This window comes from Thamnophis sirtalis, unplaced genomic scaffold, assembly GCF_051295495.1.
Source record: "Thamnophis sirtalis isolate CommonGarterSnake01/CBP01778 unplaced genomic scaffold, rThaSir2_p1.2 scaffold_2, whole genome shotgun sequence".
In the NCBI taxonomy this organism is placed as follows: Eukaryota; Metazoa; Chordata; class Lepidosauria; order Squamata; family Natricidae; genus Thamnophis; species Thamnophis sirtalis.
Genome location: NW_028261382.1, coordinates 100036012 through 100156982, shown reverse-complemented (window position 1 = coordinate 100156982; position 120971 = coordinate 100036012). Strand labels below are relative to the sequence as shown.

The 120971-nt window shown below is 47.2% G+C and overlaps 4 protein-coding genes and 1 long non-coding RNA gene across 5 annotated transcripts; 2 read left to right on the top strand and 3 right to left on the bottom strand.

Moving 5' to 3' along the window:
* Positions 1–9112: 9112 nt before the first annotated feature.
* ABCG4 (ATP binding cassette subfamily G member 4) lies at positions 9113–47019 on the bottom strand. Its single transcript, XM_087706533.1, has 15 exons — positions 46860–47019; positions 39200–39438; positions 26923–27040; positions 25697–25829; positions 24870–24920; positions 22905–23050; positions 21482–21605; positions 21172–21286; positions 18898–19037; positions 18278–18382; positions 15916–16084; positions 14187–14287; positions 12554–12712; positions 10999–11117; positions 9113–9722 (listed from the first exon to the last, which is right to left on the bottom strand). Exons 2-15 carry the CDS (start codon positions 39426–39428, stop codon positions 9497–9499), a joined length of 1935 nt encoding a protein of 644 aa, XP_087562659.1. The 5' UTR covers positions 39429–39438; positions 46860–47019; the 3' UTR covers positions 9113–9496.
* A 4304-nt stretch (positions 47020–51323) lies between these two features.
* HINFP (histone H4 transcription factor) lies at positions 51324–68414 on the bottom strand. Its single transcript, XM_087706536.1, has 11 exons — positions 68295–68414; positions 66841–66972; positions 66527–66702; positions 64388–64614; positions 61304–61415; positions 60031–60183; positions 58983–59060; positions 58399–58519; positions 55991–56129; positions 55001–55125; positions 51324–52779 (listed from the first exon to the last, which is right to left on the bottom strand). The coding sequence occupies exons 3-11, from the start codon at positions 66690–66692 to the stop codon at positions 52305–52307; spliced, it is 1596 nt and encodes a 531-aa protein (XP_087562662.1). The 5' UTR covers positions 66693–66702; positions 66841–66972; positions 68295–68414; the 3' UTR covers positions 51324–52304.
* Positions 68415–70560: 2146 nt separating this feature from the next.
* On the top strand, positions 70561–87253 carry POU2AF2 (POU class 2 homeobox associating factor 2). The gene is made up of 5 exons (XM_087703801.1): positions 70561–70812; positions 75023–75132; positions 83287–83329; positions 83496–83779; positions 86161–87253. Exons 1-5 carry the CDS (start codon positions 70803–70805, stop codon positions 86566–86568), a joined length of 855 nt encoding a protein of 284 aa, XP_087559927.1. The 5' UTR covers positions 70561–70802; the 3' UTR covers positions 86569–87253.
* Positions 87254–101657: 14404 nt separating this feature from the next.
* On the top strand, positions 101658–110336 carry POU2AF3 (POU class 2 homeobox associating factor 3). Its single transcript, XM_087703522.1, has 4 exons — positions 101658–102138; positions 105328–105388; positions 106992–107209; positions 109238–110336. Exons 1-4 carry the CDS (start codon positions 101818–101820, stop codon positions 109586–109588), a joined length of 951 nt encoding a protein of 316 aa, XP_087559648.1. The 5' UTR covers positions 101658–101817; the 3' UTR covers positions 109589–110336.
* Positions 102802–104124, bottom strand: LOC148049033 (uncharacterized). The gene is made up of 2 exons (XR_015695581.1): positions 103956–104124; positions 102802–103020 (listed from the first exon to the last, which is right to left on the bottom strand). It is a non-coding gene; the product is annotated as an uncharacterized LOC148049033 (long non-coding RNA).
* Positions 110337–120971: the final 10635 nt, after the last annotated feature.

Below are 120971 nucleotides of genomic sequence, written 5' to 3'. Positions count from 1 at the left end.
TCGTACCCCTTTCCTGCGTCCTTCTTATTCGTGTTTGTTCTTCTTCCTGTCGTCTTAGCCACAAACGAAATGAAAGCAGATACACACATACAGGGGAAGGCCTACGTGGAAACAGAGAGCAGACCCCCTTCCCCCTCCTAGCACTGCTGAGGTTACTGAGTTGGGTCCTGAAACGTCTGCAAGAAAACCACCAAGCTCAAAGAGCACAGGGACACACACAGACACACAAACACACACACCACAAACACACCCTGCTCCCAATTCCCTTTGCCTCTTCTCTGCAAACTCCATCTCCTTCCAGCACTGATGATGTTCCCTAGTTGGGTCCTGAAACATTTGCAAGAAGGCTCAGAAAACACCAAGGAGCCCACCGTCCTCTTCTTCTTCCTCCTCCTCCTCTCCACAAACCCCTCTTCCACGTTGGGCAGTGAAATGTCTGCATGAAAACAACCAAAATCAGAGAGCACCAAATACCCCACAGTCCTTCTCCTCCTCCTCCCTTCCCCACTTCTCCATCTTCTTCTCCACTCCCCAAATTCCACTCCCTTTCAGCACTGATGAGGTTACCTAGTTGGGTCATGAAACGTTTGCAAGAAAACCACCAAGCTCAGAGAGCACCAAGGACCCCACAGTCTTCCTCCTCCCCCTCCTCAACCCCACTCCGTCCTCTTCTTCCTCCTTCTCTTCTTCTTCTTCCTTCTCCTCTCCACAAACCCCTCTCCCTTCTAGCACTGATGAGGTTACCTAGTTGGGTCATGAAACGTCTGCAAGAAAACTACCAAGCTCAGAGAGCATCAAGGACCCCACAGCTAATTAAAGAGGTCTCCTCTGGAAGATGGCGGAGAAGAGGGGAGGGGATGCAAACTTTTGAAACATAACAAAGTCTTCCATCAACTAGACAAGAGGCGGCATATTCTGGGCAAAAGAAGTATAGGCTAGGCTGGCAAATTGGCAATGCCCTAATCGACCCAACTCTTACAATCCATCCAGAATATTCTCTGCCCTGCCAAGCAGAGAACTATGGAGAAAGGAAATATATTAAGACGAATATTTTAAGTGAACGTAAGTGGAAATCTACCCTTTTTTTTGAAATGGCAGAAATTTCCTCTCCTTTTTTTTTTTTGAAATTCTAGAATTGTGTCACGGGGTAGATTCCAAGTTTATTACTTAGGCCTGAATATGTGTAAGAAATTTTGCTATTATCGTAACTCTTGCTTTCAGAACAAGTTTTGTTTTTTCCAAAATGCATTTTTTGGGGGCAGGGGGGTTAGTGCCAAGCTGCTTAAAACGACGATAGCTTGCTTTGAATGCTGCAAATGTAGAATGTTTCCAAAGGAGCATATCCACAAATACGAATACCAAGAACAAAGAAAGACCAGGAAAAGCAGAAATTGGCTATTGTTTATTCCTAAACATTTGCAACTAGTGAAGGTGTATCATCGTCAGGCGTTTGCGCTGTTAAGATTTGAGGGAAGATATCTCCACCCACCTTCCCGAAAATAATCGTGGAAATGAAAGGTAGAAAGAGAAAGAAAGAGGGAGAGAGAGAGAGAAAGAGAGAAATTAATATTTTGCCTGAGTTTGGGGTAGGAGCAATGAATGGCCAACTGAAATCATAGCACCAACAAAGAAGTTTTAAAACTCCTTGCGAATAAAGCTGCGAAGGGAACAGTACCGTCATCAATAGATCAGATCAGGTTTTCTGCAACTTGTCGTTGTGTTGAGATTGCAGCTTTTCAATTTCCCAGTTGCCGGTCGCTGCAAATTGCAACCTCAACATCTCTGGAGGTGCGCAGGGAGCATTGCTTGGGGGGTGGGGGGGAAATCTGTGGAGGTTCTCAGCCATCCAAGACAAGGTTGTCCCCAAAGGTGCTTTTCCAAGAGGCAATTGGGACTTTCTGGGGTTTTCCTGGAAGACGTTTCGCTTCTCATCCAAGAAGCTTCATCCGTTCTGACTGAAGTTCTGACGGTCAGAAGGGAAGAAACTGCTTGGATGAGAGGCGAAATGTCTTCCAGGAAAAACCAAGGAAGTCGACTTCCCCCTTGGAAAAAGCACCTTTGGGATTGCACAGGGAAGTGTTGGCGAACGTTTTCGGCACCAAGAGCCGAAACGGGAGTGTATGCACGCTCTTCTAGTTTCTGGCACGCATGTGACACGCAGACTAGGTGTCTGGTGTTTATGTGTGCACCAGAAACTGGGAAAGCAGACGCCCATTGCACATGTGCACGCCAGGAAGATGATCTTCCAGTTTCCGGCACGCATGCATGCGTGAAGACCAGCTGGGAAGTGCACATGTGCACGGCTTAAAATGGAAGATCATCTTCCAGGGGGACGCATGCACACAGGGAGGCCGCTATTCTGATTTCCAGCGCCCCCACGCACGTGAAAAGCAACGGATGATGGCTTGCATGCCGGGAGAGATGGCTCTGCGTGACACTTCTGGCACGTGTGCCAACGGTTCGCCATCTCGGGCTTGGGGTATGTATTTGGACCACTAGCTGTGAAAAGCCCCTTGGCTTTATTTCCAAATGAAGGTAGTCCTCCAATTAGGGCCACAAGCAGGGACTGGAATTTCCATCACTATGACCTTTTTTTTGGCCATGGGGGTTAACTGGATCACGGCAGTTCTTAAGTGAATCATGCAGTCGTTTAAGTGAATCCAGCTTCCCCCGTTGAGTTTGCTTGACGGCTGGGCTGGGACGCTCAGGAATGCTGAACGTGGGACACTCAAACTGATGGCTGCCACGCGCCCGAATTTTGGTCGCGTGACGTGGGGAATGTTGCGACGGTCGTAAGTGCAAGGACTGTTTGCAAGTGACCTTTTCCAGCACCGTCGTAACATTTGAACAGTCATTAAACAAATGGTTGTAAATTGAGGAGGCCAGGAAATCATCCTGGGCAAATTTCAGATGGTTATGAGTCAGTGGTGGAATCAAAAAAAAATTTTTTTACTACCGGTTCTGTGGATGTGGCTTGGGGGGCGTGGCAGGGGAAGGTTATTGCAAAATCCACATTTCCTCCTGATCAGCTGGGACTCGGGAGGCAGAGAATAGATGTGGGCATGGCCAGCCAGAGGTGGTATTTTCCGCTTCTTTGAACTACTCAAATTTTCTGCTACCGGTTCTCCAGAACTGGTCAGAACCAGCTGAATACCACCTCTGTATGAATCTCTTAGGGGGAAACAAATCCCATCTGAAGTCCACAGATGTTTTGAGTGATTTCCCTCCCTCCTTTTCCAGCCTTCAAATTCCCATCTTGGATATTTTGCAATTCCTGCTGGCCGTCTGGATGGATAAAGGCCTCTTTCATTCCTGAGAAGATGCCCACAACTGGGGGGTGAAATCTGGCTTTAGAGTTTTCATTCATTCATTTCTCTCATTTGCAGAGAAGCAGCCCCTCCCCACTGCCTCCAGGCGCACCTGCTGTTCCTGGTTCCCACAGCTATCAATGGGGTGTAAAGATCCTAGCAGGGAGCCTCACGGAAGCCAAGGCAACATGGGAAGGAAAGGAAGAGGGTTATTGCTGCAGTAGAGAGAGGTTTTCTGGGTGATGGAGAAGGGCCGGAAAGGGAAAAGGGGCTCCTTGGGAAAAATTCCCTCGATGGGCCAGAAATAGAGAGAGGGAGAGAGGAGAAAAGAAAGGAAGGAAGGAAGGAAGAAAAAAAGAAAGAAGAGAATATGTTTGTGAGACAAAGGAAAGAGAAAGGGAAGGAAGGAAGGAAGGAAAGAAGGAAGGAAAGAGCCTTGTGAGACTAAGAGAAAGGAAGTAAAGAAGGAAAGAAAGAAGGAAAGAAAGAAAAAGAAAATAGTGTTAGACAAAGAAAGAGGAAGGAAGAGAAGGAAAGAAAAGAAAGCATTATGAAACAAAGAGAAAGGAAGGAAGGAAAGTGTTAGAAAGAGGAAAAGAGAAAGAGAAAAAAGAGTGTTTGTGAGATAAGAAAGAAAGAAAGAAAGAAAGAAAGAAAGAAAGAAAGAAAGAAAGAAAGAGAAAGAAAGATTATAGAAAAAAAGAAAGCCTACAAAAATTTTAAAAATTGTAACTTGGTCACTCAATATTTTCAGACAGGAACAAGCGAAATAATGTTAGGCATGGCTCATCACACAGGCTTGATCTAAAGCTCCATCATCCCCAGCATCCGATGGCTTCAGGGCACTCACAAGCGCATCGATGATCCCCACTATGTATCTGGCAGCAGACTGCTCTTGATTATGGAAGTTCCATTCGTTCCCTCAAGAGCTTCGCTTTTCAAACCAAACAGGACGAGGGACAGGAAGTTGGTGGTCAGGCAAACCAACCCCAACCGTTCCTACAATCTGCCATGTCGTTTGTTCTGAGTGACAGAGCTATAAGAGCCAGCAGATCCCCAGGGCTCGAAGGGCAGAAGATCAGGAGAAAGACGTGCTGGGGAGGAGCAGCAATTTTGGGACCTTTCCTGATCAAGATGAACCTCCCCCACGATTCAGCTGCTCCGGGAAAGACCATCGCTTTCCTCGGACCATCAACAATGGACAGTGGGCAGCAGCCTGACCACTGCCACCAAGCCTTGGTGGAATTGCAGGAAAACATTTCCGGCCCTTAATTCCTCTGGGTGTGGAAGATGGGGAGAATCTGCTTCTTCTCCAAAATATTGTCCTCTCCAGAAGATCTGGTGCTTCTTAACACTCTCAAATGCTGGAGAGAGAATAGAATAGAACAGAACAGAATAGAATAAAGAATATAGAATAGAATAGAATAGAATAGAACATAGAATAGAATAGAATGAAGAATAGAATAAAGAATATAGAGTAGAATAGAACATAGAATAGAATGAAGAATAGAATAAAGAATATAGAATAGAACATAGAATAGAATAGAATGAAGAATAGAATAAAGAATATAGAATAGAATAGAACATAGAATAGAATGAAGAATAGAATAAAGAATATAGAATAGAATAGAACATAGAATAGAATAGAATGAAGAATAGAAAATAGAATAGAATATAGAATAGAATGAAGAATAGAAAATAGGATAGAATTAAGAATAGACATAAGAATAGAATAGAACAGAAATAAGAATAGAACAGAAATAAGAATAGAATAAAGAATAGACATAAGAATAGAATAGAATAAAACAATAGAATATAATAGAAATAAGAATAGAACAGAACAGAAATAAGAATAGAATAGAATAGAATAACAGAGTTGGAAGGGACCTTGGAGGTCTTCTAGTCCAACGCCCTGCCTAGGCAGGAAACCCTACACCACATCAGACAAATGGTTGTCCAATCTCTTCTTCAAAGCTTCCAGTAATGAAGCGCCCACAACTTCTGGAGGCAAGTCGTTCCTCTGGTTAATTGTCCTCACTGTCAGGAAATTTCTCCTTAGTTCTAAGTTGCTTCTCTCCTGGATTAGCTTCCACCCATTGTTAAATGAGCAGCACGGAGAGAAAGCTAGGAAGAGGTTTTGTTGAACGCACATCCTTGATTGTCTCAGAATTAAAAGAAATATGATTGCGACGCCCAGAAAGAAATACCGAAGGACCCTCAGATGTTCTAGGACCAGAGATGGAGATCTGAGAAGGTTGATAAGACCTCCAGAAGTCTGAAATGGCATTTTTTCCTCTACGGCTGCAGATAAGATGCGTAGGCAAAGTATTTTCCCAGCAGACTGAAAGCGTCTAGCTGGAGAAATTCACATTCCAGACAACCTCAACTTAATTATAATCTCCTGTAATTTCTTCTGGTTCATCAGGCTGAACCGGTTTCGAATTATAGTTTCATAAACCGGCCACGCTTGATTCCCCAGGGCTGTTCACCGCCTCTATGACTCCAACGTGAATTCCAACCCCAGCTAGTCCTCGACGTACGACCCCCGATCGAGCCCACGCGTTCTGTGGTTAAGCGAGACTTGTGTTAAGTCACTTTTGCCCCCTTCTACAACTTTTCCAGCCACCGCTGTTAAGTGAATCGCTGCCGTGACTTAGTAACTCAGTTGTTAAGCGAATCCAGCTTCGCCCCCCCCCCTCGACTTTGCTTATATCAGAAGGGGATCGCGACCGGCACGAATGTGAGTCGGTTGCCAGCGGTCTGAATTTGAATCACTGGACTCCTCGGACGCTGCGACCATCGTAACTATGAGCCAGTGGCCAAACATCTGGGTTTTGATCATTGAGATGCCGGAAAGGTGTGAAAAACAGTCAAAAGTCACTTTGTTCGATGTTGCCGTAACTATGAACAGTTGTACGTTGAGGGCTACCGCTGTATCTGCTGTCTTCAGTTGAGACACACAAGGTTTTGTGCTACAGCTTTGTCTTGCTTTCAAAGGAGGGGTGTGTGTTTCTGTTTGCATTTCTGCCAGTTCCTCGTACGGGCGATTTGCGTGCGCAGTTGCCTGTCAATAGGTCTCCGCATGCACAGAACATTAAAAATGTCAAAAGAAACATGCTGCAGTCACCAGGGGCGTGGCCAGCCTGCTGTCTGTACTGGTTCGGACACCCAGTCGCAATTTTCACTAGAGCAGCAATGGCGAACCTTTTCGGCACCCAAACTGGAACACATGTGCATACGTAGAGCCAAGGTGGCGCAGTGGTTAAATGCAGCACTGCAGGCTACTGCTAGATCACCAGGTCAGCGGTTCAAATCTCACCGGCTCAGGGTTGACTCAGCCTTCCATCCTTCCGAGGTGGGTAAAATGAGGACCCAGATTGTTGGGGGCAATATGCTGACTCTCTGTAAACCGCTTAGAGAGGCCTGAAAGGCCTATGAAGCGGTATATAAGTCTACTGCTATTGCACTAGAGCAGTGTTTCTCAACCTTGGCAACTTGAAGATGTCTGGACTTCAAGTCCCAGAATTCCCCAGCCAGCGAATGCTGGCTGGGGAATTCTGGGAGTTGAAGTCCAGACATCTTCAAGTTGCCAAGGTTGAAAAACATTGCACTAGAGGGCTGGAACCCAAAGACCAGCTGGCCAGCCCGCGCATGCCTGTTTTTAAGCCATTTTCAGGTCACTTTTCGGACTGTTTTTGGACCATTTGGGGGGCTAAAAATGGCCTAAAAACAGCCCCAAAATGGTCCTGTAAATGTCCCCAAAACAGCTTGAAAAGGGTCCCAAAAACCACCTGGAAAACTGCATGGAAAACAGCCCCCCAAATGGTCTGTTTTTTGGTCGTTATTCAGGCCATTTTCCTGAGCTCCGCTGCCCGCAAACACCAGCTGGCGATCGTGCGCGTGCCCACAGAGAGGGCTCTGCCATAAGTTTGCCATCCCGGCGCTAGAGGTTCGCCTCAACCGATACGAACCGGTAGCAACCCACCTCTCTGCTTCGTTTCCCCCAGAATCTCTCAGCCCTCCTTCCCCACCAGCTCTGGCCCCCCCACAGAAGGAGCCAGTTTTCAAAATGCCACTCAAAGTTCGAAAGCCCCATTTCCCACCGTCCGGATCTCCTTCGGGTGTCTGGGTCCTTGCAAAAGAAGCTGGATAGGTATTTGGGCTTTTTCCTTTGTTCTTCTGCTTCTTCTAAAGGGCTCAGGAAAAAAAGGCATATGGGAAAAGAGGGCAAGAAGAGGGAGGCTGGGAGGAAAGGAAGAGATGAAAACCACCCCCCCCCATTGTTACATGTAGGGTTGGGGGGTGCAGCCCTATGCAGCCCACCCCTCCTTTTCAGCCTTCCAAAGTCTTAATATGCACCCACATGCTACAGTTCCCGCAAGCAAAGCCAGTAAAAAGAAACAAGGCTATTAAGCGATGGTGCTAAGAAGTGTGCTTGTCAGAGGAAACCCCCCTCCCTCCCCATCCCTACACAGCTTTCCCCCTCCCTCCAGCCCAGCATCTCCCCTGGGCCCTGCCCAAATAGGTTCTAGCATCTGCCCCCCTCCAACTGCCCCCCTCCCTCCCCCCCCACGTCTGGGGCTCCCTCCGCCTTGTCTCCATTGGTAGAGCGAAGAAGTTTCCTTGGTTGGATATTCAGCTTTGGGAAGAGAATTTGGATGATACGGTCCAGAAATGTATATGCGAGAGGGAGGGAGGAAGAGATGCAAGGGGAGGGAGGGAGGAAAGGAAGGAAGGAGAGAACGGGGGAAGGGAAGGAAGGAAGGTGAGGAAGGAAAATAGGAAGGAGAGGAAGGAAATAGAAAGGAGAGGAAGGAAGGAGAATGGGGAGAGGGAGGAGAGGGAGGAAGGTAATAGGAAGGAAGGAGAGAACGAAGGAAGGGAAGGAAATAAGGTGAGAAGGAAGGAAAATGGGAAGGAGAGGAAAGAAATAGAAAGAAGAGGAAGGAAAATGGGGAGAGGGAGGAGAGGAAGGAAGGTAATAGGAAGGAAGGAGAGAACGAAGGAAGGGAAGGAAGGAAGGAGAGGAAGGAAAATAGGAAGGAGAGGAAGGAAATAGAAAAGAGAGGAAGAAAGGAGAATGGGGAGAGGGAGGAGAGAAAGGAAGGTAATAGGAAGGAAGGAGAGAACGAAGGAAGGGAAGGAAGGAAGATGAGAAGGAAGGAAAATGGGAAGGAGAGGAAGGAAATAGAAAGGAGAGGAAGGAAGGAGAATGGAGAGAGGGAGGAGAGGAAGGAAGGTAATAGGAAGGAGAGAACGAAGGGAAGGAAGTAAGATGAGAAGGAAAATGGGAAGGAGAGGAAGGAAATAGAAAGGAGAGGAAGGAAGGAAGGAAAATGGGTAGTGGGAGGAGAGAAAGGAAGGTAATAGGAAGGAAGGAGAGAACGAAGGAAGGGAAGGAAATAAGGTGAGAAGGAAGGAAAATGGGAAGGAGAGGAAGGAAATAGAAAGAAGAGGAAGGAAAATGGGGAAAGGGAGGAGAGAAAGGAAGGTAATAGGAAGGAAGGAGAGAACGAAGGAAGGGAAGGAAGTAAGGTGAGAAGGAAGGAAAATGGGAAGGAGAGGAAGGAAATAGAAAGAAGAGGAAGGAAAATGGGGAGAGGGAGGAGAGGAAGGAAGGTAATAGGAAGGAAGGAGAGAACGAAGGAAGGGAAGGAAGGAAGATGAAAGGAAGGAAAATGGGAAGGAGAGGAAGGAAATAGAAAGTAGAGGAAGGAAGGAGAATGGGGAGAGGGAGGAGAGGAAGGAAGGTAATAGGAAGGAAGGAGAGAAGGAAGGGAAGAAAGTAAGGTGAGAAGGAAGGAAAATGGGAAGGAGAGGAAGGAAATAGAAAGAAGAGGAAGGAAAATGGGGAGAGGGAGGAGAGGAAGGAAGGTAATAGGAAGGGAGGAAGGAAGATGAGAAAGAAGGAAATAAAGAGGAGAGGAAGGAGGAAGGGAAAGAAGGAAAGGGGGTAAGAAAAGGAGGGAGGAAGCCTTATTTGTCATGAAGAATGTAGGTTAAAACAGTTCTGAAATATTTCATCCGTCTTTGGCCAAGCTGAAGGGGTCACCAGCTCTCCGGCGTCTCCCTCTTTGACCTGAAGCCCGCAGAGGTTCCATTCGGGGCAGGAGGGCAGTGATGGGAAGGGCGTTGCCTGGCTGGCTGTGTCTGTCCCACAGCATCAGGAACTGGGTCCGTCTCCCCTCTTATCTTTCTGCCTTCACCTTGTACTTGAGGGTGAGGTAAGCCAGGAGGCGGATGACGAAAAAGAAAACGCCTAAGATTGCAAAGTCGAGGTACAGTTTGGCTTCTTCCACATCCAACTCCTTCAGGATCTTGGCTGGGTCCTGGAAGGGGCAATCGCTTTCTGTGCAGTCCAGATTTCCACGGTCCATGGAGTAGATGGTGAGGATGATGCCTTCAAAGCCGTACCTGAGGCAGAGCAGAGGAGAGAGTGTAAAGGGAGCTACAGGGGAAGTGGAATAAGGGTCCTTCCGAAAATGGACCTATAGATAGATAGATAGATAGATAGATAGATGGATGGATGGATGGATGGATGGATGGATGGATGGATGGATGGATGGATGGATGGATGGATGGTTGGTTGGTTGGTTGGTTGGTTGGTTGGTTGGTTGGTTGGTTGGTTGGTTGGTTGGTTGGTTGGTTGGACGGACGGACGGACGGACAGGCGGACGGATTGGTAGATACCGGGAAATGATAGATACTGTAGATGGATGGATGGATGGATGGATGGATGGATGGATGGATGGATTGGTAGATACCGGGAGATGATAGGTACTGTAGATAGATGGATTGATGGATGGATGGATGGTTGGATGGATGGATTGGTAGATATCGGGAAATGATAGATACTGTTGATAGATGGATGGATGGATGGATTGGTAGATACCGGTAGATGATAGATACTGTAGATGGATGGATGGATGGATGGATGGATGGATGGATGGATGGATTGGTAGATACCGGGAGATGATAGATACTATGGATGGATGGATGGATGGATGGATGGATGGATGGATGGATGGATGGATACCGGGAGATAATAGATACTGTAGATAGATGGATGGTTGGATGGATGGATGGATGGATGGATGGATGGATGGATGGATGGATGGTTGGATGGATGGATGGATGGATGGATGGATGGATGGATTGGTAGATACTGGGAGATGATAGATACTGTTGATAGATGGATGGATGGATGGATGGATGGATGGATGGATGGATGGATGGATTGGTAGATACCGGGAGATGATAGATACTGTAGATAGATGGATGGATGGATGGATGGATGGATGGATGGATGGATGGTTGGATGGATGGATGAACTAGTAGATACCGGTAGATAATAGATTGATAGGATAGAATAGGATAGGATGAGAGAGAGAGAGTATAGATGATAGATAGGTAGACAGATAGACAGACAGACACGAGAGAGAGAGAGAGAGAGAGAGAGAGAGAGAGAGAGAGAGAGAGAGAGAGAGCGAATGCTATCTATCTGGTTTCCTTTCCATGTAGTCTCCAAATTACAAAAGCCATGTTATTTGAATGATCATGAGACAATGATGTGCTGTCATCATCGTCATCATGGCTTCCGCTGGATGTCTGTGACCGTAGCCCGAAGCTGTCGGGATCTCAGCCTGAGCTGAAGGGAGCTCCAGGTGCTTCTCTTTGCCAAAGCCCTTACCTGACGTAAGAGACGTAGGTGCTCCACCGCAGGTAGGTAGGGATGGTCTTGAAACTGACAAAGAAGCCGGAGAGGAGAAGGACTGGAATGGATGAAACCGGACCTACGAAAGTGGCCACCTGGGAGGAACATGGTGGGAGAAAAGAGATGGGTAAGATGGTTGGAAGAGAACCGTGATGGAGGTTGAAAACTCAGGTTTTCTAATCTGGATATGTAAACCAGCCTCCCAGAGATTGGAGTCCACCATCCCAAGCCAGGTAGGCCTTGGGATTGTCCCAAGAGACAGGAGAGGAGAGCAGGTTTTAAGCAGACGCCTCTGTTTTATGTCCTTAGTTCTGAGGTTCAGGACGGTGATTTGTCTGCTGTATTTTCCGGAGTATAAAACGCACTTCCCCCCCCCTAAAAGAGGGTGGAAATTTGGGTGCGTCCTATACACCAAATGTAGCCCCTCCCACCCACCGGCCTTCACCCTTTGGCCTCTGCCTCCCAGCAATTTGCCTCCTTGCAGCAAACAGCAAACAGCCGCTTTCTGTTTCAGCTTCTGCACAGCCTGATTAGCACAAGCAGCTGATTGTTGGTTGGATCGGCCTCCCGACCATCAGCTGTTTCAGACTGCAGGGATTGCCATAGCCTATTGCTGTTTCCGTGCATCCCGTTTTCAGTCCCTGCGCACCCCATTTTCCGCCGTTCCAATCCCCGTTGCCTGGAACGGGCAGAAAATGCAGCGCACGGAGCCTGAAAACACGGCATGTGGAGGCTGAAAATGGGATGCGCGGAGGCAGCAATAAGCAATGGCAATCCCTGCAAAGGGTGTGTTTGTGCGTGTGTCTGTGTGATGTGTGCGAAGCCGCTTGCTTTAATGTATGTATGTATGTATGTATGTATGTATGTATGTATGTATGTATGTATGTATGTATGTACAACCCCTGGTATGCCCAAATATGGGAGGAAGCAGACTGCTTCCTTTCTCTGTCTATCGGCTCATCACAAGAGACCATCACGACAGAAACCCAATATTTTTACTGTTGCCTTTGTTACATTTGTGTTGTATTGGTGCTGATAAATAAATAAAGGGAGACTAGTATAGATCTATTTCAAGCTATTTAGCTCTCATCAGCTAGCCACATAATACATACCTAATTCCCTGGCCTAGTTGATAAAGGAAGAGAGCCTGTGGTTTAGTGGCTAATATAACTGCCTGATATGTAATACAGCCCAGGTTCGAATCCCAGTAAGGGTATGGCTAGCTGATGAGAGCTAAATAGCTTGAAACAGATCTATACTAGTCTCCCTTTATTTATTTGTCAGCACAAATGCAACATATCTATCTCTATCCATCTATCCATCTATCCATCTATCCATCTATCCATCTATCGATCCATATATATTTAAGAAGGACTTTGATTAGATCTTACAACTTGGCTCTCTCTTTTTTTGATCCTTAATTTCTTTTTGGGTGTGATCACATTAGAACTCCGGGATAACAACGTTGAGTTCTCCTCCCCATCAAGAGGGGCTCCCGAACCACTCTGGACCATGGTGCTTGTAGACTCACTTGTGGGGAGCTGGACGCTGCTCCGATTAAAAGACCCACAGATTGGGCCACCAAGGCGGTGGAGGTGGACAACGCTGAGAAGAGTAGGAAGCGGATCGCTTCGGGAGGCTGGCCGGTCATCCAGTAGACGATGCTACAGTAGGTGATGGGACAGATGATCTGCAGAAGAAGCGGGAAGGGGGGACCAATGAAGAAGGATCTGTCCTTCAGAATAAAGTATTGGTTGAAATGTCTCTCAGTTAAGGGGAGGCCAACATCCTCCACCAAAGGAAGCAACCAACCCTTGGCTCCATCACCACAGATGGTCCTCAACGTATGACCATTTGTTTAATAGCCAAAGTTAGGACAGCACTGAAGGACTTTTCCCCAGCTCTCCCATGACCATCACAGTGTCCTGCAGTCACATTAGAGGTGGGTTCCTACCAGTTCGCACCTATTCGGTAGAACCGGTTCGTCAAATCTACCAAACCGGTTAGAAGAGGTTCCACCAGTGGACCTGGAAAGCAGGCCACACCTACAGAAGAGGGCCCAAACATTTTTGAAACCCACCCCTGGTCCTTGGATATGATTATTCTACACTATCATGCTCATATTTATAAAACTCAGTGCCTCTGTGGAAGGTAAGGATGACTACCGCGTTTGTGGTGCAATCAGAACATTGCGTGTGTTGAAGTTGTTTTAACGCAAACCAAAGATGCCTTTTAAAAACAAGTTTACATCCTATTCTTATGCATGCCAGTGCTGTGTGTGAGGTCATTTAAGGTGGTTCTGACAAGTGTCGTCGGCATCTTCATATCCGGTCACATGGGCGGCAAGCCACTCCCATCCGGTCACATGGGTGGAAAGCCACTCCCACAAAGGAGGCCACACCCACAGAGTAGGTTCTAAACAATTTTTGAAACCTACCACTGAGTCACATGATCAAAATTCAGATACTTGGCTTGTATTGATGAGGTTGTATCATCCCGGGGTCTTGTGATGGCCATTTGGTGACTTTCCCAATAAGCAACGAGGGGAGAGAAAACCAAATTTGCTTAATGACCATGGCAAAGAAAGGTCATAAAATCAGGCACGGTTGACTTAACAATCGCATCACTTGGTGATGGAAGTGCCTAAGTGGCAGCTAAAATATTTGAAGAACGGTTGCAGGAACTGGGTAGGTCTAGTTTAATGGAAAGAAGGACTAGGGGAGACATGATAGGTGTGTTCCAGTATCTCAGGGGCTGCCACAAAGAAGAGGGAGTCAAACTATTCCCCAAAGCACCTGAGGGTAGAACAAGAAGCAATGGGTGGAAACTAATTAAAGACAGAAGCAACCTAGAACTAAGGGGAAATTTCCTGACACTGAGAACAATTAATCAGTGGAACAATTTGCCTCCAGAAGTTGTGAATGCCCCAACACTGGACGTTTTTAACAAGATGTTGGATATCCATTTGTCTGAAGTGGCGTAGTGTTTCCTGCCTAAGCAGAGGGTTGGACTAGAAGACTTCCAAGGTCCCTTCCAACTCTGCTATTCTAATTGTAATTGTAAATAAAGGATTACCTCTACGTTCAGCGGCACCTGTTGAAACTTGGCCTTCTATCAAGCTGTAAAAAGCAGTGGACCCCTGGGGGTCAGGAGGAAGTGCTTACCTGAAAAGGAATATCTGCTACAGTTTTGGCCAGAAAATAGGCTTTTAGGCTGTACCAGTAGTTGAGATGTTCCCGCAGGAAGACGGACATCTCGAGGGGGACTGCAGAGAGAGAAAGAGGGAGAGGAAGAGGGAGAGAGAGAGAGAAAGAGAAAGAGAGAGAGAGAGAGAAGGAGGGTGGGAAGGAGAGGGAGGGAGATGGGGGAGGGAGTTGAAAAGAACAGTGTATATCCACCCAGGGGGAGGAAGGCAGCAGGAGTAATATTCCCTTATGTGGTTCAATCACCGACCACCAACGAGCCACCAAGGATTGAACCGGAGTGAACCGGATTTCTCCTGCATTGCCCAATCGTATAGTTTCGTTGCGAAGCACGGGTATACAGCTAGTAATCTGATAAATTGTAATAAAATGATCCTTCTGTCTTGGCTTGGCCTGGAAAATATGCACGCCAAGGCAGGATCCTGAAAATGCCATATTCGGCCTTCGATAACCCCCATCCATTCCCCAGTTTCGCAGCGATACAATTCCCAGCCCTCCCCCACTCCGCGATTCAATGTTTGTTTATACGTTAAGCTTTTCAGGAGCTTAGTGCATCTGTTTGATTGCTTTGCGAGGAAAAAGAAAAGTTGGATTAACAGGATTTATTCAGCCCTCCCAATTCCTCTCATTGATCAAGAACTCCAGAACCGCTAGCCCTCCCACTCCCCAGTTATCGTATTTTTCGGAGTATAAGATGCACCTAGCTTTTGGGGAGGAAAACAAGAAAAAAGAAATCTGCCTCGCAGTAATTTGCCTCCTCGCAGCAAACAGCCAACGGCCCTTTTCATTTTCAGCACAGCCTGATTAGCACACGCAGCTGATTGTCGGTTGGATCAGCCTCCCAACCATCAGCTGTTTCAGACTGCAGGGATTGCCATAGCCGATTGCCGCCTCCGTGCCCCATTTTCGCCCTCCGCATCCTGTTTTCAGCCTCCGCATGCCCCATTTTTGGCCTCCATGTGCCCCATTTTCCACCCATTCCAGGTAGCGGAGATTGGAATGGGCGGAAAATGGGGTGCACGGAGACCCAAAATGCAGGCAAGATGCATGGAGGTGGCAATAGGCAATGACAATCCCTACAGCCTGAAACAGCTGATCGTTGGGAGGCCAATCCAACAGACAATCAGCTGCTTGTACTAATCAGTCTGTGCTGAAGCAGAAACTGAAATAGGCTGTTTGCTGCAAGGAGGCAAATTGCTGGGAGGCAGAGGAAGATTTTTTTTTCTCCTTGTGCCAATCAGGCTAGACTGAAACTGAAACAGGCTGTTTGCTGCAAGGAGGCAAATTGCTGGAAGGCAGAAGCCGAAGAGTGGGGGACAGCAGTGGGCAGAGCTACATTTGGTGTATAAGACGCACCCAAATGTTCACCCTCTTTTAAGGGGGGGAAAAGTGAGTCTTATATTCCGAAAAACACGGTATATCACTATCTCAACAGCAAGGCTTGGAGGCCCAAAAATAGGTTTAAAAAAATGTGGGGGGCCCAACTAGAAGACGTCATGTCCTCCTGAAAATAAACGAAGTCGCGAAGATCTAATTCTTCTTCTGCAGAAACTCTCCCATCCTCTCTAGGTCAACACCTGGAAAGCTCCAGATTTTCCTTCTTCCTGGTGTCACCCATGTGTCTCACCCAGAAGAGCCCTAAAGATGCCAGGCTGTTCTTCCACAAGGAGACACCCCCCCCCCAACTCACATGTCAGAATTGTGGGCATCAGAGCAGCAAACATGAGGAACAGCATGGAGAAGAACAGGAAGCCGGTGTTGTTGAAGACCTTGGTGGCATCGTTGCCGATGTGTAGGTAGAGCAGGCCGATCAACACCCCCGTGCAGATGTGTGACATGAACCGCAGGTGGGTGAGGAGCTGTGCAGAATAAGAAGATCCGTAAGTCAGCTAGGAAAAGATTTTCCTGCGAAAGATACTTTTATCTCCTTTGGCAAAGCATCAGAACATCTTGTTCTGACCGAGGCTTCCCCAAAAAGCAGGAGGCAGAATCCTGGTCCTGGCAAAGCCCCTTTTATTAAACAAATGTGGATTCCTCTCATTCACATTCAGCAAAGGCCTGGCAAACAGTCTTTCAAAGGAGTATTTATGACCACAGACCTTATTTACCTTGGAAAGCTGCCGTGTCAATAGTTTCCGATGGAGGTGCTGTGCAAGGAAAGGCTGGGCACAGAGTCCCTGAGATTCAGGGACAGATCTTCACACTCCTGAAACGAATCTAACGACCAAACGACCGAACAAATGATCTGTTTCCTGCAAATCCCCCGTTTGCTCCTCTTTTATTTCCTATGGGGAGGGGCCAATCACCTCCAAGGTGTGGCTTTACTCCCAAGTCGATCCTGATTTCTTAGTTGTCCTTGTCTTCTGGCAGCTCTGCGCATGCGCCCACTGGGAACAGGCTCCAGCTGTTCCTCTGCCTCACTGCTGTCGAGCTCCGAAGCAGGAGTGGATTCCGGCTGCTACTATTGCCAGTTTGCTCAGGTATGTGCTTCGGGTGTGCACTTGATGCGCATTATGCACACATGCGCTGTACTAAAAATGCTTCTGTACATGTGCAGAAGCAAAAAACAAAATGGTGGCAGCGCACCGAGAACCGGTTCATGGGTGTGGCAGGCCGAGCTACTACCTACTCATCCGACCGGGCCGAACCAGTAGGAAAACCACCTCTGCTCTGAAGGCACCTGATCACTGCCAGATGGCCTCAGCCCCCTCTCTGCCTCCGACGCGGAGCCCTCGTCTGAACTTTCTCCAGACTCCAGGACCGGCCCATGTTCCTCCCCAACCTCCTCACTGTCCGATTCTGCACTGGCGGGCCACAACATGAGGAAAAGCCACAGCACTGATTGGGCAACTACAATGGCTGGCTCCCCACCACAGGTGGGGTTGAGAAAGCCAGTCGCCCAGTTTATCCCAGTGTGGCGATGGGTGAGAAGCACCCCAATCTCTAGGGTCTCCTCCCGTTTTCAGAAGCTGATGGACGCAACGTTTTCATTTTCCTGCTCTTGATGGTGGCGAGGAAATCGCATTTTGGCAGGCTGCCCAGGGCTGCTCAAGGAGCTCGTTAAAAACCTCTGAACAAGATGAAGAATAAAGAGGATTTGTGCCGTATGATCCCAGCCTCTCTTCACCGCACCCGGCGCAAAATACTCCTTATTATTACTTGGTAAAATGCAAGTAACCTATCAAACATTCATCTCAGATGAAAGCCAGCCAGAATCTTGGGCTGGACCAGGACGGAGAAAATGGTGCCATTGTTTAAAAATAAATAAATAAATAAATAAATAAATAGGCTGGGAAGGAATTTTTTTTAAAAAAAACCACGATGATCTAGTCCTGGAGCTTGAGTCTCTGCGAGGGGAATCTGCCTGGTTGGAGACCCAAATAGCAGCTTTATCTTAGAAGTGTTCATTGCAATGTGTGTGTGTGTTCTGTGTGTGTGTGTGTGTGTGTGTGTGTGTGTGCATGCACGTGTGTTAACAAAAGTCAAGTTGCTGGCCACAACACATATAAACCATGGGTGGGATTCTATGGTTTTTATGGCCACCAGCCTGACCGTTTTTGACCCTCCGGGAGACCCTCCTATGTCTGCATCCTAAAAGCTCCAAAGATATTCCAGATGTCACAGCAACTGAAGTCAGAAAGTATTAGTGATGCAAAACACAGAGACATGTCTCACTCCCTCCTTCCCTTCCTTCCTTCCTTCCTTCCTTGACTGCCTTCCTTCTACTATTTCCTTCCTTCCTTCCTTCCTTCCTGCCTGCCTGCCTTCCTGCCTTCCTGCCTTCCTGCCTTCCTGCCTTCCTCCTTCCTTCTCATTCCCATATTCCTCCCTCCTTCCTTTCCCTCCCTCGATCTCATTCCCATCTTCCTCTCTCTCCTTCCTTCCTCCTTCCTTTCTTTTTATACTCATCTTCCTCTCCCTCCCTCCCCCCTCCCTTCCTCCATCTCATTCCCATCTCCTTTCATCCATCCATCCATCCATCCATCCATCCATCCATCCATCCATCCATCCATCCATCCATCCATCTAGTTTCTTCATCCCTGGCCCCTTACCGTGTCTCTTAGGATGGAAATATAGCTCCTGTGGAAGAGGATGCAAAATTGAGTCAGGGTACTAGTAGCAAAGGTGTGACTCTCGATATGATCCAAATCCTGGGGCTGAGTAAAGGATGAGAGAGAGAGAGAGGGAGGGAGGGAGGGAGGGAGAGAGAGAGAGAGAGAGAGAGAGACAGAGAGAAATTGGAGGTTAATAAAAACTACAACAATTCTAGTGATCTCCAACTCTGACTTAATGACAGAGGCCCAACTTTTGGGGGCCCAGGGACCGGTTCCGTGGAGAGAGGTTTTTCTGCAGACCGCAGGGTTGCGTGTTTTTACATGCTGCCTGCATCCCATGGATGGGGCTTTGCTTGTTGGCGTGGTCCAGTTTCTGGCATGCCACAGATCGGTTCCAATCTATGGACTGGGGTTTGGGGCCCCCAGATTTATGACACCTTTTCCAAGCCACACACAAGATGGTGCACCTCAACTGGTTAAAAAAAAGAGAGGGCGAATGGAAACAGAACAACCTTCGGAGTAGCACAGCTGCCCTCACCTAGCCTAACATGGCGCTGATGTCTTGGGGGCCTCCAGCTGTCAAAGAACCTCCCCCCCGCCCTCTGTAGATCACTCACCGCCACGCAGGGTTCTGGCACCAAGGAATCCATCTTTTCTGGACTGCTCTTCTTCTCCTCCATGGTGCACAGCCCATTCTGGACGGCTTGGAAGAGGAGTGGGTTGAGATCGCCATACTCCCCTGAGGCCACCTCAATGACTGCAGTGGGGAAGACAGAGGGAGGCTCATGCTTCTGCCAAGAGACGCTCATCTCTCCTCACCCTTCCCATGCTAAGAATCATTATTATTTTTTTAATTTTCATGAATCAGCGATAAGGTTCAGCACTCCACACACACCCATCAAGAGAAATCTAGTTCACTCCGGTTCAATCTGTTGGCTCAGTGGTGGTTGGTGATTGAAACACATAAGGGAATATCGCTCCCGCCGCCTTAAGTTCGGAAGCAGTTCCATAAGTGGAAAGCATAGACATTTTGGTGAGGTATCGACGTTTAGTACTGTAAGGAGCACCAGACCACTCCGGAGTGAAGGAGAGGAACGTCTGCCAGTTTGAACTGAGGTAACGGAATGTGAGGCAACTGGCAGTTGGAACAGAGTTCTTTTCAGGTGGGGAGGGGGAGTAGAACTCCTTAGCATCAGAGCATGTTAATTACTGTATGAGAAACTAATGATGTGATGGTCATTTAAAAAAATCCTTACTTAGTGAGCACCTAGAAGCCGAGAGGAACATACGTGCCAAATTTCAAGTTTGTAAGCTTTACGGTTCTGGAGATTTCGTGATGAGTGAGTGGTACTTGGCTTTTGTACATGTAGATATGTGAGAACACAAGGCTCTTGGGTCATTAGAAACAATTTAAAATAGGGGTGGCCAAGGAGACATTTTGAACCCTGAGCTTCTGAGCTGCTGCTTTGGTATTGGGCCTATTCCCCACAGGGAGGATTAATTCCCCATTGTAAGACATCATTGAATGGAAGGTCCTAAGAAAGGGATGCAGATTTTAGCCTTCTCTGGTGGCTTCCAGAAATGGACTAATTCTGTTCTGTTCCGTTCCGTTCCGTTCCGTTCCGTTCCGTTCCGTTCTACTCTACTCTACTCTACTCTACTCTACTCTACTCTACTCTACTCTATCCCATTCCATGCCATTATTCCATTCCATATCTTCTCTTTTCTTCTCCTCCTCTCCTCTCCTCTCTTCCCTTCCCTTCCCTTCCATTCCATTATTCCATTCCATCTCTTCTCTTCTCCTCTCCTCTCTTCCCTTCCCTTTCATTCCATTCCATTATTCCATTCCATATCTTCTCTTCTCTTCTCCTCTCCCCTCCTCTCTTCCCTTCCCTTCCCTTCCATTATTCCATTCCATATCTTCCCTTCCCTTCCCTTCCCTTCCACTCCACTCCACTCCATTCCACTCCATTCCATTATATATTCTGTTCTATGATGGGTTGGATCAAAATAGCTTCCTAATCCAATATTGTTTCATGTCTTCTGTCAAGGACCACTCAGGAGTCCTAATAGGGAACCCACAAAGAAGTTCCTGAAAGTCATTCTTAGATCCAAGCCTCTGGCCCTCAATTCCCATCTGGTGGACGACTTCAGATCAAGCCATCACTAGACAGCCAGATGTTCAGGAGATCCTCAAAAAAGTACTCAGCATGTCCAGATAAGGTTGGTGAACATCTGCCTGAAACCCAAGAGAGATCTCTCCCATTAGGGGGTGACTGTCTAGCTCAGACGGAACAAAGTGCCGACCTACTACTACAAGTTCCTAAGAAACAGAGGTGGGTTGCTACCAATTTGCACCAGTTCAGGAGAACCGGTAGCGGCAATTGGGACTGGGTTGCCAAACTGGTAGGGATGGCAGGCTGGCCATGCCCCCTAACCGGTTCCCTGGTCGCCCCTGCCATTGCTGGCATTTTTTGTCATTTTACAATGTTCCGCGCATGCGCAGAACAATTTGCAGGCAACTGCGCATGCGCGAGCACCACATGCGTGAAGCAAACTAGCGGTAACGCCGGCAGCAACCCATCCCGAGGTGGCGCAGTGGTTAGGATGCAGTATTGCAGGCCACTTCAGCTGACTGCTATCTGCAGTTTGGCGGTTCTAATCTCACCGGCTCAAGGTTGACTCAGCCTTCCATCCTTCCGAGGTGGGTGAAATGAGGACCCAGACTGTGGGGGCGATATGCTGACTCTGTAAACCGCTTAGAGGGAGCTGAAAGCCCTATGAAGCGGTATATGTCTAACTTCTATTGCTACCCCTGCTAAGAAAGGACCATGCCATGCATCTCTTAACTCTGGCAGATGCAAAAGCCATCTATGGCCAACATGACTTACTGAAATCAGCCGGGTTATGGTAGGTGGGGCAATGCAAGCCAAGCCCCTTTAGATACGGGATGAGGTTGGACACACCTCCCTTGAAGATACATTGGCCTTGGCTGAGGATGTAGAGCTGGAAAGAAAGAAGAAGGGAAAGTGCGAATCCTGAGTGCAATAAGGGAAGTGTTCACACGGGAGCCTCAAAGCAAGGAGTTCCACAATGGTGAACTCCTGCCCCACAGGAGTTCTAAGCCCTTCAGGCGTCCTTCTGCCATTCGGGCACCGTCCTGGCTCCCCGGGCATTCCGGAGCCCCGCAGAAGGCCTCACCTTGTCAAACTTTTCAAAGAGCTTAGCGCTGGGCTGGTGGATGGTGCAGATGATGGTTCGGCCGCCCTGGGCCAAGGATTTCAGGAGGGAAACCACCTGGAAGCAGGACATGCTATCCAGTCCGCTGGAGAGGCAGAAAAAGAGAGGATAAATGTTGTAATATAATTCCTTGTGTAGGTGTAGCGGTCACCCATGGCCCAGTGCATAACAGGGCATGCGCGGCCACACTGAACCACATAGGAAAAAACAAACTCCTACATAACATAACATCCTGATAGTGCTCCATAAGGTTCACTCTAGATGTGCCTTACCAATGACGCCCAGGATTTGAACATATATAGTAGACAGAACTTCCCTGAGCAGTAGATTAGAAATTGTACTTTTACAGGCTGTTTTTAATCACATGCTGATTGCTCCTCCTGCCTTTGTCCTATCTCAATAAAAGGGGCTTCCAGACCCCCAATCTGGGTCTCTCCATCCCGAGAAAGATCGTGTCCGTGTCTTTTCTCCACATTGGCCTCATGGACGACCCGCGGGAACATCACATTTGGTAGCAGAGGATGGTTACTTCACAGATAAAGCCACTATGGGCCATGGGGCACAAGGACAGAGGCTGCCTTCTCCTTTGGGGGTGAGGTGGAACTCTAGACTGGGGCCACAACCTTTGTGTTTCCACTGCACATTTCTATAACAGTCCTGTTTCTTTTCCCCTTGGGAAAGCGGGATTGTGTTTTTTTTTTAAGCTTTTGACTCCGAACCCAAAGCGTCCTTGATTTCTTCTACAAGTTCTGGTCCTACCACAACATCCCACCAATTTCTTGGAGGATTCTCGCCAATGTTCTGCAAGATCAAACCAGGCCCAGGGACGAGAGGAAAGAGTCTCAGCCAGAGGTGGGATTCAGCAGGTTCTGACCAGTTCTGGAGAACTGGCAGCGGAAATTTTGAGTAGTTTGGAGAACCAGCAAATACTACCTCATGACTTGTCCGGCGCCCCCTCCCCCATCTATTCTCTGCGTCCCGAGATCCAGCTGATTGGGAGGGAATGGAGATGTTACAGTATCCAGAGGTGGCGCAGTGCTTAGGGTGCAGTACTGCAGGCCACTTCAGCTGATTGTTATCTGCAGTTCGGTGGTTCAAATCTCACTGGCTCAAGGTTGACTCAGCCTTCCATCCTTCCGAGGTGGGTGAAATGAGGACCCAGACTGTGGGGGCGATATGCTGACTCTGTAAACCGCTTAGAGAGGGCTGAAAGCCCTATGAAGCGGTATATAAGTCTCACTGCTATTGCTATTGCTATATTCCCCTGCCATGCCCACCAAACCACGCCCACAGAACTGGTAGTAAAAAAAATTGAATCCCACCACTGGTCTCAGTCCTCCCCTAGATGTAGGCAGGGACCAGAGGTGGGGGGTCTGTCACTTACCTGGTGGGCTCATCAAAAAACATAACTGGAGGATTGTTGACCAACTCAAGGGCAATGGCAAGTCGCTTGCGTTGTCCTCCGGAGAGAGAGGAGGTGCGGGTGTGGGCACACTCCAGGAGTCCCAAGGCTGTCAAGATCTCGTTCACCTGATGGCAGAAAAAGAATTCCCATGACAAAGGGCCATAGCTTTAGGCCAATGTTTCTCAGTAACTTGAGTAGAGTAGAGTAGAGTAGAGTAGAGTAGAGTAGAGTAGAGTAGAGTAGAGTAGAGTAGAGTAGAATAGAATAAGAAATAAAGAATGAATAGAATAGAATAGAACAGAATAGAATAAGAAATAAAGAATGAATAGAATAGAATAGAATAAGAAATAAAGAATGAATAGAATAGAATAGAATAGAATAGAATAGAATAGAATAGAATAGAATAGAATAGAACAGAACAGAACAGAACAGAACAGAATAGAATTCTTTATTGGCCAAGTGTGGTTGGACACACAAGGAATTTGTCTTTGGTGCAGATGCTCTCAAGTGTACATAAAAAGACAAGATACATTCATCAAGAATCATAAGGGACAACACTTAATGATAGTTATAGGGTACAAATAAACAATCAGGAAACAATATCAATATAAATCGTAAGGATAGAAGCAACAAGGTTAGAATCCTGCACTCCTAAGTGGGAGGAGATGTGTGATAGAAACGATGAGAAGACTAATAGTAATAGTAATGCAGCTTTAGTGAATGGTTTGACAGTGGTGAGGGAATTATTTGTTTAGCGGAGGGATGGGGCTCGGGGGAAAAACTGTCCTTGTGTCTAGTTTAAGAACTGTGGACTTCAGCTCCCGGAATTCCTCCGCCAGCGTGAGGAAGTCCACCCATCTTAAGGACATCAGTCCATTGGATCTGTGGATTTCTGGAGCTGAAGCCCACCCATCTTAAAGACACTGGTCCACTGGATTTGTGGACTTCTGAGAGTTGATGTCCACTCATCCTGAATATGCTAAATTTAAGAAACAGAGGGTCATGAAATGCATCTCAACAGAGGCAGACCAATTCAGATCAAACCCCAGACGGTTGGGACACGTACTGAATGGCTATGATTTCAGCCTCTTGCCTCTCCTTATTCCCTCTCTTAGACAGAAAGCTGTTGTGGCTCGGTAGGAGCCTTTGGAGCTGCTATCAGACTCTGACACAGAAACCTCCTGTGAGTGGTTTCGGGATGCACGCAGGAGAAGGGCTGACCACGTAAGGAACAATTGAGGACTCGCAGGAGATGATAACGAGCAGCTGTGGCTCGTTAGGATCTCCTCCTGCGGATAAAAGACAGATGGTGCCCTGGTTGCAGAAGTCAACATTCTGTTTCTGTTCTAGTCAAGTTCTTCGTTTGTTTGCAACCATCGAGAAAAAGCACTTGGATAAGTGATTTGGTTTATATAATCCTGTTTTGCGGTACTTTACTTTTGCCAGAGCATTTATCTGAGCTTATTTTGGGCTCTCAGCCAGCAAGAGCCGGGACAGATAAAAACATTCCTTTGATCCAATGCTCCCCCGCCACCCAGTCTCTCCTCGCCCTGCTCGGCGTCAACACCCTGTCCAGGGTCCTCCACCTCCTCCAAGGCCACCTCATCAGCCCCCTTGCTGTCGGAGTCTGGCGACAGCTCTAACGACTCCTGCCAGGCCACAACAGAAAGCCATGGAAGACTCCTGACTCTGCCAAGCCCCCCTGAGCAGATGCTACATTTACCACTTTGGGAAGAGCCCAGGCTGTCAACAAAGATCTTAGCTTAAACTTATCAAGGCGTCAGCTGCAAACTGAGCAGCCTCCTCAGATAAGGAAGCGGAAGAGATGGGAGGACATCCATCCGTCCATTTGCTAGGAATCCAAACCAGCCAGGAAGGGCTTCCCTGAATGTCCCCACCTCTGCTTCTTGAGCTTTCAAAGACAACCGAGAAATGCCAACTTACCAGCTCCTTCTTCACTTCTTGCTTCTCGTTCAGTTTCAGGTTGGCTGAAGCCTGAGTGGAGAAAAAGGAAAGGATCTCATTTTTTTTTTTTGCTTTGCTTCCAGAATTATTGGGGCAATTGGTTTGGAAAGCTCTGGGTTCAGCACCCTTTTTTCCGGAGGTGAGCTGTGTCCTGATGGGTCTCCCAGATGCTTCATCCCATCAGTTAAAGGTCTCTATTTAATTCCCTTTCCAGGGTTGCAAGCTTTTCTCCTGTTCTGACCGAGAGCATGAAGCAAACTCCTGGTCCTGACAAAAACCCCTTTTATTAATTCACTGTGAATTCTCCTCATTCACATCCAGCAAAGACTTTCAAGGGAGGATTTATGGTCACAGACCTTATCTAGCTTGGAGAGCTGCCAGGCCGATATCTGCAGAACTTGGCAAGGAGTCTCAGAGAGTCACGAACCAATGAAGCGAACTAATTGTCTCCTGCAAACTCCACTCCCCTTTCGCTCCTCTTTTATTTCCTCTGGGAGGGGTCATTCATCGTCCATCTGTGGCCTTACTCCCAAGTCAACCTCTATTCTTTAGCTCTTCCCTTTGTCTGGCAACTCTGCGCATGCACACACTGGGAAGAGGCTCCAGCTGTTCTTCTGCCTCGCTGATGTCTGACTCCGAAGGCAACTGATAATTCCCAGATGGCCCTGGCCCCCTCTCTGCATCCAACTCAGAGCCCTCCTCAGAGCCTTCCTCAGACTCCAGGACTCGCCCAGGGTCCTCCCCAACCCTCCTCACTGTCCGAATCTGCTGCCAGCTCTGCTGGCCACTGGCGGGCCACAACTCACCATCATGGCCTCCCTCACGGTGAGATGGGGCATCAGCATATCGTCCTGCATAATGTAGCACGACATCTTACGGAACGTGCGCAGCTCCCTCGGATGTCCGTTCACAAAAATTTGGCCTTTCATGCCCGTTTCCCTGAAAGTAAGACATAGTGAAGGTTGAAGATCTAATGCTACTAAGAACTGGGCAACATTAAGGCTTGTGGACTTCAACTCCCAGAATTCCCAAGCCCAGCCAATCCTGGAAGTTGAAATCCAGAAGTCTTAAGGTTGTCAAGGTTGGACACCTCTGCCTTAGAAAGTTCTTAAACTTATCTGCCTTTGATGTGGATTTCCTAACTTTGGCCATTTCCAACTATATGGACTTCAACTCTCAGATTTCCACAACCAGTACATTTATTACTGAGAATTCTGGGACTGAACACTGCTTTTTTTAAGACAGCCTAAACTTTTCGCTCATTCTTCACTCAATGACTAGAATTTATTTTTAGAGAGAGGATCAGAGGTGGGTTCCTACCAGTTCGCACCAATTCGGTAGAACCGCTTCGTCAAATCTACCGAACCGGTTAGAAGAGGTTCCACCAGTGGACCCGGAAAGCAGGCCACACCTACAGAAGAGGTTCCAAAAATTTTTGAAACCCACCACTGGTCCTTGGATATGATTATTCTTCACCATCATGCTCCTATTTATAAAACTCAGTGCCTCTGTGAAAGGCAAGGATGACTACTGCGTTTGTGGTGCAATCAGAACATTCCGTGTGTTGAAGTTGTTTTAACGCAAACCAAAGATGCCTTTTAAAAAAACAACTTTACATCCTATTCTTATGCATGCCAGGGCTGTGTGCGAGGTAATTTAAGGTGGTTCTGACAAGTGTCGTCGGCATCTTCATATCCGGTCACATGGGCGGCAAGCCACTCCCACAAAGGAGGCCACACTCACAGAGTAGGTTCAAACAATTTTTGAAACCCACCACTGGAGAGGATGCTCAGCAGGGAGATGAGGGGTCTCCCACTCCGCTAACATCTGGAAGGTTTAAACTCAAAACTTGAGTCGAGAGGTTCTCCAGTTTATTTCACTGTTGTTGTGGGCAATGAGGCATTCAAGGATTGTATCATATCAACCCGAAGATGATGAAGAAGGTTATCTGGGCATTTGTCTGGGTACAGGACCAAATCTTCCCATTTAAAAAAATCCAAGCTTTTTCACACAAAAGAAGTATTTTTCTCACCGGTATCCAGCCAAGAGGTTCATCAAGGTGGATTTCCCAGCTCCAGAAGGTCCCATAATACCGATCAGTTCCCGCCGGCAAAATTTTCCAGAGAGACATTTCAGCAAAGTCTTGTATCCTGGAAGAAAGATGGGAAGATGAAGGTTCTTGAGTAGTCTTGGTGAGCAAAGGGGGTGGACTTTTTTCATTCATTGGTCATCTCTTCCAGCCATCTAGTGGGACCAAGAAGAAGGACCTTCTCTCCCTGTGGAAGATCATCCCTGCAGAAGGAAGATTGGAAATAAAATGTTATAGGTCTCCTAAGGAAGTCCATCTGGTGGGACAAAGAAGGGCCTTCTCCATCGCTGTGCAACACCATCCCTATGGGAATAAGATTGGAACTAAGATGTTAGTTCCAGTTATGATTATTCCAATTAGTTAGTTATGACTATATATTTGTTAGTTATGACTATAACTATCTTAATTAGTCATGGCTACAGTTAGTTATGACTGTAACTATGTTAGTTAATGACTATATATTAGTTAGTTATGACTATAACCATCTTAATTAGTTATGACTATATATTAGTTAGTTATGATTATAACCATGTTGCTTGTATCTTTACAATTTATATTGTTTTATTTGTTTCCTAGTATGGGTTGATTGCTTATTAGTAACCTATGACTATCACTAAGTGTTGTACCTAATGATTCTTGACGAATGTATTCTATTTTATTCTCCTTATGTATACTGAGAGAATTTGCACCAAAGACAAATTCCTTGTGTGTCCAATCACGCTTGGCCAAGAATTCTATTTTATTCTCTATAAGTCTTCTCTCTTAAGGAAGTCCACCTGGTGGGACGAAGAAGGGCCTTCTCCATAGTGGCTCCATCCCTGTGCAGCAGCATCCCTGTGGGCATAAGATTGGCCCCCACTTTGATGCTCTTTCAAAAGGCCCTAAAGACATGATTTGCTGGTGGAACTGGGGACATCAGAATGATACGGAACCCATCAAGTGGTGACTTACATTATTGCCTCCAAAGGGCTGGGGCAGAGGTGAAATTCAGCAGGTTCTGGAGAACCGGTAGCGGAAATTTTGAGTAGTTCAGAGAACCAGCAAATGCCACCTCTGGCTGGCCCCAGAGTGGGGTGGGAATGGAGATTTTGTGGTATCCTTCCCCTGGAGTGGGGAGGGAATGGAGAGTTTGCGGTATCCTTCCCCTGGAGTGGGGAGGGAATGGAGATTTTGCAGTATCCTTCCCCTGGAGTGAGGTGGGAATGGAGATTTTGCAGTATCCTTCCCCTGGAGTGAGGTGGGAATGGAGATTTTGCAGTGTCCTTCCCCTGGAGTGAGGTGGGAATGGGGATTTTGCAGTATCCTTCCCCTGGAGTGGGGAGGGAATGGAGATTTTGCGGTATCCTTCCCCTGGAGTGAGGTGGGAATGGGGATTTTGCAGTATCCTTCCCCTGGAGTGAGGTGGGAATGGAGATTTTGCAGTATCCTTCCCCTGGAGTGAGGTGGGAATGGGGATTTTGCAGTATCCTTCCCCTGGAGTGAGGTGGGAATGGAGATTTTGCAGTATCCTTCCCCTGGAGTGAGGTGGGAATGGAGATTTTGCAGTATCCTTCCCCTGGAGTGAGGTGGGAATGGGGATTTTGCAGTATCCTTCCCCTGGAGGGAGGTGGGAATGGGGATTTTGCGGTATCCTTCCCCTGCCACACCCACCAAGCCACACCCACAGAACCGGTAGTAAAAAAAATTGAATTTCACCACTGGGTGGGGAGTTAATTGGGGTTTGTATTGGGGGTTTATTTCCCTGGAGAGACCTGGCCCATAGAACCACCAAGTCAGACACGACTGAAACAGATAACGTTATCATCATCGGTTTCTCTAAGCGACCTAGAATCACCGCGAGTGACTTGGGGGAGGGAGGGAGGCATATAAGGCGGACATGATCCAGAACATTCACTGAAGACCACAGGAGTCTCCTACCGCACCCGAGTGCTTAGTCAATCGATATTGCTCTTCTCCACGCCAAAAGGGGCATTTGCGGAAACCCAACTGCACGAACTCAAGAAATGGGAAATCCATATTTTTCTTGCTGCTCGGGTTTGGTTAATGGGTTTTTGCTGCACTAGAAGTGACGGAAAGGAAGAGAGACATTTTTGGGCCCTTGTGTTTTCTCTGCCCTTCGGGTGGATGCCCAATTCCTCCGTGGTCCCTTCTCAAGTTGTCACGAGCCACCACAGTGGTTCTCCTCCCACGTGAAGAATTGTGGGAATGTGGCCACTTCCAGCTAATGCATGTCTGGCTTTGATGGAATTCTGGAGAGCAAATGCCAGATTTCTGTCTGTCGTCACTCAAGGATTTCAAGCAGGCGCGCCCTCCATAAATCAATCCCGTCCTGAATAAATGGTCAAATTGGCCACCTGGAGCAATTCTAGGGTACCACCACTAGAGGGAGCCAAAGCATCAACATCACTTTCCCTTTGTTGGGTCAGGAGACTTGGACCATCCCGAGCAGAAGGATAGCAATAGCAATAGCAGTGGACTTATATACCGCTTCATAGGCCTTTCAGGCCTCTCTAAGCGGTTTACAGAGAGTCAGCATATTGCCCCCAACAATCTGGGTCCTCATTTTACCCACCTCAGAAGGATGGAAGGCTGAGTCAACCCTGAGCCAGTGAGATTTGAACCGCTGACCTGCTGATCTAGCAGTAGCCTGCAGTGCTGCATTTAACCACTGCGCCACCTTGGATGAAGTTCTATCATCTTTTATTGTGGACACAGACCAGAATTGTGATGGTTGGGCTGGGGAATTCTGGACCTGGTTGGGCTGGGGAATTCTGGAAGTTGAAATCCACCCCATCTGAAAGTTGTTGAGGTTGAGAAATACTGCTCTATATACGGAAGCTGGAACATCTCAGGTTCAACTTGATGTCTATGACGTGGGTGGCAAAAGTCCCAGAAGGGATTCTTTCATTTATATAACTATCCTCCAGCAAGCAAACTACAGGCTTACAAATGCATCAGACTCCCTTCCTCAGGCTCTGATTCTATCCGATGCTGCCCTATTTCCTGAAGCCTTCAGGTTTCATACATATCTTAGAGATTTCTTATAAAGCTTCTGTCCCCCTTTTGCCTTTTCCATTGAGGGCAATCAATGCAATCAGGATTTATTAATTGCCATTTTATTACTTCATTGCCCAGAGAGAAAGAGAGAGATGAAATTGAGAGATGAAAGAGAGAGAGAGAGTGTGTGTGAGAGAGAGAGAGAGAGAGAGAGAAAAAGAGAGAGAGAGAGAGAGAGAGAGAGGGAAGGAAAGAAAGAAAGAAAAAGGAAGAAAGAGAAAGACAGAAAAAAGAGATTTTAAGAGAGATGAAATTTAGACAGAGAAAGAGAGAGAGAAGGGAAGAAAGAAAGAGAAAGAAGGAGAAGAAAGATTTTGAGAGAGATGAAATTTAGAGAGAAAGAGAGGGAAAAAGAAAAAGAAAGAGAGAAACAAAGGAAGGAAGGCAGGGAAGAAAAGAAAAGAAAGAAAGAAAAAGAAAGAAAGATTTTGAGAGAGATGAAATTTAGAGAGAAAGAGAGAGAAAGAGAGAGAGGGAAAGAAGAAAAAGAAAGAAAGAAATGAAGGAAGGAAAGAAAGAAAGAAAAAGAAAGAAAAAGAAAGAAATAAAAAGAAAGAAAGAAAGAAAGAAAGAAAAAGAAAGAAAGAAAAAGAAAGAAAGAAAAAGAAAGAAAAGGAAAGAAAGAAAAAGAAAGATTTTGAGAGAGAGAGAAATGAAATTTAGAGAGAGAGAGTGAGATATGAAAGAGAGAGAGAGAGATGAGAGGGAGAGAGAGAGAGATGGTAAATCAAAAGCTATTTTCTGCTTCTCTCCTTTTCTAGTTCTAAAATTCACCAAAGAGATTAAAAACAGCAGCGTAAGAGGAAAAAAGAGCTTGCTTTTAGGGGCTTCAGAAGGATAAAATGCTGAGCTGGATGATTCACGCTATATTTAAGAAAGAAGGCATAAATGAAGAATGCAGTTCCAGTAAGGAACTTTTAAATTTTGTATGCTGTTTTTCTTTAATGCTTTTAATATTTTATCGGACACCGGCCGGAGCCTTTTGGTGATGGACGGTTCTTAAATGTGAAACATAAAATAAATATTTCGCCTGGAAAAAACAGCCCCTGCACACCTATGGATTCTGCCCCTTCCCACCTCTGGCAGGCTGGAGAACATTCTGGACTGGAGCAGAGGTGCTGAAAACGGGTGGTAGAGGGAGGGGGAGGGGTTTGAACCTGCTGCAGATTAAGCCTCCTCCATGCTAAGCTTGCAGCATGCATGCAGCATGCAGCAAACGCCTCCCTCGGGGTTCCGGGACAGCAGCCGCAGTGGGTTTTTGCAACGCAGTCAGCTGGTTCTGCAGTCAGTGTGGAGGATGCTTGGAGAGACCCCGCCTTCCTACCACCACACACAAACACACACACAGACACACACACACCTTTGTGCACACTCCCTTCTTGGGCCGCCACGGGCCCCCACAAGGCTGCCGCAGCACCTGCCACTCAGCTGAGCGAGGTGGGCGGCTACTCGGGTTCATTGACTGACAGTAACCTTGTCTCGCTGGCTGGCTGGCGCTTGCAAGCTGCAAATCCTGCTCAGCAGAGAGGCGAAGGCTTTTCTGCAGAATTGGATTTCGCTGTGTTTTTTTGAGCTGGGGCCAGAGAGAGGCTCAAAGGCCTTTGGTTCTCGGCTCCTGGTGTGAAGGAAGGAAGGAAGGAAGGAAGGAAGGAAGAGAAGAAGAAGAAGAAGAAGAAGAAGAAGAAGAAGAAGAAGAAGAAGAAGAAGAAGAAGAAGAAGAAGAAGAAGAAGAAGAAATTATTATTATGAAAGAAATTCTAGCAAATCAGCTCTATCCTCCATCCTGGAGGACAGGAGGAGGAGGAGAAGGAAGAAGAAGAAGGAGGAGGAGGAGGAGGAGGAGGAGGAGGAGGAGGAGGAGGAGGAGGAGGAGGAGGAGGAGGAGGAGGAGGAGAAATTATTATTATGAAAGAAATTCTAGCAAATCAGCTCTATCCTTCTCCAACCTGGAAGACCAGAGGAGGAGGAGGAGGAGGAGAAGGAAGAAGAAGAAGAAGGAGGAGGAGGAGGAGGAGGAGGAGGAGGAGGAGGAGGAGGAGGAGAAGAAGAAGAAGAAGAAGAAGAAGAAGAAGAAGAAGAAAATATTATTATGAAAGAAATTCTAGCAAATCAGCTCTATCCTTCTTCTCCAACCTGAAGGACAGGAGGAGGAAGGAGGAGGAGGAGGAGGAGGAGGAGGAGGAGGAGGAGGAGGAGGAGGAGAAGAAGAAGAAGAAGAAGAAGAAGAAGAAGAACAAGAACAAGAACAAGAACAAGAACAAGAACAAGAACAAATTATTATTATGAAAGAAATTCTAGCAAATCAGCTCTATCCTTCTTCTCCAACCTGGAGGACAGCAGGAGGAGGAAGGAGGAGGAGGAGGAGGAGGAGGAGGAGGAGGAGAAGGAGAGGAGAAGGAGAAGGAGAAGGAGGAGGCCGTCACAGCCGAAAACGGAGCTCGGGAGGCTCTGTTTCTCTGGCAGAGCACTTGGGCCACCACAGGCATCCCCGACACCTGTGATGTCACATTGGCCATGCCCCCCCTGCCCCCCCCCCGAGGTCAAACACAACCCTGATGTGGCCCTCAATGAAATCCAGTTTGACGCCCCTGTGGTAGAAAAACTACAGTGAAGATTGACTAGGCCTCCCCACCCATTCCCTTGGCTAGAATCATGGTTTGTTTCCCTACAAATGTATGTACACAGGGATGAATTGACGCCGATCCAAGGGAACTTGTGGAAGAGTTGTCAGAAAATAATGTCATGGTTCCGGAATGATGACACTGCAGAAGGTAATCAAATCAGATCATCTCCTAAAAATCTGCCTTCCCTCCTGAGGATTCATGAGATGGGATGACTCACATCTGGCATGACATTTTCCAAAATTGGAGTGGCAATTGTCTTTCCTGATTCCATCATCTTGGATCAGCCTGTTAATCAGGGGAAAGGGGACAAGGCACCATATTTGAGGTGAAGATACGGGCTGGCCCTCTCCAACGCCCTTCCATCTCGGACGAAATGTTTCCTTCAATATTGTGATTGCGTTGACATCTTGCAATATCATCGATGACGGATCTAATGGTGGAGCCCTGGTACTGTCTGAGCTTGGTTTGTCCCGTTAAAGACACCCGGAGAAGGCCCATCCTGTGCGATTTTATTGGTCTGAGGGAGGTATGTGGCAGGAGACGGTCTCGCAGATATTCGGGTCCTAAGCCATGTAGGGCTTTAAAGGTGATAACCAGCTGAGTTGACATGAGCTGAACTTCTGCTGCTTGCCAAAGCATCACACCTTCTTTAACAAAAGAGGTGCCATGAAGCAACCTATGACTGCAATGGGTGTGGGTGCACTGCTTCACACTTAGAACAATTTATCGAGAGGGAATTTTCCCCTGTGGCAAAACCACAACACACCGGACTGGTTCCTCCTTCATTTGTACCGATAGTCATCAACATGCAACCACACGACGGAGCCCGAGATTTCTGTTGTTAAGTGAGACCCTTGTTAAGTGGTTTTTGCTCCCATTTGCAACCTTTCTAGTCACAGCTGTTAAGTGAACCACTGCAGTTCGTAAGTTAGTAACTCGGCTCTTAAAGGAATCTTGGCTTTGCTGGTCGGAAGGTCAAAAAATGTGACCACACAATCCCGGAAGACTGTCACTGTCATTAATCGGAGCAAAAGCTGATCTCCATCACTGAATGGATCTCTTTTGCTCCCATTCCCGTTCTTCGCAAAACAGTTACTCTTCTACAGGGGTGGGTTTCTCGCCCCGTTCCAACCGGTTCGGTTGGAACGGGGCCAGCGGCGTCCTCGTGCACGCGCGCGGTGCACGCATGCGTACTAGCATCTGTGCGATGCTCCAGCTGCTCCTGGAGGATCGCGCAGGCACTGTATGCGTCCTGCCCAGGCGTGGAAGCGCAGAACTCGTCAAAACCGGGTAAGAAGCGCGGGCGGGCGGGTGAGCCCTTCGCCGTTCCCGGAAGTTACTTACTTCCTGGTTCGCCGACCAACCGGTTCGCAGGGACCGCCGCGGACCGGTTAAAACCCACCCCTGCTCTTCTACCTTAAGCCCCTGGGAGTCCCAGTTCTTCCTTTTATTTCTGGGCACTAAAAACTGGCACCGTTGAAAAGAGACTAATTAAAGCAGCCGCTTCCCGCATCTCCCCCGCACTCTGCCCACCGATTCGGAGATGAGGAACCGTTCTGCTACTCACCCACGAAGGAAAAGGATCCCCAGGGAGCTCAGACAGAGGAGGGGGGGGGGCGCGGAAGCCATCTAAATTTATCTTCTTCTCGTCAGAATCTGAAGAGTTCTGGGTTTGGTTTTTTTCTTCCCCGGGAAATGGGGCAAAGGACACGTCTCTTGCATGTGCTAAGCGTGTCTTTGGAAGGACTCTCCTCGCCTCTAGACTCAGGATTTCAGCTCCTGGATTCAGATCTAGGGGCCTCTGACCAGAGGGTCGGAGAAGGGATCTCTTGTTCTGCCCACAAGGATGGGGGCATTTGGGAAAGATCCCTCTCGGATCCATTCCTTGGGAAGCTGCCTTGGTTTGGACAAAGAATCTGAAGGCAGATATATGGGTCCCAGGATAATGTTGTAGGACTTAATCGTGGGCATCAGCATCCTAATTAACAACTAAAAGCCACACACCGCCAGGCACTGCATAAATACTTCAGCCGGGCCACACGCCCTGGAGAAAGAGAAGTTCCTTGAAGACACACAAACCCCCCAAAACTTGCAAGACTAAACCTCTGATCCCGGTGATCAATCCAGGATGGATCCCGAAATCTGAATTATATCCGGGTCTGTGTTGAAAACAGCTGAAGGATTTGGGGGAATATCTGTCTCCCCTTGCTCATCCTTACTAGTGTTCTGACCTAGGCGTCCCGAGAGCATGAAACAAACTCCTAGTCCCGACAAAAAAACCCTTTTATTAATTTACTATGAATTCTGCTCATTCACATCCAGCCAAGTCTTTCGAAGGAGGATTTACAGTCACAGACCTTATCTGGCTTGGAGAGCTGCCAGGCCCATATCTGCAGAACTTGGCAAGGAGTCTCAGAGAGTCACGAACCAATTAAGCAAACTATTTGTCTCCTGCAAACTCCACTCCCCTTCTGCTCCTCTTTTATTTCCTCTGGGAGGGGCCATTCATCGTTCCCCTGTGGCCTTACTCCCACGTCCACCCGTTCTTTAGCTGTTCCCTTCGTCTGGCAACTCTGCGCACACACACACTGGGAACAGGCTCCAGCTGTTCTTCTGCCTCACTGATGTCTGACTCTGAAGGGAGCTGATAACTGGCATACGTCCCTGGCCCCCTCTCTGCCTCTGACACAGAGCCATCATCAAAGCCTTCCCCAGACTCCAGGACTGGCCCACGTTCCTCCCCAACCTCCTCACTATCAGACTCTGCTGCCAGCTCCACAGGGCACTAGCAGGCCACAACAAGTAGATCAGTGTTTCTCAACCTTGGCCACTTGAAGATGTCCAGACTTCAACTCCCAGAATTCCCCAGCCAGCATTTGCCAAGGTTGAGAAACAATGAACTAGATCTAACATGCTCCAGGATTCTTCCATCCAAGAGTACCATCTGTTGGACCCAGAAGTTTTGTCTTTCTAGGGCAACAACTGCCTTGCAGAAGTCTGGGTGACTGTGAACTTGATCATCTCTCACAAGAACTGGCTGGGCCTCCAGATGTTTGGACTAGGAAATTTGGCAAGTTCTAGCATTTGTGTTTTTAGGAGTTGGTTTTGATGTTTTGACTTTAGATGCTTGTGATTGAGATGACTGGTTATTTTCATCTTGTGCACCAACCAGTCACTCTTTTCAGCCAATTCAATCATTGAAATCAGCGAATCTTCCATCATACAGCCTTCTAGTTCTGGCATGAAGCCCAGTGGAATCCACATTCAATCTACCAGGAATCCTGGATTAGGAGCACAGCAGGTAACACAACAAGTTTCAAGCTGAATTCCTGCGAAGACTTTTGGGCTCAATGCTTTTTGAAAAGCAAATCTTAAATGGGAGACTCAATTCAGGCCACTGTCATCCTCCCGCCCAGCCTTGGGATCTCAAGACCATCCATCCCAGCTTTCCTTGGGACAAGGTCACCCAACTTTTCAAGCGACTTAATTCCCTGAGTCCCATCTCAGCTCTTTCGTGCTTTTCTGATGAAACATCTCATCTTCTCTGGCTCCAGTTTTTGTGATGAATGAACGCATATATGGACCTCTCCCAGGATAATGTTGCAGGAGCGAATCTGGGTCGGTCACTGGGACCAGAGGCTTTGAGTTCCAAGCTTTCGGATTCGTGCCGGAGCCCATGCCCAGAGAACTGTCTCTCTATCAGAAGGTCTCTTTACTTTCTGGTAGAAGTTCCTCGAGGATGGGCTCCAGCACGAGTCCGAAAGCTCAGGAGACAAAACATCTGGTCCCGGTGACCGACCCAAATTGGATCCTCCAGTTTTTGTGGTTCAAGGTGGCTGAACTCCAGGACCATCCTCACCCAAATAAAACCAACACCTGTCAACCTTGTAAAGTAGTCCGGACAGGACATATCCCGATTCACTGGGATATAAGGAGACACATGCACAGGTTCACAAAATTCTGTTATTATAGCCAATCTCAACAAAAGGGCTTTTCACCTTACAATGGGTTGGTTTCCTAATCTGGCTTATCAAACAGCTCTCTTATCGATTACTAAACCTGTTCTCTATTGCTCATACGGAGGCGTTTAATTAAGCGGGACATTTTTGGAGGCAAAGGTGAATAACTGATATAATCTTTCCTGAAATTCCTTGGATCCTCCCTCTACAGATGTTGCGCCAAAACAGATTGGTTAACAATGAAAATTGGAGAGAGTATTATTTAATATGTTATATAGGATACAATGATTAGATAATAGGTGCTGAGGTCTTACATGAATATGGGAATGCAACCGAGAACAAGAAGGCGTGGTGACCACGTTCCATGAAAACTCTGTTGTTTCCAGTGTCCCCGGTGGGAGGAATGTTGGATGGAGATTGAGTTGCAAGGAGAAGATTGGAATTCTACGAGTCACTGTTCATCTAGGCGTATAGAAGCATCTTACCTACATTGACTAACCTCCTCAAGGGACAGTGCTTTAAAGTGGGGGGGGGGGTTAGGTCACGGATCAGGCTCAGGCCTCCAGAACAAGCAATAGAGAGTTCATCTCACATGCTGGCTCACCGGTCATCTTCTGTGACAAATTCCATCTTCCTCAGATGGAATAGAAGATGAAGGAATCCCAATTATCTTGGCCTGTGGTCATCTCTCTGGGTTCCACCAGCCTTTCCATGGATGAAAACCTTCTCCAAGGCCCTGGCCTTCAGATTACTCTCGCGTTTCCCCCATCCAAAATAAGACAGGATCTTATTTTCTTTTGACTCCTGAAATAAGCACTCGGACTTATCTTCGTCTTATTATTTTTGAGGCGCAGGAAGCGGCGAGCGTGGTCACCTCAAGGCTGCTCCTGTGTTGCAATATTTTCAGGGAGGGCTTATTTTTTGGAGAGGAATAATTATTTTTGAGATGCAGGAGGCCCCTTAACCACGACCCGTGGATCAGCTCATCCAGAGAGGGCCGGAAGTTCTGCTTCTGGCACACTCTTGCCAAGCCCTAGTGTCACTGGATCTGGCGCTCTTTTTGCGACCGCCACTAAGAGAAGGGGCGCGGGAGCTAGGGTTTGTGGGAGTGGCCTCAGCAAGAGCGTTCTGCGTGGATGGCAGGTGCATGTGAGGTGTGTGGGGCATGCTCCCCCATAGGAAATGGCAGGGACCAACTGTGCATGGGTTTAAATGTTTTAGGGGAGGGCTTACTTTGGGGAGAAGACTTGGTGTAGCGCGATTGGGGAGGTCTTATTTTCAGGAAACAGGGTAGAAGCTGCAGTCTTGGGAATATCTGAAAGTTTCAAGATTAGGAACAATCAGCCTTACCCACTTAAGGATGCTGAAGCAGAATAACCACTTCAAAGAGGTAGGCATGTTCCAGCAGGCATATAGCAAGTCTTCAGCTTAGAACTAGCAATAGTAATAGCGATAGCAGTTAGACTTATATACCGCTTCATAGGGCTTTCAGCCCTCGCTAAGCGGTTTACAGAGTCAGCATATCGCCCCCAACAACAATCCGGGTCCTCATTTTACCCACCTCGGAAGGATGGAAGGCTGAGTCAACCTTGAGCCGGTGAGATTTGAACCGCCGAGCTGCAGAACTAGCAGTCAGCTGAAGTGGCCCACAGTACTGCACCATAACCACTGCGCCACCTCGGTCGCTTAGTGACCAATTTGAAGTTACAACGGATCCCAAACATGGGACTTACGACCCAGTTTCAAAGTTCCAATGTCCTCCTGCCTCCCCACCTACCCTACAACAGTATGACCATCCCTTTTTGGGTCCTTGGCAACCGGTCTGAATTTGTGGCCATTTGCAGTGGTCCCCCTGGAAATTGGTATATACTTCCGGTTTCTGGCAAAAGCCATTCCATAGTGAACATTGGCAGGGGTGGGTTCCGGCTTGTGTTACTGCCGTTTTGCTCAGGGGTGCTCTGTGGGCACACGCATGCATGCGCCGTAGTAAAAAAACAAGATGGCGCTGCCTATAGAACCGGTTTGTGGGCATGTCGAGGTGGCGCAATTGTTAGGGTGCAGTACTGCAGACCATTTCAGCTGACTGTTATCTGCATTTCAGCGGTTCAAATCTCACTGGCTCAGGGTTGACTCAGCCTTCCATCCTTCCGAGGTGGGTGAAATGAGGACCCAGACTATGGGGGCGATATGCTGACTCTGTAAACCGCTTAGAGAGGGCTGAAAGCCCTATGAAGCGGTATATAAGTCTAACTGCTATTGCTATGTCCCAGTTACTACCTACTCAGCCGAACTGGGCCCAATTGATAGGAACCCACCTCTGAACATTGGATTCACTTAATGGCCACCTCCAGAAGGTTGCAAAATCAGGTGCGGTGCCATGATGACCCACTTCATGATTGTCACAACTTTACGACTGAAATTATGGGTTCTGCTATGGTCATAAGTTGAGAACTACCTGTTGGCTTTCTATAACCCATGCAGGGATGCCTACAGACATCAAATCCCATGGAAGAAAGGTCCTTCAACCTCGATTGGCACCTGCCAGGGTTAACATCTGCCTCCGAGGGACTGTCATCCTACCTCTTTTCCGCCACCAGGAGCCTTCTCGGACCGAATACGACAGGTCCAGGAACTCGAGGTCCACAGCTGACCGCTTGGGCAAATGGGAGAACCTCTGAGCGTCCGTGATGTGGTTCTCCACCTTCTTCAGGTGGGTGGTCAGGAAGGTGCCATCCTGTGAATTGGCATTGCAGACAGAGTCCTCCAGGGCAATAGAGACAGAGGTGGGGTCGAGGGTCTTCTCCGCCATCGCTGCTCCTCTATGGGGAAGGTCAAAGGAAACAAAAGGTGAATGCTCTGCTCTTCAGGTGCTCTCCAAGGTTGTGGATGGCCAACTCCACCCATCCCAGCAGGTGGGCCAGTAAATGCTCAGCTCCATCTGGTCACCCTTATTTCGAACAGGGACTACAACCAGGACATAAAAAGGGGATTTCTATGTATGTTGGTCATGCAAGGATGGACTTTGGAACCATGGTTGGTTTAAATCCTGGTTGATAGGTGAATGTAGCACATCAAAGTTTTAACAGATAAATAAGTTGCAAATAACATCTCATTTCTTAGCAAGGGAAAAACACTTGGATTTTAGAGACCTACTTGCTGGACACCAGCTCCACTAACAAACACTTTCCTTGTCTATAGATTGCAATCGGGTCTGGTTTTTTTGCACGCTTTAATTGTTTAAATAGTTTTAATCTAGATACAAAGATTATGGAAAGGGGAAACTAAATAATAACAATAATAATAACAGTAGACTTATATACCGCTTCATAGGGCTTTCAGCCCTCTCTAAGCAGTTTACAGAGTCAGCATATTGCCCCCAACAACAATCCGGGTCCTCATTTTACCCACCTCGGAAGGATGGAAGGCTGAGTCAACCCTGAGCCGGTGAGATTTGAACCGCTGAACTGCTGATCCAGCAGTCAGCCTGCAGTGCTGCATTTAACCACTGCGCCACCTTGGCTCTTAATAAGTAAATAATCAGCTAGTTCTTGATTCAAATGTTACCTATACTTAAATAAATGTTACCTATACTTAAAAAAGATGTGAATCTTTTAGAATGGCAGAAGGGTATCAACAAATTTGTATGGGCCAGAAAGAAGCCGAGGGTAAAGATGAAAATAATGCAAAATATACGCGAGAGAGGAGGCTTGAAATTACCTAACCTAAAATTATATTATGATGCAGTGGTGCTATCCGCAATTAGTGATTGGACCCATTTAACCAATGATAGAATACTGAATATCGAGGGACATGATATGGTATATGGTTGGCATGCTTACTTGTTATTCAACAAAAAATTGGATAAGAATTTTAAAAGTCATGTCTTAAGAAATGCTTTAATCTAGATACAAAGGTTATGGAAAGGGGAAACTAAATAAGTAAATAATCAGCTAGTTCTTGATTCGGGCAGAGTGTTATCTTTTCTTCTGGAATAATTGCATTTGCTCCCATTTTCAGTACTACATCACATCTTGTTCTAAGAAGTGATTCACACGCCATCAATCACCAACACAGTGCCCCGATTACTTCTATTCTAAAAAGGGTTGCATGATACGAATCAGAAATGACATATAACAGCAAAGAAAGTTATAAAGTCCCATAGAAAGGTTATGTTCACCATCTTCCTTCCACTTGATCATTTCAAAGATTTCAACGAGATTCGGGTTAATGTCAGGATCCCAAGTAACACCCCAAGTGAAGGAAAACTCTGAGGCTTGAGAGTTCCTCAAAGTTCCATTTTATTACAGGTGTCATATTGGCACATCTGGAAATAGCAATAGCAATAGCAGTTAGACTTATATACCGCTTCATAGGGCTTTCAGCCCTCTCTAAGCAGTTTACAGAGTCAGCATATCACCCCCACAGTCTGGGTCCTCATTTCACCCACCTCGGAAGGATGGAAGGCTGAGTCAACCTTGAGCCGGTGAGATTTGAACTGCTGAACTGCAGATAACAGTCAGCTGAAGTGGCCTGCAGTACTGCACCCTAACCACTGCGCCACCTCGGCCGAATCTGAACGTTTCCAGGTTTTCCCCACCCAAACGAAAATTCAAGTCCCTGCCCAGCACCCACAGGTCCATCACACGGTCCAATCAAACACTGTCCCAACTGGAGATGCCTCCCAGTCACACCCCTCAAGGTGCAGGGTAAGATGACCTTGACTTTCTGAGAAAGGAATGTTATTTAGACTATATATCTCCCATGCTCCATATAACCCCCCCTCCCATTTTCCCACAGTAGAAAATGTGGCAGGTCTGAAGGCCCAATGTAAAAGATAGCTTCCAGGCAGTGGTGAAATTCTTTTACTACCGGTTTTGTGGGCGGGGCTTGGTGGGCATGGCAGGGGAAGGATACTGCAAAATCCCCATTCCCACCTCACTCCAGGGGAACGATACTGCAAAATCCCCATTCCCACCTCATTCCAGGGGAAGGATAGTGGAAAATCCCCATTCCCACCTCACTCCAGGGGAAGGATACTGCAAAATCTCCATTCCCTCCCCACTCCAGGGGAAGGATACTGCAAAATCCCCATTCCCTCCCCACTCCAGGGGAAGGATACTGCAAAATCCTCATTCTCACCTCACTCCAGGGGAAGGATACTGCAAAATCCCCATTCCCTCCCCACTCCAGGGGAAGGATACTGCAAAATCCCCATTCCCTCCCCACTCCAGGGGAAGGATACTGCAAAATCCCCATTCCCTCCCCACTCCAGGGGAAGGATACTGCAAAATCTCCATTCCCTCCCCACTCCAGGGGAAGGATACTGCAAAATCCTCATTCTCACCTCACTCCAGGGGAAGGATACTGCAAAATCCTCATTCTCACCTCACTCCATGGGAAGGATACTGCAAAATCCCCATTCCCTCCCCACTCCAGGGGAAGGATACTGCAAAATCCCCATTCCCTCCCCACTCCAGGGGAAGGATACTGCAAAATCCCCATTCCCTCCAGGGGAAGGATACTGCAAAATCCCCATTCCCTCCCCACTCCAGGGGAAGGTTACTGCAAAATCTCAATTCCCTCCCCACTCCAGGGGAAGGATACTGCAAAATCTCAATTCCCTCCCCACTCCAGGGGAAGGATACTGCAAAATCCCCATTTCCACCTCACTCCAGCGGAAGGATATTGCAAAATCCTCATTCCCTCCCCACTCCATGGGAAGGATACTGCAAAATCTCCATTTCCTCCTCACTGCAGGGAAATGATACTATAAAATCTTCATTCCCTCCCCACTCCAGGGGAAGGGTACTGAAAATCTCCATTTCCACACCACTCCAGGGGAGGGATACTGTAAAATCTCCATTCCCTCCTCGTTTCAGGAAAAGGATACTGCAAAATCTCCAGTCCTCCCTCTCCCTCCCTCCCTCTCTCCCTCCCCCCTCCTCTCTCAATTTTTCCAGTGTCTTTCTCCCCACTGGGAACTGAACCCAGATGGACATTTCTTCCAACAAGGTCCTATACCACTTCCGACAAAAGGCAGTCCAGTCTCTTCCTGAAAGCCTCCAGTGATGAATCTCCCACAAGTTCCGAAGGCAACTTCTCTTCCATCGGTGGATGGTTCTCACTGTCCTGATCGCCAATGTTCTCATCAATTCCAAGCTTAACCCAACACTTTAGAGCCGGGATATCAGAAGGACCTTCCACTTTTCATCCAGAGAGGGACCAGAAAAAACTGTCACCAGCTCCCAGGTATGCCCACTTGGCATTAAAGGTTGTGTTAGTAGACAAATTAGGAAGCCCCCTGGGATGCCCCCTTCACTGTCTTTGCTTACAATCCAGTTTGCAGGGAGGGGGCATCCTCGTTGCCAAAGAACCTGACCCCCAAGAAGGATGAGATGCAGGTCCCCTTCTCTATCCAGTCCTTTGTCTTTTTTTCTAATATTAGGATATGTATGTATGTATGTATGTATGTATGTATGTATGTATGTATGTATGTATGTGCATACATATATATATGGTATGCCCAAATATGGAAGGAAGATCACTACTTCCATTCTCTGTCCTTCACAAGAGACCATCCAGACAGAAACCCAATATTTTTTACTGTTGCCTTTTTGTTACATTTTGTTACATCAGCACAAATATAACATACATACATACATACATACATACATACATACATACATACATACATACATACATATATATATATATACACACACACATACATATATATATACACATACATATATACACATACACACACACACACACACACACACACACACACACACACACACACACAGAGTTTCCCAATAAGGGTATGGCTAGCTGATGAGAGCTAAATAGCTTGAAATAGATCTATACTAGTCTCCCTTTATTTATTTATCAGCGTGCGCGCGCGCGCACACACACACACACACACACACACACTCCCAGCAAAAGCGTGCATAGGGATGCTAGCCAAATCTGGATGGAGGATTAAACCCAAGGCAAAAACTAATGGCTGCATTCAAATGCAAGGCAAGAGAGGGGGGAGAGGGACCTGTGGGGGGGGACGACGACAAAGGGATTAGAGACTGATTAGATAGACTAGAGGGGAGGAGGCGGGTGCCACCCAGATTTTTTTGTGGGGGAGGGCTAAGAGAAAGACCCTTCATACAGCTGAGAGAGAAATCAGCTTCCATTCCTGCCCTATTTTAAGCTGCAGGACATCAGCAAAACAGGAGAAGGACCTGAACTGCCAAAGGTGTGCTGGGCATCACACTGGCAGACAAGCCCTCACTGCTCATCCCCCATCTACCCCCCCTCCCAATGGAGAGAGTGGAGATTCTCTCTTTCTCCACCTTCCGCCCTCCAAAATGTTGCAGTCAATCCTGAAGCTGGCACTTGGGTTACAATGGGCAGAACAATCAAACCAGATCCTCCGGGTTGGAGCGGGATGGGGGTGTGGGTGGGGGTGGATGTTGTAGTCCCAGGGTCCCAACTTCAAAGGGCTAGCAGAAGGAGGGAAGGAAGGAAGGAAGGAAGGAAGGAAGGAAGGAAGGAAGGAAGGAAGGAAGGAAGGAAGGAAGGAAAAGAGGGCGGGAGGGAGAAAGGAAGAACAAGAGGTAGGACGGTAGGTAGGTGAAGGAAGGGAGGGAGGGAGGCAGGAAGGGAAGAAAGGAAGAACAAGAGGTAGGTACGAAAGGGAGAGAGAGAAGGAAGGAGGAAGGAAGGAAGGAAGGAAGGAAGAAAAAGAGGGAGAGAGGGAGAAAGGAAGGACAAAAAGTAAGAAGGTAGATAGGTGAAGGAAGGAAGGAAAAGAGGAAGGAGGGAGGACAAGAGATAGGTAGGTAGGTAGGTGGGTAGGTGAAGGAAGGGAGGGAGGGAGGCAGGAAAGGAAGAAAGGAAGGACAAGAGGTAGGTAGGAGAGGGAGAGAGAGAGGGGAGGAGGAAGGAAGTAAAGAAGGAAGGAAAAGAGGGAGAGAGGGAGAAAGGAAGGACAAAAAGTAAGAAGGTAGGTAGGTGAAGGAAGGAAGGAAAAGAGGAAGGAGGGAGGACAAGAGATAGGTAGGTAGGTGGGTAGGTGAAGGAAGGGAGATAGAAAGGAAGGAAGGAGGAAAGGAAGGAAGGACAAGAGGTAGGAAGGTAGATAGGGGAAGGAAGGAACGAAGGGAGGGAGGGAGGGAGGAAAGAGGGAAGGAGGGAGGGGGAGAGAGGGAGGGAGGCTGGCTGATGGGTTCTCTGACCCAGAACCTGTCCAAAGGGGGGGGGAGGAAAGCAGAGGAAATGCCCTTCTGCGCAGGCTCAGCTTCTTCCTTCCCTTGCAAAGCCAGACTAACTGCAGCTTCGCGGGGGGGGGGGGCTGCTCTGAGCCAAGGGCTTCTCTGCCGGGCGGCAGAGGGGTGGGGGTGGATCTGGGTGGGTGGGGGTGGATCTGGGCAGACCGCTGCCTTCCTTGAGCTGAAATGCCAATGCTGGGCCTGGCCCGATTGATCTCCATCCCCTCTGAGTTTGCCTTGCAGAGAGACCCTTTCTCTCCCACCCGTCGCAGCCCGAGAGGCCCCTCCTCTTAGCCCAGCCGCTTCTTAGCAGAGAACAGAGGTCCCCTGGATGGGAGGCATCTCTGGAAGCCCCCTCCCCACCCCATTGCCAAGCCACACGTGATCCCCCCCTTCAGAAATGCTTCCATTCCCGGCTAGCCAATAAAGGCCGTTGTGGAATGCACGGCTGGTTTGCAATCGGAGCCCAGATTTCTCCAGGAACCGAACTGAGCCTGGGTGTTATTTACTAATCTTCTTCCTCTCTCTCCCTCTCTCTCTCCCGCGCTCCCTCCCTCAAGCTGGAGCCGAAAGTACTGCGCCTCCGGGAACAGCTATCCTCTATTCCTCCCCAACTGAACTCCCCTCCCCCTTAGAGAATTTGCAGCCTGGTATTCTGTGGTGTATCAAGGATAAGAGCCCAGCTATGCCAAGGGGTGGGGGTGGCGAGGGGAGGGGAGGAGTTGAAGCATACCCAAACTTGACAAGAGACCCCTGGAACTCTTAAGGCTGGGCGATCTGAAATCCCACCCCCCTGCCTCAAAGGTACCAGAAGGGCAAGACTAGGAGAGAGGGAGGGAGGGAGAGATTGTCAGATAGATAGATAGATAGATAGATAGATAGATAGATAGATAGATAGATAGATAGATAGATAGATAGATAGATAGATAGATAGATAGATAGATGATAGATAGATAGATAGATAGATAGATAGATAGATAGATAGATAGATAGATAGATGGAGTCAGATAGATAGATAGATAGATAGATAGATAGATAGATAGATAGATAGATAGATAGATAGATGGAGTCAGATAGATAGATAGATAGATAGATAGATAGAGTCAGATAGATAGATAGATAGATAGATAGATAGATAGATAGATAGATAGATAGATAGAGTCAGATAGATAGAGTCAGATAGATAGATAGATAGATAGATAGATAGATAGATAGATAGATAGATAGATAGATAGATAGATAGACGGACAGACAGATGGATGGATGGATGGATGGATGGATAGAAAGAGAGAGGGAGGGAGGAAGAGAGGGGGGAGAGGAATAGAGACATAGAGGGAGGGATAGATAGATGGATGGATGGATGGATGGATAGATAGAGGGAGGGAAAGAGAGGGATAGATAGATAGGTAGGTAGGTAGGTAGGTAGAGAGATGGATGGATAAATAGATGGATGGGTAGGTGGATGGATAGAAAAAGAAAGGAAGGAGGAGAGGGATAGAAAGAAAGAAAGAGAAAGAAAGAAAAGATGGCTTCCTTGAAAACAAAGCAGAGGAATTCCTGGAGGTATCAAACCTGCCCCAATTAGTCTTAAGATACGGAGAGAGAAACACACACACACACACACACACCCTCCTTTCTGCCTCCTGTCATGCCTGGACCTCTAGCAAATGGGGGCACCACACCATCTGGAGCAACTTGGCATGCCCCCCAGACCTCCTGCCCCTCCCTTCCCCCGATGTGCGGAGACCCCTTCCCCGAGGCTCTCCCGGGCGAGACCCTGCCCCGCGGGGGAAGCCCAGCCCGCAAATTGCGCAGACCCCCCGCGCCCCCCGCCAGGCCACCTGGGAGGGGGAGGATGCCCAAAAGTTTGTGGACCCCTCCCCCGCGGGGCGCCATCCCTCCCTGCCATCCCTCCCCCCATTCCCGGGCGAAGGGGAGGGGGCTTCGGCCCTAGATAGCCAGGTCCCTCTGCTCACCTCTGGCCCTCCGCGCCTTCCCCGCTGCTCGGCCCCCGGCCTGGGCGGGGGGCGCCTGGCCGCCGTTGCCCCTGCAGCCGACCTCTAGCTCCTCTCCGCGGGCGTCGGCATCAGAGCGGGCGAGGCTAAGCAGCGCTCTCCTCCCGCGGGGACCCCCGAGCCGGGCGCAAGAGACGGATTCAGCTCCTGCAACCGGCTGCCGCCGCCGCCGCCGCCTCCTCCTCCTCCTTCTTCCCCATCCCCGGGCTGGAACAGGTGGGGAGGGGGCCGGAGAGCCGCCCCGTACAAGCCCTGCCCAAGCCCCGCTGACGGCCGCTCCTGGCCGAGCCGCAGCCGGCTGCTTCCTTTGGCTGCTCCGCTGCGCTCCGTTCCTCCGGCAAGCAGCGCGAAAGGGCTGGGCCGGCTGCGCTCCCAGGTCCCTAGATCCGATGCGCTTGCAGTTAAAGGGTCCGCAGATGCTGCTCTCCAGGGCGGGGGGGGGGCGGGGGCGGGGATGAGTGGGTGGGGGGGCTCGAGCGACAGTCGCCTGCCGGGAAAAAGACCCTCCTCTCGCTCTGCCGGAGGAAGGGGTGGCTAACCGCCACAAGTTCCTAATGCCCGCAGTGCCTTGGTTCCCCCTCTGCTTACAGGGCTTTGGAGAGGTGCTTGAAGGGGTCCAAACTCAAGGCGCCTTCGGGGGAACTTCTAGGGGTCCTGAATTTCCAAAGCCCCCCTCCCCCGGGGGTGGGGGTGGGGACAGGGAAGAGAGTCATGCCTACCTTTCTCCTGCCTGTAACTGTATCATGCAGTCACCGGTTTTGACAGGTTTTGATGATCTCATTAGGGCCCGTTCTGCATGCAAATGTTGATCTTTCTCACCCTATAATTATGTTTGGCTTGGAATCTGGGCCGTCCTTTTCCCTGGCACAGTGGCCCCACCCGTAGGGCAGATGGACAAGACCCAATTTGGCCCAGGTGAGCAACCTGGGCCCAGCAGGAAACGGGCTCCTGAGTCCTACGGTTCCTTTAATCCAGGTGTTTTCCAATCGTGGAGGGGGAGAGGAGGGAGGTAGACTTGAAAAGGTTGGGGTGAAGGAGTCAAGGCCCAACAGCCCCCAACAGGGATACCCCCCAAGGCCAAACGGCGCTTCCCCGGGGCTCTTGCGACCCCCATTTGTATTCTTTGGACCACACCTGTGGGCACCTGTGTCGAACTGATTCTATGTGAGTTGGAGGGCGAGAGGGAAAGGAAGCAGCTCACTCCGCTTGTTATTGGCACCTATTTGAGCCTTGAATCCAGATTCTGATGGACAGGGACCAGTGCTGAAAAGACAGGCTGCCTGTCAGCTGGCGGAGGGATTGGGAGGAAAAAGGAAGAGATCCAGCAAGAGAGAAAGAGAGAGGAGAGAGAGAAGAAGAAGAGAGAGAGAGAAAGAGAGGGGGGGAAGTGGAGGGAAAGAGGAACAGATTCCCAGGAAGCTCCGGCCATTTCAATCAGATTTCTGTGTCCCCTCGTGGCCGCGGGAGGGAATTTCTAGTCCAGTGGTTCTCAACCTGTGGGTCAGGACCCCTTTGGGGATCAAATGACCCTTTCACAGGGGTCACATAAGATCACCGGAAAACAAATATTTTCGATGGTCTTAGGAACCAAGATACCAATTTTATGGTTGGGGGTCACCACAACATGTGGAACTGTATTAAAGGGTGTCAGCATTGGGAAGGTTGAGAGCCGAGGTGGCGCAGTGGTTAGAGTGCAGTACTGCAGGCTACTGCAGCTGACTGCTAGTTCGGCAGTTCGGCAGTTCAAACCCATACCCTTACCAGCTAAATAGCTTGAAATAGATCTATACTAGTCTCCCTTTATTTATTTATCAGCACAAATGCAACACAAATGTAACAAAGGCAACAGTAAAAATAATGGCTTTCTGTCTGGATGGTCTCTTGTGATGAGCTGATAAGACAGAGAAAGGAAGCAGTCTGCCTCCTCCCATATTTGGGCATACCAGGGGTTGTGACATATGCCTGTGGCCAATACGACCCACATTTTTCAGGCAACGGGCACTGAACTCAAGTCCCAGAGATAAAGGACTTTGGCGTAAGCAACTCCAGAAATGAGAATCCAGACTCTGTACCGATATCTGAGATTATCTAGTTTGGGATCGCGAAACGTCTGCGAGGAAATAATCAAGTCCAGGGAGCACCCAGGACCCTCAAGCAAGAAAGGTGGGAGGTTTATCAGTGCAGCTGTCAGGAAGGATGGCGATTTTTAAGGCCATTAGGGAGGCAGGGATCTTATCTCCGATGAACTGGCTGGAAGGCCTGGGGGGGACGGCTCAGGAATTATGAAATTCTTGGCCCCGACAGGAGGAGGAAGCTCCCTACCTCTGCATACTTGAGTGAAGTTCAACAGAGTTATAAAACAAATTGTAAATTTAATAAATTTATATGCCGCCCAATCCCGAAGGGCTCCGGGCGGCTTACAAAATACAGAACTAAAGAAGATAAAAAAGTTAAAAATAAGGAAAGAGAGAGACAGATTAAAAAGCAATGCACCATACACTCAATCTCAGTGGAGCTGGACCTCATTTGTGAGGCCAGCAGCCCCAGGCCTGCCGGAATAGCCAGGTTTTTGTGGCCTTTCGGAGTTCAGGGATAGCCAGGGTTGTTTTCCATCCATCTCTGACTTACCAGGCCAACTGGCTGCTTTGCCAGCTTCGGCATCCCAAGCCGGGCATCGGTCCAAACTATTCTCCGAAGTTTCCCCCCAAAATAAATTCTATTTGGATACTGCTGCTCTCTGCCTATCCCCATGATGGCAAACCTTTGGCACATGGAGCCATTTCTTAGGGCAGTGATGGCGAACCTATGACACGCGTGTCAATGCTGACACGCGTAGCCATTTGGGGTGACACGCACAGGATTTCATGCGATTCATCCTCGGCTCCTGCACGGCCGCCGAGGATGAAAGAATCTGTGCTGGAGGAACGGGGGGGGGGGGGGACGTGTGATCTCCCCCGCCCACACTCACTGTATCGCCGCCGCCCCTTTCTGAGCTCAGGGGCTGCTGGTAAGGCGTGCGTGCCGTGCGCACACACGTCATCAGCGCGGCGAGGGAGGACCTGCAGGAGAGGAGCGCGGGAACAGTGCGCGCCTCTCTCCAGTCAGGCCGGCACAGTCAGTCTACTCCTGGGACTGTCGGTTACGACCGCACCACAGCAGGGAACAGCGGAGTGCCAACGGGAACTGTGAGCGCCATTAGCAGCAACTATAAATTGCGCAAAATTATGTTTTTGTCGAAGTGACACACAACACGGGTTATGCTCGATTTTTTGCCGATTTTTGACACACCACGCCAAAAAGGTTGCCCATCACTGTCTTAGGGCGTGTGAGGCATTGCCCTGTCAGTTTCACCGTGCATGATTTATGGCTGTTTTTCAGCCTCCGGAGACTTCCCTGAAGCCTCAGGAGGGCGAAAAACAACCCAATGCCCAAACCGGAAGTTCAGGAAGAGACTTCCGGGTTGCCCGTAAGGCCGTTTTTCGGCCTCCCCTCCTGAAGCCTCCGGAGGGTGCAAAATGCTGCATACTGTAATTCAGAAAACGGGTCGTTTCCGGCCTCCAGAGGACCTCCAGGGGGCAGTGGAGGCCGTTTTTGCCCTCCTCGGGTTCCAAGAAAGCTTCGTGCGCATGTGTGGGGGGTCACACGAGCAGGGGGCATGTTGCGGGGGGAGCATTAAGTTATGGGGTGGGCGTGCAGCACGCGCGATAGCACGCACGCTCGTGCTTTTGGTACCCGAGGCAAAAAAAGGTTCTCCATCACTGGCCGATCCGATGCCTAAGTCCCACCTGACCAGGGGAAACTTAAGATTGCAGGCAGTCCTCGGGTTACGACCTTAACTGGGCCCAAAGTTTCTGTGGTTTGGAGAGACTTTTGTTAAGTGAAGCTTTGAGCCGAGGTGGCTCAGTGGTTAAATGCAGCACTGCAGGCTACTTCAGCTGACTGCAGTTCTGCAGTTCAAATCTCACCGGCTCAGGGTTGACTCAGCCTTCCATCCTTCCGAGGTGGGTAAAAATGAGGACCCGGATTGTTATTGGGGGCGATATGCTGACTCTGTAAACCGCTTAGAGAGGGCTGAAAGCCCTATGAAGCGGTATATAAGTCTAACTGCTATTGCTGTTGCTATTTCTTTGCCCCGTTTTACGATTTCTCTTGACACGGTTGTTAAGCGAATCCCTGCAAATGGTTCAAGTTAGTGACAAGGTTGTTAAGTGGATTTTGCTTCCCCCGTGGACTTTGCTGGCCCGAAGGTCGCAAAAGGGGATCGGGTGATACTCCCCTCCCCCTGCTGCAACCGTCGTAAATGTGAGCCAGTTGCCAAGCGTCTGAATTTTGGTCAAGGGACCACGAGAATACTGCAACCGTTGTGTGAAACACGGTTGTTAAGTCTCTTTTTTCACTGCTGTTGCAACTTCCAACGGCCGCTAAGTGAAGTTTTGTGAGTCGAGGACGGCCCGCACAAAGATCGTACGACACAAAACTTGGGGTTTTGTTGGTGTGTCTTTATTTCTGAAAGTCAACACAACGTAAACTTTGTGACCCAGGAGCTGGGACCCCAATATGGGAGATTGCCCCCCCCCCCGGGCAAGAATCAACTCCCTTTTTTTGTCCTCTCTCTCCTTCCTCGTGACGCAGGAGGGAATTACAACACAATCTCTCGCTGTGTGATGACTGTGGGAAGGAAACCGCTGCTTCACAACTTCCCTGCCCCGAAGGCAACAAAGGAAGTTTTGCCAAGAAGGCGAAGCAGCCGTGGATTACGGAGAAACAGCCGGGACAATGGGCCCTTCACACGCACCCTGGGAATAGGGGCCCGTGACGGAGAAGGGCCCCCCCGAGTTTCCCCCGGGGGATGATCTGGGGCAGAAGGCCCTCTGAGGAGGGATGCGAGTGGGGCTTTGTGGCGCTGCTGATGGGCAAACCAACCGTAGAGATGGAGATTTTAAGAGTCTGCACAGCACCAAGTCAGACCGACCAGGAGTGAGAATCAAAAGGACGAGGCTTCCAAGGGGGTGAAGTTAGCTTCTTGGAATGGCCAGCTCTTCAAATACGGACAGGTAGACATCGTGTGGCCAGGAGGCTCTGAAGCAAGAGGCCTGACCCAACCACCAAAGTTTCTGTCTCAAGTCCGTCCCCTTCCAGAGGAACTGCCTTAAAGCTTCCCTTACCAGATTACCCCTGACTTGAGGTATGTGCAAACCAGATCCTCGGTTGAAGGGAGCCAACAAAGGGCTTGTGTGTGTGTGTTTGTGTATGTATTTATCTCTTGTGGGAAGCCTTCCATCCAGCTCTCACCTCCGTTTCAAGAAAGTCCATTTTGGCAAGCAATCCGATTTGCGCTGGCAAATTCGGAAGGTCCACCCAGGGTGAGACCCCGGGGGTGCCACGCGGGGGGTGGGGGGGGCAGCCTCAGAGAATCTGAATGCCCAGTTCCTCGGCCGTCTTCTGCAGCCTGTCCATCACGTTCTCCTCTGGCTCTGGAACGAGCCCGCTAGGCACAGCTGCCCGGGTCTCCGAGGGGGCGTTGGCCATCACGTAGTAAACCGTCTCGCTCTCTCCGTGCTCATTGGTCCTATTCACCACCCGGATGATCGGGCTGGGAGGGGCGCTCGGATCGCCGTCCGGAGACTCGCTGGCGCACGACGGGACGGAGCTCTCGGTTGGCAGAGGAGCTGGCAAATCGGCCTCCGTCGGCTCCTCTGCGGGCGAATCCAGGATGATGCCCTGTAAGCCGCCTTCCGACCCGGCCAGCACCACGCACTGGGCTGCGTCATCCAGCGACTCTCCCTGCTTCTCCCGGTCCTTCAGAAGCTGCTCGGTCAGTTCCACGCTTTCGTACCTCACCAGCTGAAGGCGCATGTACCCATCCTCGTGTTCTTTGTACCTAGATGAGGTGGCAGAGGCTGGGATTAGCGGGGAACCATGCCAGGGTGTTGGCTAGTTCTTGGCATCCCGGCACCCTTGATTACCAAAAGCTGGTGAACACCCACACAGTTTCGAAGCTGCTATTGTGCCAATTCTTCAGAAAATATTTGAGTAGCACAAGGAGAGAAGGATCTACGTTTTTCTCTGCCTTGCCTGGCATTTATTAAAAAAAAGAAACACGAAGAGGCTCAACCCTTTTCGTGAAAGAGAAATGCCGTATTTTTCAAAGTATAAGACGCACCAAGATTTTGAAGAGGAAAATTAAAAGGTTTTGCACTCTGCAAGCCTCCCAAACCCTCTGCATCCCTTCTTTTTTTGTGAAAAACGGGGCATGAAGAGAGTTTGAGAGGCCCACAAAGTTCTCCTGGGGGCGCAAAAACAAGCGAAAAACAGGCCCATTTTTTTTTTGCCAAAAACGGGGCATGCATAGACTTTGGGAGACTTGTAGAATGCTCCTGGGGGCTGGGGGGCAAAAACAAGTAAAAAATGGCCCATTATTCACTCATTTTTGCCCTCCCCAGCCCCCAGGAGTACTTTGTAGGCCTCCCAAACCCTCTACATGTCCATTTTTGCAAAAGGGGGGGAGTTCATGAGGCCAAAAATGCTGTATTCAGTGAATAAGACACACCCAGATTTTGACCCTCTTTTTTGGGGGGGGGGGGAAGGTGCGTCTTATACTCCGAAATATATGGTAATTCCAGTATCCTCATCTAATGCTTCTAGAGCAGGGGTGTCAAATTCAATTTCACTGAGGGCCACATCTAGGGCTGTGGTTGACTTTGGGGGCGGGGTGTGTGTGTGGCAATTGGATGGGCGTGGCCAGCCTGACGCCACTCCCGAAACTGCTGGCATGTTTCCTCTTTGCATTGGGTAGACTGGGAGGAAGCAACGTGGGCCGGCCCCTTGTTTTCCAGGATGGCCCCACGGGGCAGATCCGACAACATTGAGGGCCGGATTTGGCCCATGGGCCTTGAAGTTGACACCCCAGTTCTAGAGGATGGCAGAAATGTGCCATCTGTCTTCTTACACACCCTTCTTCCAATTCCTGCAGGCTTCACTTCTCTCTTCTTCGCCGCAACATGGCAGAGGTCACAAACTCTCAAACCTGCCTCACTGGGAATGTGTCACAAGTCACTCCAGCTTCCCCCTTTGATACAGAGATAAGGCCACCAAGAGATAATAAGATACAAACCCGACCCATATCGGAATTAACCGGCCTATCCAAACCGCCAGGGTTTAATCAACGGCAAACATTTTCTTTTGTTAACTCGCCTGCTCCATTTGAGGACGGCACAATTTGCTTCAGGGATGTTCAGACAAACAATCTGCTTCTCCAAAAATATCCTGGCTTGTCTCGTTAATCGTTTGCAAACCGGTCAGATTTTGAGCTGATCTTCCAGCTGCCCTGAGATTTAATTAATTCTTTGGAGGAATGTGATGGAGGGGGTTATGAAATCCCCTCCTCTCCTTTTCCTTTTGAGGAGAAGCGGCTGAAGTAGGGGTGGCGTCTGCTTACTTTCCTTACCCATTCACAAATGTGAGCGCATGTGCAACTTACATACATGTGCATGACTTGAAAACGTGCCTAAATAGGAGCCGGGGCAGGTGTGCGGGCCAACCCGCGATTTCCACTACCAAACCGGCTGAATCCCACCTCTGGGCTGAAGTGAGAAAGTGGAACTGATCGGCAGAAGGCCTTTGGGCAAAGAGGTCTTCTGCCAGCAGCTTAACAACAAGTCAGTTTCTCCCGGTATGCTGAAGTTCATCCCCTCTCAACAGGGCCCCAAAACCACCAATTACTGTGGGAAAATGGGAGGAGGGGATTGTATGTATGGAGTTAGATGCTATGTAGCCATAACAACATTCTTTCTAGAAAGCCAAGGTCATCCTTTGTCTTTGAACCCCTACACCTGATCAGAACTGGATGGGTGGAACTGATAGCATGGCAGTGGATGATTGGGCCATTTGATGGACTTGTGGGTGTGGGGGGAAAGATCTTGAACTGTCAACTGGGTGGGGGAAACCAGGAAGCTTTCAGATTCGGGTTTTCCCTGATGTGCCAATGCGGCTCTCTTAATAAATTGGAACTTTGAGCAATACTTTGCCTCGGACTCTGATTTACTTTCGGATGCTATTTGGAACCCTGCCAGGTGTTTCAGGCCCGCCCTACCCTGGTGTACCTGAAACGAGGGTGACCTGACGGCCACTTGAACTGGTGCTTCTTCCTGAGGTGGACGGTCAGGTTGTTCCCGCGGGTGAAACATTTGTCACAGACGTGGCACTTATACCTGGGCTCTGAATCGCCCTGCGGGAGCAGGACAAAGAAAGAGGGAAATGGTTAGACGGTGCATTTTCTCCACCTACACCTGAAATTCCGCAACTTCAAAGAATCCAGTTTTTGCTGTTCTGTTTGCAGAGCAAGTGTGTGGATTCTGTGAACAATACATTGGATTTCTAAGTATAGAAATAATAATAGTAGTAACAGAACAGCTTTAGTGTTATTAAACAGCAACATTTGCCTATCCCAGGTTCTTGAGAAGGTCTGAGTAAGTAGGCGAGGGCCAGATCAAGTCTAAACATCTGACTGACTAGGCAAACAACAATGAGGAGGAGGAGGAGGAGGAGAAAGAAGAAAAAAGAAAAAGAAGGAGGATGAAGAAAGGAAGAGTAGAAGGAAAAAAGAAAGAAGAAAAAGAATGAACAGAGGAAGAAAGAAGGAAGAAGAGAAGAGGAGGAGAAGGAAGGAAGGAAAGAAAGAAAGAAAGAAAGAAAGAGAAAGAGGAAAGAAGGAAGGAAGGAAGGAAGGAAGGAAGGAAAGAAAGAAAGAAAGAAAGAAAGAAAGAAAGAAAGAAAGAAAGAAAGAAAGAAAGAAAGAAAGAAAGAAAGAAAGAAAGAAAGAAAGTTGGAAGAACTTGGAATTTCCAGAAGCAGCAACATTTTGGAAATTCACTTGATGTATGGAGGTGATTCAGACAAACAAGCAGATGTCCCTTTTCCTTTTCCTTGGGAAACGAAACGGTTGGTGCTTCGGCTTCTAATCTGCCAGCCCAAGCTGCGTCTGAAGATTCGTTCTGCAAAGCTTCTGAAGGTTCTGTAACCACCCGGCTTTTCTCCTTCCACTCAAGACACCGCGCCCCAGGCTCCGGGACTGCCGTCCGCTTCCTTCTCACCTCATGGACCTTTTTGTAGTGCAGTTTGATGGAGCAGAGGGATCGGGCGCTGAAGTCGCAGGCTTCGAACTCACAGCGGTAGGCTGGCTCTTTGCTATGGGTGTCCAAGTGCTTCCGTAGATCGATCAGGTTCTTACAGCTGTGGACGGGATCATGCAGAGAGAGTATTTTAAATCCTGGCGCAAACAGGACAATGTTGCGGCATGCAAGACGGCAGCAATCAGAAGTCATAAAATACAATACAATAGCAGAGTTGGAAGGGACCTTGGAGGTCTTCTAGTCCAACCCCCTGCCTAGGCAGGAAACCTGATACCGTTTCAGACAAATGGTTATCCAACATCTTCTTAAAGACTTCCAGTGTTGGGGCATTCACAACTTCTGAAGGCAACTTCTGTTCCACTGATTCATTGTTCTCACTGTCAGGAAATTTCTCCTCAGTTCTAGGTTGCTTCTCTCCTTGATTAGTTTCCACCCATTGCTTCTTGTTCTACCCTCAGGTGCTTTGGAGAATAGCTTGACTCCCTCTTCTTTGTGGCAGCCCCTGAGATATTGGAAGACTGCTATCATGTCTCCCCTTCTTTTCATTAAACTAGACATACCCAGTTCCTGCAACCGTTCTTCATAGGTTTTAGCCTCCAGTCCCCTAATCCTCTTTCTTGCTCTTCTCTGCACTCTTTCTAGAGTCTCCACATCTTTTTCACATCGTGGTGACCAAAACTGGATGCCGTATTCCAAGTGTGGCCTTACCAAGGCCTTATAAAGTGGTATTAACACTTCACGTGATCTTGATTCTATCCCTCTGTTTATGTAGCCTAGAACTGTGTTGGCTTTTTTGGCAGCTGTTGCACACAGCTGGCTCCTATTTAAATGATTGTCCACTAGGACTCCAAGATCCCTCTCACAGTTGCTACTGTTGAGCAAGGTACCACCTATACTGTACCTGTGCATTTCGTTTCTCTTGCCTAAATGTAGAACCTTACTCTTTTAACCCTTGAATTTCATTTTGTTAGATAGTGCCCAATGTTCAAGTTTGTCCAGATCCTTCTGTATCTTAAGCCTGCCTTCTGGAGTGTTGGCTATTCCTGCCAGCTTGGTGTCATCTGCAAATTTGATGAGTTCCCCATTTATTCCCTCATCCAAATCATTGATGAAGATGGTGAAGAGTCCTGGGCCTAAAACAGAGCCTTGGGGTCCTCCACTGCATACTTCCCTCCATGGAGATGCAGTTCCATTGAGGACTACACGTTGAGTGCGGTTGGTCAGCCAGCTACGAATCCATCTGGTTGTGATGCTCTCCAACCCACATTCTTCTACTTTATCTAGTAGTAGGTTATGGTCTACCTCAGTGTTTCCTAACCTTGGTGACTTTAAGTCCTGTGGACTTCAACTCCCAGAATTCCCCAGCCAGCATAGCTGGCTGGGGTATTCTGGGAGTTGAAGTCCACAGGACTTAAAGTCACCAAGGTTGGGAAACACTGGTCTACCTTATCAAATGCCATACTGAAGTCCAAGTATGTATGTATACTCCTTTCTTCATGTTGCCACCATTATCATCCTGGCTATTACCAAAAGCAGGCCAGAGTTGTCTCTTCCTATCACAATGACATTTTACACCACGGCAAATCCTCTTGATACAATCCACTTGATACAATCAAGATCAAGGGAGGTACTAATATCCCTCTGTAAAGACTTAGTAAGACCGTAGCTAGAGTACTGCCTCCAGTTTTGGTCACCACGCTATAAAAAAAAGATGTTGAGACTCTAGAAAAAGTTCAGAGAAGAGCAACCAGGATGATTTTAGGGGACTGGAGACTAAAACATACGATGAACGGTTGCAGGAACTGGGCCTGGCTAGTCTAGGGAAGAGAAGGACCAGGGGAGACAGGATAGCAGTCTTCCAATATTTGAGGGGCTGCCACAGAGAGGAGAAAGGGGTCAAGCTATTCTCCAAAGCACCTGAAGGCAAGGCAAGGAATAGTGGATGGAATCAATCTAGAAATAAGGAGAAATTTCCTGACAGTGAGAACCATCAAACCAAAGGAACAGAAGTTGCCTTTGGAAGTTGTGGGAGCTTCATCACAGGAGGCTTTCAAGAAGAGACTGGACTGCCATTTGTCAGAAATGGTGGAGGGTCTCCTGCTTGGGCCCCAGGGGGTTGGACTAGATGACCTACAAGGTCCCTTCCAACTCTTGATAATCTGTAAGTAGTTTTACAAACCCTCTGAGTGGGGACAACTGCCCAACAGCTAACCTCCCCCTAATGTCGCCTCTTCTGCTGAATCCTACAGGATGTCCGCTCCGAGTTATGACAGTGGCGAAGAATCAGCAGGAGGATTTGGCTTTGGAGAACGCTCTCCTTCCCCGAGACCCGGCCCAGCGCCATCTCCCACCGGGCCCTCTGGGCTTACCTGTGGTCGCAATAGTTACACTTGTACGGGCGCTCCTCGCTGTGCCTGAAGCGGATGTGGTTGCGCAGGGAGGAGGGCAGAGGGCAGGTCATGTCGCAGAGTGGGCACTTGTAGTGGTTGACTGCTCAGGGAAACAGAGGCACAGACATGTTAAAAAAAAAAAAGGTCATTCCTGGAGGGAAAGTTCACCAAGAGGAGAGAGGAAAGGAGGAGGGTTTTTTTTTGGGGGGGGGGGGGAAGCCTCTTGGTGGCATCAAACTGGCAACTACCCGGAGGAGAGCCTTCTCGGTGGCTGCTCCGACCCTCTGGAACGAACTCCCCGTGGAGATTCGGACCCTCGCCACCCTTCAATCCTTCTGTGCCGCTTTAAAGATCTGGCTGTCCCGGCTGGCCTGGGGTTAAGATTTCAACCCCACCCGAATTGTGTGACTGTTGTGCTCTCTTTTAATATGTTGTATTGTTTCCATATTGGAATACTGTTTGTCTTCCCTCCCCCTCCCTTTTTGAATTGTGAGCCGCCCTGAGTCCCCCCAGGGAAAAGGGCGGCATACAAATAAAGGAAATTCAATTCAATTCAATCTTACCGTGATTCCTCATATGGTCCCTCAACAGTCTCTCCGTAGCAAACCTTTTTGAGCAGTGAGAGCATTGGAATCGCTGTTCTGTGAAGCAGAGGCAGAAACTGAAGGAGGCGTCTCATTTGGAGAGAATCCTTTCCCCCCCCATATTTTTATTTTTCCATTTTCGTAACATATAATCACACGGATACTATTATTATTAAAGGTTTACATCAATTCCCCGTCAGCTCCCAAAAACAAATATTGGCTCCTCTGCTCTCCATACACCCTATTTGTACCTTATCCATCGCTTTCTTCCCTCCTCCCTCTCCCTACCTCCTGTCTTCCCTCTGTCATCCTTCTCTACTTCCCCTTCCTCTCTCCTTCTCCACTCTCCCCTTCCCACTCCTCCTTTCTCTCATTTGGAGAGAATCTGTATCAGCAACTGCTCAGGGCAATTTCTCCTTAAGTTCACAACACAGAGACAGACTTCATCATAGTTTTAACTAGGGAATAGCATCCTAGATCAAGGCGAGTCCAAAAATCCTAGAGGATTCCTGGAAGCCGGGCATTCAGACAAATTAGCCATCAACAGGCACACTGAGATAAACAGCATCCGCATACCATTTAAAAGAGACAATTAAAAAAAAATTCTAAAAAGGAAACAAACGGATCTAAACACCTCACCAGCAATTAACATCCAAATGAGCAGAGATTAATATCAAGATTAATACCAGATACACAATCAAGCAGGAAACAACAGGCAAATCAAGGGACTACCAAGAAGGAAACAACACTCCCACCAACACTGACAGGGCAAGCCACTTGTGCATAAACAGAGAGCAAAACCTCCTCCCTTTTAGCACTGATGATGTAACCTAGCCAGGTAATGAAATGTCTGCAATAGCCAAACTCAGTGAGCACGCACAATTTGCTCTCTCTCTCTTCCACTCCCTTCCTTCCTAGGGTTTACAACTCAAACCTTAACCAGACCCAAACTCATGTTGGTTAGCAAGCCTGACCCCCCCCTTGTACGGTTCCGGGCCAAGTGTGATGACGGAGCTGAGGTACTCACGCTCGAGAGCCGTCTGACGGCGGATGTGATCAAAGAACTTGGTGTTGTTGGAGAACATGCCACCACAGGTGGGGCATGCTACCACCTTCTCCTGGGTGTGGCTGCGCAGATGTTCCCGCAACTTACATCGGCCTTTGAAGGTGCAGTCGCACTCTGGAACAAAGGAACAATGCTTGAGCGTTCCAAGCCGGTGCCAGCCAAAATCTTCTTGGCTTTTGGCTTTGAGCTTGGCAGGAATTTAGAAACCCTGGAATTCTATCATTAGCGTTTGATTTTGAGGAACTGTTTTAAAATGGATTTTGAGGAATTTTTTTAATGAATTTTTCTTTTTTTCTTTAAATCTGCATGAAAAGGAGGAGGAGGCTTCTCCTCTCAGAAGTTGCCAACAGTCACAAGATGAAATGTTTTGAGTGTATTTATTTATTTGCCCTGAGGTAAGAAACATTTCACCGGGGAAAACAAATAGATCAGTGTTTCTCAACCTTGGCAACTTGAAGATGTCCGGACTTCAACTCCCAGAATTCCCCAGCCAGCATTCGCTGGCTGGGGAATTCTGGGAGTTGAAGTCCGGACATCTTCAAGTAGCCAAGGTTGAGAAACACTGAAATAGATGATAAAGCGTGTGACTCATAGAAATAGTATTTATAGATTGCATTTTTTTAAAATGCACACCAGGTACTTTTTTTAATGCAATATGCATACAGGCAGTCCTCAACTTATGGCTATTATTGGGAACAGAATTTCCGTTGCTAAGGAAGGTGGCTGATCAGGTTACCGTGAGGATGGTGCAACGGCCGTTAAGTGTGAGGGCCAGTTCTAAGTAACTTTTTTTCCAGTGCTGTTGTAACTTCAAATGGACACTAAAAGAATTAACAACTACCTGTATCTATGGGCATTGTAAGAGCACTTTTCTTATAGAGCTGAGGTGGCGCAGTGGTTAAATGCAGCACTGCAGGCTACTTCAGTTGACTGCAGTTCTGCAGTTTGGCTGTTCAAATCTCACCGGCTCAAGGTTGACTCAGCCTTCCATCCTTCCGAGATGGGTAAAATGAGGACCCGGATTGTTGTTGGGGGCAATATGCTGACTCTGTAAACCGCTTAGAGAGGGCTGAAAGCCCTATGAAGCGGTATATAAGTCTAACTGCTACTGCTATTGCTATTGCTATTCTTGTTTTAATTTTGCCTCAAGATAACAGGAAACGTTTGAGCAGTTTAACAAAAAAGAGGAAGAACTCAACCAGCAAAGGTTCTGTAATCCAAGATCAATTCTTACCTTTCCAGCCACAGAAGACCACGTGGATCTCCTTTCCAATCGCCTTGTATTCCGCGCAGAAACTGTGGTCTTCCACGTGCCTATAGAACCACTCAGGGTTATCGAAAGCTCGCTGGTGGTGGTGGGGGGACAAGAAAAGGAAGGATATGTTCTGAGCATTCACCCGCTTGATCAAGAAATAAATAGAGCCATTAAGAGACCGCCTGCTGCCAATCACCTCCACTAGACCGATTAGATCCCACAGATTAGGCCTCCTCCGAATTCCATCCGCCGGCCAGTGTTGACTGGCGACTACCCGGAGGAGAGCCTTCTCTGTGGCTGCTCCGACCCTCTGGAACGAGCTCCCCGTGGAGATTCGAACCCTCACCACCCTCCAGGCCTTCTGCAAAGCCCTTAAAACCTGGCTGTTCCGACAGGCCTGGGGCTAAAGAGCTGCTGCCCCCGTTTCGAATGGTATGACTGTTGTGTGTTTTTTAAATTATGTATTGTTATGTTTCGTTTTTTATTTTTTGTCTGTACCCCCCTTCCCTGATTTGATTTGTTAGCCGCCCTGAGTCCCCTCCGCGGAAAAGGGCGGCATATAAATATAATAAAATGAATGAAATGAAATGAATAAAGCAGGGGTCTCCAACCTTGGGCCGTGAGCCACGGTGGCGCAGTGGTTAGAGTGCAGTACTGCAGGCGGCTTCTGCTGACTGTCGGCTGCCTGCAATTTGGCAGTTTGATCCTCACCAGGCTCAAGGTTGACTCAGCCTTCCGTCCTTTCGAGGTGGGTAAAATGAGGACCCAGATTGTTGGGGGCAATAGGCTGACTTTGTAAACCGCTTAGAGAGGGCTGTAAAGCACTGTGAAGCGGTATATAAGTCTAAGGGCTACTGCTATTGGCAACTTTAAGACGTAAACTTTAATGCCCCTGCATTAAAGGATGTTATTCCCGTAAATCGATATTGCATTTTCTAAAAGCTTAATAAATCCCATCCAGGAGTCATTCAGTAGCTCTGCATACACATGGAAGTTTAAACACACCCCACTCCACCTTGGGGGAGACTTAATCTTTAAAAGCTGGCTAACAATAATCTGTGTCCTCCTTAACATGGCTCCATTCACTAAATTTCTTGAGGGGGTCGTGCTCATCTCCACTTCAAAGCCAAAGAGCCAGCGCTGTCCAAAGATTTCTCCGTGGTCATGTGGCCAGCATGACTAAATGTTGAAGGCCCATGGAATCTTGTTACCTTCCCACCAAAGGTGGTCCCTATTTTTCTACTTGCGTTTTTACAACTGCTTTCAAACTGCTAGGTTGGCAGAAGCTGGGACAAGTAACGGGAGCTTACTCTGTTATGCGGTGCTAGGGATTCGAACCACCGAATTGCTGACCTTTATGATCGACAAACTCATTCGTCTTAGCTATTGAGCCACCATGTCCCTACGAGATATAGTTATATATCTTATTTATAACTTATGTTATGTATATAAAATGCGTCCCTAGAGATATAGTTATTTATTAAATACAAAAAATATTCCAATTATATCTTACACAGGCACACTATTTTATACATATTTCAGAACGATGCTTCCGATAATTCAAATTTAAACTGGGGGTGGAGTGTTCCAAAAACGTTCCTGCATTATTTTCAGGATAATTGGAGGGAGAAGAGGACATGGTTGCATAATCTCTTCAATAATTTATACCATTTGTTTTGGTCTGATAAAGCTATGTACTCAGGTCCATCCCGTAGTCATCACAGCGTGCCAAGAATCTGTCTCTTGTTGTTGGGGGCAATATGCTGACTCTGTAAACCGCTTAGAGAGGGCTGAAAGCCCTATGAAGCGGTATATAAGTCTAACTATTGCTATTGCTTGTCTCAACCTCAGAAGCTGGTTGTGCATCCTTGCACTGTGCAGTGGACACACTCAACACAATACATCTGACACAACTGCCACCTGGAGCTTCGGCTTCAATCTCGCTTTGTTAGATGCCAGCCTGTCGTAAACTATTGGTGGCGGGGGGGGGGGAGGAGGAATTGCTGAAATCCCAGGGAAGTTTCACCTTTTACCTTTAAGACTTCAGACCTGCCACAGTTTCTATTGTGGGGAAATGGGAGGGGGGGATTATACAGAGTGTGGGTGATATGTAGTCAAAATAACATTCTTCCTCAGAAAGTCAAGGTCATCTTGGCCTGCAGCTGCGATGGTGTGACTGGGAGGCATCTCCAGTTTTGGCCTGGGCCTGATTGGATCATGTGATGGACATGTGGATGCAGGGGATAGCAATAGCAATAGCAGTTAGACTTATATACCGCTTCATAGGGCTTTCAGCCCTCTCTAAGCGGTTTACAGTCAGCATATCGCCCCCACAATCTGGGTCCTCATTTCACCCACCTCGGAAGGATGGAAGGCTGAGTCAACCTTGAGCTGGTGAGATTTGAACCGCCGAACTGCAGATAGCAGTCAGCTGAAGTGGCCTGCAGTACTGCACCTTAACCACCTCGGCTCCTACCTCGGATGGGACTTGAACTTTCGTTTGGGTGGGGGAAAACGTGGAAGCTTTCAGATTCAGGTTCTCCCAGATGTGCCAATATGACATCTCTAACAAAATGGAACTTTGAGGAATCTCAAGCCCCCAGAGCCCCCTTTCGTTGGGGGTGTTATTTGGAACCCTGTCAGGAAGGGGAGGAACCAAAACTACTCATTGTGCCATCCTGAGACATCAGCTCATGGCGGCAAGGCCAGAGGCCTGGGAGGAGAAATGCCACAGCTGATCCTCTAGCCTACCGGGAGCAGAGACCGTCACCAAAGCAAATAGTTTAAATGTAATTGGACAACAGACAGATAACAAGGGGGGAGGAATGGCGAAAGGGAAAGTTAACTGGGAAACCTTCCCACGCAAACATTAGTTCTGGCTTTGCTGTACTGTAACCACTTGGTTACAGTAGTATACCTTTTTACAGTAAGTATACCTGGTTACAGTAAGTATACCTTTCGCACCAAGGGAGTCGAGAGTCTTTCTTTCCTAAGGACCCAAGTCGGGGCAGGTGTGACACCCTCACTGGGAAAGTCCACCCATCTTCCCATCCCATCTCTCACCTCACAGTATTCCCAAAGGCAGAGGAAGTTCTCTTGGATCTCGGGGATAATGTTCCGGCTCTGAAAATCCAGCTGGCAGGCAGTCAGGTCGGACTGGCTCCGTAAGGCATGGAGTCCCCACTGCTTCAGCTTGGTGTGGTAACAGTGGAAGTAAACGTGGCGGACGAGCTCGGCAGGGCTCTCGGGAGAACAGAAGCCGCACTCCTGCCAGAGGCAAGCATATTCTTCTGCGGAGGGAAAACAGAAAGTTCACAGAGCGAGCACGAAGTTTACCTGCGAGAGACGGACTTCCATTACAAATTTCCACTTAGCAATTGGTCTTGGTCATCCTCCCCTTTCTGGATGAGATTTATAAAACAGAAACTCTTCTGATTTAATACTAAAAGGTAAAGGTTCCCCTCGCACGTATGTGCTAGTCATTCCCGACTCTAGGATGCTCATCTCCGTTTCAAAGCTAAAGAGCCAGCGCTGTCTGAAGACGTCTCCATGGTCATGTGGCCGGCATGACTAAATGCCGAAGGCGCATGGAACGCTGTTACCCCGATTTGACGCCAGAGCTTTTAATTTAAAAAGATGCCAGGAAAAATAACTTTCTCAGACTTTTCTCAACTAACCCCCTCTTTCTTTAGCTGATTCATGCCCTCGCTAACTTTTCAAACCCAGTTTAGCTTGATCCTGCCTTCTCCAGGTGTCCCTTGCCAACAGTTGAATTGAATTGAATTTATTTCATTTATATGCCGCCCTTTTCCCCGAAGGGGACTCAGGGCGGCTCACAATCCAAGTCAAGGGAAGGGGTACAAATAAAGAATGAAAAAGACGAACAAAACAATACACAATTTAAAAAGCACACAACAACCGTACCATTCGAGAGGCAATTCTCACCCTTGTCCTGCTTCAATTTTACACTGACATGCGTTAACTACGGTAGTGAAGGGGCTGCAACGTCTCCCTCGCAATTCCAGTGGGAGCTTTGAGCAAACCCCGATGGCTTACAGGACTATCTGCAAATAGGCAGACAAATAGGATGGCTGCCTGGCGCTGAACCAGAAAGGTAATTTAGAGGAGTATGGGTTTCCTAATGAAATCGATCCATTCTTTTAAGGAGGAGGAGGAAGGGAATGCAGAGAAGCACTATGCCAATTGTCAGAGAGGAGCGCCACACAGCTCATCTTAAAAGCAAACAAGAGTCACAGCGATGTCCAAGGAGGTCAAAAAAGTCAGGGCGATAGCCCCAATCAGGCGATCAAAACCCCAAGCCTTTTTACCTTCATCACAACTTGACATCCTGGGAGAGAAACGGGATTATTCTCGTAAAAGAAAAGAACCCGAGTGACTCCATATTTACACTTTTCATAACCCTAGCAGCACATCTGTAATGCATGAAGATTTGATGTAAAGGGTTCGTTTTGGGGGGGGGGGGGGAAGGCTGTGAAGTTGATTGGGAAATTTCAAGCCAGGTCAGCGTGACATTACTAGAAACAGCCTGTGTCAGTATAGCAATAGCAGTTAGACTTATATACCGCTTCATAAGGCTTTCAGCCCTCTCTAAGCGGTTTACAGAGTCAGCATATCGCCCCCAACAACAATCCGGGTCCTCATTTTACCCACCTCGGAAGGATGGAAGGCTGAGTCAACCCTGAGCCGGTGAGATTTGAACAGGCGAACTGCAGAACTGCAGTCAGCTGAAGTAGCCTGCAGTGCTGCATTTAACCACTGCGCCACCTCGGCTCTACCAGGAAGTATCAGGAAGCTGCCATGATGAGATTGATGGTCTTGTTATGGGGAAAATGAGGATAGGGTAATTCCAAAGGGGATTTCTGGTCCAGGAATTTGCAGTATAACAATGTTATGTAAGGGGGTGGGTATTCGAACCATGTCTTTGGATCTATCCGACATTCTCTCTCTCTCTCTCTCTCTCTTTCTCTCTCTCTTTCTTTCTTTCTTTCATGATGGAGAATCCTTTTGCAAAAGACAATATATAAATATATTTTAAATAAATATGCTTCTTATTGTTCATGGTCTCCTTGTTTCTATATGAGAGTTTTTTGTTTCTCGCATCCTACAAACTCACCCCCTGCCCCCCAAACCCTAGAAGACTTTGCTGCATGGAGAACCAAACCTGCCCTGGGTGCCCCTTACCAAGAGAATCCATCTCATGCTCCTCCTCCTTGCCCTGGAGATGCTGCTGCAGGTGCTGCGAAACGTGTTCGCAAAACTCTTCCATCTTCGAGGCAACAAAGCTGCAGAGTTCCCATTCACACTGCAGGACCAAAGTCTCTTTCTCCCCCGTCTTCCCAGGAGGCATGGCCACAACCCTGCAGGGCAATCGGAGAAGGGGGGGGGAGGGGGTTGTTTCTCTCTCACATCCCAAAGGAGGTCTTCCGTCGCCTTCCCTTCAGCCTTGGAAAGGGGTTGATGGGAAGAGCTGGAATTCTGCCCAACCCCGACTCTACCTATCCTGTGGGTTTTTACGGTCTTCAGAAAAGCATCCTCATCCAATTCCGCAATGCCAAGGATTTCCTGTGAGGAAGAGCTTCAGAGCAAGCCGCCTACGGTGAATTTCCAGCAAAGTCACAATAAACTTCCTGCGTTCCAAAGGGCAAGGCAGGCAGGAAAAGAAAAGAAAAAGTATACATAAATGCATATAACTTTATTATAATGTATTGCATCTTATGCTATACGGTGCTAGCTATATACATAAAGCTATGGTTATACATTCTATAGAGATACTGCGTATAGTATAGACAATATTTGCACACACGCTAGGGATGGAGATTATAGATGGATGGATGGATCGATCGATGGACGGACGGACAGACAGACGTAGGTAGGTAGATATAGACAGAGATAGATAGGATAGATAGATAGGTAGGTAGGTAGGTAGGTAGGTAGGTAGGTAGGTAGGTAGGTAGATAGATAGATAGATAGATAGATAGATAGATAGATAGATAGATAGATAGATAGATAGATAGATAGATAGATATAGACAGACACACACAAGCACACACAGATAGACAGATAGTAGAGATAGGTAGGTAGGTAGGTTGGTAGGTAGGTAGGAAGGAAGGATAGATAGATATAGACAGAAACACACAAACACACACAGATAGACAGATAGACAGGTAGGTAGGTAGGTAAGTAGATAGGAAGGAAGGATAGATAGATAAATAGATAGATAGATAGTAGATAGATAGAGATAGGTAGGTAGGTAGATAAATAGATAATAGATAGATAGATGATAGATGATAGATAGATAGATAGATAGATAGATAGATAGATAATAGATATAGATAGATAGATAGATAGATAGATAGATAGATAGATAGATAGACAGAGAGAGAGAGAGAGAGAGAGAGAGAGAGAGATGGTAGATGATAGATAGATAAAGACAGAGAGATAGAGAAAGAGGGGGATAAAAGAAGGGAGAATATGTAAATTTATTTTCACCATTTTACCATTTTTGTAGTTTTTGTAGGCTGCTCAAAGTCTTCTAGAGCAGGCAGCCATACCAAATCAAATAAAATTATAAAGTACATATTACTATAAACACGCAAATATACATGCTATATATATAAAGCATGACAATGGACTACATTTTACACTATCTACGTATGCAAAGTTGTCAATATTATATAAAACAATATACAATGATCATCCCCTTCGCCTTTCTACCCATTGCTGGTGTCCTTTTTTTGTGCCCCTCCTGAGAAAAGCAAAGAACCTTCCCCGACCTGGAGTCCTCCAGAATTTAATTGGACTTGGGCTCCACTAATTCCCCACCAGCTCGGTCAAGGTCGGGGCTCCGCGTAGTTTCAAAGCCCGCCTGGCCGGAGAGGCCTCCCCGGCCATCGTCTGAGTCGCTCCCTCCCCGGCGCCTCGCCCTTTCGTGCGACATCCACACACCCACCAGCGGGACCGAAGAAAGGACCCCTCTCGAGACCTCCCTAGCCGAAAAAACGGAGTCTGGAGGAACAAAAACGCCCTCCGGTTCGGGGAGCCAAGGCCCCAGGGCACCCACTAGGCCGCGTTTCCATAGTTACCAAGTGTTTCCCGGCCGGCCGGCCAACGTCCGACGCGACGACTCTTCCCCCCCATCCCCACCACCTGCGCCGCCCGGATGAATTTCGGCAGCCAATGAAGGCGCCTGAAGCGTCCAAAGCAGCCAATGGCGTTGCCAGGGGAGGGCGGGACCTAGCCGGCCTGTCAAAACATAAAGAGAGCATCGCGGTGTTAGGTCCGACAGAGAAACGAAGGTTCTTAAGGAATGGTTCCGGGTTTGAATGGGATTCCTGGTTCACCCAAACTTGCGACGTGGAAAAAGCATCCATTTAGAGGCCCAGAAACCAAAGATCAAGAGATAATAAAAAGATGGAGAAAAGTGTTTTGTCGTCCAGAATTGTTGTAGACTTTGGTGCAAATTACAAGGCTCTTTCCAATTATTCCCTCCCAGACCGTTCCTACAAAGGGTAGAGGGTGGATGGAATCAAGCCAATGCAGAAATTGCATTTCAAAACAATACTTTTATTAGGCATATTAGAAGAGCACCCTTCCAAACAACATCCTTGGAGAATGTTAAAGCAATCAGGACCATGGTTTTTAATACTTGGATAGAAGACAATGAAAGTTGCATTGGCTACAGTAGAAAGAGGGTTTTTTAAATTAATATAATCTGTACTATTCAAATTATATGCTGCCCATTTTGTCTAGGAGGGGCGAAAGAGACTTGAGCCAGGGGATTTCAGATCCTTCTGAAATCAAATAGAATGACAGACCTTGGAGGTCTTCTAGTCCAACCACCTGCTTAGACAGAAAACTGCATTGTCTTGCGTTGTTGCGTTGCAAAATGTTGCATTGTGTTGCACTGAAAAATTGAGCAAGAGGTAATAAAATTGTGGCCTTTTGCAATGCAGGTTGCGTTCCTAGCTATCCTTGATTGTTCTGTCAGAAAAAGTGAATAAATGACACCCAGATTTGCATGAATAACCCAATCTTTGTATCATCTCATAAAACATCACAACTCCTGAAAATTGCATTTCTCCATTAGGGCATGGAACTAGCAATAGCACTTAGACTATATACCGATTCACAGCCCTCTCTAAGCAGATTGTAAAGTCAGCCTCTTGCCCCCAACAATCTGGGTCCTCGTTTTACCAACCTCAGAAGGCTGAGTCAACCTTGAGCTGGTCAGAATTGAACTCATGGCAGTGAACAGTGAGTTAGCTTGCAATTGCTGTGTTCTAACCACTGCGCCACCACAGTTGATATCAATTAGTCTATTCTAAAGATGACCAAAGTGAGAACCAACCAATATTTTTCTTAACAATTGATAGGGATATGAAACATCCAAACAAAATAAAACCTTTTCCAAAATCTTTAATGTGTATTTGATTTCCAAAATGATGCTAAAATGGAAAGGTGCATCCAATATCAGTTTTTGAGTGCAGATAAAATTTCATTTTAAGTTTGTCTTTACTGTAACCTATCTGTATTTTTAATTCCTTCTAGGAGGAATTTCAATATATTTTTAGAAAAAAAATAGTTTGGGTTGTAAAGTTTGCATATTATGTTAATGTGTTGAAGTGTATTTATTTGAAAATATTTCTTTGTATCAGAGTAACTTTTAAGGTTGCTATACATTCTCCAGAGAATCTTATGCAATGGAATGCACAGAAGTATCATTAATAAATGCAATATATGGCTGAGGATTCTTTTTCGTTTTGTTATTTATAGTTTATTAAGAGTTGTTATGATTATAAAATAGATTGAAATAAATTTAAGGAACAGCTTTCTAACTAGAGGACAATGGAAAATGGGGAAAAAAACTATCTTTGGTTCATATCCAGAGGAGTTTGGATTACATTAGAAGCTATCCAGACCAAGATAAAGAACATTTATTTAGCTATAAAGCAGTTCTTTTGACAATTGCAAATACTCAATATCCATTCTAATAATTAAAAATAGCAAGTAATTGTAGGATTCCTCACAATCTTAAACATTCTTGATTTAACCTTTTCCTATAGCAAGAGTTTATTCGTGAAAATGAACATTTATCTGTCCATTCATCCATCCATCCATCCATCCATCCATCCATCCATCCATCCATCCATCCATCCTCTCTTGTCCTCTCGCTCCTAAAATTATGCATTTTGGCTCAGTGAAAGCGCCTTTTCACCCTGCTCCTCGCTGACTATGCAAATTGCATCTAAACAGACATCAAAGGATTTGCATTTATACAAATCCTACAGAACTCATTTCTGAGATGCCCTCTAAAATTGTGGAAAAAGCCATTTCTGTTGAGCTCAAGGGGAGCGTGAGTGAGAAACGGAGTCTTCTGCGGCAGCATCCAAGTTCATGACAGCTGATTTTCTCAAATATTCTGCTAAATTTACACAGAGAGAAATAATCCCTCTTGAGCATGGAGACTGGTAAGTATTGACTTGATCCACTTGACGTGTATATTTATTTGCTTAGCGACAATGGCATAGAAGTTTGCAAAGTCAGGCCTTGCTTGGAATGGAAATTCTTCCCCCAATTGTGATTTTTAAGTCAAGAACTCCCTGTACCTTGCTTCCCTCAAAAGTATGCATCAGAAATAGAACCTCTAGGTCAGGAAACTTACCATCATTGCCAAACTCAAAGCTAATTCCGCAGAACCCAAAATATAGAAAATTCTTGATTTCAAATCCTGCCAATTAAAACGTTTCAGGCAATTTGTAGTGGTGAAGTTTCCTAAAATATTGTAATTATTGTGTTTGGATGAGTGAATCTTAGCTGACGAAAGGGAAAGATGGGGGGAAAGAAGCAATTCCCTTCAAGACTGAAGAAAAGACAGAGGCTTCCAACTAGTTTTATTTAAAGAAAAACAAGTTTTATCCTAGGACAGAACCTTAAACTAGCTTTGCTCTCTGACAAGCTCCAGACAAACCAGGAAACTGATTGCTTGGATTTTCTTTTATTCTCTGTATTGACCGGGTGCATCGTTATTTCTGATCCCACTTGATTCCTGCCAACATTTTATTGAAGGAGAGGGATTCCAGCTGCCGTTTTAGATCACTTGAAGCCACAATTGGGATAGGAGAGATCTAAAGATTTGATGGCTAGCCCTTCCATTGTGGTCGATCTTGAAAAGGCTTTCTATGGCTTACCACTCCCAATTGGCAGAACTAATCTGTCCCTATTTTCCAAGCAGAACAAAACGCTAAATAAATGCCATATACTAAAGAAATAAATAGAGAGAGAACAAAAGCACAAAACATTCATGTACGAAAAGATCTATGTTTGGAACAGTAGGTCAAATCGCACAAAAGATCAAAGAGTTTTCCCCATAGGACACTTTCTTTGAGTTTGGAAGATGCTCTGGGTTTGTGGTTGCATTGTTTCCTAAAAGATTACATGGATCCTCAAATAACATCTGGCTGAAAATTCCCCTCAGGCTGTTTCTCACTTCCGCAGGGTAGATTCTTTCTGTGAGCGTGGGGGTGTCCTCAGAAGTCAAGGTTTCAGCTCTGCTTTGCTTTCTTTTGTTTTTTTTAATGTGCATTGTGCATGGTTCCAAAAGCTCTCACCTCGCACTCAGGAGGCTGTGAGCTCGATCCTAGGTAGAGACAGATATTTCTCTCTCTGGGCACACCGAGAATATATATCTGCTGAACAAAACTCCGCATCGGAGACAGGAAGGGCATCTGGCCATTAAAACACTCCGCTAACGCCATTCAGTTGCCCAGACTCCACCCCGCAAGGGATGATGGGGGTCTTTAAATGAAGATGATGATTGTGCACGGTTCCAAAGGCAGAATAGAAGGACCTGCTTCATATATTTCAAGTTGAATGAGACTAGAATGGAACCACCACCCTAGCAGCAAAATATATACCGAAAAGCATCTGGTGAAAGCCATAGCTGCCAGCAATTCAGGAAGCGCTTCTGTGAGGGGGGGGGGGGAATCATTTCCATCTTGGAATGTTATCTGGAAAAATACAAGAAGCCCTCAACTTACAACCCTTCATTTAAAAGTTACAACACTGAAAAATGGGATTTCTAATCAGTTCTGGCATTAAGAATCATCGCGGTCACATGATCAGAATTTGGGCGTTTGGCCATCGGCAAGTATTTACGATGGTTGCAAGGTTCCAGGCAGTGGTGAAATTCAAAAAAATTTACTACTGGTTCTGTGGGCGTGGCTTGGTGGGCATGGCAGGGGAAGGATACTGCAAAATCCCCATTCCCTCCCTACTCCGGGAGAAGAATATTGCAAAATCTGCATTCCCTCCACACCCTGGGGGCAGCCAGAGGTGGTATTTGCCGGTTCTCCAAACTACTCAAATTTCCGCTACCGGTTCTCCAGAACCTGTCAGAACCTGCTGGATTTCACCCTGGTCCCAAGGTCATTTGATCCCCATCTATGAACTTCCTAGCTGGCTTTCAACAAGCAAGTTAATAGGGGAAACCAGATTCTTTTAACAACTACATGAGTCACTTACATTGTCCCCGGCTAGGAGGGGGGAAAAAATCCAGCCTGGTTAAAAGTAATCAATATCTAAACTCTTGAAAAATCAGCAAAATGCTCTCCACCTTGGTTGAATGAGGAGATTTTGATTCACATTAAACCAAAATTGAATCCGTACATTAGACTGGTTGCTTCCTCTTAGCTATTGGTAGGTTTCATTTACTAAACCAAGAGCAAATCAATTATAGGATGCCTTAACCCTGGTTGAACATCAGTTCCTCCATTGTATTTATGACACCAAGATTTCAAGATGGGGATTGAAAGGTTTCTATGGCCTCTACTACTGTAACGCTCTGTACATGGGGCTGCCCTTGAAGAGCACCTGGAAGCTTCAACTGGTCCAGAATGAGGCTGCGCGGGTTGTCATGGGGGCACCCAGGTCCTCCCATGTTACACCCCTTTTAGGCGGCCTGCACTGGTTGCCGGTTGTCTTCTGGGTGTGATTCAAGGTACTAATTATGACCTTTAAAGCGCTCCATGGCTTAGGCCCAGGGTACCTGCGAGACCACCTACTGCCACCGGTAGCCTCCCACCGTCCACTGCGATCCCACAGAGTTGGCTTCCTCAGGGTGCCGTCGGCCAGACAGTGTCGGCTAGTGACCCCCAGGGGGAAAGCCTTCTCTGTGGGAGCGCCTTCCCTCTGGAATGAGCTGCCCCCGGAGCTTCGTATAATCCCTGACCTCCGGTCCTTCCGACGCGCCCTAAAAAGTTGGCTTTTCCAGCAAGCCAGCCTGGCCTGAACAAAACAAATCAAATTATTGATTACTGTTAATTTTAATTTGAATTCTTTAAAAAAAAAGTGTCATTGTCAATTTTAATTGGGTTTGGGATATCCTGTTTAATTTCTTCTTAACTTTTGTATTATGTGTTTCTTTTAATGTTGTACGCCGCCCTGAGTCCTTGGGAGAAGGGCGGCATATAAATTGAATAAACCTAAACCTCTGAATGGATATATCTCAATCAATCAACCAACCAACAAATCTTGTTGGGATACAAAACATTCACCCAAGCTTGGCCTGACTTGACGGCACCTTTGATCCATGAATAAAAGAACAAACCATGTAGCCTTACCCTACTTTTTATTCTCACAACTAAGCTTCTTCTCTGATAACATTGAATTTTTAACTATTTTTAACAAAACCTTTGCCAGACCAATTCTTGAATACAGCTCGTCCGCCTGGAATATAGGGCACTGTATATAGGACATTAATAGGATTGAGTGGGTCCAGAGATATTTCACGAGAAGCGTCCTCCACTCTTCTGCTCGCAACAGAATACCCTACACCACAAGGCTTGAAATTTTGGCCTTGGGCAACCAGGAACTACACCACCTACGGTCTGACCTAAGCGTAGTACATAAAATTGTCTGCTACAACGTCAATGACTACTTCAGCTTCAACCTCAATAATACATGGGCAAACAATAGATACAAAGTCAAGGTCAACCGCTCCAAACTCGATTGCAGAAAATACGACTTCAGCAACAGACTGGTCAACGCCTGGAATGCTCTACCCGACTCCATTGTTCACCTTCAATCTCAAACTGTCTAGCGTGGACCTCACCCCATTCCTAAGAGGTCCGTAAAGGGGGCGCGCATAAGCGCATCAGCGTGCCTTCCGTCCCTGTCCTACTGTTCCCATTTATCTGTATCTACTTCCTTTGTTCATATTTATGTTTGTACTTATACCTGCTACCTTGTGCACAGTGGTGTATTAACCATTAAGCAGATTAAGCTTGTCCTTAGGACACCAGACCCAAAGGGACATCACAAAGTTGAGAAAGGGGAAAAAAAACCCAATGAAGATTTGTACAGGCGGGGGGCACCAAGATTTGTCAGTGTTTAGGGCACCAGTGAGCCTTAATCCGCCACTGCTTGTACGTGTTTGACGAACAAACAAACAAATAGATAAACATACAAGGTTGCGTTAGCTCCTGGAGCAGGGATCCATCCTTGAATCGTGTAGATTCAAGAACAACAATTTGAAAACTTGTGGAAATCAGCTCCCAGAATTCCCCAGCCAGCAGGAGGAAGCAAAATCCACAGGTCTTCAAGTTGGAAACAATCTCTCCTTTATCCAGCTTCCCTTATGAGGTTCCTTCCTTTCCTGATCACTTATCTTGTCTTCTTCAGTCCCCGCAGAGTATGGCAAGCGTGTTTATCAAGGTGTGCGTGTCAAACACACAGTGAAGGACCTGCTGGCTGAGAAACGCTCAAAGCAGACAAACAACTTACGTCGAAATGTAAGTCTCCATCTCTTACCTTCCTTCCGGTTCTGACGCAGCAACCTTTAACCATGGCTAGAAATGGAGGTTGCTTCCGCAGGAAGACTCAATATCTGCCTTATGTATTTTACATTTAATATCTAGGGCAGTGTTTCTCAACCTTGGCAACTTGAAGATGTCTGGACTTCAACTCCCAGAATTCCCCAGCCAGCGAATGCTGGCTGGGGAATTCTGGGAGTTGAAGTCCAGACATCTTCAAGTTGCCAAGGTTGAGAAACACTGATCTAGGGCAATGTTTGAGGGGGAAAAAATCATGTTGCAGGGGTTCGCACGTGGACCAATTGTGGAATGACTATAGTAGCATTTAGTAGGGGCTATGCTGGTTGATGCAGTGGCTCAGTGGCTAAGATGCTGAGCTTGTCGATCAGAAAGGTTGACAGTTCGGCGGTTCGAATCCCTAGCGCCGCGTAATGGAGTGAGCTCCCGTTACTTGTCCCAGCTTCTGCCAACCTAGTAGTTCGAAAGCATGTAAAAAATGCAAGTAGAAAAATAGGTAGTGGGAAGGGAACAGCGTTCCATGCTCCTTCGGTATTGAGTCACGCATGACCACCATATGTCTTTGGACAGCGCTGCCTCTTCGGCTTTGAAGCAGAGATGAGCACCGCCCCCTAGAGTCGGGAACGACTAGCACGTATGTGCGAGGGGAATCTTTAACTTTATGCTGTTTGAACATTATGCAACATTATAGAGGTGGTCCTTGACTTACAAACATAATGGAGCCTCCCCATCCTGGTCATAAGCCCCAATGGTCGTAAAATGGGCCAGTCACATAACCGCCTAGATTTTATAATATTTCTTATGGCACTCGTTAAACACGACGGTCATTAAATGAACCGATGGTTTGTGCTGCCGTTTTGCTGAAAACCAGAAATAACAGTTTTGGTTTTTTTGGCAAAACACCGTCGTAAAACCTTGTCATGTGACTGCAGGATGCTGCAAACATCCATAAATGCAAACAAGTTGCCATGGGGTTTTAACCATCATAATTTCGATTCTAGGTTGTGCCTAGCTCTCAAGTAACGTGACCCGTCAAAACCGCGGTCCACTAAAGCGCGCCCGATCAAAGCGCGTACGTGACGTCATCAGCAGCGCGACAAATAAAATTAAAAATAAATTAAATTAAAATTAAAATTAAATTAAAGCAAGCCGATTCACATAAAGGTAAGGGTTAGGGTTAGGGTTAGGTTAAGGGTTAGGGTTAGGTTTAGGGTTACGTTAAGCGTTAGGGTTAGGGTTAGGGTTAGGGTTAGGGTTAGGGTTAGGTTAAGGGTTAGCGTTAGGTTTAGCGTTAGGTTAAGGGTTAGGGTTAGGGTTAGGGTTAGGGTTAGGGTTAGGGTTAGGTTAAGGGTTAGGTTAAGGGTTAGCGTTAGGTTTAGCGTTAGGTTAAGGGTTAGGTTTAGGGTTAGGTTTAGGATTAGGTTAAGGGTTAGGCTTAGGGTTAGGTTTAGGGTTAGGTTTGGGGGGGTTAGGGTAAGGTTTTCGCGTTAATTTTAAATTTACCGCTCACAGCGTGCCATTTTTGTCGCGCTGTGATGACGTCACGTACGGGCTTTCGTCGAGCGTGCTTTAGTCTACCGCGGATTTGTGGTGGAACCCTCAAGTAAGTCCATTGGAAATTTGACAGGTTGCTAAACAATCCGTTGCAACTCGAGGACTACCCGGGTATGACAATTGATGTGCAATCTTTGTGATCGCTTTTCACTCTGGTTGGTTGGTTGGACCTCCCCCTCCCCCTCCCCCCAACCCCAAAATAAGGGAGCTGCTTCCTTATTTGCACAGAGAGCCTTCCGAACAATTTATAGCAATAGCAGTAGACTTATATACCGCTTCATAGGCCTTTCAGGCCTCTCTAAGCGGTTTACAGAGAGTCAGCATATTGCCCCCAACAATCTGGGTCCTCATTTTACCCACCTCGGAAGGATGGAAGGCTGAGTCAACCCTGAGCCGGTGAGATTTGAACCGCTGACCTGCTGATCTAGCAGTAGCCTGCAGTGCTGCTTTTAACCACTGCGCCACCTTGGCTCAATTTGGTTGCTGTATCTGCGTATGGATCAATATTGTTGTTGGACAAGAGATACAATTAACGGTGAGCAAACAGCAGGTGCACGAACACAGCCGAGATGAGGAGGAAGGAAACAGCTCGTCCCATTCAACTTATCTCTGGAGAAGAACACTCCCTCCATTTTAGCAAAACAACAAAATAAAAAAATCCCCTTGCAACAGGTGCGTTCAGGCCTGGATTGGAAATCCTTAGGGTGTGACCCTGTTATTTGTTAGCAAACGCAACGCTATTTCGGCTTGTAAAATGCTGGCCTTTCATCTTCCAAATAACCCCGCCATTTGCTATCTCTAAGTTGGATTTCCACACATACCAGATGGCAGGATTCTGTGAGAGCTTTCTGATCACCAGTGACCAGCATGCTGGTGAAGTCCGTTGATCACGAACAAAGGCGAATGTATGTGTCCCAGGCAAAGGTTCCTAACGGTTCGGCCCGGTTCAGCCAAGTAGGTAGCAACTCAGCTGGCCACGCCCTTGAACTGGTTCTATCGGCAGCACCATATGCGCCGCCATCTTGTTTTTTTGCTTTTCCGAAGGCGCAGAAGCAATTTTTTCACTACTGCGCATGCACAAGAAGCACATCCCTGAACAAACCGGCAATAAAAGAAGCCGGAACCCACCCTTGGTCCCAGGATAATGTGTCAGGATCCAATCGGGGTCACCGGGACCAGAGGTTTTTGTCTTCCAGCTTTTGGACTCATGCTCTAGCCCAGTGTTTCTCAACCTTGGCAACTTGAAGATGTCCGGACTTCAACTCCCAGAATTCCCCAGCCAGCATTCGCTGGCTGGGGAATTCTGGGAGTTGAAGTCCAGACATCTTCAAGTTGCCAAGGTTGAGAAACACTGCTCTAGCCCATCTTCAGAGAACTGTTCTGTTAGAGAGGAGTTCCCTGGGGAATGGGCTCCAGCACGCGTCCGAAAGCTCGGAAGACAAAACCTCTGGTCCCGGTGACCGACCCAGATTGGATCCTGCAAGTCCATTTGTGTTTGCCTGGGGAAATGACCAGTGAAAGAAACCACAGTGCTAGTTGCTTAGTTTTGCAAGAGTTTATGTTGATCTTCATATTCTTTATTGTTACTAAATAATGACATGGTTGAAATCCATAAGTCTTAAAGTTGCCAAGTTTGAAAAAGACTGAGTTAGAAGAATATAAGTCTAATGAAAATAAAGCAACAGATCAGGCAAGTAAACTGATTTAGGTAAAAGGTAAAGGCTCCCCTCACACATATGTGCTAGTCATTCCCGACTCTAGGGGGCGGTGCTCATCTGCATTTCAAAGCAGAAGAGCCAGCACTGTCCGAAGACGTCTCCGTGGTCATGTGGCCAGCATGACTAAATGGCAAAGGCACACGGAACGCTGTTACCTTCCCACCAAAGGTGGTTCCTATTTTTCTACTTGCATTTTTTACATGCTTTCGAATTGCTAGATTGGCAGAAGCTGGGACAAGTCACGGGAGCTCACTCCGTTACGCGGTGCTAGGGATTCGAACCGCCGAACTGCTGACCTTTCTGATCAACAAGCACAGCATCTTAGCCACTGAGCCACCGCGTCCCCTGAAAACCAATTTAGATTTCCAAGACTAAAATGAAGACCTACAACCTAGGATCATTTCCCAGATGTTCTCATGCTATCCAACTCCATTTCATGCTTGGTCCACCAGAAGAGTATCTCAACTTCAACAGTTAAGGTGCATGGACTTCCTCTTCTAAAATCCCAGCCAGCATGCAGAGAATGCTGGGTGTTGAAGTCCTTCATTGGTGTTTGTCAAGCTCAGCAATGTGTAGATTTTAAAAGAGCCGAGGTGGCGCAGTGGTTAAATGCAGCACTGCAGGCTACTTCAGCTGACTGCAGTTCTGCAGTTCGGCTGTTCAAATCTCACCGGCTCAGGGTTGACTCAGCCTTCCATCCTTCCGAGGTGGGTAAAATGAGGACCCGGATTGTTGTTGGGGGCAATATGCTGACTCTGTAAACCGCTTAGAGAGGGCTGAAAGCCCTATGAAGCGGTATATAAGTCTAACTGCTATTGCTATTGCTATTGCTATTGCTATTGCTATATGTGGAGTTCAGCACCCAGGATTCTCAATATGCTGGCTGGGATGGAGGAAATCCATACATCTCAACATTGCTGAGACTTTGGAAAAAGTGTGAAGAAGAAGAACCAAGACGGTGAAGGGCCTGGAGACTAAAACATGCAAAGAACAGTTGTAGGAACTGGGTATGGATACTCCACAGAAAAGAAGGATTATGGGTGACATGATAGCGGTATTCCAGTAACTGAGGTGCTGTCACAAAGAAGAAGGGGGGTCAAATCATTCTCCAAAGCACTGGAGGGCAGGCCCAAAAAACAACGGTTGGTAACTAATTAAGGAGAAACGCCACCTGGAAGTAAGGAGAAACTTCCTAACAGTGAGAACAATGAACCAGTGGAACCGCTTGTGATCAGAAGTTGTGGGTGCCTCATCACTGGAGGCTTTTTAGTTTAGTTTAGTTTAGTTTAGTTTAGTTTAATTTAGTTTCGTTTTATTGATTTTCTATGCCGCCCACTCCCGAAGGACTCCGGGCGGCTTACAATAAAACAAGGGAGGGGGATAATAGACAAAACAACGTATTAAAATATACTACAGTCACAATTTCCGAGGGGTTGGATATTTCGAGAGCCCCCCAGCCTGCTGGAGCAGCCAGGACTTAACGGCTTTGCGGAAGGCCGGGAGGGTAGTAAGGGTCCGGATCTCCACGGGGAGGTCGTTCAAGAGGGCTGGAGCTGCGACAGAGAAGGCTCTCCCCCGGGGAGTTGCCAGCCGGCATTGGCTGGCAGATGGGATCCGGAGGAGACCTAACCTGTGTGATCTAATCGGTCTATGGGAGGTGATCGGCAAGAAAAGTCTGGACAGCCACCTATCTGAAGTGGTGTAGATCCTCCTGCTTGACCAAGGGGTTGGAGTAGAAGACCTACAAAGTCCCTTCCAGCTCTATTCTGATTGATTGGAGATACTCTTCTGGCAAACCAAAACCAAAAGCCTTGAGCTGTTGACTGGCCAGATGGACAATTTGTGAGCAGGACCTTCCTCCTTTCTGGCCTACTTAAGTGTTAAGCCATTTCTTCTTATAGTGCTACCTCATCAAGCCCTTCATGGTATTGGACCTGGGTACTTGAGAGACCGCCTGCTGCCAATTACCTCCAATAGACCGATCAGATCCCACAGATTAGGCCTCCTCCGAATTCCATCCGCCGGCCAGTGTTGACTGGCGACTACCCGGAGGAGAGCCTTCTCTGTGGCTGCTCCAACCCTCTGGAACGAACTCCCCGTGGAGATTCGAACCCTCACCACCCTCCAGGCCTTCCGCAAAGCCCTTAAAACCTGGCTGTTCCGACAGGCCTGGGGCTAAAGAGCTTTTGCCCCCCTCCTCGAATGGTATGGTTGTTATGTGTTTTAATTGTGTATTGTTATGTTCGTTTTTTTATCCCCTGTCTGTACCCACTTGCCTGACTGAATTGTGAGCCGCCCTGAGTCCCCTTCGGGGAAAAGGGCGGCATATAAATGTAATAAATCCAATCCAATCCAATCCTCCTAGCATGCTGGCTGGGGGAATTCTGGGGATTGAAGTCCACCCATCTTAAAGCTCCCAAGGAGAAACACCCTGACAGAATCCATCTGTCACACTTCCACCGAATCGGTGTTGCGGGTGGCATCTGAAGTTCTCCACCTGCCCCCCCCCACCCCCTCGGATCTTTAAGTCTTGCTTTCTGTTTATAACCTCTCGCTGGTAACAGCTATGAGCTCTAAAGAGCTAATTTCCATGGACTCGGTGGTGTCCAGGTGGAAGCTGGGTGTTGGTCACCAAAAGATAATCTTGACACTGGCAAATTTTAATTCAAATCCAGACCTCTAAATTTGGTTGCTTCCTAGGAGGGGAAACTCCTGTTTGCAGTATGCAAACTGAAGGAGGTTGCGTTTTGCCTTGCCTGGCTGAAAACTAAGGGTAGCATTTGCTATTCAGGGCAACTGGGTAGTATGTATTTGTGGAACTGGGAAACTAGAATAAAGAATGTCCTTGAATTAATTCTGAAAGGAGACCAGTGACATCTTTTTATCGTTCGTCCTGCAGGCCAAAATCTAGCTTGGCTTCGCTTTTATTTTCCCCTTGGAATTCCTAGAGGATTGAACATTGGATCTGGGTCTCAACACAACAGTGAGATCTACTATAAATCTACTTCTTTTAGATACACATACAAAATGTAGCATAACAGAGTTGGAAGAGAGGTCTTGGAGGTCTTCTAGTCCAGCATCCTGCTCAAGCAGGAGACGCTCTACCATTTCAGACAAACGGTTGTCCAATCTCTGTTTGAAGACCTCCAATGATGGAGCACACCCACAGCTTCTGGAAGCCAGAAGGTGTTCCAATTGTTTTCACTGTCAGCAAATTTCTCCTTAATTCTAGGTCAGTGTTTCTCAACCTTGGCAACTTGAAGATGTCTGGACTTCAACTCCCAGAATTCCCCAGCCAGCATTCGCTGGCTGGGGAATTCTGGGAGTTGATGTCCAGACATCTTCAAGTCACCAAGGTTGAGAAACACTGTTCTAATTTGATTCTCTCCTTTATGAGTTCCCATCTATTGTTATCCCATCCTCTAACCCCAATCCTAACATCCTCTCTTTGTAAACCTCGGCCGCTGGGAATTTATCGTAGTGTGACGCGGTGGCTCAGTGGCTAAGACGCTGAGCTTGTCAATCAGAAAGGTCGGCAGTTCGGCAATTTAAATCCCTAGTGCCCCGTAACGGAGTGAGCTCCCATTACTTGTCCCAGCTTCTGCCAACCTAGCGGTTCGAAAGCAAGTAGAAAAAAAATGCAAGTAGAAAAATAGGGACCACCTTTGGTGGGAAGGGAACAACGTTCCCTTCGGCGTTGAGTCATGCCGGCCACATGACCACAGAGACGTCTTCGAACAGCGCTGGCTCTTCGGCTTTGAAACGGAGATGAGCGCCGCCCCCTAGAGTCGAGAATGACTAGCCCGCCTGTGCGATGGGAAACTTTACTTTGCCTAACATACGTTGATTTTTTTTCCAGTGGCATTCTGAGCTGTGGGATTCCCAAGGCAGGTTTGGCTAGAACACCTCAGTGGGTGGAGCCGAGAAAGCCCCAATAAACAGGATTTCGTTTCAATTCGGTTCAATTACTTGCCTGTTGCTAATAGGATTATTCCTCAGTCCGTTTCCTTTACTTCATATGAAAAAGTACAAAGCATTAGCAAATATCTTATGGGCTGAATCTGAAAGTACTGTGAGTAACCTCTTGGCATCCCCTTGGCCAAATTTCCCTCCTGCTGCCTCAGCGCCCAAAATAACAAACCAGTAGTTGCGATGGACGTGAAAACTGAGAAGGGCTCAATGGAGGCTGCCATCTTTGACATAGTCTCCCCCAGAGATGCTCCTGGCCACAGCTCTGGCTTGAAGCCTGAATTTGTAAACAAGAAACCTCAAGTTTGGCCTCTACCTTGAAAGGATTCCACACTTTTGTTTTCTTTGATCTATTTTATTTTTATTTATTTTGGTTTGTCAAGCTTGTATGAGAAAACAAGTATGAATATAACATATAAACGTATATACATAAGAAATGGGTGCAAATAAATGGGGACCATAGGAGAGGGGCGGTAGGCTCGCTGGTGCGCTTATTCACGCCCCCTTTACGGACCTCTTAGGAATGGGGTGAGGTCCACGGTGGACAGTTTAAGGTTGAAGCTGTGGGGGGTTTGAGGATGTAACAACAGAGTCAGGTAGAGCATTCCAGGCGTTGACCACTCTGTTGCCGAAGTCGTATTTTCTGCAATCGAGTTTGGAGCGGTTTAGCTTGAATTTGTATCTAAGATGGCATCTTACAACACCTGAGTTCAGGTAGCATGCTTAGCTCCAATGCCCTTTGTTCAAGAGGGGCTTAACGTGTCACGTGGCTCCAGCTATTCTGGCTTGCAAAGAACTCTTTGTGGCTTAGCTGCTGGCCACACTCAGCCCAAATTCCCTTTCAAGTTGTGGTTGTTTTGTTTTGTTTTTCCAGGGAAGTGTTCTGAGCTCTCAACCATCTTTTGTTCCACTGCCCGGTAAGTATTTTACTTTTGTAACTGGATCTCTAGCCCATTAACACCAAAAGCTTATTTAATTTTGTGACAGCTCCAAAGTCATAGCACTCTAATTGTTTCTTTCTATTCCTGTCTCCCCTTCCCACTTCCACCACACCCTGATCATCCCTTTCTCCATGGCCCAAAGGTTCCCCCACAACATCCGGTTATTATGGCGTCCGAAGACCCTTGGCGACAGATATGGACTTGCACAACAGCAAAGATATTTCCGGCGAAGTCTACGGTTCCTCCTTGCTACCCAAGGCATTGGCTTATGAATGCCCAGCGAGCCAGGGGTATTCTTTGTCTCTGGATGCCCACTTAATCGACCAGTATGTGGACCAACGGGCTGCATCCATCCCCTCTGGAGCCTCTGCTGTCCTTGGCAACTCAACATCATCCTTTCCAAGCGATTCAGCTCATTATTTCAGCGTAAGTAGAGGACAACCAGGGTTAAATAGAGAAGGACCTCGGTTAATTTTTGTTTTTTGAGTGCACAGTGTAGTTTGTTCTGACCTAGGCTTCCCCCAAAAAGCACGAAGCAAAGTCCTGGTCCCGACAACGCCTCTTTCAGTAAACGAATGTGAATTCTTCTCATTCATCAAAGGCCTGGCAAGCAGTCTTTCAAAGGAATATTTATGACCACAGACCTCATCTATCTTGGAAATCTGCCATGTCAATATTTTCCAAACGCAGAGCTGTTGAAGGAAAGACTTGGCACAGAGTCTCTGAGATTCACAGACAGATTTTCACACTCCTGAAATGAATCTAATGACCAAATGAACTAATTGTTTCCTGCAAAAGCCCCTTCCCCTTTCGGTCCTCTTTTATGTCCCATGAGAGGGGCCAATCACCTTCCACCTGTGGCTTTACTCCCAAGTTGACCCTCATTTCTGAGCTGTTCTTTTCCTCTGGCAGTTCTGTGCATGCGCACACTGGGAACTCTGCCTCACTGCTGTCTTATCATTGGCAGAAGAAAATAATGGCTTGAAATTTGCTCTTCATCACTGATTCTTGTCCTGCCGTTATTGCCCAGTTCAAGTTGCTCCATCTCTTAACCGAGATGACGGTTAATCAAGATGGCTCAATTTTACACACCTTGATGGCGCCAGAAAAGGGGGAAGGACCACTTTAACACCCAGTCTCGCTAACTCAAGGCTTGTCTCGCTTATAGGCTAGAGATGAGAGTCCACTGTATTGTGGGATACTCATCAGAAAGCAGTGGGGGGGGGAGAGATGCTTTTAGGGCACATCAGAGGTGATATTCAGCAGGTTCTGACCAGTTCTGGAGAACCGGAAGCGAAAATTTTGTGTAGTTCGGAGAACCGGTAAATACCACTTGTGGCTGGCCCCACCCGCATCTATTCTCTGCCTTGCAAGTCCCAGCTGATTGGGAGGAAATGGAGATTTTGCAATAACCTTCCCCTGCCATGCGCACCAAGCCATGCCCACAGTACCGGTAGTAAAAAAATATTGAATCCCACCACTGGGGCACATCTGAACTGTGGTTTTATCTGAAACAGTATAGGGTTTCCTCCCTAGGCAGGGGGTTGGGCTAGAAGACCTCCAAGGTCCCTTCCAACTCTGCTGTTGTATTGTATTGTATTGTAATTTCTAACTTCTATCATTCCCATAACAATATACATCTATGTTAGGTTTACAAATCTTTCCTGATTTAGTTATTCCATCGATTTCTCATTATGTCTTTCATTTTATCAAATAAAAATGTGGTACATTCATATTCCCTTTATTTCTATCGCTTAGTCCAGCTTTTAATCATACCGCCCCATAAAAAGCTTTCCCTTTCTTTCCTGTCTAACGTCTAATCATGTTGCCTTGCCTACAAAAAGCGAAAGAAAGAAAAAATAGGGAGGGAGGGAGAGAGAGAGAGAGAGAGAGAGAGAGGGCGAAACAATTCAAACCAGTCCCGGAGAAAAGGAATCATCCTTCCATCAGCAGAAAAAAAAGCCACCTTGATGTGCTCCTTTGTGTAGGCAAACCACAGGGGTAGATTTCTGCTGGGGTTACTGTCGGTTCGGTGCACACACGATTTGCGCGCACTCCGCGTGCATGCACAGTTGCCTGTAAATAGGTCTGCGCATGAGCAGAACATTAAAAATGCCAAAAAAACCATGCCACGTCGACCAGGGAACCAGTTGGGGGATGTGGAGAGCCTGTCATCCCTACCGGTTCGGTGACCCGGTGCAAACCGATAGCAACCTACCTCTGGCAAGTTGAGAGTATCTAGGAGAGCTTGCCTCCTCTCTGTGGCCTCTATTGATAATTCTGCAGGGGAGGCTATTGTCCTTCAACATTTTGGGATCATTAAATGATAGAGCCAAGGTGGCGCAGTGGTTAAATGCAGCACTGCAGGCTACTTCAGCTGACTGCAGTTCTGCACTTCGGCTGTTCAAATCTTACCGGCTCAAGGTTGACTCAGCCTTCCATCCTTCCGAGGTGGGTAAAATGAGGACCCGGATTGTTGGGGGCAAGAGGCTGACTCTGTAAACCACTTAGAGAGGGCTGAAAGCCCTATGAAGCGGTATATAAGTCTAACTGCTATTGCTATTGCTAGAGTGCTGTACTGCAGCCACTTCAGCTGACTGTTATCTGCAGTTCGGCGGTTCTAATCTCACCAGCTCAAGGTTGACTCAGCCTTCCATCCTTCCGAGGTGGGTAAAATGAGAACCCGGATTGTTGTTGGGGGCGATATGCTGACTCTGTAAACCGCTTAGAGAGGGCTGAAAGCCCTATGAAGCGGTATATAAGTCTAACTGCTATTGCTATTAAATGCACCCCTTTTTCCCCTCCAGCAGAGAGACTCCTGGGAACAATCTGTGCCGGACAACCTTGGTCAGCTGGAGGCCTGTGCAGAATCTCTCCAAGTAGCTCCAGTCTCCAGCTGCCTTTCAGCTCACGAGGCGGGGACAGCTTCCCACTGCAGAAACCCCAACTGGAATTTACCCCTCTCTGGAATCCAGTCTTATTCCTTCCACCCTCTCGAAGACGTCCACTACCCGGCTGTGTTCTCCACCTCGTCAAATTCGCCCTTCTCCTCTTTGATGGCTGCTGCGGCCAATGACCTCCCTGGGCTCAAGATGCTTCCGGGGTCTTCTGAGGAGCCTTCAGATGTAGCCGCTCTCCAGGAGAGCAGTTCTTTCTGGCCCAAGGAAGACCCAAGTCCTCTCTGGGGGTCTTACGAGGAACGAAGGACTTACTGAGCAGAAGGGAGACCCAGCCGAGACTTTGTGTGTTGTTTAAGGCACTGCCACAGATGTTGAATTTGGAAGGTGGGCTGAGCACTACACTCAGTGGGATTCCAATTTTTTTTACTACCAGTTCTGTGGGTGTGGCTTGGTGGGCGTGGCAAGGCTTGGTGGGCGTGGCAAGGCTTGGTGGGCGTGGCAAGGGAAGGATACTGCAAAATCCCATCTCAGGGTTCCAAATAGCATCCGAAAGTAACTCGGAGTCCAAGGCAAAGTATTCCTCAAAGTTCCAATTTATTAAGAGAGCCATGTTGGCACGTTGTCATAACTATGAGCCAGTTGCCAAGCGTCTGGATTTTGATCCAATGACCATGGAGATGCTGCAACAGTCATAAGTGTGGAAAAATGTCAAATCATTTTGTTCAGTGCCGTTGTAACTTCGAACACTACAAGTTGTTTAAATTGTTGTAATTCGAGGATTAAAGTAAAGGTAAAGGTTAACCTCGCACACATGTGCTAGTTGTTCCTGACTCTAGGGGGCGGTGCTCATCTCCATTTCAAAGCTGAAGAGCCAGCGCTGTCTGAAGATGTCTCCGTGGTCATGTGGCCGGCATGATTAAATGCCGAAGGCGCATGGAACGCTGTTATCTTCCCACCAAAGGTGGTTCCTATTTTTCTACTTGCATTTTTTACATGCTTTCGAACTTAGGTTGGCAGAAGCTGGGACAAGCAATGGGAGCTCACTCCGTTACGCGGTGCTAGGGATTCGAACCAACCTTTTTGATTAACAAGCAACAAGCTTAGCCACTGAGCCACTGCGTCCCTAAGTTGAGGGTCACCTCTACACTATAAAACCCCCTATGAAAGGTCCCATTGCTATCTTTTCATGGATGTGGGGGCAGCCTGTAGCACACATTTTCCAAAACTAGGGCATGAAGGACATCTTCGAAACACAAGCAGAAGAGAAACAGGTACTGACAGAAAGCGTGGTGTGGCCACAAGATGGAGCTGCGCATACAAACACCGGACATGCAATTTGCCTTCAGCAATGCCATCACCCTCCTTCTTGAACCGACCCCTGGCAAAACACCAACCATTTCCTCTTTGCACTCCATGAATCTCAGCCAGGGGTGAAATTCAGCCGGTTCTGAACAGGTTCTGGAGAACCAGGAGCAGAAATTTTGAATAGTTCCGAGAACCAGCAAATACCATCTCTGGCTGGCCCCAGAATGGGGAGGGAATGGGGATTTTGCAGTATCCTTCCCCTGGAGTGGGAAGGGAATAGGGATTTTACAGTATCCTTCCCCTGGAGTGAGGAGGGAATGGGGATTTTGCAGCATCCTTCCCCTGGAGTGGGAAGGGAATAGGGATTTTACAGTATCCTTCCCTTGGAGTGAGGAGGGAATGGGGATTTTGCAGCATCCTTCCCCTGGAGTGGGGAGGGAATGGGGATTTTGCAGTATCCTTCCCCTGGAGTTGGGAGGGAATGGAGATTTTGCAGTATCCTTCCCCTGGAGTGGGAAGGGAATGGGGATTTTGCAGCATCCTTCCCCTGGAGTGGGGAGGGAATGGGGATTTTGCAGCATCCTTCCCCTGGAGTTGGGAGGGAATGGAGATTTTGCAGTATCCTTCCCCTGCCATGGCATAAGGTCTCCTGCTTGAGCAGTGGGTTGGACTAGATTAGAAGGCATCTAAAGACCCTTCCAGCCGTAGGATCCTAGGATTGTATTCTCCCAAACACCTGAAGGCAGGACAATAACTAACTGGTGGAAGATCATTCAAGAGAGAACCAACCTAGAACCAAGGAGAAAATTCCAGACAATTAGAACAATCAATCAGTGGAACAGAAGTTGCCTCCAGAAGTTGTGGGTGCTCCATCACTGGAGGTTTTCAAGAAGAGATAGGACAACCATTTGTTTAAAATGGTATAGAGTCTTCTGCTAGAGCAGGGAGTTGGACTAGGAGACCTCCGAGGCCCTTTCCAACTCTATGATTCTATTCTGGCCAAACACCATAACAAGGGCAGCCCCCTTAAGCAAGTTATTTCTCAACACAAAGACGCCTTCTTCTTGCCACATTGTGTTTTGGTTTGCGGTTGCTGTGAAACGTATCTCATCAAACCATGGTTAGTGCAACGGTTGAGCCTGGAATCTTATTCCTCTTTTAAGGACGCCAACCTAGGAACACGAAGGGAAGAATCGACTCTGTGCTCCAATTAAATTTCTCCCAACAGTCCGGTAAAGAGAGCACTTTCCCCCTATTCCCCTTAACTAAAAGCATAATTTTTTAAAAAGAAATCAAGCTAACATAAAGCTATAATCCACTCAAATGCTTTCCCCACTTATCTCGATGTCCTATAAATACGATGGATATTAGCTCTTACAATTCCCAGCTTAATGCAAGCAAAAATTTCTGGCAGTTATGGTCCATTCTGGAATGGACCATAACTTTCGTATTACTCGCCATTGGCTTGAAACCAACTCTTCCTTCAATCTTGAAATGATGGTTAACCACTGAATCCATCTGGATTTGACCTAAGGACCACCACCAAGATGAGGGGAAAATATTCCTTTGGATTCATTCATTCATCCATCCATCCATCCATCCATCCATTCATTCATTCATTCATTCATAGGCCACCCTAATTTCCCTTCTATCTGGTCCATGCTGGCCTGGTAGCATAGACCAGGGGTGAAATGCTATCGGTTTGCCCGAACAGGTAGTAAAAAATGCTACTGGTTCACAGAATCAGTACTAAAAAATAAGTTAAAAAGTTTTTTAAAAGTTGCGACTATCGCACGTCACACAGCTGATCTTCGGAACTTTATTTATTTATTTTAAAGCATTTTTTTTTAAACTACAGGTTCTCTGGAAATGCGGAGGCTAGGCCAAAAATGGGGGGTAGGGGGTGCTGAGAAAGAAAGAAAGAAAGAAAGAAGGAAGGAAAGAAGGAAGGAAGGGAGGAAGGAAGGAAGGAAGAAAGAAAAGAGAAAGAGAAAGAAGGAAAGAAAGAAAAAGAAAGAAAGGGAGGGAGGGAGGGAAAAAGGATAGGAAGGAAGGACTACAAACTTGCAGCTTCAAAGGATAATCCAGGGCTGGAAGGGACCTGGAGGTCATCTAGTCCAACCCGCTTCCAGCAGCACATTGTTAAAGTGGGTTTCTGTCTTTTGATCCCCCAGTTACATGACTACATAGCCCACCCAATCACATGACCCCCCCACCAAGCCACGCCTCACCAAGCCATGCCCCACCAAGCCACGCCCCACCAAGCCACACCCACAGAACTGGTAGTAAACACTTTAGTATCCAGGAAATATGTTACGGCACCTGAACATCTGCGGGGAAGCCAAGCTGAAGCCATGAAGTAGAAGTCCCTGTGCAGTTACTGTCCAACAAGACTCTGGTTTCTCCACTCCCCTCTCCAGATGTTCAATGCCAGCAAAGGGAATGAGGATCTGGGACGCCCTGGGATCAAAGGTGATTTGGGAACAGGCGAAAATATCTTAGGATAGTTCTTAATTTCTCAGCTAGGCGAGACGTTGCATTCTCTGCTCCAGCCAGCAGGTGGAAGTCTTGGCTAAAAGATCCTGGATTCTTGGCAAGGGACCAGCTCCAGTTTAGCCACAGGGGGCTCTCTCTCCAGACATTGCCCAGCGCCCACCTTGAATGGGCCGGCGGCTCTTTTATGCCCCCTTCCCGAATGGTTTGCAAAGACTCTATAATGCCTTGAACAGAGAGGACCCCACCCCACCCAGCCAAACAAACCGGACCAACTGTGAAGGATTTCGGGTGCTGAGAACTGCTAGGGCACCCGGTGGAATTCCCAGCACCTTCACACCCGGTTGTGTTCATGGGGGCTTTGGAGGACCTTCATGAAGTCCCCCCTGAGGAGCATTTTGGGAAAGAGCCGTTTTCGCTCCCAGGTGCTCCCTTGCACACTTTTCGACCATCGTGCAGTGCTGGAGAAAATCCCTCTGCACCTCAACAGAGTCGGCTGCATCTAAGGCTGGGGGGGGGGGCAACTGAGGAGTCAGGGCAGCTGGATCTGTGGGTGGAGAAGATACCCGTCCCAGGGTCACAACAGCCCTCCAGACCAGGGACTTTGGCCGAAGTAGGCAAGGCTCCAGTTGACCCGTGTTTCCCAGAAGGAGAGAAGGAGCTGGGGCCCTTTGGTGGACGGGCTGGCATTTAACCACATTGCTTGGAACACTCCCTTGTTTGATCTCTTAATATACGGAAGTGTAGAAATAGAATGTTTGGTCAGGGGCCAATAAAAATGTGAAACACACACCCTTGGTGTAGTCCAGAGATTGAAGGCTTTATTGCAACCAAGACAGAAAGGGAAGGAAGGAAGGAAGGGCAAAAAGAGGAAGGAAGGAGGGAAGGAAGGAAGGGAGAGGGAGGGAGAGGAAGGAAGGTGAGAGAAAGAGAGGAAGGAAGGGAGAGGGAGGAAGGGAGAGAGAGGAAGGAGAGACGAAGGAAGGAAGGAAGGAAGGAAGGAAGGAAGGAAGGAAGGAAGGAAGGAAGGAAGGAAAAAAGAAGAAGGAAGGGAGGAAGGAAGGAGAGATGAAGGAAGGAAGGGAGAAAGAGAAGAAGGAAGGGAGGGAGAGAGAGAAAGGAAGAAAGGTGAGACAAAGAGAAGAAGGAAGGGGGAGGGAGGGAGGAGAGACAAAGAGAGAGGAAGGAAGGAAGGAAGGAAGGAAGGAAAAAAGAAGAAGGAAGGGAGGAAGGAAGGAGAGATGAAGGAAGGAAGGGAGAAAGAGAACAAGGAAGGGAGGGAGAGAGAGAAAGGAAGAAAGGTGAGACAAAGAGAAGAAGGAAGGGGGAGGGAGGGAGGAGAGACAAAGAGAGAGGAAGGAAGGAAGGAAGGAAGGAAGGAAGGAAGGAAGGAAGGAAGGAAGGAAAAAAGAAGAAGGAAGGGAGGAAGGAAGGAGAGATGAAGGAAGGAAGGGAGAAAGAGAACAAGGAAGGGAGGGAGGGAGAGAAAGGAAGAAAGGTGAGACAAAGAGAGGAAGGAAGGGGGAGGGAGGGAGGAGAGACAAAGAGGAAGGAAGGAAGGAAGGAAGGAAGGAAGGCGGATGTGGCCTAAAAAGCTAATTTCTAAGCCTTGTTTCCGCCAAGCAAGTGCACCATCGTTCTTCCTTACGATCCCCTTTTATGACCAGATTCAAACTCTACCAGGTTTCTTCAGATATCGACCACACCACGGACAGCCAGAAAGAGGGAGGATGAGGAGGGCATCCAAATCTAAAGCTGGAACTCCAGGCCCAAAGCTTCCACCTCCGCCCTGCCCTCTTCAGCATTCCTTCCTTCTTCCGAAGGGGCTTCCTTGTCTTCTTTCTTCTCCCCAAGGTCCTGTTCCAACTTGCAAGAATGGAAAGCAACCTCAGCCAGCTGGCTTCACGATTGACACCCACCCCCTTGCTCCCCCCCCCCGCCAACCAGCTCTTCAGGCTGTTGCGACATCTCTTTGGAGGCCTTTAAGTTTGGCCAGGAAAATCACCGGCTGCAAAAAAACAAAAAAAGGCATTCCAGCCATCCCGGACTTCGCCCCCAAGACAAGTGGATTCAGGAAAGGAGGCAGGTGGAGCAGAGCTGGGTGGCCTGGGCTTGTCTGGGGCAGATTCTCTCTCGATAAGAGTCCTCCTCTGCCTGCAATCTGCTGTTTGAGCACTGCCCCGGTTTTCTGCTGCCAGCAACCGCCTGCAGGACACGCAAACACACAAGCCACACAGGCTGGAAGCCCAGGCATTAGCAGGCAGCGGATTCTTCCTTTCGGCTTTTGGTTGTAGAGACCCCAGTCTTGCACTGAGTGGCGTCCTTCTAAAACACGGTGCCCCAATCTTCACAACTTTGAGAAAGATTGGCCTCCAAAAATTGTGGGTGCTCCAACAATGGAGGTTTTTAAGAAGACATTGGATAACCATTTCCTTCCCTCCTTCCTTCTTTCCTTCTTTTCTTCTTTCCTTCTTTCCCTCCTTCTCCATCACTGGAGGTTTTTAAGAAGAGATTGGACAAGCATTTCCTTCCCTCCTTCCTTCTTTCCTTCTTTCCTTCTTTTCTTCTTTTCTTCTTTCCCTCCTTCTCCATCACTGGAGGTTTTTAAGAAGAGATTGGACAAGCATTTCCCTCCTTCCTTCTTTCCTTCTTTTCTTCTTTCCTTCTTTTCTTCTTTCCCTCCTTCTCCATCACTGGAGGTTTTTAAGAAGAGATTGGACAAGCATTTCCTTCCCTCCTTCCTTCTTTCCTTCTTTCCTTCTTTTCTTCTTTCCCTCCTTCTCCATCACTGGAGGTTTTTAAGAAGAGATTGGACAATCATTTCCCTCCTTCCTTCTTTCCTTCTTTCCTTCTTTCCTTCTTTCCTTCTTTCCTTCTTTCCTTCTTTTCTTCTTTCCCTCCTTCTCCATCACTGGAGGTTTTTAAGAAGAGATTGGACAAGCATTTCCTTCCTTCCTTCCTTCCTTCCCTCCCTCCCTCCCTCCCTCCTTCCTTCCTTCCTTCCTTCTCCATCACTGGTTTTTTTAAAGAAGAGACTGGATAACCATTTCATTCTTTCCCTCCCTCCCTCCCTCCCTCCCTCCCTCCTTCCTTCTCCATCACTGGAGGTTTTTAAGAAGAGATTGGACAACCATTTGCCTGAAATGGTATAAGATTTCCTGCTTGAGCAGGGGGTTGGACTAGAAGATCTTCAAGGTCCCTTCCAACTCTTGTTATTCCGTTAAGATACCCATGGCATCCAGTCCTATGCGTACTCACGCTGGATTTTTTTCTGAAATTTAGAGAGGATTATTTCCAACTTTGGCAACTTTTGATATTCCAAGAATTAAGATTCCCTGGTTTAGGTTTTGGAAAAAGTAAATTTACATTCAACCATTTTTACCTCTTGGGAATGACTCAAGTTTAGAAGATGCTATTTAGATCAGTGGTAGTCAACCTGGTTGACTAGTGCAGTGTTTCTCAACCTTGGCAACTTGAAGATGTCCGGACTTCAAGTCCCAGAATTCCCCAGCCAGCGAATGCTGGCTGGGGAATTCTGGGACTTGAAGTCCGGACATCTTCAAGTTGCCAAGGTTGGGAAACACTGCACTAGTGGGCGTTACAGCTTTCATGGTGGGCGGTGGGGGGTTTGCTGTAACTCTGCTTTATAAATTTTATAAAGTTACTTCCCTACTTTATAAATCACCATTACTGTGGAACCGGTGGGCGGTTAGAAAATTTTACTACTAACAGAGATACAAAAGTGAGCGGTAGGTATAAAAAGGTTGACTACCCCTGATTTAGATTCTAAACCAGGGATCTTCAAACTTGCTACTTTAAGACCTGTGAACTTCAACTCCCAGAATTTTCCAGCGAGTCATGCTGGTTGGGGAATTCTGGGCGTTGAAGTCCACAGGTTTTCAAATTGCCAAGATTGGAGGCCTTGCCAAAAATGATCTCATAAGAGCTACAATAAATGTCCAGTCTCTTCCCACTCCGCATCCTCTAAATCAGTCAGACTACGATTCCCATTATCCCCAGCTAGCATGATTGTTTGGGGTGATGAAACCCTAGCCCAATAGATCTGGGAAGAGGAGAAAAATTTTGCATAATCTCCCAAGAGTTTCCACCTCATTTCTGAAACTGGAAACCAAAATAAAATACCACCAAAGTTCTAAGCTGGTGAGGTCAACTTTCCCCATGTGAAAAATAGCATTTAATTCCAACAGTCTTTGTATTTTCTGCTTCCTCTTCAAATAAAAAAAACGACCTCTTCTGTTTGGAATAAAATTTTCCATCTCTCTCTGCTAGCAAAAAAAAAAAAAAAAAGAGGAATATTTTCTTATTTGGACATTCATCAATCCAGAACATGTAGTTTGACCTTTGCAATTTAAACAGCAGATCTTTCTGTTAGATACCTTCATATATTTGAGACCTCCAAACATACTGCTTAGAAAGGAAAAAATAAATGCCCCCATTTTCAATCAATGCTGCTTTTTCGGAAAAGGGAAAACCAAAATACACCACATCCTTGGAAAACAGATTTATGTTAAGGCTTCTGAGAATATGCAAATTGCATCCATTTTTGCTGGTAGGGTATTTATTAATAAAGTTTTTTTCCCCCCAATTGCACATTTTTGGTTTTTATTTGTTGTTTTTACTTATTCTTGCTGGCCTTCCAGAGTGACCTTTGATGGGATGGGCTACCCTGTTTCCCTGAAAATAAGACCTCCACGGATAATAAGCCCAGTCGGGCTTTTGAGCGCATGAGCTAAAATAAGCTCTCCCCAAAAATATTGCAACAGAGCAGCAGCCATGAGGTGACCACGCTCGCCGCTTCCTGCACCTAAAAAATAAGAAGACCTCCCCGAAAATAAGGCAATAGCAATAGCAATAGCAGTTAGACTTATATACCGCTTCATAGGCCTTTCAGGCCTCTCTAAGCGGTTTACAGAGTCAGCATATCGCCCCCAACAACAATCCGGGTCCTCATTTTACCCACTTTGGAAGGATGGAAGGCTGAGTCAACCTTGAGCCGGTGAGATTTGAACAGCCGAACTGCAGAACTGCAGTCAGCTGAAGTAGCCTGCAGTGCTGCATTTAACCACTGCGCCACCTCGGCCAAGTGCTTATTTTGGGGACTCAAAAGAAAATAAGACCCTGTCTTATTTTCAGGGAAACACGATAATATATAAATTTGATCGATTGATCGATCAATCAATCTTTCTCATACCACTACCAGAACTCCAGGTTAAAATTTGCAGGCCTCCTTTAAACTTTATTATTTAAAAAAAATTTAATTTTTAATTTAAAACAAGTACAACATCTTTCTTTACATGCTATAGAAAGTGTGTCAGTCGGTCACAAATAAACTTTCGTGCATCTCCTCCACAGTCAACAAACATAACTCATGTTAACGCAAGCATTTTAACTCAAATATGCATACATATCACCATCATCATATATCCATTTTCATTTGACTGTAATTATTATTTAAAAATATTAATAAAAATAATAATCTTAAACAATACATGCCCACACCAGTGGGGAAAAGGCCTCCTTTAAACTTTCACAGCAAATTATTACAGGTCAGGAATCCATAGGACAAGGCAGCCCTCGTTTTAAAAATCCTTTTAGATTTTACATTCTATCTTGTTCTAGATTCGAAGGTTCTTATTTTAGAGAGGAACAGTTGTGGGCACCCCCAGGAATTTATAAATCTCTTAGGTCATCTTCTAGCACCTCTCTTCCCCATTCAAGAGTTTCAAATATCTATTTGACACTCTCTGAATTTTAAGGGGTGGCCGAGCCCCCCCCCCAAACTGCCCTCTCCATTGGTAAAATCCTTCCGGTTACTTTCTCACACTTCTCCAGTGTCATATAACCCTTTCCAGATTATGCACAGTTTTATTTATTTTTTTTTAAAAAGGAGGACGACGTAGCATTTCAACTTGCAAAAGATGCTCTGGGCGAATATAACCCTGGCCGAATCATGAATTCAGCTATCTCCATCTCTTTATCTCCAGTTGGAAATATTTGTCGAAGCCTTATATTTTTTTCCCAACAAAACAAAAATTGAATCAGGAACAATGGCCAAATTATATTCATGGTAGATCATTAACAACGCAGGCTGGGCTTTTCGTTGACTCAGCTGTCCCTTAGAAAGGCTCCTTCTAAGGAAGGATGGGAGGAAAAAGGCATGAAAGAATCCAGATTCAAAATTTAGAAATTTTTTCCTCTGGAGTTGAAATCAACCTTGAGATTGCAAGGCCAGAAGAGGACGGGTGGGTGGAAATAGCCAACTTTTTGAAGACAGGAGACTCCCGCAATGCAAATTGGAGTAGAGGTTGCAAAAGAAAAGTTTAAAAATCACACCTACATTGGAGAAAAGAAGGGGGGCAGTTAGGCAGAAACTGGGGGACACATCAAACCCCCCAAAACTCACAGCAGGTCCCACATTCACCCACAGTTGTTGCTTGCAATGTTATTTTCCTGTCCACTCCCACTTCCCTCTTCAAGGCCTTCTTTGTCCACAATTGCATCAAGCAGGCCCCCCAATGCACCCCAATTCCTCAGATCTCCCCAAACTTTGTCAGGGAAGCGTTATCAGGTGTCGGGGGGCCACAGAAGTGCCAGGGAAGGTCTAGAATTCAGCACCCGTGAACTTATGGGTCCTCTTTGGGGGCGTCTGCCTCGTTTGGGGCCGGGGAGCTAAAAAGCTGGGCAGGACCCCCAAGGGGGGGTCCCAGGAAGATAGGGCCGGTGGATTTTGTTGCCCCAGACCCTGTCCTAGATGGGGCAATGCTAGGTTTTCCTCCAAGAGAGTCCATTTTCTGAAGCCTTTGAATATTCAAATTGAAACTATCGCGCAATCCTTGATTGTCAAATCAATGGATTCTGGAGGTTTTAAATACTTGGCTTGTAGGGAGAAAAATTCAAACTTATATCCGTAGGTATAAAAGATTAATATTGTTTGTCTCCCAGTCAAGAGCTGCAGCAAGGCTTTGGAATTCTTTTTTAATCCCAAAATTCCTCTTTTCTTGCATGTTTTCCTTCTGCTTTAGCTTCTAGCTGTGTGTCCTTGATTTGGTCACCGTTTGGGGTAGAAAGGCAATTGCTCCATTTTCTGCTCCTGAAGAATGTCAGGTAAGTCAAAATTGAATCTTGGGTGTGTGTTTTTTGGGGGGGGTGTTTGGGTCAGAGTCCTTCTCTCCCGTATCTTTTGGGATAACTTGCCTTTAAAGGATTTTTTTAAAAAAAACAAAAAAGAGAGAGAGAAAAAGAAGGGAGAGAAAGGGGAAATCAGAGGGAGAGATTCCCAAATTCGCAGAGCAATGAAGTAGAATGATTTTAAGGGCATGCATGTTAAACCAAATCCGGTGTAAACTCATATACATAAAATCCACAAGCACACACACACATGCACTCACATACACACACCCAGTGCCGCTGCACCAGGGCTGCGCAGGGGAACACAGCCGGCCGTTCCCAGCTGTGAATGCTCTGGAATGTAGCTACTCCAAAGATGGTTGTTGAAACCACTCTTTGGGGGGGGGGAGAGGAAGGGGAAAAAAGAGAAGAAGAAAAAAAAAACACCGCGAAGTTATGTGGCTAATTCTTAATCCGCCTGGTTAAAACGTGCATTATTATTTTTTTCCAAAAACGTAAGAACTGAATTTCTGGCATTTCAGGCTGGGAAAAGCGGGGGTTGCAATTTTTTTTTTTTTTAGTGTGTGTGTGTGTTGTTATGCGCGCGGTAATGTGTACACCCCCAAAACCCCAACCCAACTGAATTGCAATTTTAATCAAGAAGGGATGAGCGCTTCCATCCGACGCCCCAAAATTCTGGCGTTAGAAAGAAAAGGCGCAAAAGAGAAGGAAGGCAGGCGCCCCTCCCTTTTTGAGGGTGCTCAAAAGAGACCCCCTCCCCGCCAACCCGAGGCTCCCCACCCCCACCCCACCCGGGCGCGATGCTTCCGACGGCCAGCCGCGGCGCTGCCGCGCGACGGACGCTTCTAACGCGCAAAGTGGTTGCGCGCAGCTGGCTCGTTCTTACGACTGCCGGGACGCGATTTTGGCGGCGTCTGCTTCGTGTCTGGAGCCGTTTTCGGGGAGCCGGGAGAGGCGTGCCAAAGGGCAGGCGGTGGGGGACGTGCGAGGCGTGTTTGGGGGTGCAACTGGCGGAGGGGAAGATGGGCAGCGGGGGGGGGGCGGCAGGAGGGCGAAAGGAGACCCTTTCCAGGAGGAAAGCGCAGCCTGAAAGTTTGCGCCGCTGACGGCGGCTCCTCCAGCGCCTCTCCCTCTGGTCCTGCCCGGGGAAAGCGAGGCCAGGGTCGAGGGGAGACCTCCCCTCGCGACCCCCGACCAGGACCGGTCAGGTGTGCGCCAGCCTCTCCGCGCGCAAAGGCTGCGGGGCGCTCTCCAAAGGGCGTTGGTGCTGGCTTTAGCCTTCCCGACGGCGCCGGGACTCCGCCGCCTTAGCCAGCCCACTCGGGAAGGCACCGTGGCGCCCTCCGGCTGCCCCACTCGGAGCGCAGCAGGAGCGGAGCCAAATCTTGCGCCCCTCCCATCCTTGGCACCATCCGGGTGCTGCTGCGGCTGTTGTCGGTCCTGCGCCCGCCGCAGCCTCCGGGACGCCATTTGCACATGCGGGGCGGGGTGGGGGGTTCGCTCCGCTTGCAACCCAGTCCTCCGGCAGTGGCCCCTCCGGATATTCCCATCCCTGGAGGGAATGCAGAGCCCCCCTACCCACCCATAAAGGCCAGCCTTTCTCTCTCCCTCCAGCCTTCCTTCTTCTTCCCCTCTTCCTCCTCCTCCGATCCCAGATGTGGAACCGCCGGCCGGCCGCCTCCCCTCGCCCCTTTCTCTCCCCCCCCCAAAGAAACGAGCGTGCAGTTCACTCACAGAGACCGGGCGCTGCGACACCACCCAGAGGAGGTCAGACCCCCACTTCGCTCCGGCGTCAAATCGCAGGACGAGGGGGTTGAAAGCGCAGAGGAGGCGAAACTACACTACCCAGGGTACCTTGGGGAGGGGGGAACAAACCCAGATGGTCCCGACCTCTCCCCCCCACCCCCCAGGAGATTCTCTTTCCAACAAGCTTATGCACCCTGCACCCCCTCCCAGTCCTGGCGACAGAACCAAGGCAGGCCCACCATAAATTGCCCACCTTGGGTTGAGAGCCACGGGTTATCTAAGCGCCAATTCAAAAGACCAATAAATGGCCAAGAATGCTACGTTTAAGGATTTGGGCTGAATGGGTGCTGGATAAATCACACTGAAAGGACAAATGGGTGCTGGATAAATCACACTGAAAGGGCAAATCCCCCCCCACACACACACAAACACAACAACTGTTAAAACTGCCTGTGATTGTACATTACAATGAGTGCTTTTGAAATTGTTCTTAACGGGGTCTCAGTTAGAGATGAACAGTGGATAAGAAAATTGCCACCCACCCCATTTGCTAAGGGATCCAGCCAAGAAACGTCTGGTTGTGTGAGTGTGCATGGACGCAAGTGTGCAAGAGACTCAACACAGCCGAGCAGGTCTAAAGTGGGGGGGGGGAGTCTAAGAGAATTAATCTCCCACACACACACACTCATGGCAGTGAAAGTAGAATAAAATCACGGAGCCCATCCGTGGTTGTTGCTATGAAAGAGCCCATCCTGTGTTTGGGGGAAAGGATAGGATCCCAACAGACAACACATCTTTATATATAATAAGGTGATGGATGGGGCACCTAAATTATTTGAGGGAGGGGAGGCTAGGGAATAAAAGGTGGGATTAAACTCTAGCACTGGCGTCCCCAAACTTGGCAACTTTTAAGACTTGTGGACTTCAACTCCCAGAATTCTCCAGCCAGCTTCTCAGAAGCTGGCTGGAGAATTCTGGGAGTTGAAGTCCACAAGTCTTAAAGTTGCCAAGTTTGAACCCCTAGCACTTCCTGGTGTAAGAAGTACCGAAGAATTTTTATTTTAAGAGAGAGATTCAGCGAATGGGTGGGGAGTAAGAACATTTGGCTGTTGATAAACCGGGAACACAATTCACTCCCTTTCTCATTTCCCTGTTGTGGAGTGGTGTCCAAAGTGCCAGCTTGATTCGAAAGCAGAGATTTAAAGAGGGCAAGTGGAATATGTGCTTGAAATGTTCCCCTCGGGGATTTCTTTTCAAATGCGCGCTGGGGAATCTCAGTAAAAACACAAAGCAGGACTGGGAACTAATCCTGCTGAGCTCCTCTTAATCTCCCTACAAAAGATCATTAACAAACAAAAAAAAACTTGGCAACTTTTCCCTTTTAAAGAATTCAGTTGGTCTCAGTCTAAATCCTGCTGCTGAATCCTGGCGTTTCCCTGTGCTTGGAGATCCAGGTTCAAATCCACCCTTCGCTTTAGACACGCCCTGGGTGAATTGGGGGTATGTTTTCTCAGCTGGCCCAAATTCTTTGGAGGGTGTTATTTTGGGGATGAATGAAAGGGAGGCCCCAGGGTGTGGATTCATGCAGGAAAGACAGAATGTCAGAAGGAAGGAAGAGAAGGGAAGGAAAGGAAACAGAAGGGGGGGGGAAGAGAAGGGAGGAAGGAAGGCAAAAGATTCAATTTCAATTTCAATTTAATAAAATTTGTATGCCGCCCACCCCCTTGGGACTCTGGGCGGCTTACAGGCAAGATAAAGGAAGCATTTAAAAATTAAAATAAAAGATACAATTATTAAAATTAAGCACCATCCATTCTGTCTAAGTGGGGCTGGATATTGATCAACAGCCCCAGGCCTGCCGGAACAGCCAAGTCTTGGTGGCTTTACGGAAGGCCGGGAGAGTGGGAAGGGTCCGGATCTCTACGGGTAGATCGTTCCATAGAAAGAAAGGATGAAGAAAGGATGAATGGAAGGAAGGAAGGAAAGGAAAGGGGGAAGGGAATGGAGGAAGAAAAGAGAGAAAGGAAAGGGGAAAAGAAAGGAAGGAAAGGAAATGGGAGGAGGAAGGGAAGGAAGGAAGGAAGGGAATGGGGGGAAGGGAAGGGAGGAAGGAAGGAAGAAAGGAAAGGAAAAGGTTGGGAAGGGAAGGGAGGAAGAAAGGAGAGAAAGGAAAGGGGAAAAGAAAGAAAGGAAAGGAAATGGGAGGAGGAAGGAAAGGAAGGAAGGAATGAAGGAAGGGAAGGGAATGGGAGGGGGGAAGGGAAGGGAGGAAGGAAGGAAGGAAGAAAGGAAAGGAAAAGGTTGAGAAGGGAAGGGAGGAAGAAAGGAGAGAAAGGAAAGGGGAAAAGAAAGGAAGGAAAGGAAATGGGAGGAGGAAGGGAAGGAAGGAAGGAAGGGAATGGGGGGAAGGGAAGGGAGGAAGGAAGGAAGAAAGGAAAGGAAAAGGTTGGGAAGGGAAGGGAGGAAGAAAGGAGAGAAAGGAAAGGGGAAAAGAAAGAAAGGAAAGGAAATGGGAGGAGGAAGGAAAGGAAGGAAGGAATGAAGGAAGGGAAGGGAATGGGAGGGGGGAAGGGAAGGGAGGAAGGAAGGAAGGAAGGAAGGAAGAAAGGAAAGGAAAAGGTTGGGAAGGGAAGGGAAGGGAGGAAGAAAGGAGAGAAAGGAAAGGGGAAAATAAAGGAAGGGAAGGAAATGAGAAGGAGGAAAGGAAGGAATGAATGATTTCCCCTGGCTGGGGAATTCAGTCAGTTGAAGGAACACATTTTAAAAGGTGACAAGTTTGAAAAACACCACTTTAATACAATGGGTAAACCTTGCCAAGTGTGGTTTATTTAATAAACTGTGGTTTATTAAACTGTGGATCGAAGCCAGAAGATGTCAGTGCTGGTGTCATCACTTCTTCTTAACCAGAATTGGCTTTCAAAGAAGCCACAGCCGGCTGTTTGTGTGCTTGGCGTGTTGCTCTTGGGAGAATGTGTGAGTGCTGACCGCTCCAGAACTCCAGGGCCCTGCCGAGTGTCTTGTCTCCGCCAAAAAGCTTTTTTCCCCCACGGTCTCCTTTCAGGGAAGGCGAAAATCTACCAGGGGGTCCGAGTGAAGATGACAGTGAAGGAACTTTTGCAGCAGAGGAGAGCCAAGCAGGCCACCCTGGCTGAAGCCGTAAGCATTCCCCTCTTCAAGTCTTTCCACCTTTGGATATGAAATGGGCCATTCTCAGTAGATCAGCTGTGGGGTTCTGGTTGCATGTTCAGCGCTATCATCTATGGGAGCACTGATGATGTTACCTAGTTGGGTCGTGAAACGTCTGCAAGAAAATAACTAAGCTCAGAGAGCAATCAAGGACCCCACAGTAATCCTCCCCTTCCTCCTCCTCCTCCTCCTCCTCCTCCTCCTCCTCCTCCTCCTCCTCCTCCTCCTCCCTGCAAACCCCACCCCCTTCTAGCACTGATAATGTTACCTAGTTGGGTCATGAAACATCTACAAGAAAACAATCACATTCAGAGAGCAACAAGGACTCCACAGTTCAACCCTGAGCTATGGAAATTCTCCTTTATCAGTAGATTACTTGTCTCCTACTACACATCAAATACATTCTTCAAAAAAAGGTGCCATTTTTCCTTCATGCTTTCTTCAGCTTTCGAAGCCTCAATGCTTCAACCAAGCGCCCTCTTAGCAGACTGCAGCCCCCCCCCCCTCATGGCATCTCCAGATTCTTCCTTGGCTTTCTTCCAATTGCCCCACAACTTGATGAACAAGGATTTTCCTTCTGACCCTCCCTTAAAAGAGGGGGAACAGCTGGAGAGGTTCTCCTGGGTGGATCTGGCCAAGAAGAGATTGCAGAGATCCATTTTTTTCTTCCTTCTGCAACCTGCAGCCTTCCCATGGATCTGTTAAACACCCAGGGCTGATCTCAGGGCGAATCTGCCTGCGGTTCCTCATTGCTACTCTCCCCACCAAGCGGGGAAATGATCCAGCCCTTGGTCTCCAACTGCAGTGTTTGTTCACCTGCCAGGGAACTCTGCTTGATGCTTCTTTCCCTTGTTTGTCTTCTCATCTGGAGGAGAATTTCAAAAGGTCCTTTTGGAAAACCAAAGTTGTTGTTTCAATTCTTTCCGAATCCAGCCAGAGTGTGTGGTTAAACCTCCCCTCCCCTCCTCTCCTTTCCTCTGGATTGGTCATGGCGGTGGGTGGGTGGGCTGCCTTGGGAAGGTGGGGATGGAATTCACACTTGGAGGGGAGGGGGTTCCTTGTGGCCCTTTGTGACTCAGTGCGCTGCATGGGTTCCCAGCCCATTAGGTAAACTGAACCTCCGAGGACTCCTAGCTGAGTACAATGTGCAAACTTTGCCTGCCAAACGTAGTGGGGGGGGGGGGAAATCCACCGGTGTGAAAGGCAGGGCAAAGCAGGAGGAGGGAATAAACGAGGGAAAAGTCACCAGGGCATCAAAATCCTTTGGAGACCAACGCCTTCATTGTAACAAACCAGTTTTTCCCGCTGTTCCTTGTTCCCTGGAAAAATTGGTTCCTGTTCTCTCCCACGAAAAAGCACATCAGGGAGGAGTAAAGAGGTATTAGAATGGAATAACAGAGTTGGAAGGGACCTTGGAGATCTTCTAGTCCAACCCCCTGCTTAGGCAGGAAACCCTACACCACCTCAGACCGAGGGTTGTCCAATCTCTTCTTTAAAACATCCAGTGTTGGAGCATTCACAACTTCTGGAGGCAAGTTGTTCCACTGGTTAATTGTTCTCCCCTTTGTTGCTCTTCTCTGCACTCTTTCTAGAGTCTCCACATCTTTTTTTTACATCGTGGCGACCGAAACTTTTTACCCCAATGTTTCTCAGTCTCGGCAACTTTAAGATGTGTGGACTTCAACTCCCAGAATTCCCAGAATAGCTGGCTGGGGAGTTCTGGGAGTTGAAGTCCACACCTCTTAAAGGGGCCACATTTGAAAAACTCTGCTCTGGCCAGGTCGGAAATTCTGTCTCCTCCAGTATCTTCCTCGTCTGCTCACCATCTTGAAAGGTGTTTCCTTCCGCGCGTCTCCTTTGACGCCTTGGCTTTCAACCTTGGCAAGGACAGGAGCTGAAAAGCAAAGGCAGAACATTCTAGTGAGGCTGCGCTGCAAACATTTCAAGAGAAATGTCTATATAGGTGCGGAAACATTTTACTCCGGTTTTTGAAAATTGCCCCTTGGGTTTCCTGAGCAGAAGGGCCTCGTGTTCGATTCAAGTATTTTGAGTTTGAATATTTCAGTTGTTGCTTCTCACGTAAAAGAAGCTACTAACAAAAGGAGCAAGCAAGAAATCTGCCTGGATGTATCTTACATATTTTGTATCTCCTTTCTTTGTTTCCCTTTTCTATCTTCTTTCTACCTTTTCATCCCTTTTCCTTTCCTTTCCTCCCTCCTTCTTTCTTCCTCCCTCTTTTCTTCCTTTCTTTTCCCTTTCCTTCATTTCCTTTCCTTCCTTTTCCTTTCCGTCCTTTCCTCTCTCTTTCCTTTCCTCCCTCTTTCCTTCCTTTCCTTTCCCTTTCCTTCATTTCCTTTCCTTCCTTTTCCTTTCCGTCCTTTCCTCCCTCTTTCCTTCCTTTCTTTTCCCTTTCCTTCATTTCCTTTCCTTCTCTTCCTTTTCCTTTCCTCCCTCTTTCCTTTCCTCCCTCTTTTCTTCCTTTCATTTCCCTTTCCTTCATTTCCTTTCCTTCCTTTCCTTTTCCTTTCCTTCCTTTCCTCCCTCTTTCCTTTCCTCCCTTTTTTTCTTCCTTTCCTTTCCCTTCCTTTCCTTTTCTTCCATTCCTTTTCCTTTCCTTCCTTTCCTCCCTCTTTCCTTTCCTTCCCTCTTTTCTTCCTTTCCTTTCCCTTCCTTTCCTTTTCTTCCATTCCTTTTCCTTTCCTTCCTTTCCTCCCTCTTTCCTTTCCTCCCTCTTTTCTTCCTTTCCTTTCCCTTCCTTTCCTTTTCTTCAATTCCTTTTCTTTTCCTCTCCTCCCTCCTTCCTTTGCTTTCTTCCCTCTTTTCTTCCTTTCCTTTTCCTTCCTTCCCGTTTTCCCCAAACTGCCCTCTCAAGATGCAGATTTTTTTAGCCAGTGGAAGACCCCTTCCATTTAAAGGTTGCAGAGACCTGGGGGGGAGCAAGCAGCCCTAAATTATATCTAGCCGAGGAATCACATGGAGGAAGACCCCAGATTAAATACACCCAAGGAAGGAACAACTTCCCTTCATACCTCTCAACAATTTATCTATTTTGGAGAGAAATCCTGGACTTACCTCTGCCACGTAAGGGGTGGGGGGTGAAGGAAGCGGGTGGGGGCAGCGAGTCCTTCTCTGTTTTATTATGATTGGAGAGAAACAGCCCTAGATTTATTTTGCGTTGTTCCTTTTTATTCTCAGGTTTTCGGAGAATGCAGCGGAAACGTCCAAGCTGAGGAGGATTTTTCGCCTCCCTGCAAAGGTTGGTCCAAAACAGCCCACCCCCCCCCAAATCTCCTCTCCCCAGCCAGCACCCACAAATGCGTGCACAAACACACCCTCCCCTCTTTCTTTCCCCAGCTCTCTAGACCTGTTTTCCTATCCGTTTTCTTCTTGAAATCCTGACTTACGGCTGGGCACGGGGCATTTAATTGTGAAAATGGCCAATCCGCGTTGGGCAGCAGCTTGCTAAATGCAGATGAGCATCCAGGCTGTGTGTGTGTGTGTGTGTGTGTGTGTGTGTGAGAGAGAGAGAGAGAGAGAGAGAGAGAAAGAGAGAGAGAGAGAGAGGGAGAGAGAGGGAGAGAGAGAGATTGATTGATTCCAGCTGAGTTTTTGGTGTGTTCTTTCTGGAGTGGATTTAAAGACACCCGCTGCGTTCATTCCCTTTTCCTCTTCTTGCTAGACTAATTTATTTTGGGGTGGGCTTGTTTAAAACCAGCCACGCTTTCTTTTATTTTTTCCCTCCTTCGCAGCTGCTGTTTTCTCTCTTTCCTCCAGATACTCCCCAAAAGAAAACCGTCTTTTTATACCTCGTATCCGTTCTTTTGAGGGCCAACACAATGCTCCCGGGTGTAATGGGGCTTTAGCGCCAGATATGCAGGCATTTTTCCCTCCCAATTCTTAAGCCAGCAAAGGACGAAGCAACCTCTAATAATTGAAACTGGGCAGTTGAGTTAAGAAGCAGCAAATCTGGAGAGGAAATTTTGAGCTCTTTAGAGGAATTCTGCATAAGGAGGTATCGGTTTTCTTAAGCAGAGAAAGATAGAAATACGAAGGAAAAAATTAGTTCGAATAACGCCCTGAAAAATCTTTTCTCCAGGCACACAGGTAGCTTCTCCCCAACGTACTTGGTGGCGGGCACTGAAAAAATGCGACTTATGGCCATTTTGCACACTTATAACCATTGCCACATCCCCATAGCCGCAAGTTCAAGAATTCAGATGCTTGGCAACTGACTCATAGTTATGACGGTGGCCATGTCCTGTGTGTGTGTGTGTGTGTGTGTGTGTGTGTATCACACAACCCCCTATTGTGACCTTCTCACAAGTCAGGTCAATAGAGAAGGCAGATTCACTTAACAACCGGCTTACTAACTTAACAATTCACATAACGACCGTGGCAAGAAATGGGGCCAAAGCCATTTAGCCATTGTCTCACTTAGTAACAGAAATTGGAGGCTCGGGGGGTGTTCGTAAGAGGAGGACGGACTGTATTTTTAAGAGCCAAGGTGGCGCAGTGGTTAAATGCAGCACTGCAGGCTACTTCAGCTGGCTGCGGTTCTGCAGTTCAGCGGTTCAAATCTCACCGGCTCAGGGTTGACTCAGCCTTCCATCCTTCCGAGGTGGGTAAAATGAGGACCCGGATTGTTGTTGGGGGCAATATGCTGACTCTGTAAACCGCTTAGAGAGGGCTGGAAGCCCTATGAAGCGGTATATAAGTCTAACTGCTAACTGCTAATGCACATTTGGGCTAGGCTGAATGTTTTTCTCCTGGATATTTGTTATTATTTGCCAGGCTAAAGTCTCCGCCAACATCTATTTCACAGCAGAGCTGAGTTTTCCTCCTTTGTTTTCTTTTTTAAGTTCCTTACCTCGATACAGCGCCTGAACCTTCCTTATCCAGCTGCCTGCAACCTTGGCCCTTCCAGAACGGGACTTCCTGCGAGGAAATTCCCAATTATTTGGAGCAGCTGGTAGATTCCTGCCTTCAAGCCGAGCCACCTCTGGAGGTACCCTTGGCCCTGGCCCAGGACAGCCTGCCCTGCACACCTGAGAACTTCCAGCCAGCCCTCACCTGCCTGGTACGTGAGTTTCTGTATCTGCAGAGTTGGAGGGGGAGGTTCTCAAATCGATATCGCCCGGAGAAAGGACTTGCTGAGGTGCAAGGGAAGGGTGGCAGGTGGGTAAAGGTATTGTAGGAAGTTAAAAACCCACCCCTCTCTTAGAAAAAATGAAATATCCTGGGAAATATTGAAAAGGCAGAATGTTATGTTTCCCTGGATCAGAAATGGAGAAACATGTTTTTAGGCAGGAAGCAGGCTCAATCTTAATAGCCTGTAGCGTTCCCGTGGTTCGTCCATGAGGCCAATGTTGAGAAAAGACAAGACACGAACTTTCTCGGGATGGAGCAACGACCCAGATTGGGGGTCCGAGAGCCCCTTTTATTGAGATAGGACAAAGGCAGGAGGAGCAATCAGCATGTGAGTAAAAACAGCCTGTAAAAGTACAATTTCTAATCTACTGCTCAGTCTATATATGGTGAAATCCTGGACGTCAATGGTAGGGCACATCTCAGGATGTTATGTTATGCACTATCAGGATGTTATGGCGTTTTAGGAGTTTGTTTTCTCCTGTGTGGTTCAGCGTGGCTCTGCATGCCCTAGTATGAACTAGGCCATGGGGGGGACACACCTACACAAGGAACTATATTACAACAATAGCCCTCACCTTTGTCAATGAGCCATTAAAAGGCCTGGGCCAGCCTATTCTACTTAACAAAGACCTCCCCCCTTCAGCTCCAGGGTGATGGGGTTAAGGCCTGATAGTATGAGCCCTTGACCCATCTCACCACAGGGCACCTGGGAAGAAGCGAGGCTCAACCAAACTTGGACTCAAAGCACAGCCTAGAGAGTTGTCTCTGGGACTCTGACAACCAATCAGAATGCAAGATCAAGATCAAAGGCCAGAGAGGGCATAAAACCAGGGGCTTTCAGCATCTCTGCCTCTGTTCTTCTTCACCCAACAAGCATGGAAGCCTCTGATCCCCCTTTTCTGTTCAGGAGCTCCAGCCATGTGGCCCTGTCCACCATTAAACCCTCTTTCCAAGCAGCCTCCGTGTTTCCAGGCTCTTTTCCTCCCACTTGGAGCTGAACCCAGAAGGACGTTTCTTCCAACAGTGTAAAACAGCGGGGGAGAATTGATGCAGTTGAGAGAATCAGCAGCCAATTCCCTGGCCAATAGAGAGGCAAATTCACCCTTTTAAGGGTTTCTCTGTTTTATTTTTGCAAACCTGTCCTGTTCTTCTTTGCAAACCTGAGGACAATGTACAATCTTGAGACTCCAATTATACTTCTTGCTAAGGGTGCCCAACTTTGGCAACTCAAAGACCAGTGGACTTCAACTCCCAGAATTCCCCAGCGACCCATGCGGGCTTGAGAATTCTAGGAGTTGAAATCCATAAGTTGCCAAGGTTGGGCACCCCTGCTATAACTGATTGGCACTACTTGGTACATTCTCACTGGAGAGTAAGCCCTATTACACCCAGCTTACTTCCCAGCAAACATCCCTCGATCATCCTGTGAATCTATATGTATAAAAATGTGTGTGTGTGTGTGTAACCCCTCGAGCAATTTCAAGCAAACTTGGTACACAGATGACTTATTCTCTGGAAACAAATACTATGGGGGGTAAGACACCCCTAATACCCCTCGGGATGTGCATTCTGTTAAGATACAGCCTGTTGTGCCTTAAAATGGCTTCTACTGTACTGCCGTTAAATGGCTTCTACTGTACAGCGCACTGGAGTTGCCATGGTAACGGCTTCACGGCACTCCACGAGGGGGCTCCCTCTGGTTAAGGGGGAAAATCCAACATTAGAAATTACGTTTGGTCCGGATATTTTCAACAAGGCTTTGATTATTTTTGAGGACGAATGTTTGGCTTTTGGGGACACAGGGAAAAACATTTGTAACTATTTTAATTGTCACCGAAATCAGGGCTTTTCCTATCTAATGCAGGATTAGGATGAATGCCGGGTTATCCACTAGCTCAGAGTAAAATTTGCACACTCGAAGTCTGGATGTTTTATCTTTGTTTTTATCTTCTTTTAGGGTTCTGGATCCCCGGAGGCTCCGGATCCTTCCAGCTCCTTCGATTGCAGCTATTCCCCATCCCAGATGCCTCCTTTCGCCCCGCTTGGGTACAGCTGCCCGGCTCTGGATGGCAGGAGTTGTATGTATCCATCCTCGGAGGAACGAACCTGCCAGTCACACAACCACGTCCCACACACCGCCGGCCTACCGACGTGCTATTGCACCCCGTGTGGTTCCCAGCACTTGGAGACATTCCGAGCCCCCGAGTACTTTCCCTACGCCACCCTGGATTGCAAAGACTACGCCCCTTCGGTCTCGGTGGCGGAGGACTTCTGGAAGGATAGGAGTTGGGATCTGTGCTACAGTTAACTTAGCAATGTCCATCCGCTCTTGTGAACGCAGGGGTTTCATAGACTCTCAGGTCCCCATTTTGGGTGTTGCAAATGGCACCTTTCTCAGGTCAACCAACACCGAAAGGGCAGGATGCAAGCTTGAAGGCAGGGGTGTCCAACCTCTACAACTTTGGAAGACTTCTGAACTCCAACTCCCAGAATTCCCCAGCCAGCCGTGGGAGTTGAAGTCCACAAATCTTCAAGCTGCTAAAGGTAGACTGTCCCTCCTTTAGAGGTTTCCAGAATTCATCAAAGGGTTGAGTAGAAAAAGAGGAAATCCTGATTTGGGGCCTAAAACAACCTCTCTCCATCTGCCGACGAAATAATCCAAATTCTGCGCCAAGAGACGCGGATTTCTACAACCTGTTCAAGAGCCTTTGCAAACTGCCTGTTATTTTATACTAGCCGATAACACGGCGTTGACCAGGTATTTCTCTATAGGGGGGGAAATGTCCAGACCAAACGTAATTGCTATTGTTGGCTTTTCCCCCTTACCACAGGGAGCCCCCTTGTGGAGTACTGTGAAGCTGTTACCATGGCAACTCCACTGAGCTGCACAGTAGAAGCCATTTCACGGCAGTACAATAGAAGCCATCTTAAGGCACAACAGGCTGTATCTTAACAGAACACACAGCCTGAGGGGTTTTAGGGATGCCTTATGCCCCACAATATTTGTTTCCAGAGAGTAAATCGTCTGTGTCCCATGTTTGATTGGTTGGTTGGTTTGGTTTATTGGATTTATATGCCGCCCTTCTCCCAAGGACTCAGGGCGGCGTACAACATGAAAAAAACACATATTACAAAAGTTAAAAAAATTGAAATTGCTCGAGGTGTTCCGAAGTTATGCTGGAATATGCATACATACACATACACACACACACAGCTGTATATATATATATATATATATATATATATATATATATATATATATATATATATATATATATATATGAAAGATTTTTTACAACCCCTGGTAAGCCTTTACCTATTTACCCTTTATTTATTTATCAGCACAAATAAAAAAAACCATATATATATATATATATATATATATATATATATATATATATATATATATATATATATATATATATATATATATATATATATATATATATATATATATATATATATATATATATATATTGTATTTGTGCTGATAAATAAAGGTAAATAAATTAAAAAAAATCTTATATATATATATATATATATATATATATATATATATATATATATATATACACACACACACACACACACACACACACACACACACACACACACACACATACATACATACATGTTGCGTGCTGTTTTATTCCAGCCCTGGCCTCTTAGTACCATCTTATTCCATTTTAGCATTTCCCATGCCATCAACATGTCACACATCCAATGGCTAAGAATGCACTTTAAAAAAAACCATTAGTAAATCAATTAAGGTGATAACTGCCACAAGATTTCAGAGTGCAAAGCAAGAACGGCTTAACGTTTGCCCATAGAAAGAAAATTCAACAATGGTCTATTTGCACGTTTAAAATTTGCCAGCCCTGAAAATTTTATTGCTTCCCCGTTGAAGAATTCTGTGAAATCTGGAAGCTTGCATACCTCGACCAGCAACATGCTCGATAAACTGACCTTATCACTCTCATAAAAGTGATCTGTATATTCTTGCCCTCTGATCAAAATACATATGTATATATTTCCAGCGAACTGATAAGCATCTACATTAAATTTATCTTGTTTTTTTTTCCTGTCGTGTTTCCTTAAGGAAGCAAACAAGCTTTTAAACCGTATACTAATGTTTTTTTCTCCCAACTAATCAATGTGTAATGTTTTAAGATTCCATTAAATGAAGGTCAAGCAGTCAGCAGGGATTATTTTTTGGGGTGTGTGTGAAGATGTCTGTATTTTATTTTACCCGTTTTTCTACTTTTTTTTCATGAGTTTTGTTTGTAACTATACAGTTTGCTATGAATAAACTTCACTTTTGCTATGAAAACTTTCAATAAAAATAGTTGTTTTTTTAAAAAAAATAAAAGAATTCTAAAACGGCACTTTGAAATAAATAATAATAATTTTTTTTAAAAAAAGAACTGGAAATCAAACCCTCATGGTCGTGCTGAAGGATCAGGGCCACTGCGATTTTATGGCAGTGCAAGGTGGAATTATATAAAACAATAGTTCCTTACTTTTATCACTTTTATTCCTTCTGCTGCATGAACGGATTAACAGAGTTGGAAGGGACCTTGTAGGTCATCTAGTCCAACCTCCTGCCCAAGCAGGAGACTCTACACCATTTCTGACAAATGGCAGTCCAGTCTCTTCTTGAAAGCCTCCAGTGATGAACTCCCACAACTTCCGAAGGCAACTTCTGTTCCATGGGTTGATTGTTCTCACTGTCAGAAAGTCCCTCCTTATTTCCAGGTGGAATCTCTCCTTGTTCAGTTTCCACCCATTATTCCTTGTCTGGCCTCTGGGTGTTTTGGAAAATAGCTTGGACCCCACACCCTCCTCCTCTCCATGGAAGACCCTCAAATATTCGAAGACTATATTAAAAGATAAACTTCTGACATGCGTTTCTGTGCCAGCATCTATTCTGACATGTCTTTGGGGGTGGGGGGAGAGGAGGGCAGTGGTGAAATTCAAATTTTTATACTACCGGTTCCGTGGACGTGGCTTGGTGGGGGTGGCAGGAGAAGGATACTGCAAAATCCCCATTCCCACCCCACTCTGGGGCCAGCCAGAGGTGGCATTTCTGGTTCTCCGAACTAGTCAACATTTCAGCTACTGGTTCGCCCAAACTACTCAAAATTTCTGCTACCGATTCTCCCGAACTGCTCAAATTTCCACTCCCTGTTCTCCCAAACCTGTCAGAACCTGCTAGATTTCACCCCTGGGGCGGAACAGGGGCGGGGGGGGGGGGGGAGATAACATATTTTATTTCCCAGTGCATTTTTTTGCAAAAGAGTGACTCCTGGTGGAGATTGGACGAAAATTGGGATTTCCTTCCAGCTCTACAATAAGAGCTTTTAAAATCTATTTCCACGTGTTGCTACTATCTCTGTTGGTGCTGCCAAGGTCCTCCTTCCTCAGCCAGCTTTGCCAGCCAGAAACCGAAGCGCATGATGCAAAAGAGGCGCTCACCACATGTGCAGGAAGTCCTGTGCCCTGAGAAAAAAAAAGTAATTTCAAAAGTCTCCTTAAGCATCTTCACTCATTTGCTTCTTTGTTCCCAGAAAGGACAGCCCAATCAAGGAAGTCACAAATATGGCTGAACCAAAACTAATTTCACAGCAGGGAACTTGGCTGGTATGTAGGCAGAGAATAATAGAGTTGGAAGGGACCTTGAAGGTCTAATAGTCCAACCCCCTGCCCAGGCAGGAAACCCGATATCTATATCTCTATATGACTCTGTCTGTCTGTCTGTCTGTCTGTCTATCTATCTATCTATCTATCTGACTCACTCACTCACTGCATCCACCCACCCACCCACCCACCCACCCACTATCTATCTATCTATCTATCTATCTATCTATCTATCTATCTATCTATCTATCTATCTATCTATCTATCTATCTATCATCAGTCTGTCCTTCCACCTGTCTGTCTTTCTTTCTGTCTCTATCAATCCATCCATCCATCCATCCATCCATCCATCATCTCTCTCTCTGTCTCTCTCTGCCTGCCTACCTAGCTACCTACACACACACACACACACACACACACACACACACACACACAAACACAGACAATCTTTATAGGGTTGGCCTGCCTGCCTATATCTATCTATCTATCTATCTATCTATCTATCTATCTATCTATCTATCTATCTATCTATCTATCTATCTATCTATCATCTATCTAGGGTCTGTCTGCCTGTCTGCCTATATCTATCTATCTATCTATCTATCTATCTATCTATCTATCTATCTATCTATCTATCTATCTATCTATCTATCTATCTATCTATCTATCTAGGGTCTGTCTGCCTGTCTGCCTATATCTATCTATCTATCTATCTATCTATCTATCTATCTATCTATCTATCTATCTATCTATCTATCTATCCATCCATCCATCCATCCATCCATCCATCCATCCATCCATCCATCCATCCATCCATCTATCTATCTATCTATCTATCTATCTAGGGTCTGTCTGCCTGCCTGCCTATCTCTATATATCCATTTCATCTATCTATCTGGGGTCTGCCTGCCTGCCTGCCTGCCTGCCTGCCTACCTACCATCTTCAGGCTGGGTTTGGGGCTTCCACAGGTGTAGGTATGCTGGTCTTTTGTGTTCGGGTCTTTTCCCATGTAAGATTGAGATTGTCTTGGCCAAGACAATCTCAATCTTACATGGGAAAAGACCCGAAAATATATACATATACGTTTGTGTGTGTGTGTGTGTGTGTACACACACTCCCTCTCTCCCTCCCTCCCCCTTCTCTCTCTCTCTCTCTCACACACAGCAATCAAGGGAATATTCAACTGTGCTCATGAGGGAAAGAGGCATCCGTGGCCTTTCTTTGGGAAGAATTCCCTTCTCCTTAATAAGGCTATTTGCTTCCCAAAGGAGCAGCTGGGGGCCAGCCCTTCTTCCTTCTCCATCTGGCGGTTCCAGGTGTTGGGCCACCTGCGACTCACCTGGCGCAATGGATGCCTCGGTCCCCGGCTGCTGTCTTAAAGGCCACACCTTAAGGGGCAGATAATCTTTATGAGCCTTTCCTTGGCCGGAACCCAGCAGCTCCAGTCTGACTCCTAATTCAGAGCAGGTGGAAGTCTTGGAAATCCCCATTCCAGCAGGAATGCAGTGATGTCATATTGGGGATGACACGGAGAAGGTCCTTCTTCTTGGCTATAGAAAAGGTCGACCTTTACAACTGGTTGTAAAACATAGGTCACCCTTCCATCCCTTCCAGCTTCAGAGGGTAGCCAATGAAATCTCCCCACAATAGGGAAAATAGAAAAGAAAGTTTTAATATATAAGTATATGTTCAAGAATGAGATATAGAGAAAAAAAATAGTTAGGACATGATAGTGAAGAAAAGGAATAGGAAAGGATAAGCATAAAATTATAACAGGGAATATCATCCCAAAAATACACAGATGAGAGTTGAAAAGAGATAACCACAACAACAGAAAAGGAAAGGAAGAGAGGAGGAGAGGGAAGGAGAGGGAAGGAAGGAAGAGGAAGGGAGAGGAAGGTGGCAAGGGATAGAAAGAGAAGGAGAGAGGGTAGGAAGAGGAAGAGATGAGGAGAGGAGAGGAAAAAGGAGAGAAGGAAGAAAGAGGAAAGGAGAGGAAGGAGGGAAGAGGGAGAAAGAGAAGGAGAGAGGGTAGGAGGGGAGAAGAGGAAGAGAGGAGGAGAGGAGAAGAGAGGGGAGAGAAGGAAGGGGAGAGAAGGAAGAAAGAAGAGAGGAAGGAGGGAAGGGATAGAAAGAGAAGGAGAGAGGGTAGGAAGAGGAAGAGAGGAGGAGAGGAAAAAGGAGAGAAGGAAGAAAGAGGAAAGGAGAGGAAGGTGGCAAGGGATAGAAAGAGAAGGAGAGAGGGTAGGAGGGAGAAGAGGAAGAGAGGAGTAGGGGAGAGGCAAGGGAAGAAGAAAAGGGAAAGGAGAGGAGGAAGGAAGGAAGTAGAAAAGGGAGGGAGGGTAAAGAGAAAAGAAAAAATAGGGTGGTGATAATACAAAATAGGTGTATGGGATGGTAAGCAAGGCATTCCATTCCATTTATTAGACTTGTATGCCACCCTATTCCCCGGAGGGACTCAGGGCGGCGAACAGACATATGGGAAAGGGGACAATGCAAAAAACGGATGTAAGAAGACAGGATACAGACAAATTAAAACTACACAACAATCAACAATTTGAGTGGGGCTGGGAACTCATCAGCCCCAGGCCTGCCAGAACAGCCAGGTCTTGATGGCTTTGCGGAAAGCCTGAAGGGTGGTGAGGGTCCGAATCTCCACGGGGAGATCATTCCAAAGGGCCAGAGCAGCCACAGAAAACGCAACTCAGAATGTATATTTTAACCTTTTATATGGGAAAAAAAGTATGTAAAAGTGATCAAGGTGAATAAGAACAATAACTATGTGAATGTATACTTGTAGCTATATGCAACAGAATAAAAAAACCTCTTTTAAAAAAAAAGAAATCTCCCCACAATTGTGATCAGAGATATTGTTAAAACTGAGGAATGCCGGGTGCACCATCTCTTCTTCTGCAGTTACGACCCCAGCTCCCACCAGGGCCTCAAGTGCCCCTTTCGTTTTGCTTCCAAATTCTTCCATCTCATCTTTCCTGTTCTCCCTCACCCCCTTGAGTTTGAACAGATTTGGATGGAGAAGGACAGTACCTTCGCCCTTTTCATTTTTAATAGGTTCCCCCCTTGCACAGATGTGCTAGTCGTTTCCTGACTCTAGGGGCAGTGCTGATCTCCGTTTCAAAGCCGAAGAGCCAGCGCTGTCCCAAGACGTCTCCGTGGTCATGTGGCTGGCATGATTCAATGCCGAAGGCGCACAGAACGCTGTTCCCCTCCCACCAAAGGTGGCTCCTATTTTTCTACTCGCATTTTTTACGTGCTTTCAAACTGCTAGGTTGGCAGAAGCTGGGACAAGTCACAGGAGCTCACTCCATTACGCGGCGCTAGGGATTTGAACTGCTGAACTGCCGACCTTTCTGATCGACATGCCCAGCATCTTAGCCACCGAGCCACCGTGTCCCTTTAATAAATTTAACCTTGAATTTGTGATCCTTTGAGTCTCAAGGTCTCTAGGCCTGGGTCTGATATCCACACCACATCGTATCTTGAAGGACATGAAAGTAAAATTGTGAAGCATCGTGAAATGAAAATGTTTGCTCCTTTCATCTCCAGCTATCCTGCCCACCAACATGCATGCCATAACTTTAAGGGGAGTCCATATTTGTGGAGATTTGGCCCTCGGTTTGCAAATGCCATTAAGGAGGTTATTCCAGTATTTGAGAGGTTTAAAGGTATTCCAGTATTTGAGATGTCTAAAAGTGAAGTTTTCCAGTATTTGAGAGGTTTAAAGGTGACGTATTCCAGTATTTGAGAGGTTTAAAGGTATTCTAGTATTTGAGATGTCTAAAGGTGAAGTTTTCCAGTATTTGAGAGGTTTAAAGGTGAAGTATTCCAGTATTTGAGAGGTCTAAAGATATATTACGGTATTTGAGAGGTTGCCACAAAGAGGAGGGAGGGGTCAACCTATTTTCCAAAGCACCAGAAGGCGACAAGAAACAATGGATGGAAACTAATCAAAGAGAGAAGCAACTTGGCATTAAGGAGAAACTTCCTAACGGTGAGAATAATTAAGTAGTGGGACAGCTTCTCTCCAGAAGTCCTGGGTGCTCCATCACTGGAGGTTTTTAAGAAAAGACAGCCATTTGTCTGGAACAATATAAGGTCTTCTGCTCAAGCAGAGGGTTGGGCTAGAAGACCTCCAAGGTCCCTTCCAGCTCTGTTCGGATTGAGACTAGGGAGAGCAGATGGAAGCTCAACCAGCCCTATTTGTGTCATGGGGGACCCAGCTCGCTGCTGGCCTCTTGGTCATTCTTTCTGGTGTCTGCCGAAGAAAAACGCCCCCGGGGCATATTTCGAAGGTCAACTACGGCTTCAGAAGCAACCCCATCCCTCCTGTTTGAAGGGGGAAAAGCGAAAGATATCTCTTCCTTGAAGGGGAAGGAGTGCTTCAGAAGAGATAAAAACGCAATCTCCAGACGATTCTATCAGTGAAAACAGAAAGCAGGGGAAGATAATCAGAAGCAGAGGCAGACAGATGTGTTGGGACAGATGAGCGATTGCCCCATGCTTTGGCTCCAGAAAATTAACCTGAAAAATGTGTGCGACGCCCTTGGATGGCTGAGCATGAGAGACAAATAAATAAATAAATAAATAAAAAACCTCTGGAGGGAATGAGGTATATTACCTGCCATCCATAGACAACCTGGATATTAAGCAAGGTCAGGGATAGCGCACAGATTCCCGAGACCTCAAGGTCAGCCTTTAATTGCAAACGGGCAGATTTGCAAGACAAACTTTCCCCAAAAAATGAAGAAATCCTTGCCCGCAGGAGATCTTGCTTCTATCTTTGTAAGTTTATCTCTTAGGCAACTTGACTTTAGGTAAAAAGAACCTCTAAGGGCATTTTTTCCCCCTCCCAAAAAATATTTTGCTTTCCTAAGTCACTTCTCTCCCACTTAAAAACCGCTGAACTTTTTGAGTCCAGGGGTATACGGTAAATATTTATATACTTTTAAATCCAGTGGTTTTTTTTAAAAACCCTACTCTGATTAATGCTGATATTTACCTGGGAGTTAAAGGCAAGACTTAAAGGCTTATCTTCCACAGAAATTATTTGCAAAATGTGGAAAGGCTGAAAATCTTTGAAAACAGTGGCCAGGTCACGGTTCAACCCCAGGCAAAATCTGGATGGGATAACTGACCTGCAGTGGTAGGTGGTAAGTTGACCCTTGCTAACTTCTTGGGCTTACTTCTAGGAAGTACTCTCTTACTACAAGTAGTCCTTGACCTACAATCACAATTGGGACCAGAACATCTGTTGCAAAGTGAGGCAGAGGCTAAGTGGCCCTCAATTTTATAACCTTGAAGCAAACGAACAGTGAGCTTTAGTCTACTCTTAAAATCCTCCAGGGATGGAACACCAACAGCTTCAGGAGGCAACTTCTGTTCCACGGATTAATTGTTCTCACGGTCAGGAAATTTCTCCATAGTTCCAGATTGCTTCTCTCCTTGATTAGTTTCCATCCATTGCTTCTCGTTCTGCCCTCTGGTGCCTTGGAGAATAGGTGGACTTCAGTGTTTGATGTTATTTTAGAAGGTGTTCCAGGTGTTGAAAGAATTAAGCGAATGCTTCGACAGAACCATGGCAAAGAGGCCACTGTTATTAGCTTCTCTTTGGAGAACTGGGTAGTGTCAATTAAGTTTGGCAGATGAGGCCGGGTCTAAAGCAGGCTAGTCTAGGGAAGAGAAGGACCAGGGGAGACATGATAGCAATGTTCCAATATTTGAGGGGCTGCCACAGAGAGGAGGGGGATCAAGCTAGTTTCCAAAGCTGAAGGCCAGACAAGGAATAATGGATGGAAACTGACCAAGGAGAGACTCCATCTGGAAATAAGGAGGAATTTTCTGACTGTGAGATCAATCCACCCATGGAACAGAAGTTGCCTTTGAAAGTTGGGGGGCTTCATCACTTGAGACTTTCAAGAAGAGACTGGATTGCCATTGGTCAGAAATGGTGTAGGGGCTCCTGCTTGGGCAGGGGGTTGGACTAGATGACCCACAAGGTCCCTTCCAACTCTGTTATTTTGTTAAAGATATTGGACCATTGCTATCATGTCATTCCTGGTCCTTCTTTTCATTCAGCCAGACTGATTCCCGCACCCGTTCTTCATATGTTTTAGCCTCCAGCCTCCTGTTGCTCTTCTCTTGAACAGGGTAATGGATGCCCAGCCACATGGGCTCAGTTGGATTGAGTTCCACAGGATGGGTCCAACATATGCCAATCCACCCAGTGGTGAAATCAATTTTTTTTACTACTGGTTCTGTGAGCGTGGCTTGGTGGGTGTGGCAGGGGAAGGATACTGCAAAATCTACATTTCCTCCCCACTCCAGGGGAAGGATACTGCAAAGTCCCCATTCCTTCCCCTGTCCAGGGGAAGGATACTGCAAAATCTCCATTCCCTCCTCACTCCAGGGGAAGGTTACTGCAAAATCCCCATTCCCTCCCCACTCCAGGGGAAGGATACTGCAAAGTCCCCATTCCTTCCCCTGTCCAGGGGAAGGATACTGCAAAATCTCCATTCCTCCCCACTCCAGGGGAAGGATACTGCAAAATCCCCATTCCTTCCCCACTCCAGGGGAAGGATACTGCAAAATCTCCATTTCCTCCCCACTCCTAGGGGAAGGATGCTGCAAAATCCCCATTCCCTCCCCACTCCTAGGGGAAGGATGCTGCAAAATCCCCATTTCCTCCCCACTCCAGGGGAAGGTTACTGCAAAATCCCCATTCCCTCCCCACTCCAGGGGAAGGTTACTGCAAAATCCCCATTCCCTCCCCACTCCAGGGGAAGGATACTGCAAAATCCCCATTCCCTCCCCACTCCAGGGGAAGGATACTGCAAAATCTCCATTCCCACCCCACTCCAGGGGAAGGATACTGCAAAATCCCCATTCCTTCCCCACTCCAGGGGAAGGATACTGCAAAATCCCCATTCCCTCCCCACTCCTAGGGAAGGGATGCTGCAAAATCCCCATTTCCTCCCCACTCCAGGGGAAGGATACTGCAAAATCCCTATTTCCTCCCCACTCACGGGCCAGCCAGAGGTGTTAATTGCCGGTTCTCTGAACTACTCAAAATTTCCGCTCCTGGTTCTCCAGAACCTGTTCAGAACCGGCTGGATTTCACCCCTGAATCTACCCCCCTCCAACGCCATGTTTCTTTCTCTGACCAAGGAGAAGTCAGGCCTTCCTTTACCGCCACTCAAATTCTCCCCGCAATCAAAGCGCCAATTGTGTGTCTCTGGGCTGAAATCCAAGCCCGTTCCCCCCCTCCCCTCCAAGGAAAAGAATGAGGGTGGGGGTGGGAAGGATCTTAAGCCTTTCTTTTCTTGAGGACTTCTCCTCTGGTTGGCCCTGGGCTTCTGCAAACAGAGCTCCTACCCAGACTGTTGTAACTGTACACACAATTTTTACAAAGAGAAAAAAAAAATCAAGAGAGCGAATGCTTGGAATGTCAACAGGCTTGTTGGGAATGAAGCAATAGCCTTTGGCCGGGCTCGGCTGAAAGCTTCCCTTTCTTCAGCCAGATTCGGCTCGGGCATCGGCCTCTCTGGAGTTGGGCAATGCTTCTTATCTGCCATATCTCAACACACACACACACACACACACACACACACACACACACACCCCACCTTCCAGCTGCCACCAAGTTTGGGCTTGTCCACCTGGACCTATGGGGCCAGAAATGCTAATCGAGTACTTGGGGGTGGAGGGCGAAGGGAGGTATCTGCCCATTTTACAATCCTGGAAAAGATTGCATGAAAAGGACACCAGGCCTGGCCAGAGTAGGAGAGCAGAGCTGAGTAAAGAGCTACTAGAGGCAGCTGAGAAGCTTCTGGGCAGTTAGTAGCGTTGGCAGCCAAGACTTCAGATTTTTCTGCAGATGATACTTTTTTCCTTCTCCTCTTCTCCTCCTCCTTCTCCTCCTCCTCTCCTTCTTCTCCTCCTCCTTCTCCTCTTCTCCTTCCTCTCCTTCTCCTCTCCTCCTCCTCCTCCTTTCCACAAATCCCCGCTCCCTTCTAGCACTGATGATGTTACCTAGTTG

Excerpts from the sequence above, each read along its gene's own strand:
- ABCG4 (XM_087706533.1), bottom strand. The coding sequence starts at position 39,428 with ATGGCGGAGAAGACCCTCGACCCCACCTCTGTCTCTATTGCCCTGGAG. Across the intron at positions 16,085-18,277 it reads TTTCCATCCTAAGAGACACG|CTCCTCACCCACCTGCGGTT; the intron begins GTAAGGGGCCAG and ends TATTCTGCACAG. Across the intron at positions 12,713-14,186 it reads TAGCAGATATTCCTTTTCAG|ATCATCTGTCCCATCACCTA; the intron begins GTAAGCACTTCC and ends CTTCTTCTGCAG.
- POU2AF2 (XM_087703801.1), top strand. Across the intron at positions 75,133-83,286 it reads CAAACAACTTACGTCGAAAT|GGAAGTGTTCTGAGCTCTCA; the intron begins GTAAGTCTCCAT and ends TTGTTTTTCCAG. Across the intron at positions 83,330-83,495 it reads ATCTTTTGTTCCACTGCCCG|GTTCCCCCACAACATCCGGT; the intron begins GTAAGTATTTTA and ends CATGGCCCAAAG.
- HINFP (XM_087706536.1), bottom strand. The coding sequence starts at position 66,692 with ATGCCTCCTGGGAAGACGGGGGAGAAAGAGACTTTGGTCCTGCAGTGT. Across the intron at positions 64,615-66,526 it reads GCATGAGATGGATTCTCTTG|AAGAATATGCTTGCCTCTGG; the intron begins GTAAGGGGCACC and ends TTCCCTCCGCAG. Across the intron at positions 59,061-60,030 it reads CCGTCAGACGGCTCTCGAGC|AACAGCGATTCCAATGCTCT; the intron begins GTGAGTACCTCA and ends TCTGCTTCACAG.
- POU2AF3 (XM_087703522.1), top strand. The coding sequence starts at position 101,818 with ATGTCAGTGCTGGTGTCATCACTTCTTCTTAACCAGAATTGGCTTTCA. Across the intron at positions 102,139-105,327 it reads TCAAGTCTTTCCACCTTTGG|GTTTTCGGAGAATGCAGCGG; the intron begins ATATGAAATGGG and ends TTTTATTCTCAG. Across the intron at positions 105,389-106,991 it reads TTTTTCGCCTCCCTGCAAAG|TTCCTTACCTCGATACAGCG; the intron begins GTTGGTCCAAAA and ends TTCTTTTTTAAG.